This window comes from Manis javanica, chromosome 3 (assembly GCF_040802235.1).
Source record: "Manis javanica isolate MJ-LG chromosome 3, MJ_LKY, whole genome shotgun sequence".
NCBI classification, from domain to species: Eukaryota; Metazoa; Chordata; class Mammalia; order Pholidota; family Manidae; genus Manis; species Manis javanica.
In genome coordinates this window covers 205,510,639-205,654,817 of record NC_133158.1, presented here as the reverse complement: position 1 = coordinate 205,654,817, position 144,179 = coordinate 205,510,639, and the positions used below count along the sequence as shown (strand labels likewise).

The 144,179-nt window shown below is 43.8% G+C and overlaps 1 long non-coding RNA gene across 1 annotated transcript; it reads left to right on the top strand.

The window, feature by feature from the left end:
• Positions 1-51,607: 51,607 nt before the first annotated feature.
• Positions 51,608-139,301, top strand: LOC118973571 (uncharacterized). Its single transcript, XR_005062983.2, has 3 exons — positions 51,608-51,721; positions 73,407-73,507; positions 139,079-139,301. It is a non-coding gene; the product is annotated as an uncharacterized lncRNA (long non-coding RNA).
• Positions 139,302-144,179: the final 4,878 nt, after the last annotated feature.

Here is a 144,179-nt window from a genome sequence, read left to right as displayed (position 1 = left end):
CAGTCTAAGAACACTTTTTAAGGGTGCTGAAGATCAGACAATAGTGAAACCAGAACCTTGAACTTTCGAGCCGTGACACTGTTTCCTCAGGCTCAGGGCAGCATCTATTCTGAATCAGATTTCCAGGCACGCAGTTGGGGAAGACTGACTAGTCCATTATTTACTTCAGAATGACCCGGGCACGTTAAGGTGTTCAGTCCTTACAAGGACACCACGTCACTGGACCAAAGGTGAGCCGTTGGAAGCCTCACACGTGGGAAGCAGAGCAGGATCTGAGCTGAATTGAGGTCAACAATAGCCCAGATTCTTGGGACTTCTGCCTCCTTAGCCCCCTGACACTATCCAAGCAAATGCCACCTCCTCTCTTTGGTCACCAGATGACCCCCCAATGTAGATGAAGCCTTAAATACAACAGCTGTGTATTTGGTTGCTGATTTACATGCCTGACTGGCTCTTAGCGACCTGTCTGAAAATTGTTGGTGACTATCCCTTCTGTCCTGGGCAGCCTGGCCCCAGAGGCCCTGTCCTTCTCCATGTGCCTGACAATCAAGGCAAAGAAGTGGACAGAAAGTTGGATCTTAACTTTCTATTCTACTGACAGAGGCTATGCTTTGTTCCCAGTTTGTCACAGTGATTCTGTCTTTGGTGTTGCATGGAAGGCCACTTCACTAATATTTAATAACAGTGATTGTATCGGCAGTATTAAGAGAATTCTTCCCAAAATACAAAGAGCTTTGGGATTTGTGGTGTCCACTGGATGGCCACAGGCATCTCAAGCTCAGCTTGTCCAAAGTTGCTTTCTTTGTGTTCTCTTCTCCTGATGTTCTCTGATGCAGGAAATGCCTCCATCCTCAATGCTACGATCCTTACTGCTCTCCGCATCCAAGCCATCTCCCAATGCTGTCGCTTCTTTGCCCAATATTTTCAGTTTACCCGTTTTCCCCCATTGGCAACACCAACCATTTACTCCAAGCCAGTGTGGTGGGAGGTCAGGCCTACATTCTCCCATGGAAGCAGAAAAGTCTAGACTTGGGCTTCCAGGCCCAGGGACACAGGCCCAGACATTTGGGACTTGGAATTTGGAGTCCTTACTTGCAAAGAAGCAGGGCAGTTTGGAGCTGACGGCCGTCCCCACAGGGCCTGGAGCAGCCGGCAGCATCCTCACCAGCTCAGCAGAGGCAGGGCTGCCTGTGGGCTATGCAGTGATCCCGCGGCATGTGGCCGCATCTGAGCTGCTGGGTCCTGTGAGCCCTTGTAGCTGGGATCCGGCCTCCTCATCCCCTTGGTTCCTACCTATTTCCTGCGTCAATTCTCTGAGTTACTCAGTAGCATTTCAACAACTATTTAAGTTACCTGCATTAGTTTCTGTCACTCGCAACCCAGGGCCCGAACTAGGACATGCTCCCGCATAGTAAGTCCCCACGGTGTGTAAGACATCACCCTGGGTACTTTGTGCACAGAAATGAAAAGCAAGCCAGTCTGGTGGCTCTTTGAGTACATGGGGGGCCTTTTGACTCTCTGGGACCTAGTCAGACATCACTGATTTGGACTTTCCCTTGACTCAGCTTCAGCCCCTCCAAGCTAGTTGGAATCGAAGGAAGGCATGGCATTTAAAGCATCAGTGAAGAAAGGAAGTTTACTTGCAAAGAAGGTTTTAAATGGACTAGCTGGTCAAATACAATCATGACACCTCTTTCAAGCAAAAATAGCACAAGATTTCCACAGGTACCAAGTTTACAGTTAATCTGTTCCTGGTGGACAAACAAGCAATTTTCCTACGTGGTTATCCTCTCTCCCAAGTCCATGACAGCTCTTCAGTTACCAGCTTGGAAAACTCAGGGATGAGGCAGCCCTTGTCAGGCCCGCAGCAACTTACGGGAATGTGCACGCTTCCTTTATTTTTGCAGCAAGAGCTAGCCTGGGCAACCCTGGTTTTTGTTTTGCTTTGTTACGTGTGCATGTACAGTTGGTTCTTGCTTGTCATGGATGTTACATTCTATAAAGTCACTGTGAACGCTGAGTTAGGGAATACTGAACAGTGCTCCCAGGGGAAGCACAGGGTTAGGTTCCTGCCCACTTCTGGTCCCATTTTTATCTGCTGATCCATGTATAACCTTATTTTAGGCGTGCTTCTGTTTGAGGACACCTGAAGAATTATGTGTCGTTGACTCATTAGCATTGAGCTCACTGCCAACGGCACTGCCACTCAGGCCTCAACAAAGCTTATCTGACACATGTAAGTTCTCCTTGAAGCACATCCCAGCCTTCTTGCACTTAGAAACACTAGACAGCACTCCAGCACCACACTTGGGAGTCATGTAAGCATCAAAATCACTGCCAAAGAGTACAAGAATGGAAAAAACATGGCAATGGATCAACTTGGAAAGGACCTTTGTTTGCACTATAGGAGCTCAAACAAGAGCGCAGAGTGTAGCCTGGGCCAGTCTCCCCTGGGAACATGTGCACTGGACGACCTCTGGTGTTCTGCCTGGTGGCCCTCAGGCCCCCTTGGCCTGGCTTCAGCCGTGGCCTGGGTGACTCACCACCCTTGGGCCGCCCTCCTTCCGGGCACGTGGAGTCTGTGGGGCAGGAGTGGTTGCCTTCCCTCCTGACCTTCCTCTCCAGCCCTCTGAGATGGAGGTGTCCAGGCCCCTCCATGGGCACCAGATGGGGCCAGGAGGTATCCCAGAGCTCTAAGGAGCTGGGTGGAAATGGGGTAGTGGTGCCAGTGGGGTGGCAGTGGGTCTGAGGTGAGGGCCGTCTCATGCTTCTGCGGCTCAGCGGACCTGCAGCCACTTGCGAGGGTTCCTTCTGCCTCCCCACCTCTCGTCTCTGTCTCCCCCTTTCCTCATTCTCATTTGGCTTTATCCAGATGGGCAGCCCAGTGGATTTGTATCAATAAGAAACAATCAGGAGCAGCTATAATACTTGTAATCAATGTGTAATTGCATCAGGGTTATTCTATTACCTTGGGCCTCGCACGCTGGTTACCACTGCGGCCTCATGATTCCTGTAGGGGTTTCCCCTGGCTTCCCCTGGGTTAGCTGGAGATGTGTGTGGGAGGGCTGCCGGCTGAGGCCCCGGGAGCCCACCAGGCCTGGGCAGGTGCAGGGGCCATCAGTGTTCAGAGTCAGCTCAGACACCGGGAAACTGGACACATGGGCAAGAGTCTACTGGGCTGAGAGGGTGGCTCTGGGGAGGCCTGGCCTCTGGCAGCAGGTTCAACAGGCCAGACCAAAGAGGGTGGCGGTTTGGAGTGACTTCCTTGGACGAAGGGCCCCATACCACCTGCAGATGGTTAACTGGTGTCATTTCAGCACTGACAGTGGTCTCCCACTCACGGCCTCTCAGCGACCCTGTGGGCTGACTGTGGCCATTCCCCATTTACAGATGCGTAAGTTGCAGCCAGAGAAGGAAGGGCTCAGGGCTATTGGGCTTAGAGGCAGAGAAGCCATGACTCAAATTGAAGATTGAATTTAAGGTTTGAATTCCAAGTTGAATTCAAGGCCTTCTGTTACTGCCCAGAGTAAAAAAAAAAGCAAATAAATCAAGGTCTCACTGCCTCTGTATAGTACTACCACAGACACGACGTTTGGCTTTCTCAGAGATTCTGCGAGAAAGGCAACACCATGTGCTGTGCCCATTTAACAGATAAGGAGAGTGAGGCTCAGGTGAGGGTGACCAACTGTCTCAGGGGGCCCAAGATTAAGGGGGTGCTCCTGGGATTTTCAGCACTAACTGGGTAGGTCCCTGGACAAATTGGTCACATTAGTTCAGGTAGAGCTCTGTGGATTTATCATAGTGGATGAGGGACTGGGTTCCTTTCTTAAAGCACCAACCACTCCAGGCAACTTTATTGCATGTCTATGAAGACAAATAATAATCATGCAAACAACAGCTAGGATTTACTTGCTGCGCAGTGTGGCCTGTGAGATATTTGGTAATAATAGCAAACACTTATCTAATAACAAATGCTGCACGCTAAGCCTTGTTCTAAGAACTTTAAAATATTAACTGTATGTTTGTTAATCCTCAGTTAATCCTGCTGTAGAGCCCAGTGAGTGGGGGCTGGAACCAGGATGGGGATATAAGCCACGTGGCTCTCAAGTCCAACCCCGTAGCTACAGCCTCTCCAATCTTGGTTAAATGCTTGACAATAGCAGGCCCTATCGGAGTGACCTTAGAGAAGGTAAAACTGAGGCTAAGGGCAAATTCCAGTTGAATGAGTGAGTGGGAGACTCCTATAACTTCCCCAAGGCCACAGAGCAAAGATTCCTGGTCTCTCACATACAATGGAATACTAGTCAGCAGTAAGATGGACAGAACAAAGTTGGAAGTCAAAAAGCAGTATGTCGAGGAAAAGAAGCCTGGTACAAAAGAATACATCCTCTTTTCTAGGAGTCCACTGACAGGAAGTCCACAAATAGATCAAACATATCTACTGCAATAAATCTCAGAATTGTGGTTGCCTCTGGGAGGTGGCGACTGGAAGAGGACACGAGAAATTTCTGGGGTGATGGAAATTTCTATATTTTGATTTGGGTGTTGGTCACATAGTTGTATAAATCTGGCAACACTCCTTGAATTGTAACACTTAAGACCTATGCATCTCGTATATAAATTTTACCTCCAAAAAAGAAAAAGCATGAAAGAACAGCTGAAATAGAAGAGTCAGGATTCATATGGGGGTGTCTGAGGATTAGATTATTTAATACACATAAGTCAGTTAGACATCATAGCTGTTGTGATCACAAGTCTCATTAATTTAGAGCTCTTAAATGGCACTTACTGAGGGTATAGTTGGTTACAGGCCCTGGGCAGGGCTCCACTTGTGGAATGTGGTTAAGTAACCCCCAGAGAGAGGTGGCAGGGTGCATGACAGGGACTAGGTGGGCCTTAATGAAAGAAATAGAAAAAATATTATTTTCCCATTTTACATGACAGCATATTAAGGCCTAGGGAGGGAACACTTGTCTGAGATTGCATAGCTAGTTAGTGGACGACCTGGGGCTACCTGCCAGTCTGATGCTCTTTTGTCAGTATTGCTCACATCCACTTGATTTCTGCCACTCTTCCCAGCCCTCTGGACTCATTACCTGGCCCTGTGCAGGTGCAGCCTTGATCAGGAGCCCGGGCGGCTTGTCTGCTTTTCCATTTGTACCATGTAGGGCATCCTGCCTGGGACTGTGCTGGTGGTTAGGCAACGTCCTCATTACGTTCTGCCTTGCGTTTTATGTCAGAGATGCCTGTCATCATGTCACCTTGTCACCTTGATCACATATTTAGCTGTCAGATGCAGAAGCTCAGGGGCTGGTAGTCTACCATTTGTACAGAATACAGTATCCTTCGCTGTGAATCTCTGATCTTGACCCCAATCTTTCCTCTGGTCTCTGTGGCTGTGCACTGGGGGTATCTATACCTTCAGCAAATATCACCTCCCCTGTTTCCCCCAAACAGAGAAAGAGAGAGACCAGGAGGACAGGCATTGGCTATGACCAGGGTGGGGAGGGGCAGGAACCTCTCTCCCTGAAGCTGGACAGGTCCCAGCTATGAAGAGTGGGGTGGCAGCAGATGCTGAATAGCAGCAGAGACTGAGTGGGGTCAGGAGCTGTGGCTGGTGACGGCTGGGAGGGGCTAGGGCAATAGGAAGGTGGTGGCTGGTCCAGCTTCCTGTGTGCTCTAGTTTGGTGGCACTCAGGAGGTGTCTCCCGCGGGTAGCTGTCCTAACATTTGTAAGAGAACTCCTCCCAAGAACAAGAAAAAAAACAAGGGGAGTCAATTCTGATTATTGCCTTTGGGCAAAATTGGCTTAGCTGATGGTTTGTTTCCTGAACTAATTCATTCATTTACATCTATTCAACAATGTCTGATGAGGGGTTAATATAAAGCACCTGTTTTGCATCCATAAATCAGAAAAAAACAAAGATTTGGCTTCATTTAGAGAGTTAAAATGAAGATTAGAAAACCTTAGTTGTGAGGAGGGGTTAACCTAAAATTTGATAATGTTAATTTCTCCCTGTGAGATTAAGATATATCTTAATACATATAATGTAGCCCTGGGCTGGAGGGGGTTCTTAGCTTCAGGCAAATTCACTCTCTATTCAGTGAGAATAAATAGCAATGGAACATTGTGGGAAGGGAGGGAAGATCTTATGCCGAACTTTATTCTCATAATGGCAGGTTGAATGCTAGAATCCCATCTACAGGCTGCAAGTCTGTAATCCATCCTCATCTCTGCCTCTGCCCCAACACTGGGTAGAGCTCTTTATATAGCAACATGGGCAATAATGGCTTATTGCCAACACATATGCAAGCATGCACCTGTGTAGTAGGCCAAGTGTTACATCCTTGCACCTACAGGGGTGAGTAGATTAGGATCAGGTGAGGATCCTGGTCATTGGAACTTCCATTTTCCTCACACATAATCAATAAGATGCATAAAAATGATGTGTGTTACTACAGGAGCAACACGTTTAAGACCTAACTAAGGTTGGTGTTGGCTACCAGGTGTCCACTGTTAGCTAGAGGAAGCACTCCACGTCTCTCACTGAATTTTCAGGAAGCAGTCCTTGGGAAAAATAGTTTGAACCCCACACAAGTGCTTGATTTTTCTGCTGACACTCAGGGAAGCCCCCACCTCACTGGTCTGGAGCCCTGGAAGTGGGACTAGATAGTGGGCATATGTCTTGTGTCTCTGTATCTAAGAAGGGGCTCCTACAAACATCCAAGTGTTGGTGGTTGATACATACCTTTAATCAGGGTAGACTTTGTGTTTCTTCCAGGATACCAGTGCATGCTATGATGTGACTTGCGTCAGAGGTTTGTGCTCTCTAAGCTTGAGCGATGTGATGCTCTGCTAAGTGCTGCTAGGATGTGAGAGAGTGAGCCTTTGCATTTGGTGTTGGTGTGGCAACTCTGCACAACCCTGCTCGACTGGAGGGTCTGCAAGGCCCAGGGCACACCACAAGTCCTGCCTGGTAGCAACCATTGGTCTGGGTGGCTGATATCATGTTTGGAAGTAAATAAAAAGAAGGGAAAAATGTTATAAGGGATCCAAGAAAAGAAAAGGACAGTAGAAACAGAAACAATATGAATGGGTTGAGATAAAAGCAGATTGAAAAAGAGGACCAAAATAGAAATGAAATTTGAAGGATACCCAAATCATTAGAACAAATAAAATTCATATGAAGGTAGAAAGGCAGTAGTTAACACTGTTAAAGCACAAATCTTGGTGAGAAGAATAAATTCTCCTTGTGTTCAGAGGGAAAAGAACAAGGAGATGAAAGTGATGAGGAGATAATAGGTATGGAGAAGAGAAAATGAGATCCAGTGTAGGAATCATAGGTATTGCTGAGGAATAAACCAGAGCAATTTGTTCAGAAAGAACAAAGTTATAATTGAAGAAAATGTGTCTTTCAAAATGGCCTAAATATGGAAGCAAAATAAATTTAAAGGGAACTGCATCTACATTCATCCTGAATTTTTGAATTAAACACACAAACTATTACAAGGATGCTAGAAGCAAACAACAACTACAACTAGGTTGAGTATATAGTCACAGCAATTAAAATTAAAATATCCCCCAAGGTCTCTGCTAATGCCCACGGACAGCTGAGCAACTATGTGGCACCGACCTCAGTGTTTGTCAAATCACCTCCCTTTCCTCCTGGAGACACAGGAAGACTGTTTCCCAGCTCCCTCCGACATAGTGGGCCGTGGACCTGCTCTGGCTGGTGGACTGGGCAGAAGTGATATATACCACTTCTGTTTGGGCTCCTACAATTTGCTATGAGATGTGCTATTTTCTTCTTCTTCCTTTCTATGCTCCCTGGTCCGCCAGATGCAGAGGGCATAGCAAGAGGGTACCAAGTGATGGCCGAAAGAGCCTGGGTTCCTGAGTGATCTCATAGATGGATGCTTCTGACGTGCGCTCTGCACGTGTTCATCCCAGAATTGCAGTGGCCTGTTACAGCATTTAGTCTGCTCTCCTGCAAAGGGCTACTGAGCTTTGAGGGAACACAGTCATGATTCTGGTTCTTTTTCTTTGTAATTTAGTCAAGCTGTCATGTAGGTGTGAGCACAAGAGAAGTGCAACTTCAGAAATATGAGAGTTCAGAATATTAACAGTTCTGTTTCCTTCATGAAAAACTACTCAAGAGTATATTCAAGTCAATAAAGAGATGCATCAAAATGAGATCTAAGCACGAGCTGGTTATCAAATGAAAAGCCTGGTGTTAACCACTGAGTCAATTGACAAGGGGATAAACTCTAAATAATTCTTATTAACACGACTATAAACAAGAATGGAAAGCACATAGTAATTCTCAGAAGTGAAAACAACAACATAATTTGGCTCTAATACCCCATTTTATTCCAGGAAAAACAAAAAAACTGGGTGAAGGAAGAGTTGAAACTAGCAGAGGCATCCCACTTTCCTCATTTTAAAGGGAGAAGTGGATATCTACTATTTTACTTTTGATACTGATTATTAGAAAAAAGAAGTTCAAAAATTATTTTCTAAAACCTAAAAGAGGCATTAAAAGAGTTTAAAGTATGGTTTCTACCATCCAAGCTATTGGAGGAAGAAAGTCAAAGAAAATAATTGAAGGTCTCTGTAGTAAATAGAAATTTATAAAAGAAATAAAATCAAAATGCAGAAAGCCTCCAAATAAATAAAATAAGAAAAAAAACAAGAAGTCCCAAAGGCAGAAATAATAACATGAAGTGACAGTAATAAATCCACATATATAACTTATGGTAATAAACAACAGGTTCAACCTTCCCATTAAAATAAGAGACTCTCAGATTAGGTAAAAAAATAAATCTCAACTAAATGCTGTTTACAAGATATAAATCTAATACAAAATGATTGACAGGGAAAGTTTAAAAATAAAAGGCTTGGTAAAAGATATCAGGAAAACACATGCAAAAAGAAAGAATGTCAATATTAACAAAACAATAATTAAGTTGGAAGCACAGAGAGAATCATGTAATATGGATGGAACACAAAATCCAAAATAAAAATGTAGCAGCCATAAACCAAATAGTAGACAATGCCAAATAATTTAGTATCAAAATACTTAAAGCAAAAGCATTAGAAAATATGAGGAGAAAATAAGTATTTGTGGAGGGATGACAATGTATTTCTCTCAGAACATGTCATATGACGCAAGCAAAAAAATAAATGAAGGCAAATGATATGTGGAAATTGGAATGAACACATTTGATGAAAATGTATAACAAACTTTTAACTCTATAAACAGATAATAAACCTGTCTTTCAAGCATTCCTAGACAGTGACAAAAATTTTTAAAAAGCTCATTGAATACTAAAAATCAGAATTTATGTAGAACATATTCACTGACCACCATACAATAATGACCATAAAATAACAAAGGTTTTTAAAAAGGCATACCTGAGATCTTGGAAACTTAAAGTGCTCAGTTTAATAATTGTTGAGTTAAAGAATACAGACTATAAAGTAACAAAAATTGGAACACATTATGTGAAATTTATGGGTAAAGGCAAAGCTGCATAAAAAAGCAAATTCATAGGCTAAATGCTTTTATTAATAAATTAGAAATAAAATGAAATATTTAATTAAATATTAAAATAAGCAACACAGAGAAACTAAACATAAAATAAGGAAAAAAAAACCCCAGAAGCTTTCTTAAATTAGAATAGTAGTACGTAGCTTGATCAAGTACAATAGGAAAAGGAGAAATGTGCAAAATTAGGAATTAAAGAGTGGATAGAACTGCAGATAATGGAAGTTATGACACATTGCATGAGATTAATGTATTGTATTCTATATTATTTAAAAAGTTTTGATTACTAGACATGATTTTATAGCAACATATTAATCACTGAAATAACTAAAAACTAGAGAACTTTAAATTATTTTGAAAAATGCTGTAGAATTACCATCCCCAAATAATCTTGATTTAGTGTTGTTGATCAATTCATTTGATCAAATTCAAGACATGTAAGTTTTAGGGAGAAATTAACCATTTCTAATCACATAAAAATATGGAAAACTTTCAAAATTATTTTATAAAACCAACATAACTCTAATAATGAAACAAAAGTAAAAAGCACTTTATTTTATGGAAGAGAAATAATAATCCTTAAATAAAATGTCTTCAAATCACACCAATGGCTATAGTAAGAAATAAATAGTATAACTTGTCCAGTTAGGCATTATCTTAAGATTACAAGAATAATTTAATGTTATGAATTCTATTAATATAATTTAGGGATCAGTGAGACAGCGAAAATTTCAACTGGCACCCTAAAGGCATTTGATAAAATAACCCTTTACAAAATTTCTTGGGAAAAATCAAATGAAAATTAATGTAAGATCACATACTTCAAACTAATAGTTCAGTGCTACATGTGATAGTAAAATGCAAAAGAAATTCCCATTAAAATTGTAACAGTAGAAGGATGCTGCAATACTCCTGTCATCTATGAATGTCCAGATATCCTAGAGATACAAGAACAAACAGTATAACTTAATGATGGAATGAATCCCAGGCAGCAGTGATGTTCAGCTGGGGGCGATTTTGTCCCTCTGGGACATTTGGCAATGTTTGGAGAGATTTCTGGTTATAAAGACTGGTAGGGTGTGAAGAACTACTGGCATCTAGTATGCAGAGTCCAGAGATGCTGTTAAATATCTCATAATACACAAGACAGACTCTCACAGAGAATGCCCCGTGGTTGGCTTTCTTGAATAGTTAACTTGTCAAAAACTGAGCTCTTACTATATGCCCACTACCACAAGAAGCACTCTATTTAATCTACATAATTCTCATGAAATTCTTGTAAATTAAAATTATTGTTATACCCTTTTCACCTATGAGGTCATGGTGACATGGTAGGATTTGTATGAGTTGTTCAAGGTCACACAGATATTAATTAAAGAGGCAGGTTTGAAACCTAGCAAATGGCTGGGTTTTTTTTACCCCACTGAGGTAACCTCATGTCATTAAGTGACTGAAAGAAGACTCAGAATTATACATACATATACAGCATGATGATCCATCCCAATTTTATAAAACATTGTATGTATTTAAGTAAAAGCAACTACACTTCCGTTGTTAGTAGTGGTGGGATTTCTCTAGTATCTAATGAGCACATATTATTCTGTAATCCTAAAAAAACAAAAATCCAGTAAGTGATATAAAAGGGCCAGTGGAGCTAAACATAGTTTTGGTGTCTTCTTTGAAAAACTAGGAAATCCGAATAGAGGATTATGCTGCCTCTGGGTTATATTATGTACTATTATAGAACAAACATCACTATTCAAGTATGTAATTTGGGCTAGAAATTCTGCCTGAAACTGGTTTAAAGAAAGAAATGAATTGACTTATGTAACTGAAAAGTCTGGAGAAAGGGCTCTGTTAGCTTCAGGCAAGGCTTGATCTTGCAGCTCACAGTGTTCCACCCAGATGTGCTTTCTCCCTCCGTTGCTTGACTGCTTCCTGAGTATTGGCTCTACCACCAGCAGGCTCTCTTCTCTCTTGCATATCCATCAGGGAAGAGCAAGTCTCCATCTCAGCGATCCGAGCAAGAGCCCAGATGTTCCCTCTGACTGGACCACCTCAGGTCATGTGGATGTGCAGATCGGGCCGGCCTCAGTCGTGGGTCACAGTGTCCTGTGAGTCCCCAAATAGAGGATGGCAGTCACTGGGAAATTGGAACATTTATATCCACTGGGGAATGGACAGTGGGGATTCTCTCAACCCAGATATACTATATTAAGGGACTTCCAAAAATGGAACAGCTTTATTCAATGTCTATCTAATTGTACAGACAATGTGTCCGCTCTATTCAGAGTAAGGGGAACCACTGAAAGACAGATTTACAAGGGACAGATTCCTGGCAAAGGCAGGATTAGAGGAGATCCTACGAGGATAAGGGTGAGGACAGGCCGCAAGGGGGGGCCGTGTGGGGGTGTAAGAGGAGCGTGGCCAGCACCAGGCTGTGAAAAGAGCAGAACTGCATGCATGGAAATGAGAAAGTGTGCCGAGGAAGCAGAGGTGTGGAGAAAGGGACTTAGCATGAGAAGCCTGTTTGAATAGTGGCTCTGCAACACCAGATCTCCAGATGGAGAACGCCCACCGGAAGCCTTTCTGTGAAGGAGGTGCATATGCTCACTGTTAACATTTGGTATTACCAAGCTGCTTTATTTTTCTAGCCTCATTTTTCCACATCTGTAAAATGGGAAATCATAGGATTGATAAGATTATGTCTCTTAAAAGACTCTGCAGACTGTGAATCAGCAGGAGCGTGTAGGGAAGGAGGGTTTCAGTGGGCCTGGGAATGTATCCGGAGTGTAGTCAGGAAGCAGAAGGCAAGTTCGCGCTTTAAAAGCTAGAGAGTAATTGGGTCCCATCTCCCACACTCCAGGCCCGGGTGCACTGCCCTGACTTCTTGGGGCCTTGAAAACCTTCCTGTTTCCCCATGACACGGCTGACTCGACCACCAGAGAAGGCGGGGAGGAGAAAACAGGGCCCCTGGATTGCAGCAAAGCTCAGTGGGGGGTGGGGGTGGGGCTTCAGAGGAGGGGCGTGGAGAACGGTGCTCTGAGAAGAGCAGGGGTGCCCCAGGAGGAGAGGGAGTGACTTCTTGGGTTGAGTCTGCCAGAGACCATAAAAACCTCAATGTATGAAATTAGCTTGATTCTGTAAAATAGTTACATCAAGGCGGCTGTCAGGAAATCAATAGCATGCTGTAATTATGTCCATAAACATGCTGAAGAAGCAGGAGAGGTCAGAGGCAAAGGAAGACGGGTGGCTGCTGCAAGGCCTTTGAAGACATGCATGACTCATGAAGCCTGTGGCCGTTGGAGCCACCCCGGAGGGGGCCAGCAACTCGCTTCTGCCACTGATTAATCCAGAGAGAAGGAAATTCAATTTGGCAAACATTAATTGAGCATTTACTTTAAGCCGAGCTCGGGCTGCAGCAGTGGACTCCACCATCACGGTGGGCTGACCCTCTCCAAAGTCTTGCTTTGGAAACATGCAGAGTGAGAAGTTCCTGGAATTGACATTGGGCGAGTGAATATGGGCCTTTTAGGGAAGAAGAAGAGAGGCATTTGCAGACACTTCATCATGTTGGGATTTGCAGATACAGCTGATTCTGCTCCTCGGGGCTATGACTGCAATTCCAGGAGCTGGTGCAAGACCCTTTTGTACTAAAAAACTCTCCCTTTAAAATTGAATACTATATTCTTTGGAGAAGGAGGACTAAAATTCACTATTTCCTAGCACTTAGTTCTATGCTTCCCCTACGTTATTTCATTTCTTCAAAATATTTATGATTTTTTTATCTCCATTTTATAGATGAAAAAATTGAGGCTCAGTATGATGAAGTGGTCTGTTCAGCATTAGAATGAAAGTCAGGACAGTTATGTGTGATTCATACCTTGGTCAGATTTGCTTTAATTGAATTGTCACAGTGGCAATTAGACCAAGCTCACGGCTTATACTGCTTTTGCTCAGAAAATTGCAGATGTGAGAAGGGGAGATGCTTGTGTTGGGGCCTGGGACTGTAGAGAGAAACCAGAAGGTAAATTTGAGCAGTGGAAACAGGGCAGAAGGCAGGCCTTGGGGAGACAGGGGGGAAGGAATACTGGAGCCTGGATGGCAGGGGGGAGGAACTGGGGGTAAGCAGGTGCACTGGGGCCTCTTGCCCCTGCCAGGGCTGTGGAAGAAAAATCTCCAGACATCTTTGTCCAGGGTCTGCCTCACCTTGTGCCTGGTGAGCCTATTCTAGGTGGAAATTCCTTTCCAGCACTTCACAGGAAATGTGTGTTTTTCCAAATGCTGAGAAAAATCATTTGAGAAAATGGGAACACAGTAAAAAGTATTATAAGTCTCCTGCGAGAATTTAAGCATCACAATAAACATAGAGACATTATGCTTTGAAAGAATCCACTGACATAGAGTGGAGAACACCAGCAGGAAACACCAGCCGAAGGAGGTCCAGGTGAAGGTCAAAGTTTTCGGGAGCTGGGACAGGAGCAGGCGGGTGAGCGGTGTCAGAGCCCCATCAGGCAGTCTCGCTTATGGTCTTTGCTCCGAGAGACAAGCATGTTCATTGTCCTGTCGCTGCTAATGGTGAATCATTGTTGCAAATAAAACGAATGTTAGTAAGCTTTTTATCTGTGGAATACTTTATGGGTGGTGTTCCAAGAAATAATAAGTTTTGGAAATGAAATATATCCTAAAGTTGGCAATTTCGACATGTGATTCTGTGTGGTGCTGTTAGGAGTACTTGCTTGGAGCTCTGAATGTTATTTTGTTCCATTACTACCCCAAAATGTTTATGACTTGAATATTCACTGTAGGTTACAGTTCTCTGCAAACACTTGAAGAGAGAAATGCAAAGAGAAGATGTGAGTCTAGTTATGGGAATACTGCAACATTAAATCAGAAACGACTTAAAAATCGGAATTAGCAAAAGCAATAACGAATTCAAAGACAAAACCCAAATCAGATGAAGCGGATAAAATGTTTTTATTGTTAAAAAAGGAAATGAGTTTACATAAAGCAACAGTTACCCTAATACCCAACTTGAACTTGCTTTTGGACACACTCTGATCAATTTGACAAAAGTCAGTGCAAGATGGAAGGAAGTCTCTAGGTCTGGAATATTGACAAAAAAAAAAAAAAAAAAGAGATCAAGACTTTGGAATGGAATAGTTAATGCTTTGTGTGTTTTAAAATTTAATTTAAAGAATGACAGCTGTTAGATATTAAAAATTAAAAATTATGGTATTATTACCTTTTAATTTTAAAATTATTTTTATTTGGCCTTTATTTCTGTTAGTTTTCCCTTCTTTTAGTATTTTTGGTTGTCAAAAAATTGTCCATATCAGAGAGAGGGCATTTTTACATATTACTGAAGTATATAATCTTGTCATAATATATCAGTTCATAATAAAAATCAACAATGCATTTATTTCATATTTTTAGCAGAAAATGTCTGCATTCATCCTATAACCCCCAAACAATTCATTGTTTGTTAAAGTCACTTATTGCTATTTTAAAACACACAAATAAAGTGTTATGGAAATGCATATCGACTTATGATTGGTAGGGGTGGTCCCAAGAATTACCAGGGATTCTGATTTCCTGTTCTCAAACCCTGAAGCATAACAGCTACTGGGAATTAGGAAACACTGGCCCATGTGGGTGGGGGCATGTACACCTGTACGTTCCCCGCTTCTGCTCCTGGTCCTGATTCAAAGCAACCATCACAAACACAGTATCAGAACAACAGACAGGAGAAAGACTGGGTGGAATCCAGACTTGGAATTTGGTGCCATCAGTAAAAATACCACCAAAAAGAGCTGCTCTGGCAGTGATTCAAGAGTGGGTGAGGCTGGGGTCTGACTTCATCTGGCCTGAGAGTTGCTTATTTTCTAGTCATTATGGGCCTATTTCATTTTCTTTCTCAACTTCAAACTCTTCCTGGGTCACCTGGGACTAATGCTGGTGGAGGATGAGGGGACATTGTCTGAGGCCCTTCCTCCTGGTCACTTCTGCCCATTCTCACCATGGGACCTCTCCTGGCCTCTCTTTGCAGAGGCCCAGCCTAGCTTGGTGCTTTGTTTTGTGATCATTTAGAAACACAATCCAGAGCCTGTTGTTTATAATTGATTACAAGCCTTTTCAAAACCAGATACCTAATAGGATTAATAACAGCTGATACAGGAGCCTAGGTGTTAAAGCAGATAATATTATAAAGCTTAACTATTATACTTTCATAAGCTGGTGGTAGTTCAGTGTGGTGCCCCTGTTCAAGGGGGCCTCTGGAAGGTTCTAAATCTTTCTTCTCCCTTCTGAAAACTGGGGATGTGTGGCAGACACTGTTGGCTGCCCATTTAGAGGACATTCCACCTTCCTACTGACAGAACCAAGGTTTTATTCAAGTCCTGATGTAGGGGGCGCTTTTGGGACCATTCTCCTCCAGGGGAAGAACAATGAGCCAATGAAGCTAATTAGGGAAGTGTCATTTCTTCAGCTAGGACTCACTGGTCACCGGCTTGTGGCCTTACTGTGGGAAATGCAATGTAAGTGGACGTTTACTAGGTGTTTTCACTCTTATAAAATGGAGAGACACTTTTTTCCACCTGGAATTGCTGGGTACAACTATTTTGTGACCAAGAGGGGAGCTGCCAGCTTGTTGAGGATGCAGAGCAGAAAGACGGAAAGAATTTACTGCCTTGGTGACCTCTCTATGTGGCTTTATTGACAGCCCTGGAGCTGCTGCATCCCCTTCTTTGTATGAGGGTGTTGAGTCTGCCTGCAGCCGGTGCACTCGGAGAGCAGTGAATGCATCTCAGACACAGACAGCCCTGCTCTCCCAAAGATGAGGTTTATAGTAAAACTCACAGAAGGACTTATGAAAAGTTAAAATCTCTATAAATTGAAGCCATTTATCTTTGCCATACACACACATATAAAGTACCAAATAGTGCAATTTCCTGCTTGTGACTGGCTCGCCAGCAAAGAATTGGGAGGCAGGAGGTCTTACCAAGAGTTCTCAATTCACACATACAGCTGGCCAACTGCTTTGCTGCTGCGTAGGCTGAATTTACCCTCCCTGGAGGCAGTGCTCCGTAGGAGCGGCACCTTGCATTGGTTGCCAGGAGACATAGTTTAAGGTTTATCTCTGCAAATGGCTGTGTAACCCTGGACAAATTGAATAACCTCTCTGAGCCACGGATGCCTCTTCTGAAACACGGGGATAATAGCCTTCATCCCTCTCAGGGCGTTTGCCAGCATGACATGAGACAGCATATAGTTTTCAAACTATATGACAGGAAGGTGATGGCGATTTCTACAGGGTGAATATTTGTGTCTGCACCAACTTCGTTTCTTGGAGCCCTATCCCTCAATGTGGCTGTATTAGAGGGTATTAGATGTCCCCAAAGGAGGGACTTTCAAGAGGTGATTAGGTCGTGAGGGTGGGAGCCTTCATGAATGGGATTAGCGCTTTTAGAAAAGGGACCCCAGAGAGCTTCTTGCCCCATCCACTGCCATGTGAGGACCTGGAGAAGACCCAGCAGTCTATGAACTAGGAAGTGGGGCCTCAGACTGCTGGCACATTGATCTCGGACTTCCCTGCCTCCAGAACTGTGAGAAATAAATTTATGTTGTTTATAAGTCTTCCAATATGCATTATTTCCATTACAGGAGCTTGAAGGGACTAAGACAGTGATGATGGGATGGTGGGGATGGTGGTGGGGATGGTGGTGGTGATAAAGAGAGGTTTGCACCTCCAGCCATCAGTAGAATTCCAAACACAATTGGAAAGGATGGTAGGTGGAAATAAAAGGGTCATGGAACAGGTAAGAAATCTGTGAACTCTGAGGCCTGAAACCTATGAGATGGTAGATGTCTCTGCAGCTCAGGAGCTTCAGAGAAATCTCCTTAATGCAACTCAAGGAGTCTCCCTGGGGGGCTCCCAGGGCCTCCTTCCCACATGGTGCCCTGACACATTCAGAAGAGTTTCAGCTCAAAGTTTGTCTCCTAATCCAAACCCAGTCCAGCTGGCCATAGGCATTCAATCCCCAGCCTTCTTTTCCTGGTGCTGCCTTTTGGCCTGATTACGAGCAGGCACTGTCTTTTCCTTTATTCTTTGTGAACACCCGGATGTGACAATTCTTTCTTTACATCTTTACCCATCTCCACAAAATCAATGAGTTTTTCTAAGGACGTAGATCAAATTTTGTAAATTAAGTCATACTGTCAGTAGGGAGAGCTTGCTAGCTAGAGGAATCCCATGCTGACCCCATAGGTACACCAGCTGAGGGCGTGAGGAATTAAGGTTTGAGTCTGGCTGATTTAGATCCTTTGGTATAGAGCGTGCTTTCTGTCCACAATACTTCCCTCCATTTCTCCTTCATGATCCTTCCTTCACCAGCCCTGTGTGTTCTATATGTAAACTCACCGGCTTCCCATGATACCACAGGCTTATTCCCGCCTGGTGAACTCCTCCTCAAACTTCAAGGCCCTCTCCAATTGTCCCTCCCCTCTTTTCTGCAGCTTTTTTTGACTGTTCCATCAATAATGAATTACTTGGTTTGATCTCCAGAAAATTCTCAGTGTATCTTCTTTCCTTGTAGTGTTTCTCATATTTTGTAGAGGTGTTTGTTTACTTGTCTGTCTCCCTCTGCTAGGACAGGAATTTCCTTACAGGCAGGGATGATGTCTTAAATATCTTTGTTATCACCTGCATTGGCATGATACCCTGCATACAGAAAAAGTAATCAATAAACATTTGTTGAATTAAATTGAATTTGTAAAATAGATTTGCTTAGGAGAGAACACACCTGTGTTCATTTCACAAAAGGATTCTTGGCTATACAAATTACTACGCCAAAGGACCTCTTTAAGGAGCAAGCCCCTGTGCATTTGCAGCAAGATGCAATTTCAGAAGCCATATTCCCCATCACGTTTTGCGGGAGTGCATTCCCTGCTTAAAGTGGGATGGGCCAGCATTCACGAGCCTGCAATCCACACCTGCTCACATGCAGGCACAGCTGTCATGAGACCCACAGTTCATAGATTGGTAGTGTTTTTCTTCTGCCCTTCAGCCTCTGAAGAGAAGTGCGAGGCCTGCAACCTTGGTGGGTGAGAGCATCCAGGGCACTGTGTGAGCTTTTGGAACAACCGTCAGACTTCAGAGACCTGGGGAGGCAGCGGAAGCTGGTCCTATTAAGGAGAAGCACAACTGCGGCTCCCATCGCTCAGCCTTGTAACAGCCTATCTCAATTCCTGCCTAAAATCACCTGTCATCACCCATTAAAGGTGTTTGTAAGGAAGTGCAAAATATTGAGGCCGATGCTTCTGGCACTAATATTGCTATTAATATTGATGTCTCTTGCAATGTGGCATCATATTAATAAAGCTTCTTGCAGGCTCCTCAGACATTGTGCTTGTCACTCTTATGATCCCTAGCCTTGCCCTACAGCTTATTTTTAAGGATTTTAGGAAGTTATTGATCACACCATAAAACGGAGCAAGAAATCAAAGCTGGCCTTTATCCACCTGTAATATGGTGTGTGTTGGAATGGTCCTTCTCTAAAATAAGCTAGACAATAACTTTCCTCTTTGCCAACGCATTTCAGCCCCAGGTAAGTTCACTATGGATTCAATGAGACCAAAAAATGACAATGGAATGTCTTGGGGTGAAAGGGTTTATACCCAACTTTATTCCCACGGTGGCGGGTCAGTCACTAGAATTCTGTCCACCCAGAGTGAGTCTGCATGCAGGAAGCCAGTTGTGGGTAAAGAGAAGGTTCCTGTGGCCAGGATTCTTACCTGGCCCTGGTTGGCTAGCTCACTGCACATGTGCAGGCAATGTGTCATTATAGACTCTATATAAAGAGCCCTGCCCAGTGCTCTGGGAGACACGGTGACATGGCTGCAAGGCTGCAGGAGAGCGGAGCACAGCCCCAGAGGCAGAGGCTGGCTTGGACTTCCAGCCTCCAGACTGTGAGGAAAATTGACCTCTGTTGTTCAGGCTGCTCAGGCAGTGGTACTCTGTTGTGGCAGCCTGAGCTGAGCAGTACAGGCCTCAGGGCAATGACGCCCACTGGGCAGCCCCCTTCTGGCGATGGTCTGGGAGCCAGCACCTGCACAGGGTGTCTGCAGGAGTCAGAGGCATGGATGAGATTCCACACGGAGATGATAGTAATGGAAAAGAGAAGGAGGGAACACCAACACTCCTTGAGAATCAGGCTTCTCAGACTGTTCATTCTGCACAAAACCTAGTGGAGGGCATAAAAACGAAGTTAAATGCTCCATGTAGAGGGCATGATCCGTCACTACGTGCAGGACTGGGCTAAGGGGGTGCTAAGGTCAGAGCGCTCTCTCTGGGGGGAGAGTAGAAAGCAGGCCGTTACAGTGTGCTGGGGTCTTTCCAATCAGGTGTTCATGGCTTTATGTTTATGAGGGTCTTCCCATACCTTATCAATGCACCCCATACTTGGTGTGCATAGAGATGAGTTATTTCCTGTTCACAGTTTAGGAATGTGGACACGTAAGTTCAGAGAAGGCCCTTTAGGGACCCATGTACTTTTAGCTGGAGGCACTGCTTGTAGGAACCACCTCTGCCTGGTAATCGGCAGTGGGGCAGCGTGCATCCATCAGACGAGTGTGGGACAGGCTACTCCTGTCCACATTCTTCCCTACCTGCCTCCCCAGCAGGGTGCACCCTGGCCTCCAGTGGAAAGTTAAATTGTTATCTTACTACAGTGAAGTTTAGGAGCTCCTTTGCTCCCTTATTTCACAAGGGTGGGGGTTTTGTAGAAAAACATCGCTGTTCCAGCAGGCTCCTCTTTTCCCCAGCCACCCCCGTTTTAAGTTCTTATATTCCTCAAATGTCCTCTTAAGCCCTCTCCACCTGGGTGTTGGCCTGCTGCCCCCGACATCCCCGCCTTTGCCGAACCCCAGCCCCGTGTCTTGTACATGCTGCTGCCCCAGGTTCCTGCCAATCGCTGGTGAGATCCTCTATGGCTCAGCCTTTAGGAGAGGGAGGGTGCAGAAGCCAGGGGAGAGCCTAGGCAGCTGTGCTTCAGCCTCAGGCCGGGGTCTCCACCGCAGAGCTGTGGCTCATGCCCACCCCGGGATTTCCCAACGCACGGGGAGCTTGCCTCCTCGAGAGTACATTTTCTCGATCGACTCCTCAGTCTAGGCTGCCTGAGGGACTCTCCCTGCAGTCTAGGAGAGAACCAGCCAATGTGTCCCCACTCCTTGAGAAATAACAACCTCGACCTGGTTTTCCTAAGGCACATTCTCATTTTGTCCTCGCCTGGTTTTCATTACAACAATGTTCTTGTATTAACCCTGGGCCATCGGGGGTGAGTGGCACCGTGTGCACATTTCTTCTCTGACCTCCGGATTCCTGACAGCAGGGGAAACGATTTCAGTGCTCGCCCGCCCCCATATACCTTCTAAAAGAAAACTGATACTATGCCAGGACTTGCGGCCAAGTTATCAGGTTCTAACGCACATCCTCTCCTCTGTATTTTGAAGGGAAGTCTAGCCCTGACATGTGAGCCCAGGAGAGTTGGCTTGCTGGTGGCTTTGTACATCCTGTCGTGAATGGGTCGCTCAGTCATAATTTCAGACCAAGGCACTTCGGTGCTATAGATACCAGATGATGTCCTAAGTGTTGGTGGTACTGAGATAAAACCAACTCTTTGCTTTCAGGGAAATTATACTGGGGATAAGAAACATGTAAGTTAATAATTGCAAATAAAATTCACGCCAATTTCCTGCCAAGTCCCCCTCACAGTTCTGCTCTTCAAGACCACCTTCTTCAGCAAACCCGAGGATGCACATTCCTGAGGGGCTCACGCATAGACAGGTACCATCCCTTCATTTTAGTGTTACTTCTTTGTTTTTATCTTCTTGCATTTCACATGAATGATAGCTATTATATCTTTCTTTTCTATTGAGGTACATACAGTAAAATGCACCAATCTTAGTGTATAGCTTGATGAATTCTGACATGTGTACATACTCATGTGACCACTGTAATCCCTTCATTTAAAAATGTGGGATCGAAGGCTCAGAGAGTTGGGGGAGAAGGAAACGCCCATCTGATGGGCTAGGGTGGCCGGCACTGTGCTGAGCTCTTACGTGTACAATGGCTTCTGCAGGCTGGCTTGTTGTCAAAGGCAAAGCAGGGGCCAGAGTGCAGCCTTGAAGCTCCCTCTCGGGCTTGTGTGGGACACTCCCCTTCCTGCTGGCCTCCATCTGTCTCCTGCACCTCCAAGTTCCAGCGCAGGGCCCCAGGGGCCAGATGAGCTGCTCCTGTTTCCCTGAGGGCTCATCAGGTCCCTCTGCAAGCAGCCCTACCTGGCCAGCCCAGGTGGAGGCCTTTTCAGGGCCTGCAGCCTATCAGGATGAATAACTCACCTTTGTCTGCCTTCTCATTTCTCAGAGTCTGGGAGGCAGGGCTGGAACTACTCTCTCCACCAGAGATGGGCACCAGCGACCCGGCACAGGCTCTTGGCCAGCAGGGTCATGTTTGGGCATCACCCCGGATTTGGGCTCCACTCCTGAGCTCTCTCCCCCATACGCTTTGGTGTGGCCAGACTGTGCCCCACTTCCCATTGCTATTAACTCTGGGTGGCCCCAGCTCCAAGGCTGGGCAGTGGCTCCTCAGGGGCCTGGGCCAGGTGTGAGGGCAGAGAGTAGTCAGTAGCTCCCCTCGCCACTTCTCTGCCCTTCTCAGGAGGTGAGTCTGCAGTTCTGCCTCCAGCCTGTGTGCCGTTCTCTGCCTTCCCTGTGCAAGGCCCAGGGCCAGCACGGACACCTTTCCCATTGGTACAGCTGGTGCCGATGCCGAGCCCAGATGTGGGCTTGATTTGCGGCCCTCTGCACTGGTGGGATGAGAGGCCTGTCCCCTCCCTGGCCCCTTGGGAGAGGCTTGAGCCTGCATGTCACCACATCTCCGGGCCTGTGTGTGTGGCCAGCATCTTTGGTTGACCCACATCAGACTCAGATATTTTATTTTTCTAAGCACAGTCATTATCCCCCTAATCATGCCAGGAAATGGAAAGTCACAGACGCTTTCCACTCAGCAGCCCTGTAGATCTCCATTGTACTATGAATGTGAAAGTTGATTGAACCAGGGAAACAATTTGAAGGCAGAGTTTCTAAACTGACCTTGATAAGAGGAAGCCTGGCCCAAGGTCCAGGGCAGCTCAGGCTGGCTCTGAGTGTGGAATCATGACTGTGGCTGAAGCTCCTGAGCCCCCACAGATCTAGCTCCTGAGCTCCTGCAGATCTGAGTGGCATGGGGTACCGCAGCTAGGGGGCCTGAGGACTCATGCAGCTCAGCTCTGGTGGCACAGAAGAAGATACAGGCTGATCTCCCAAGATCAGCTCCAGGTTCTGGGGTCTGCAGAGTCCAGGGCTCCCCGGTGCGGCGACCTCCCCATCTCCTGCCTGCAAGGTGACCTGTGTCCACTGTTGTCTTCCTCCCTCATCAGGGTGGGGCTTTCTCTCTCTTCACCTGCGTATCCCCCAAACCTGGGGTGCACAAATGACTTGTAGTAAGTGCAGTGGCAGGGATGATAATGGGGATATGTAAATAACACTGGCCTTGCGCTCCTGGTATCTTCAGCATTGCACCTGATTTCATCTGCATGACAACGTCGCAGGCGCCCAGACTCACTGCTTCCCTGCTTGTTGCCTTCCCACCCCCTCCATTCCCACACTCCAGCGGTATCTTACCAGTACCAAATGGTAGGGAAAATGGAGGGGGGGAAGGTTCTTCTGCTGTGACCCTTATTGAAACAGAAGCTTTGCCTGAGAACTGCGCCCTTCCCCTCTGGTCCGTCTCTCCCGTCTTGCCCTCTCCCCTGCCTCCCCGCTCCTAAGTGCCTGCCGCCTGGGCTGCGTCAGCTCTTGCCCCTAACGTGTACTGGTGCTTGAGAGCTCCGGCAGGGCTGCCTGGACACGCCACAGCCTGTGTGCTCTGCTCTTTCTCTGCTCTTTGGCTCCTGCCATGAGTATCTTTAATTTCATCCTTTACCTCTCATCTTCCCAACTGAATGTCATGGGTATTGTTTCCACTGATAGCCTACTTATTTTTAAAAGGGTGTTTTCTATTCTGTGGATTTGGATTTTAAAAGGGTATTTTCTATTCTGTGGATGGTCCAGGAGCACATAAAGAAAACTGCTTATAAAATACACACCATGAGGACTGTCCTTCCTCCCAGAGGCCATGGGACCACCAGGCAGAAATGAAGGGGTGCATGTCCTCAAGGGGAAGGGGGGCCCAGCTGGTGCATCTGGAGCTGCGTCTGCAAGGACCCCCTCCTTCCTACACCACCGCACACATGGCTCCCTGGGGCCGTGGCTTCCTAAAGCTGTTTCCCCAGGTATATAGCAGGTGTTCCCCCAACAAACATGTATTGAGCGTGCTAACAGCTTTCACATGCCAGATGCAGTTCTGAGTGACTGACAGGGAGTCCCTCACTGAGTCCTTATAACAATCCAAGCAGCTGGGCAATAATAGTATCATCCTTAGCATTTTATAGATGAGGAGACTGAGGCACAGTGAGGTGAAGTAAATTGCCCAAGTGCACAAAACCATTACATGGCAGAGGCAGGACTCAAATCCAGCCGGTGTGGTGCCCCCCACATGCTGCCTGTCTGGCTGCTCCGGCCCCGTACAGGCCACACTGTGGTGCTGGAGCAACAGACACTGTGAGGCATGTGTGAGGGTACACGCGTGAGGGGTAGCCGGGATCCTAAAGGAAAGTGCTCGCCTGGGCTTGGGAGCACAGAGAAGGCTTCCTGGGGAGGGTGGTCATAGATCTGGGTCTTCATGGAAGGGTGACGGTCAAAAAGGTGGAAGAGAGGGGGCATTTTAGGCAGGAAGAATGAAAATATTGAGACATGGTTTTGAGTGAGATGATAGAATAGAGATGGAGAGGGAGACATGGAGGGATTAAGGGAGGGGCATGGAGGCAGTCCCTCTGTGTCCCCTGGCATTTTTGGGGAGAGGGTCTGGGGTGTGTACAGACTCTCACTGGGAGATGGGGGCCGAAGTGGGGAGTGGCCCTGGGCAGACAGGGGCAAACAGGCGGTGACAGTGACCCTCCAGCTCCATCATAGACTTGGGGTGTGTGTTCTGCTTTCCCCCCCTGCCTTTCTAAACATAAGCCACCTGTTTGGGGCAGACTGCCATTCCCAGCTTTCTTCAGCTGTCATGGTATTAAGTGTAAAGAAACAATAACATATATTTATTTTTTGTTATTTACAAACTATAATATTTAGTGGGAAAACAAATTGATATCAGTTTGTGGTTGCAGATGCATTTGGGGGAGATGGGAGTGGCCGGGAGGGAAGGCTGTGAGGGATTGTGGCCGGGGGGCCAAGGACCCAGCAGGCAGAGGATGGGGTGGCATTCCCAGGATCCAGCCCGCCTGGGCCAGGAGCACAACATCTGGTCACAATTAATGAATGGTGATGAGTAATGGTGGCACTGCTGTTGGGCGCCGGGTGGGAAATGCAGCCCCAGCTCCACAGGGCGTGCGCATGCCTGTTCTTTGGGGGTGCCGGTGGGCCTGCTCCCGCCTTTCTTCCCGAGAGATGCTGACCTGCCTGTTCAGCACGAATCACGGCAGCTCTCATTTTCCCGGCCTCGTTTGTGACCCGGTGCCCTGAGGGGGGAGGCAGAGGGGGGAGAGGAAATGTAGACAGGATGTTTCACATCTTTTGGATACAAAATTGCATTACTAAGATAGCCATGTCTCCCTTTAGCGATGGCTGCCTTCTCCTGGGCTCCAAGCTCTCCCCAGGTGCCCTGCCCCATGACATCTGCCTCTGCCCACACTTCGCCCCATGCCCAGTCACTCCTCTCATGGGACTGGGCTCCTGACCGTGGCTGATTGACTCAGCACAGACCTAGGACTTTGCTGGAGCTTCTGGAAGAGAAATCGTTTATGTCCTCCTGGAATTGAACAAGTAAGAACCAAGGGGCTGCAGGGGCCATGGAGTCTCCTTGTGTGAGAGTGACCCCTGAACGGGAAGTTGGGTTGACTGATGGCGATGATGAACAGGGTCCTGGTGACATCCCTGGAGCCTCTGGATAAATCCAGGCACAGAGCTAGTCAGTCCTTGGACTTCTCAGTGGGTACGGTAATAGATTCTGTTTTTCTTCTTTCTATCACCGTGTATGTCACCTGCACCTATGAAGGCTCTCTTATGTGCAGCCAGCACAGTTTGGTGAAATGAACAGCTGAGTGGGGGGAGAACGCGGAAAGGAAGCCTGGAAAGCGGGTCCAGACCTGCTGACCTGAGCTGCTCCTGGGTAACTATACAGAAACCTACCCATCTGCCAAGAGGAGCCAGGCAGCTGGGGACGAAGCATGCAGCGTGGGCCCTCCGTGTGCACCCACCAGCGTACCGTTCATGATTTAGAGCAGGAGAGGATGTAAACACGGGCAGGGACCTTGGAGATGGTTTTTCCCAGTTCCTCGTTTTATGGCCGTGAAACTGGAAACCCAGAAAAAGACAAGGCCACACAGTGTGCTAGTGACAGATTCTGTATTTTAACTTGACTTTGCCAAGATGCAGAGTCGTTGGGGTGTTGAAGGGGAGCAGGTATGAACAGTGCTGTACCATGTTCATGCCCCTGAATGTGGCCCTGGGTGGGAAACCTACAAATGTGGGTGCATTTCTTACAGAGGTCAGGCTGCAGGGAGATAGGGAACAGTGGGGAGCAGGATATGTAGGCAGGACTGGGGTCTTCAGGGTCCTGCCCAATCACTGGTGCATGGCCTGCTAGGATTCTCCTGGAAGTGAACCACTGCTGGCTCCATCTTTACACCATTGCATCACTGCCTGCTGCATCTGGAGTGCATCCCCTCCTCCTGGCCCCCCGTTCTTGCCTCTGAGTAGAGTAGAGTTTCATTAGTGGCTGGATTTGAAGATGGCCCAGGTGGTGGATCTGGGGGCAGGGATTGGCTGTGGGCTGGTGGTCAGGGAGGGCAAGCCAGGTGGAAAAGCATAAGCGCGGGTTCTGCTTGGGGCAGCCGCCAACACCCAAATGGCAAGGCTAGGCATTCCTGCAGACCAATACCACTGTCCTTTCAGGATCACTCTCTGGCGGGAGGCAGTTTCCTCCACCTGACATCTAAGTTGTCTCCAGCCTTCTGAAACAAGTGACCAAAGATATGAATACACACACACACACATACATGCACACATATGCACAATGTACACACATGAACACACACAAACCATACATACACTTAATGCATACACCATACACACGTACACACAATATACACACATACATGCATACAGAGACACAAATACAGAAACACACATACAATACATGTAAGGCACACATATATGTAATGTACACACATATACATACACACACACACGTGCATATGGATGGTGGGAAAATCTGACTGAGGGCTGCCTTTTCTTTCCCCTCTCCCTCTGGAGCCAAAGTCCAGGTCCAAGCCCTCCCACAGGACAGAGTAGCTGGCAGACCTCAGGGCCCACCACAGGGCTGCACAGTGTACAGTGGTCCCTCTTACCTGTGGTTTCACTTTCTGAGGTTTCAGTTACCCTGAGTCACCCACAGTCCAGAAGCAGATGACCCTCCCTCTGATGCATGGTCAGAAGGTCAGCAGTGGTCCAACGATGCATCAGTGCCCACGTCACTCCCCTCACTTCGTTTCATCAGGTAGCATTTTATCATCTTCCCTCATCACAAGATGAAGAAGGGTGAGTGCAGCACAGTAGGATACTTTGAGAGAGACAGAGAGACCACAGTAACATCACTTTTATTATAGCATATTGCTTTATTATTAGCTATTGCTAATCTCCTACTATGTCTAATTTATAAATTAAACTTTATTGTAGGCATATATGTATAGGAAAAAGTAGTCCATATAGGGTTCACTACTACTGCAGTTTCAGGCATCCACAGGGGGTCTTGCAATATCTCCCTATGGATAAGGGCGACGCTGTATTTAAGAGGTCAACACTTCCATTCCTCTCAATGCTTCCAGGCCTGTCCTGTTTGGGGGTTTGGCAAGGCACCCTCTGCTCTGCAGACCACTCTTCTGGCCTGCAGAGGGGTGTGTAAGGCCCTTTGCCTGACAGATGTGAGGAAGCCGAGGGGCAGCCCAGCTCTGTCACCACTATGCTCTGGGCAAGCGTGGTCCTTCTGCAGAGCTTACCAACGAAGGTTGGCTCCTCTTTGTGCTCAGGCCGACGTTCAAGGTTCTCAGCTGTGACTCCTGGTCTCTTCTGTCATCACTGAGTTTTGATTTTCACAGGCTGGCTCCTCACAGCTCTCCTGCCTGGCCTGCCTGTCTCAGCGCTGATAAAAGAGCATCCCCCTCTGAGGTCTAAGGTCACACTGGCAGCATGCATACCATAGAAAGGGGTTCTCAGGCCTTTTAGTGACCTGTGAGCCTGAGGGCCCTGTGGGTAAGCAGATCAGGGCCGGGTGGAGGGGGGCAGAGGGTGTGCAAGTAAGCTGCATCTGATTCTGAATCCTGCACAGACAACGTGCAGATGACTTCAAATGTCACATACAAGTGATGTTAAGTTCTGGAATTTTTTCTGTCACGAGAGTAGTGCATGAGTGTGTGTGTACATGTTTTTAATCTCCTTCTTCAAAAAGTTATTCACTCTTTCTAAAAGTAGAGGCTGAGATGGTGATAAATTGCTGATTCCTTTGACATGAATATTGTTCAATTATTCACAGATGTGTTTGGCCTGACAAACGCCTGTGCTTCAGCACATTTCTCCCGTTAACCAAAGGCATTCATGCTAATGCAGAATCAGCTGTCGTTAACACAGACTTTCAGCAGCTTTCAACTACTCCAGTGTCTTCTTCCTTCCCTCTATCATTTTCTCTTATGATTTAATTAGCATGAGTCTAGAATCCTGGGCTCTTAATTTATCCAGGCAGTTGAATGGACTGAATTTTGGCATCTGCTGAGTTCCCCAAGCTGGGCTGTCTGTTCCATTCTTCACCCACTGCACTGAATTGTGGGACGTTGGCTTTGCAGCTGTCCAACACTGGCCTTGGGAGACAAGTTGACCATGCCAGACTCTAGGATTGGGATTCAAAGGCTTCCTAGGGTGGGTGTGGTGCTACCCCTGTCACTTCAGATTGATCTGAAGGGCTCCTCTTCAGGCAAGGTGGCTTGCATCCCCCTCACACTATTGTCCGGATTGTCCACGTGATCTTCTGACATCCAAGGAAGGCCAGGTGCCTGAGGAACCACCAAGGGCAATGGCTTTCAAGCCTTTCCTTTTAGCAGTGTAACCCTTTTCAAAGGATTATCTTGTGCAGAATGCTGGATGTCCAAGAGAGAACAAAGCTACTCTGGAGGAAACAAGGGGTACCCCAGGCTCTCTCTTCTCCCCAGACCGAGAAGCCCCTCTCAGGAACTCCAGGGCTCTACAGATCCTAGCCTGAAGTCCATCATCACTCGAAGCCTAGCAGAGTGGGACTGTGATGGGACCAAGATCAGAGACCAGCCATGGCAGAGCTGGGCTCGGGTGCAATTGCCCTGACAGCTCTTGTCAATATTCTGTTCACTCAGCGTGTCCTTCCGAGGCTCTTCCCAAATACCATCTTCTTCAGTAAGACTCTTTAACGGTTACAACATGTTTTGTTAATTTTTCACTCAAACGTATTCATTGAGCTCCTCCTATGTGTGAGCACTGCTCTATGTTCTGGGGAAGCAGCGGCAGACAACACATGTGAAAGTCTTTGCTCTCAGGGAACTTATATTCTAGTGGAGAGAGAAAACGAATGAGTAAGTAGGTAAGTGTTTGGAGAATAATAATGCAGGGAAAGGCATGCCAGGGATGGGACAGTGACTACAGTTAGAAAGAGGTGTCTGCCTACTGCAAAGTGACATTTAAGTGCTGCCTTGAAGGGACAGATGAGTGTCTGGCTGAAGAGCGGGTCAAGGGAGAGGAACAGGGCGCAGGTAGGAATGGCCCTGGAAAGCTGGAAGAAGAGTGGAGAGGCCAGTGTAGCTGGAATAAGGGATTCAGGGGAGACGGGTGCTGTGAAGGCGAGAGGTGATAGGACCAAATCACTGTGCCCCTCACAGGTCTTCTAAGGGTTTGTGCTTGCACTTGGCAAATGGAGGGGGAGACTCTGCAATGGCTGAGTCAAGGGACCCTAGGACCTGATTTGGTTTTGAAGGGATTACAGCTGATCTTGAGTGTTGAGGAGAGATAGCGGGGCACAATGGTGGAAGTAGGGAGACTATGCCATTGATTATTTGGGCACGACACGATGCTGACTTAGACTCGGGCCATGGTGAAGGTGGGGAGGAGGGGTTACATCCTCAGTGCTTCTTAGGGCAGACCCAACAAACTGCTGAAGGACTGCTGCGAGGTGTAGCAGTGAAGGAAGAGTCCAGGATGTTTATGCCGTCTTTTTGCCTGAGCAAACAGAAAGATGTCATTAATTCAGACGGGATAGGCCATGGAACAGGTCTGTGGGCACATGAGCAACTTGGTTTTGGAAAAGGTATCTTTAGATATCTACCAGATGTCCAAGTGATGAAGTGATGTGAAGATTCTGTCCAGTTGGGAAGTGTTCAACCTTTCAAGCTGCAAAACACCGTTGTAATTTTCAAAAGTGACTTGATCAGATTCCACGCAGGATTACTGTCATGTGTGCATGGGTTCTGAATGTTGCTCAGGCAGTATAAGCGTCCTGGTGCAGGGAACCTCATTCATCCTCGTGTCCTCCATTGCTTCAGCACAGTGCTGGGCAGAAGGCCTGTGCCAAATGAAATCTTAGTGTTGTAAATTCACTAAGCATTTTAAAAGAGTCAGAGATCTTGAAGAGCTGTATGACATAGCCTAGCATCTTCCAAATTGTTTTCTGCTGAACATTAATCCCCTGAGATGCTCAATTAAAAAACATTCCATAGTCACATACAATTGGGAAGCTCTATATCTACACCCTTGCTCTGAGCATCACAAAACACAGTTGCATATTAAAAGGGATCAAAAAATTCTCCAGATGTCTCTAACTTCATCCACTGAATGCCTCATGGTCATATCTGGATACTGACCTCTTTCTTCATATATCTCTTACAATATCTTCTGAAGCTAGTGTTGCATAGAACATACTCTGGGATATGTTGGAGACAAAAGTGCTGGAATTTCAAGACCTGGGTTTGAGCTCCCACAATGTGATCTTAGACAAATATTGTCTGGGTTTCTTTCCTCATTGGAGGGAATCAGACTAATTGACTCTGTGGCTTGAATGTGCAACAGGCAAATTTTATTCATTTATGTTTCTTTTTGGGGGAGGGGTAGTTTTTAGCTAGTTAGTAAAAAACACCCCTGTCTTACATTTAGTGACCAGTTTATTTCTTCTTGCTGCTTACCTCAATCCTTTCTCAGTTTCCTGGGGAAACCTCATGTTCCCCCCTTAACTGTCTAGCCTCTCACCTACATACTAACATGCACCTCTGTTCTTAATCTCCACCAGCCTCAACCTGGGGATTGGTGCCTGGACCCAAGGACCAAGTCTCTGAATGTACGAACTGCATGATTATGGGGGAACTTGCTCATGTGGCTCCTGCAATTCTCCATAGACCCTAGAAAGGATATCATCATTTTGTCTATGTGCAAGGGTCTTGTTGGTACGTTAAAAAATCTGGCAGATGAAGTCTATGGAGGACAAGAATGGATAAAAGATGTTCAGAAAAACTTCCCTAAGTATATCTTACCTAAGTATGCTGGGTTTAGAAAATAAATCTTTCAAATGCATGGCTTAGCTGGTGGGAAAGCAAGGGAATCCCTCAGAGACCAGGTGCAAGAAGGTCTACATTAATCTGAATTGTGAGTGTGGAGCTGTTACATGATCTTCTATGTTACACATACAACACATAAGAGAAAAGGCTGGGGTCTAAAAAAAGTTGGAATACCCACTTATAGGGCTGGGGTCCCTCAGGGGGTGACCTAAAAAATTTACCCAACCCACAAAGGGAGATGATAAGAAAACGTGCCCTTTGGCTCTGGGTAGTACACAATAAAAGAGCACATCTCCCCTGAGAACTCTTATCTACAAACCCTCCATCGTCAAGGTTTGGTGTCTGAATTTATGCTGCATGTGACCTGAAAAACTGTATTCTGGAAATTTAGTTTTAAGCAGTCCTGGGTTAGTAGTGCCCTGATGCATTTGGAAGAAACAAATAGAAACATTCTCTAGAGAAAAACAAAATGCAGGCCTGGAGAATTCCCTCAGATAAAGATTCTAGGAACATGAACGCACAATGGGAAATCAATAAACATGCGAATTCATAAGCCACCATCAGCAAGCAGCAGAAACAACCAGCTGCAAAATTAGAACCACAAAGACTGCAGACATTGGAATTGGCAGATGGAAAATTTAAAGCAAGGTTGTTTAATACATCCTTGGAATTAAATAAAAATATGTTAAAAAACACACAAAAGAATACAAAAAGTGATCAGGAAGATTTAAAAAAGAAGCCAAAAGAGATTCTAGGAATGAAGATCCTTTATTAATGAAGTTAAGACTTGGGTAGTTGAAGAGAAGATTAGTGAACTGAAAGATAAATTAGAGAATTTGGGAGCAGGGATCCTGGAGTAAGACAGCCAGCCTCTCTGTGCCTGGACTTAAAGAGGAGACAAGAGAGAAGAGGTGGAGATGACACTCTGGGATGCATGATGACCGAGGGTTTTACATATTTGACAAAAGATGCCAAAGCTTAAATTCATTAAGTCTGCACCCAGGCAGACCAGAGTGAAACTGCAGAGCATCCCAGACGAAGGGCCTTAAGCAGCCAGGAGCAAAGACAAATGACACAAAGGGGTGAAAATTAGGCTGATGACTTCTCGATGCTGACAGTCCAACTCAGAAACTAGGGGAAGGAAATATTCCCATTTTGGAGAGAACATAACTGCTAATATAGAAGTCTACATATAATGAGACTTATTTTTTCAAGAATGAGAAAGATGAAATGTTCAGATAACCAAAAACTGAGAGTGTTTCCTGACAACAAGTCTCAATAAAGGAATTGCCAAAGATTTTTAGCTTAGGAAGAAGACAAATGATTTCAAAAGGAAGGTCTAAAAAGTAGAATGATTGGTGAGCCAAGGAAATAGTAGGTGGGTAAATCTACATGAAACATCATCTGTATCAAGCGATATTAACTATGCCTCATCTGCGGAGCTGAAAACTTCAGTATGAAAACATCATAGAACCAGAATCCTGGGCAACCACATGGAAGTCAGGATGGGAGTGATTGGATTCAAAGCATTCTAAGACCCTTGTTTTTGTGAGAGAATAGTAAAGATAATAATTTATGTAGTAAACTCTGTGGTTATAGTGCAGCTGGAACAGCAAATCATGCTGACAGCAGCCTACCTCTATGCACTGTGCTCACCGCCTCTTCATGCTGGGAGTCCTCCAAGCCTTGGGAGACCAGCAAGACCATGTACAGAGGTTTGAGTGCGTTAGTTCCCTGGGTCAACTCTCCACGATGAGCATGGGAGGTTATAGATAACTGCCTCCACTTCCTACCATTCAGATGGGAATTTCTAAAAGCCATTTCTTCCACTTCTCAGAAAATCTGGCAGAATCGATCTGCTACTGGTCACAGCAGTGATAAAGACCCTTGGAAGGACTTTCTTCTTTCAGCATCTCCCTCTTAATTCCTGCTTCCTTGGGTCACTTGACAAATATGCTATTTGCCTCTAAGCCCTTGTCTTAGATTCGGTTAATCAAGGAACTCAGACTAAGACAATTAACTCTTCACTTTGATTTAATATCTTAAATTTAAAAAATGTTAAAAGAATGAAAATACAGTGAATAACTTCTAAAACCAGTATAAGAAAAAAATGGAATGGGGGAAAACTCAGTTAATCTGAAATATGGAAGAAATAAGTTTCTTTAAAAACATTTAAAATAAGATGATAGAAATGAATTGAATGTATGAGAAAGTGCAATCAATGTAAATAAGCTAAATGCTCCAATTAAACCTTAAAGACTGCCAAACTAGATTTAAAAACACAGCAAAAGCAAAGTCCAGATATATGCCAGTTACAAGACACATATCAAAATCCAAGGCTACAGGAAGGATGAAAGTAAAGGATGCAAAGACATCATACACCAGGCAAATGCTACAGGAAAGCTGGTATCGTACATATATTTCAGGTAGAATAGCCTTTAGCATCAAAAATATCTTTAGAGATAAGAAAAACTCCTTATGCATTGATAAAAGGTGCAATTTAATATAAATATGTAACAATTCTAAATATGAATGTAACTAATAGTGTAGCTTCAAAGTACATAAAACAAAAATTGATCCAACTTTAAGGACAAGTTGACAAATTCACCTTCTAAGTGGGAGATTTTAACATTATACTCTCAGATGCTAATAGGTCAAGCAGATGAAAATAAAAAATGACAGAGAAGATCAGAACAACAGACTTAACAGTCATGATTTAAGGGATTGTATACAGAACCCATAATTGGAGAGTACACATTTTTCCAAACATATGTGGAACATTTATAAAAATTGATCAAGTACTGGGCTGCATGCATTTCAAAGTGTCCATATCTAACAGGGAACATTCTCAGGCAACAATGAATCAGAAAGAGGAGACCGTACAGAAATTAAAGACTCTATAATAAATATGTAGTGGAAAAACAACAGTGAAAAAACCCTCCAATGTTTTTATTACAGAGGAAGAGAGGCTGAAAAGAAATGAGCAGCAAAGCATCCAACTTTAAAAGGTAGGAAGTAATAGAAAAACCCAAAGAAAGAAGGAAATAGTAAAGGAAAGGTCAGAAATGAAGGAAATAGAAAATGAAGATTCAGTATAAAGGAGCAACAAGGGTATACAGGGCCTCTTTGAAAATCTTAATCAAATTGACACAACTCTGCAAGACTGATTAAGTATAAAAGTGAGAAAAAACAAATAAACAACATTAGGAAAGAGAAGGCACATAATTGTGCATGGAGGCAGCAGAGAAGAAGTAAAAGTAATAAGACAAAAAGGCAACCTACAGTATGGGAGAATATATTTGTCAATGATTTATCTGATAGGGTATTAACATAGAAAATAGATGAAGAAACTCATAAAACTTAACATCAAAAAACCCCAAATAACCAGATTAAAATATAGGCAGAAGACCTGAACAGGCACTTTTCCAAAGAAAACTACAGATGGCCAATAGGCACATGAGAAGATCTCCACAGCACTAATCGTAAGGGAAATGCAAATCAAAACCACAATGAGATATCACCTCACACCAGTTCGAATGGCCACTATCCAAAAGAAAAAGAATAAGAAATGTTGGTGAGGGTGTGGAGAAAAGGGAACCCCCCTATGCTGTTGGTAGGATTGTAGATTGGTCCAGTCATGGTGGAAAACAGTATGGAGGTTCCTCAAAAAACTAAAATAGAAATGCCATACGACCCATTAACTGTACTTCTAGGAATTTACCTGAAGTAAACAAAATCTCTGATTCATAAAGATATATGCACCCCTGTGTTACTGCCACAGTATTTACAATAGCCAAGATATGGAAGCAACCAAAATGTCCATCAATCGAAGAACAGATAAAGAAGAAGTGGAACATACACACAATGGGATATTATTCAGCCATAAAAAAGAAATCCTGCCATTTGTGACAACTTGGGTGGACCTAAACAGTATTATGCTCAGTGAAATAAGCCAGGTGGAGAAAGACAAATATCATATGATTTCACTTACTTGTGGAATCTAAAAACAAAACAAAATGAACAAAACAGCAGTAGATTCATAGACAATGAGAAGTGGCTGGTGGTCCCCATGGCAGAAGGGTTGGGGTGGATGAGTCAGGTGGGTCAAGGGGATGAAGAGGCACAAAATCTCTATCATAATACAAATTAGTGATGGGGATGAAAGTACAGCATAGAGAGTAGAGTCAACAGTTCTACAAAACCTTGTTTTGTTTAGGGATTACAGAACATGACTGGTTAACATCTTTCTATGTTGGCAGTAACTACACTGGGGTCGCAGGTGAGCATTTAATAATATATGTAACTATTGAATCACTCTGTTGTATTCTTGAAACCAACATAATATTGTATATCAATTATACTTCAATAAAAAGATAAAAAAAATTTAAAAAGTAATAAGAGAATATCATAAAAATTAAGGCTAATAGTTTCAGAACTCATACATAAATTCCTAAGAAAATAAGAATCACTAAACTGAATCAAGAAGAAATTATTTTATAATCATGATGGACATTGATTCAATATTTGAAAACACCTTTTCAAAGAAGACACAGACCATTCTATAAATTATGTGAACTCTACAAAGCTTTCAAGGAACAGATAATTCTAAACTTACATAATGTTTCAGAGTCAAAAAGAGGCCAATATATCCTCAATATGAATTTCTGACAAAGCCAGTAAAAGAAAGAAGAGTTACATGCCAGTTGAACTCAGCTGTAACTATTGATGTGAACATTCTAAACAAAATATGAGAAAATTGAATCTAAAACCAAAGAAAACATATTATGACCAAGTTTATATTAACCAAGGTATACAAGGTTTAGTTCAACATTAGAAAAAAATATAAATGTATTTTACCACGTTAGCAAATTAAAACATCTGATAATATCATCAGTTATTCATCATAAAAAGTCTTACCAATTGCAGAATAGAAGGAATATTCCTTAACTAGACAGACTATATCTACCTGAAATCTATAGATAACATGTTATTCAGTGGTAAAATATTAAAAGTATTCTCTTTAAAGTTAGGAAGAAGAAAGGATTCTTGTCACCACTACTTCAACAATACACTGGAAGTTTTAGCCTATGCAATAAGTTGAGAAAAAAATTCATAAAAACTGGAATGGAATATGTTGTTAGCAGATAAAATGAAAAGAAGCTCAAAATAATCTGTAAAAATGATTAGAATCAATAAGAGAATTTAGGTTGCCAGGTTTTGAATAATACAAGTGTTAATTGTATTTGTATACATTCAAAAGAATCGGAAAGTACAATTAAAATGCTACCTACCCTTATAATGGGCCACGCCTTATTCTCAGCACTCATTTTATATCAACTCATGTAATCTGATAACTCTATGAGGTAGGCACTATAATTTAGTCCCATTTTACAGCTGTGGAAACTGATAGCCAATGAGATGATCTAAGTTGTCCATATTGCATAGCTAGTAAGTTGTAGGGAAGGAATTCAGATGCCACATCTGTTTCCAGAGTATGTGCTCTTAACCACTATTCTACAATTTCCTTTTTGGAGAAAATTGCAAAACTTTATTGAAAGACATCAAAAGATCTCTAAATAAACAGAAAGGCATATCATGCTGATGGGTAGGATAACTTAATATCATAAAGATACCAATTCTCCCTCAATTGGTGTATATAGGCAAACTCCCAACAGGATTCTCATGGAACATGACTGGTTAATTATAAAATGTATATGGATGAACAAAGGGTCAACAGGAAAAGTCAGTGCATGCCTAAAAAATAAGGACAAGGGAGGAGAGAGGTATTTGCCCTATCAGATAACAACATAAAATGTTAATACTATAAACATGAAGAATGTGATTTTGTCATGGATAGACAAACAGGCTAAGAGAACATAATAAAGAGCTTACAAAATGATCCATGCACATGTGCTAACTGATAGGTGTCAGAGTGGGGTCAGTGGGGAAAAGATGGGCTCTTCAATATGTGGTACTGTTTATCCAGATGGAAAACATTGTAAATGGATTCTTACTTCACTGCATACATAAGAATTAATTCTAGATGGATTGCAGTCTTACATGTGAAAGGCAAAAGTTTAAGACTTTTAGAAGAAAGTGTGAAAGAATATATTTGTGACCTTAGAGTAGTTATTTCTTAAACACAGCACAAAAAACCCTAATGATAAATAAAAAGATTGCAAAAAGAGGGTACATTAAAAGTAGTAACTTCTAGTTAGAAAACAGCAGATCCAGAAAGACAAGCCACAAACCAAGAGAAGAGATTTGCAACACACATAACTGGCACTGGTTCAGTGTCCAGAGCATAAACAATGAAGAACTTCTGTGAATAATAAAGGAAAAGACAGCTCAAAAGAGAGTGGGACAAAGGGTATGAGCAGAAGTTCACTACAGAGCATACGAACGGCCAATACACATATAAAAAGATGCCCAACCTCTACAGGAATCAAGAAATGCACATTAAAATTGTGGTGTCATATAATTCCTTGTTTTCTACATAAGGAATAACCAGAAAGTATGGCAATGCCAAGTGAAGTGGGTAAGGATGTGGAGTCAACAAAACCTTCCTACCTGGCAGGTGAGAGTATAAACTGATACTTTGGGAAGCAATTTGTCACTACGTAGTAAAGTTGAAAATGTGAAATATCCTGCAATCCAACAATTCCACTCATACATATTTGTTCTAGAGAAATTCCTGCAAATGTGCATCAGGGCAAAGGTACAAGAATGTTAACAGTAGCACTGTTGTTAATATTCAAAAATTGAAAACAACCCAAGAGGCCTTCAGGAGCAGAGAAGGATGAATCAATAAATGTGTGTTATGCTCATATGAAGGAATGTTGGACAGTGATGGAAATAAGTGAATCACACCTCAGGGCTCCCTATACAGAAGTCTCAAAATGGTAATGTTGAGCCTAAGAAGCATTTGCAGAAGAATATATACAGTGTAACTTCTATAGAGTGAAATCAGAAAAACTGAACCTTGTTTTGTTTAGGGATTACAGATCTATCTAGTAAGACTATAAAACAAAGCAGTGTAATGATAAAAATAATTCAAAATTGGAAAGTCCTCTGTAGAGGAGGTGGGAAAATGTGAATTGGGGAGAGGCAAACACGTGGTCTCCTTCATGCTGTTGGATGTCCTATTGCTTAATCTGGGCAGTGGGTACAGATTGTGGCATTTTGTTATTTTATTATTTTTACACTTTATACTTTAGACATACTTTATATGTAACACTTTGTGTATATGATATATTGCCCCATGAAAAAAGGGGAGAAAGGTCTATGGAGAGATTTTCTATTTCAGATTGTGTAGTGTTGCCATTCACCTTCCTCAAGTTCTTAAGAACATCACAGAAAGGAAAATAAAAAACCCACCACATTTAATGAAGCCAGAAATCTGCCCAAACCCTTACAATGAAGCACGAAGTGTCACTGTCAAGAAAGAGACACTGGACTAAGCCCAGGAAGTGTGCTGAAAGTGGACCACGCCACCTTTGCTGTGAGTGCGATGCGGACCTCCCCAAATGCAAGTGTCTTCATCCTGAAAGGAAATGACCCTTTGCTTAAAGCAGTGAGACTGGGGTGGTGACTTAGCCCCAAGAGAGGCGGGAATGTCCCTGCAGAGCAGACTGTGTGACTCTGCAGAAATCAAAGGCAAGCGGTGCAGGAGGAGGAGATGGTGGGTCATTTCTATGACTGCTATCGACACGCTGGCTGCCTGTCATTGGATAATTGCTTGAGACACAGTGGGCTGGAAAACGGGGAAGTGGCAACAGAGAGAGCTCCGAGTCCTGTTGCCAGGCCAGTGCTTCCCTCCTACAGGCTGCTGTGCTGCAGTCCATAGCTTACCCTCTCAGAGAACTTCTCATAACATAAGAGGAATTGCCTCATTCTGAGATGCCTGGGAGGTCATACCCACTCCCTGGAGTGCTGACTGACCCGGTGTGAGGGAAACGTCACGCTGGGCCATTCTGTGATATATTCATGCTCACAGCTTCTAGGAAGTTCAGGCTAAAGCAGGACTTGAGCCGAAGCTACATACACGCTGACATTCTTCCTCTGCTCAGTCTGACCTCCCTTACAACCTCGCAGGTTCCTAGTCCAAGACTTTTCCCCTCATCTCTGCTTTCAGGGCACCTGAGGTGTGTTTGCTGTACTGACCTATGAAACACCTAAAATTGAAGGTGAACATGCCTACAGGCAAGAAGCAATATCGTATTTGTGAGAATATATCATTCAAAACATGGCCAAAGGTGCATCAAGAGGGTCCCAAACCTTTTTCCCCACCTTTTCTTACATTATTTTTTAGCAAGTAATTAACCCCATTCATATATACTTTATTATTTTCTAAAAGGAAACAGATCTTTGCACAGGAATGGAAAATCAAAAGGTGTAGGGTCAAGAGGGATAAAAAAGCTAAAAGTAGATTAAAAACACACATGTCAAGGGAAATGAGCCCCAAACTACAGGAAAACTTCACATAAATATTTGATTGAACTTAATATGAAATTTTTCATGTTTGACCTTTTTTGACTCACAAAAATACAATTTCTATCAAATAAGTCCAATCTGAATAGTATTCCAAATTCCTACAGAAGTTACAGACAATACAATCCCTCTAAAACAGAGTTCAAAAAGAAATAGATGGTTGAAAGAAAAAAGGAAATGACAGAAAAAAATGGTTTATCAGTTGAGCTCCTGAAGAAAAATGGAAGATAAAAACATTACAGAGATGAAAGCCACATCAAAAGCAATAAAAATAGCATGAAACTCACAGAAAACAAGGACATGGTGGCTTGAAGCAGTCATACTAATAAGCAAAATGGAAAAGGACAATGATAGAATTATGATAAAATTGTAGAAAAGGTAATAGGTATAGTCATCTTTGATAGGGTTTCCTATAAATAGGCTCTGAGATAGAGTTGCATGTGAGCTTACTGGTAGCATTCTCAGGACAACACCTTAAGGCAGCTGGAGGGGCTGGCCTCTATATTGTGCTCAATTGAGGAGAGAGGGCTAGGCCTTTGTTCTCCCTTATGATTCCAGCCCATTGTTGGCCATGAAGGGTGCCCGGCAGGTCAGCTGCTTGGCTGAGGGCTAGTGCCAGTAAGGGATGCATATGTCTAGCAGCTGCGGCAGGTGCCTCAGCCTAAAGCAAGAAGCTGGTGGAACTAGTGTCTACTAGAGTCCATTTCTTTCACTGCTTGGATACACTCACTTCTCATGGCAAGCTTCCTCCCCTGGGAATAGTTTATTCAGGATTCTTGGTCACGCTTCCACAGGTCTTGCTTCTATTGGGTCATATGACCCAAAGCAATGGCTGAGGGCAGCCTTGACCTGCTGCAGAGTCCCTACCTGCTCTAGGTATCATTCAGAGCTGGCAGCCTTCTGTGCCACCCAGTAAATGGGCTGAACATGCAGTCTCCTGAACTCAGAGAAGTCTTCCTGAGTCAAGGATGTTATGTCATGCAATAATTTATCCTTTACTTTCAAGGGAGTCAAGTATGCCCCAAATCCCTGGGCCCTAAAACTCTCCTGAAACTTGGAAGGGTTTGTCTCTGCAGAAAGCATGTATCTATTAAGGCCTCCAGGGTTCTTACCACTTTCTGCTCATGCACTAGAAGATGGAATGGATGTTGGTGTTTTGCCAGTTGTGTGACCTGATCTTTGCCAGTTATGACTTTGCCAGTTATGTGATCCCATCATCTAGTGAGGTTGGTGACTTAGTAGTTGGTCTGGCTGGTAGGAGGGAAGGTGGTGGTAGATCCTGAGAGGGATAAGCAACATCATGCAAGGTACTGGTCTCATTTGAGGCTCTTGCATGATCTTTGAATGAGCAGATTCACTTGTGCACACCTTGAATGTTCTGGGGAGTCTGGGGGTTCAAAATGATCAAGTGTCCATATTCAGATACCCCTATTCCAAGTCTCAGGGTCCTGTGCCTTCCCTATTACAGCCCTAACTTTTACATAGAAGACCTTTTGGGGCTGGGAATCCAATTCTCTGTGAATCTCTGCTGAGTTCCTGAGTGTGGTTCTCTACTCTACTTCCCTGGTGGCTGCAGTCAATCAGGGTCTTCTTAAATGTTGTCAAGGAAGCCCTCTGGTTCTCACACTTTTCCTTCAATGGGTGGATCACACTGCAGCCATTACTGCTCTTCGACATGTCAATGGCACTCACAGCAGCCACTCTGTTTCATCATCCTTACTGTTCCCACTTATATCTCACCCTCAAGCATCTCCTTTTACCAGTATTGTCTTCTCGTGCAGCTCATTGAACCACAACCCTGACACATACTGTTCTATGTAACTTACCTTCGGAACCTAAAGAAAAGCTGTTAATTTTATCATGTTGACTTCGGCCCATTACTCCAACCTGACAAGATCTTGTGTCTTGATTTCTCATTTACTGTGTTACTCTTCCAATTTTATATTATCCTTATTCAATGTATTGTTAAAAATATTAAACAGGACTGGGTCCATGTTGATAAAAATGTTGAGCAGGACAAGGGTAGAGACAGGTTCTTGAGGCATGCCTCATTAGTCTCAATATTTTAACAAATATTTATTGAATTCCTAATATCTGCTGGGCAACCTGCCTTTCACTGGGGATATAATGATGAACAAGAAGTGTCTCCTGACCATAAGCTCCTTATGCCTCTTCATACAGGTTTACATCAATCAATTTATTTACTGTTTTGCATTGAGATATTTGGCTAGGTTATAAATACTCCAAAATATACTCTTGGATAACCTTGCATTTCTCAGATATTTTAACTCAATGGATCAGTGAAAATCTTAGTGCAAATAATAAGAGTAAGTGATACAAACAGGGGTTTTGACTGGTAATTTTGCAAAATAAAGATTATTTTAAAAATTCTTTCTAATAACTCTGTCATTTCAAAATGTAAAGGGCACAGTCCCTGCTCTCATGGACTTTACAGTCTAGCAAGAGCCTGTCTTTAAGCAAAGAAACAAAGAAATGAACATAGAGTGTAAGTCGTAAAATGTGTTATGAAGATCACAAATATGAGAGTAGATAATAATGGAAGGACCAGGGAAGGCCTTTCAAAGATGGCACTTTAGGTTCCTGAAGTGATTTAAAGGAGCTGCTCACTAGGAAAGCCTGAGAGAGCAGCAGGGGCACTTCCTGATGGGGAGCTTGGTGTCCAGAAAGCTGGCAGGAGGCTAGTAGGGCAGGAATTCTCAGTGCTATGTGCATCTGAGGCTAAAGATTGGAGAGCCTGGAGAGATGAGCAGGATTCACTCCAAATGACCACCAGGACACTCTCCATGTTGCCTGCAGCCATCTAGTGGACGTCAGTGACTGCCTCTGCATGGGAAGGCTGTGCATGACCTCAGCTTCCCACAGGACCTCAGGAGAGATCAGCACAGGGCTGCCGGCTTCCTCGGCAGTAGCATGCAGCTCCCTTGAGCATCTAGCATCCAAGCTCCTTCAAGGCCACGTTCACAAGAGCCTTAAAAAAAGAGCGTGGCAGAGGGTAGTGTCCCTGTCCTAGGCACCGCTTAGGGTGTAGATAGACGTGAGTGCTCAGTGGCACGGCTGAAGAACCTGCCTTTGAGTTCTGGCTTGGACTGTGGTTTGCTTCAGCCCTTCACCTGACCGGAGGTTGGCCGAAATCTGAGCATGTGGGGCTTGCTAAGCCACAATAAGGAGTTTGGATTTCGTTCAAGGTGCAAAAGGAAACCATTGAAAGCTTTTGAGCAAGGAAGTAAAGCAATTTGATATATGTTTTAAAAACCTCACTCTGCTTGCTGTGTGAGGAATGGATCATGTGAGGAGAAGGGTTGACGCAAGGGGACCAGCTGGAAGGCCACTGAATTAACATAGATGAAAGCAAGCGGCTGGGGCAAGAGGGTCCCGTTGGGAATGGAGAGAAGTAAACAGACCCAGAATATATTTAGGAAGCAGCAGGAGAATACTTACTAATAGAGTCAATATCAGGTCCTGTGTGCCAGAACTCAAACATAAAGCCCAGAGATCTTGCTCGAGCCACCAGATAAATGGGGGTTCCATTTACATAGATGGGGATGAAGGAAGAAAAAGTAAGCTTGGGAGAGAGAACAATGGGTTCCCCTTTGGAAATGTGAAGTTTGAGATATTTGTGCGACACTCAAATAGAGATGTCAACTGGGCTAGGGGGCGTATTATTCTGGAGCCCCAAAGAGGGGTTTAGACTGGAGATATAAATTTGGAACATTTATTGTGTATATGGGATTTAGCTATGGGATAAAGGAGAATACAGAGAGTTAATGGTAGAGACCAGTAGAGAATCCTAGGGAATGTCAATATAGGATGTCAAATAGAGGAGAGGGAGGGACGGAGAGAGGGACAGAGAGAGGGGAAGAAGGAGAGAGGAGAGGACAGAAGAAAAGGGAGAAGACAGACCTTGTGGAGGAAGAGGGAACCCAGGAAGTGGAGACAGTGTGGAAGTCAAGAAAGGAGAGTAGTTAGGAAGGGAGTTCTGATCAAACACGTGTAACACTGGTGAGACCGAGAGGGAAGGAGACAGAGGTATTGGGAACTCAGATGTCAGTGGCCTTGAGGGCAGCAGTCTCAGTGTTGGCAGCAAAACCAAGTTGAGGTGGGTTGGTGAGAAGTGAATGGAGGAGGAAAATCAGTATTGTATGTGCAGAAAATTCTTATGAGGAGTTTGGCTCTGAAGAGCGGGCCTAGAAATGGAGTGATAGCTGGAGAGGGATGTGGTTTTGTAAAGAATGCGAAATACCAGCGCATTTCTGTAAGCCACTGGGAAAGATGCAGGGCAGAGGGAGTGTTTGATGGTGGAGAGAATTAACTGAAAGAATGAAGTTGGTGGTCTATGTTAGTGGGTCATATCCCTTCCTGAAGTCTTGCAGAACATTAGCCCATTTGTCTCTTTATTCTTTGAATCTTTAAATGTATGAGAGGCCATTTCTCCCCAATGCAAGTTATTTCAGTGCTTTGTGATGAATTTGGCCTAAAACCAGACCACCGTGAGAGGCGGTGCTCTATCATCTCTACCTTCTGACTGATGTCTCTGACTAATGGTCGCTCCAGTCCTTATGAAAACAGAGGCAAAGCAGAGACTGGGTGGTAATGACCGTCCTGTGTTGCTGGACAACATCACACTATTTGCCTCAAGCAGGGTGCTTCCTTGTCCTATTAATACAAATGTATCCAGGAGGACATTTGTGTTGTCCTTTCCAGTGTCACCTTAGCTCATTATCAGCTGTGACCTCTGGATATGCTCTTATCAACATATACCACGCTGGCATTTCTTCTTGGCTGTGAGCCCATTGGTAGTGATTATTTTGGCTGATTCACCAACATCTAGTATTGCTAGATGATTATTCTGTGATGATTTTATGAAACAGTTCTTGCCAGTGATTGGTTGAGGGGTGACCATCACATTATCCAGTATCATCTAGCCTGAGGGTAAAGCCAGTACACAGGGGAGGGTCGGATTAAGGAGGTTACCAGAAGTGGCCCTCGCATACCTGCCTGGAGCCCAGCCCCTACCAGTGAGTGTCCATGAGAGAATTTGTTTCCTCTTATAGGTGCTTTCTATGTTTTTCAGTCAAAGTTATCCTTTCTCTTACGCTTTTACTTTCCTCTACCCCCATGTCCTTTGGACCTTACATTCATCAGAGAGTTCCCTGTGCAGATGTATTGATTTCTTTGGGCCTCGCCCTGTCTTTTTAATTGGTGTCAATTATGATTGCATCCAGAGATTTTCTTGTTTTAGGGCCTCCCAACATCTCTTTCCATATTGCAGTGTTATAAAATTTGAGACATCCAATATTTTAGATAATCTGTTCCATTATGCGCTGTTATTGAAATGTGTGCTAAAATCATTGTTTTGGCGCCTAGACCTCTTTTCCTCAGAGTGCCTGTTGTGCCAGCTGCAATATAATATCTCTTGTCCTATGACATCTTCTGATTTTTGGTTTAGAAATACTGTCACTGTGCTTTTAGAGTCTATCCATAGCACCAGACCGATCTGAATGTTTAGAACCCAGCTTTCAAAAATGACATGTCTGACTACATCCAGTGTTTCTTTCATTGGTAATGACAACCTCCAACTTGACACAGTCCCTTTCTCCCAAGGTTCCCGTCACTTTTGCTGCACCAGTTTGCTCTTCCTTGTTGGTCAGAATTAGGTCTAAGAGTAACAGTGCCATTCTTGCATCCTTTTCTTTCTAAGAGACGAAATTGTCAGTGCTGAGAGTCAGGTAGCTCAATTGGGATGAACCCAAGGGACATATTTGCAGTAATTCGCATGCCTGGAAGAAAGGAATTTGATGTGAGCTTCAGATCAGCAAAGAAATTGGATTTATTTTGGACACTGTATCAGGAGGAAAAGGGCCAGAGCCACTGGGAGAAATTGAGGTGATTGAATAGATCAGACCAAGGCTAAAGGCTGTGTTCATTCTCTCCAAGAAATGAAACACTGCCTATAGGAGATCGTGTCTGCTGTTAAGACACTGTACAGTGTTGACAGATCCTAGAAAAGATGTAGATCCCTTGGGGTTTGGACTGGCAAATGGCAGGGTGAGATGGAACTGGGGCAGGAGCTGCTGTATCTAGCCACTAGCCTGGCGCTTTTTGTGGTGAGCCAGGCAGATCTTGCTGGCAGAGAAGAGGGGAATGCAGGGATGTGGGGCAGAGGGTGGGGGTGTTGGGGGCACAGCAGAGCTCTCTATACAAATGGTGAGAAGCAGGATATGGGGTGGATTTTAGGGATAGTCAGCCCTAGGTTACTGAATTATATGGCCCCTTTGCATGTTCTCTGTCGGAGGTGGATAATAACACCTGCTCTGTAGGTTGGGGAGGGGTTAATTTTAAGGTATGGAATGCACTTGATATAGAACAGACACAGAGTAAGAACTCGAGAAATGAGAGGGGCACAGGACAAAGAGGGAGGAGACCCTACTTTGGGTTGGAAGGTTCCCAGTGAGCTCTGCAAGAAGTGGGAAAATGGAACTTGGGGACAACAGGGAGTGGAACCAGGCGGGATGTGAGGGAGGCACTCACAGGGAGCGGAAGACAAGGGGTGACATCCAGAAGGGGGCCTGATGGGCTGCTGCACAGAGACAGACAGTGATGAGCACCACAGTGCAGAGCCAGACCAGGGGCATAAATATAAAGAAGACTGTGTTCGCCGTCAATGAGCTTACTTTCTAAGGAACAGTTTTCTGGCTAGCTATGGGTGTCTTATTGACAAGAGAGAAATAGAAACAAGGGAAAGGGGGGAAATGAAAATTTGAGTTTATATGCACATAGATTTGGCAGGCTTCAGTCAGCAGGACCTGCCACTGGAGGGAAAGGTCACTGAGAAGTCTCAAGTCTGTGCCCTGCTGGTGACACATGTGGACCTCGGGCATGGGTGCAAATAAGCAGCTGCCTAAGCAGCTGTGGGGACCAGGATTCTTGTCGTTGTGAGGGTTTCTCATGCATACATTGAACTCATAAGAATTTGCTGAAAGCATTCAGAGGAAAGCAGTTTAAATAATACTACTAATTCCAGCAGCTAACCCACCCAAGGAGCATATGTCTCAGGGTGAACCTGACATGGGAGATGTGACCTGCTGTTTTCTTGGCTGTTCCTTCCCCAGGGTCCAAAGTGTAAACCTTTTCTTTCTTGCAGATGATTTTAATGTATATAGTCCCTGAAAGGTTTCAGCTTACATAGAAACATTTTATCACATAGGTTGCAGCTAATATAGAAACATTTTATCACATACCGTACATCACTATGTATTGCTACATATGTTATATTGTAAAGTATGTCAAAGACTATAAAGGCTACACACACATAAACAATATTAGAAGAAGGAGGAGGAAGAGAAAAAGAAGAAGGAAAAATATTGACTTATGAAGCCTCCACCTAGGTTGAAAACCAGACCAGCAGCTACACCTTAAAGCTTCCTTTGTGCCCCTTCCCATGATATCCCCTTCCTTTCTGCCAGGCAAATGTTTTCCTGACTTGCGGTGTCACCCCCTTGCTTTTCTTTATAGTTTTCCTACCTATTCACATCTCCCTAAGTACTGTATTGATGGGTTTTGTGTGTTTTTTTAACTTTATAGAAATAGAATCATACTGTATGTTTTTATGACTTTCTCCTTCCGCTTCTCGTTGGGTTTGGGATTCTAGTCAGTTCATCTCCCTGCTGCGTGCTGGTCTATTGCTCAACTGTCCATTTGCTTATTGGCTCTACTGAGGACAGACATGTGTTGTGTTCTACAATTTCTCAACAACATGAACAGTGTTGATTTGGGTACTCGCAATGGCTCCTGGTGTGCAAGTACAAGAATTTACTTCGGAGTGGTATTTCTGGGACATAGGATATGTTCAGCTTCACCAAGTAATGCCAGACTGTCAGAGTCTTACCAATTTACAGTCTCGTCAACCAACAAGGTATGAGAATTTTCATTGCTTGAAATACATCTGCCTCACCATCACTATAGATACATGTACACACATACACACATGTGTATGTAAACACACACATGTATATAAACATAAATATTTTTGTATGTGTATATTACATATAATAAATGTATGGGTATAATGTGTGTAAATGTGTATGTGTACATATGCACACATACATACAACATGGGTATATATTACCCATTTATACTTATATAATTATATACAGAGCTGCATTCTCCAAACATATGTACTTTATGAAAAACTTCAGGAATTTTCAAGAGTAAAATTTTTCATATTTAATGTTTTCTTTCTCCTTTGATTTTTGAATAGACCTCTGACATAACAGAGCAGCTTCTCTGTTTGGGAAATTAAATTTTTAGTAGGTCGCAGGAGAATTTCTGAGTGAGGAGACCCCGCAAGTTTAGTTGTGGTATGCTTCCACCCGCTTTTGATTTATGATCCCACATGCACCAAATTAATAATGCTGAAATTTTCTCAGCCAAGAGAGCTCAGCCTATCCTCGTGAGAAGTTCTGGAACCTTGGGACCCAACAGTTGCCCTCATTGAGACGTAAAGGGACTCCTGAGGTTGTAAGTGACTGTACTGAGTGACCTAATAAAGGGTCCGAGGCCGCAGATCCATACAATCTGATTGGAATTCTGGGGGCCTCCTTGAGCATTTGCCACTTTGGGTCCTGTCATAATATTACATGGGGAGGTAGTGTGTGCCTAAGTGTAGAGGTGTTTTTATTTGGTTGATGGCTGTTCAGAGAATTATAAGCATGAAGAGAACAAATAGATTTCTTATCATAAGCCAGAGTGGACTGAATGACACAGTAGCCTATGCATACCTATATTTTTGGGATTTCTTAAAAATTGCTTTCTTTCTTTTAGTAGCAGAAGTTTTCATATAAATCAAGTATAATAGCAAGTTATGATATATAAAAAGTGAAAGGTGTTAGTTTATTAGAAAATATTTAACACTTATTATAAAGTCAGTAAATGAACATAGTTATAAAATCTGTATTGACATGAATATGTAGTTACCAATGGTAACAGTGTCCTGTATTTTCTTAAATGTTCTTTACATAGTCTTTATTTTTAGACCAGTCTTAGGTTCACAGCAAAATTGAACTGGAAGTACAGAGGGTCCTTATATACCTCTGGACCCTTCCTGAGAGCCTCCCCCACTCTCAACATCCCCCACCAGAGTGGAACATCTGCTACAATCCATAAAACTATAGTGATACATGGTTATCACTCAGACTGTAGAGTAGGGGTCAGTATAGGTGCTGTACATCCTACAGATTTTGGCATATATAGTGACATGTATCCATCATTATCATATCACACAGAGTAATTCCACTGCCCTAAAACTCCTCTGTGCCAGCCTATTCATCCCTTCCTCCCCCCACTCCAATCGCAGCTCTTATTTAAAAAAAAAAATAGCTCCAGAGACTAGGTGGAGAGTAGGAAGTTGTTACATCAAAGTGAAATACTAAAAGTATATAAAACCATTTGAATTTTCAAAAATAAAAAAAATCTAAACATTCCATTAAGAAATTAAAAGGCAAGCCATGGACTGGGAGAAAATAGGCATAACACACATATCTGATAAAGAACTTGTATCCAGAAGATAAAAAAAGAACTCCAGTACATCAAGAAACCACCCACAAATAAGTATCCAAGAAATCCACAAAGAAGATAGGATAATGGCCAATAAGCATAGATAACCACAGATAAATATCACCGAATGTACCTAGAAGTATCTTTATCATGAACAGAATGGATAAAGGAAACAAGGCTGATAACACAGAATGGTGGCAAGGATGTGGACTGACGTGGATCCCCATACTTTGTTGGTGGGGGTATTCCAAGTGGTTTGCAAAATTGTTTAGGAGTTTCTTATAAGGTTAGACATTCATCTTATCTATGACCCATAAATTACATTCCTAGGGATTTACTCAAGAGAAGTGAAAACTTATGCCTGCAAAAACACATAGCTTTATTCATAGTAGCCCCAGACTGGAGGCAGCCTGTAAGTCCATCTATAAGAGAAAGGATGAACAAAATGTGACACATTTGTATGATGGAGTACTACTCAGCAATAAAAAAGGATGACCATGGATCTGTGTAACAACATGGGTGGATCCCCAGAACATTATGTCGAGTGAATGAAATCACACACAAGTGGGTACATATTGTGTGATTCCATCTATATGAAGTTCAAGAACAGAGAAAAATAACCTATGGTAATAGGAATCTGGCAAGTGGGTGTGGAGATTGACCAGAAGAGGACATGAGGGAATGTTCTAGGGTAAGAGAGATGTTATATACTTAACTTGGGTGTTGGGTCCACAGGTGTGTATGCATTTGTCAAAACTTCAATTATGTTTTTTCAAATTTCAAAACATGGCATACAAATTTCACCTCAATAAAAATGACCCAAAATACCAATAAAGAATCGCTCATACATTATCATAAACACTTAAACTATCGCCGTATGATGTTCCCCTGGTGCTGTGAATCCCTGTCCACTTGTGATCACATGAAGATCATGTCATGGAAGCAGAGGATGTTCCTATCAGTGCATCCTGAGCCCCACTCCATACTGAGCTGGTCACCACACACATGCGACCAGTAGAATGTTTGTTCCGACAACCTCATATAGTACGACAATGTAAAGACTGATGTTGAAAACCAAAAAACAACATTAAAAAAGAGCCCAAAGCAAAACCACATTCCTAATCAATGACATATTTACCAGAGGTTTAAGTATTTGTCACAGATGGCAGAAATTATTTTGAGGTCTAAACAAAGACAGTTTAACCTGGCATCATAAATTTACTTGGGGGAGGTCTTCTCTGTGCTAAAATGTATTATGTTGCACATTTTCATATGTTTGCTCTTTTACATTTTGCTTTTAAAATATTAATATCTCTGTTTATAATAGGAATCAAATAAGGCAAATCCTCCCAAGTACCTCTGAGGTTGGAAACCACTGGTCCAGCCATATTAATTCTGTGTTGGTGGCCAGGATTCTGCCTTCTGTTTATGCTAAATAGTTTGTTAATGGTTGGACTGAAGTGTTAACAGTTTAGTGGTAATGGGTAAGCAGGCAGTCTGGGAAACTAAATGACTCCTGTTAAAAAATTGATAATGGCTCCTTCTGGGCAGATGCAAAGGACTGATAAGTAAAGAGAGACTCTAAGCTGTCCTGTGAATCTAAATTAAATGATGTGGGTCAAGTCACTATTTCAACTCATTCTTGGTTACGTGAACATTTTCCTCTGCTTCTGTTTCCTCAGTGCCCTACCTAACTGGCTGGGCTAGAATGATGCATTTCCAACTTTAAGATGCACTCAAGTCACTTGGGATCTTGTTAAAACACAGATTATGACCTAGGAGGTCTGGAGTGGGGGCCTGAGATTCTGCATTTTTCACAGACTCTCAGATGATGCTGACGCTGCTGACCTGAGAACCATACTCAGATTAGCCAGGGGCTAAGTGACTCAGTAGGTCTTGGGAGTAAAGAATGGGGACAGCCCTCAAACTACTGCTTTCCGAGTGGGGTTCTCTGTGGTAATTCACCTTGGATTAAGGGTGGAGAGACAGGGGGCTGGAAAGTAAATGCAAATCCTTTAAGGCTGTGCTGTCCAGTGTGGTAGCCACTAGCTTCACATGGCCATTTAAGTTTAAGTGAAATGACATAAAAAATTCAGTTCCTTAGTTAAAAGAGCCACATTTTAAGTACACAATAGCCACATAAGGCAAATGATGACTAATGCATTGTATTTCACAGCACAGAATCAGAACACTTCCTTCATCACAGAAGGTTCTGTTGCGTGTCACTGCTCTGAGGAGAGAATGGCCCACGAGTAGGCTTGGACAGGGTGCCGGAGAGTCTTCCAGAATGAGGAATCTTTTACACACAGATCTATCAGCTAAGCTGAGGGAAGCTGGACACTGCACCTATTGGTAATTAACTGGCGTCATTCTGATTCTGTGGATGTAGAGCAGACTATTGTCCTGGTTGTTCATCTGTTGCCTGGGATTCTGACTTTGTGCAACACCATCCTATTCTACTCGCTTAGAAATGTGTTTTGCATTAGATCAAGGCTGGTGGCCCTCCCAGCCATTCAGAGCTGGGAGGAGCCCATCTCAGAGTGTTCTAAACCACATTCTGGGGAGGCTGTGACTCCCTCTTTTGTTTCAAACAGATCAGCTTCCCTTTTATCTGCTTTATATATTGGTTTCCTTGAAAACATCCCCCTGGAGAAAAATTGGTTCTGCTTTCAAACAATGTTTCAAAACCACTGATTCTAATTCAAACATCTCACTTTATAATGATGAAACTGAAGTCCGGGCAGGTGGAGGGTCTGACCTCTCCAGGTTCATATGGCCAATCAGCAGGAGAGCTGAGATGGGAAGTCTTGCCTCCTGACCTGGGCAGCGTTCCTTTTCCCTGCTGGCTGTTAATCATCTTCATGGGCTGTGTGTCTGGCTGCCCTGGCTGGACTGTGGGCTCCTGGGGTGGAGGACAGAGCCTGATGCACGTCTGGTATCACTGCTGGTCCGTCGCTGGCTCGCTGCTGGGGAAGTAGTGCCTTGTCATCGCTTGCAGATGTGACTGCTTCCTGGTGGCTTGCCGACTCTCAGGACCAGGACAGGATCATCAGCAGGTTATCAGAAGCTAATTTCCCCTCCACCTGAGCCCCTGCCCCAGAGCTGGCCCCCAGGTCGGCCTGAGCTCCTGGGCTGGAATGTGGCTGATATCTGGCTTTCCTCCAGAGCTGGGTGCATTCCCGTTGTTGGCCTCATTAACTATACAATGATGATTGCTGGCTCCCCAGCCGGCTGTCTTCCTCCCTTTTTGTTTTTATAGTAGATCTTTCTTGAGCTTCTATCTGTCCCTCTGGTAACACTTCATCTCTATATTCACACACGTTAGCCATATGCCAAGGAACACAAGTCTCTGAGCCTCTCCTAAACGACGCTGATGAGGGATTGGATCCAGTTAGGCCACTGGCTGCTGAATGGGGAGTGCTGGGGAATGATGCGGGAGACAGAGCTTTGGTGATGGAGAGTTCTTCCTAAATTGTATTCTGCCCCAGAGACCCGGGGCTGAATGTCCCAAATAGACTGAGCTTCTTGCTTCACAAAAGGGTTCTATTTACCAGGCATGTATAATTTAGGTTAATTTGAAATATATTCTAAATTTAGAAGCCTCTTTGTTCACTCCTAACTTAATGATGATTTATTGGCATAATGTGTGGGATTCCATGAATTAGTACTGTATGTCTTGGAAACATTTCTCGGAAGGTGTCTGGGCCTCTGGATGTTTCTACATGCCTCCACACACCACACACACACACACACCCACACACACACACACGAGTCTGGCCAGCCCCAGATGGGTTCCAGAATTAAAAACAAAGAGGTTGAGGTTGGCAGTGTCATACCTACCCTTCCCCTCGTCTGTTTGTTGGGGTTCCCTGTTCTGGAAGATGTATAACAGATGCTATTGGCTGGTTCACTCAAGACCCATTTCACTTCCTTCTCCTTTGTCTTTCTGTCTAATAGACTCTAGGAAAAAAATACCTGAATTTCTAGCCTTGCTTGTCATCAGGTGGGCATGTGACATCATTTTGGACAACTGGATGTTGGCAGAGTCCCATGGAGGGGCTTCCATTTCTGGATAAAAGCACCAGCCTTGTAAGAAGAAGATACTGTGTCATGCTTTTAACCTATCTCCCTTTTTCCTGCTTGTGAGAAGGAAGCCATACCTGGAGGTGAAGGAGGCTTTTTGCAACCTCCAGGATGAGAAAGCAAACCCCATGCTGATGATGACAGGGCAGAGGATAAAAGGTCCCTCTTCTCTGGTGACAGTTTTGAGCAGTTGAACATCCTCGGAACATCTTCTTACCTAAGAAAACAACACTACTTTAAGACTCTTTGTTGGGTCTTAGATGACCCTCAGTCAGGTACATTCCTAAGTGATGAAGGATATACAAAAGATTTTTCAATACCCCATTTTACCCACAAGGGAATTTCTTGGCAAAGAAGCCATGTGGTTACCAATAAGAGCCTTAGATCAGAAGTCAGAATCTTAGCTTCTAGTCCTATATTTGCCATGAACATGGAACCACGAGGATATTAGAACTGCATCCAATAGATCTTCCTTGGACAAGTCATTTTCTGTATCTGTGCTCTCATCTGTAAAATGAGAATGTTGGACCATTTCTGAATTCTCTAGGATTACAGGAAGTTTTACCAGTCTATCAGTAAGAGATAAACTGTGAAATTCTTTCTTTTAGTACCACTTTCAATGGCATTCTATATCTATATTTCCCTTTAACCCGCCAGAGAGTTAGAATACAACATGGGCAGGGGGATTATGTCAGTAATATAATCCTTTGAGACAAAGCACCCATCAAAATTTAGGGGCTTAAATTGAAATATGTATAATTCTCATGGTTCTGTGGATTGGCCAGCAGATGTGCTATTCTTGCCTGGACTCATCCATGTGGCTGCATTCAGCCTCTCAGCCAGCCTCGCTCTGACAGCGCACTCCTCCTTATAAACTGCATTGACTCTGAGACGGCACAATAGAAACTGCAAGATATTTTAAGGCCTTGGCCCAGAAGTTCCATAATGTCATTTCCATTATATCCTATTCCCAGCACCTCTACAGCCCCACCCAATCATAGTATCAGAGTTAACATCTCTGATCTTGTGTTTTACATCAGGTCCAGCTACAGAGGAAGTCCCTGTGTGTTGCTGCTCTCATGGGGTACAAGTGATTAGGAGATCTGACAACTGAAAAGACAAGTTATCTGCCACCCACATACCCCATATATGGTGCACCAACATAGAGTGAAGAGCCAGAGGAGGGACTGTCACAAAAGACAGACATTCACAGACAAAAGGTGGAGGGCGGGAGGCACACACTGGGCCAGGGAAACTCTGAAATCCATCCAAGCATGTGTTGCTGGTTTCCCCGACTCCAGAGATAAGGGATTTCCCTGAACCCCAGCCCAATGCTACTCCCATTGCTTGTCTTAGCTCCTGTCTCTGCTTCTGCACTTGGGCTCTGTTTTTTGGGCCACTGGCTCTATGCTCTGAGACGTCTTCCCTTTTCTGGAAGAAGTGGCCCAGGCTTTTATCTGAGAAGCCTTTTAAACTGCTTCCTGCCTATGGAAGTTGGGATGGGAGCAGAAGCCCTTTTCATTCTAAGCTGTCACTGTCCCTTTTTAGAAAGAGCAGATACAGATAATTTTTTTTGTACAAGATTATTATTTACTCCATTTGATAAGTGCCACACCGGCATTTCTTCTGAGCAGGCCTCTGTCTTGAGCTGTGAATCACGGTTCTGTGGGGCTCTTAGACGCCTTCTTGTTATGCGGAAAGCATCTATGATGCATTGTCTTAAATCTTCCTGAGTTCTTAACAGAGGGTCTCATGGCTCCATTCCTGATTTGATCTTTCCTCTGAGGCCATTTCTCACTTTGAGCATCTTTTGCTGGATAGACTATCTCGGACTCTGTACGTTCTCAAAATTCTTCCTGAAAACTGAGAACAGTTCCTTATTTAGCTCATCTCTCTCTTCCTATACTTTATGTAGTTAAAAGAAGTCAAATGGCATGTTCTGTACTCTGGCTGGAAATCTCTTTAGCCAGATCCATGAATTCGCCAGGGTGATGGTTAATTTTATGGATCAGCTTCACCGGGCCAAGTGGTGCCCAGATTAAACATTATTCCTAGGTACATTTGGGAGGATGTTTCTGGATGAGATTAGCATTTGAATTGGTGAACTCAGTACATGGCTCTCCTGGTGTGGGAAGACCTTATCCACTGAGGGCATGAATAGGACACAAGGTGGAGGCAGGGAGAATTCACCCCTTTTGCTTTCTGCCTGCTTGCGTGAACTGGTGCATTAGTGTTCTTCAGCTCTTGGACTGGGATTTATACCATTGGCTCCTCTGATTCTTGAACCTTCAGACCTGGACTGGAATCACACCATGGGCTTTCCTGTGTCTTCATCTTGCAGACAGCAGATTGTGAAACTTCTCAGCTGCCACAACTGTGTGAGTCAATTCTTCTTAGTAGATCTCTTCAAGTACATATATTTATATATATTGTATTGGTTCTGTGTCTCTGAAGAACCCTAAGACAATCAGGTATTATTTCTACTTCACACTGTAGCATAGTACACAGTTTTGTCAAAGATTCCACTTCTACATAACATGATTCACCCTTTTTCCAGCCTCCAGAAATTGGTACCTGAAAGTGGAGTATGGCCATAACAAAAGTTAAAAGATCTGGCTGGCTGAGGCTGGAAGGACAGCAGAGAGATTGTTAGTGGAGGCTAGAAGAGATCAGGAATTCGGGGTCGAGGCGGCCGCCCCTGGTCACACGGAGTGTCGGCAGTGTAGGGGCAGATACCTGGTCTTTCTAGATCACGTGTTTCTGGATCAGCTGCCTCTGAGGAATTGCACCCAAGGGTCCTTATACACATCTGGATTTGATCAGATGATGATATTCTGAACTTCGGGTGGATACTGTAACAGGCTTAGGCCTCTGGGGACAGAGGCTCATGTGTTTTGCATGTTCAAAGGAGTGAATCATTGTGGTCCCAGGGTAGCGTAGACAGTGGTGCATGGTTTCCAGAGTTGCTCACAAAAATCCTTCTGCTGTGGATGCTTTCTTGGCATCTGGCAAATGACTTTGCCATTTCACCCATCAAGAGTTGGTCTATTTCTGCATCCTTTGAATGTATGCAGGCCCTTTGTCTTTGACCAATGGAGTGTAGTGAAAGGGACTTGCAGCCTACTTCCCCCAGCCTCCCTCTTGGGCCCTTAAACCAACTGGCAGTGAAGTCTGGCTATGTCTCTAGAGAAATAATGTGGAGAGAGCAGCCCTGCCTGGCACAGTGCTGACCACCAGACAGGTACGTGGGGCCCCCTGGGGTCATCCGGCCCTGGCTGAGCTTCCCTTTCACTGCAGCTACACGAGTCACTCCAGCCAGGAACGCAGGGAGCAGGAGAAGCTCATGAGAAATAACAAACTGTTGCTGTTCTGATCCATTAGGTTTTGAGTGGTTTGTTATGCAGCATTAGATCACTGATACAGGGGTGGAGGCCTTGTTCTCTGGATCTCAGAGTCAGGCCTCTGAGTGCTTGTGAAAGCAGCCATTTTCTTCAGGAGCCCAGAAATTACCTTCCTAAATCTTTCAATTGGGGTCCAGCTGGTGTTTAATAGCTCTCCCTGGAGTCCCCCACCCTCCCTACCCAGCAGCCTGTTCTCCATGGACTTGAGCAGATGCAGTGAGCGCAGTCACCACAGCTGGTGGGGACAGCTGAGGGGCAGAGAGGCACTGGGCGTGACCACCTAGATGAGCAGGGCTGGAGCCTGGGCTGGAACAGGCCGTCCCAGCTCCGGGGCGTTCACCAGCATTCAGGCGCCCATCCCTCTTTCCACCAGAGACAGTCCTACCTCACTGTTAAAGGCTCATGCACGCATCTTGGATGCTTTTTTAACCTGCCTGGATGAGTCCATCGATCCTTGTTCCGCTCCTGCCTGCACTCCTTAGGAATGCTGTTAGCACTGCTACAGCCTGACTGGCCCAGTAGGTGGTTTACTAGTTTTAGACTATATTTAATTGACTGTAACAGAAAGCTCTAGATTAATAGCATCTTAGGCAAGATAGAAGTCTCCTTCTCATAGACAGGAAGCTTGGAGGTAGGGAGTCCAGGGCTGGCAGGTACCTACGGTATTACCCCAGGTCCTTCTGTTCTGTCCTCCACTGTACAGAGGTTTTGGTCCAGAGGTTACCTCAAGGCCAAAGGTGGGTGCTGAGATCCAGCTTTGATGTTCATATTTCAGGCAGTTGGAAGGAGGAAGGATTACAAAGGGCATGTCCCGTGTATTTAAGCACATTGTTTAGAAATTGCACACATCTCTTCTGCTTATGCTTTTGGTTTGAGCTTCAGGTGAAGCTGGGAAATATGGTCTTTAATCTCAGTGAAAACTGAGAGCTATATTTTTAAGAAAGAAGATGATTAATATAATGGAGACAATTAGCGGCTTTTGTTAAAGTACTATCTATCTTCCTCATTAGAAAGACCTACTTGAGACTAGAAAATATACCTCATTTACCCACATTTTCTTCATAATGACCAACTCTGTGCCTGATACATGGTAGGTATTCAGTGAGCAATGACAGAAAATCTACTTGCTGCTTAAAAGCCAACATCTCTGGGGGGGATAGCACCATTCATTATTGATAACTCAGTAGAAATTTGCCTCTGGTCTCCAAGTTCTGGATTCCTACTTTCCTTTATGTTTTTCTGTATTTCCATACTTATCTTCTCTTGCCCCTGGGTTCCTAGGCCCTGAACCTGTTATCAAACCTTCTCACAAACACCCCCCTGGGCTGCCCAGGGTCAGGAGGCAGGGAGCTACAGACTGGGAGGTGCACGTGGCTGTCACTGGGTGAGGAGATGGTGTGTGTGTGTGTGTGCGTGACCACGTGCATTTGAATTGGAAGGCAGGGAACTTGTTTTACAATTTCAGTTTGGCCACCAGGTGAATCTGTGATACTGGTAAACCCTGTTTATTATTCTTACCTTGGTTTCTTCTTCCGTAAAATAATAGAGATACATACTATCACCATCCTAGACACCCGGAATGTACAACAGCATGTTAAAGACAATGTTTATTTTACATTTATGTGTATGTGTATGCGGGTGTGTAATATATATTACATAAAAACATACATTATAGAAAGTAAAGTTGCAAGATGGCATTGTATATGTAGATATGAAATAAGGAAATAACAAACACAAAGATTCCTCATATCCTCCTCCATTGTGACTGGTTTCCAAAGCGGGTATCGGACTGAAAGGGGAAGGAGGAGCTGGGTCTCTCTCGTTCTTCCCTCATATTTTCTCTTGAGCAGCCTGTGCTGTGGCTGGCAGCCTGGAAGCCTTTCTTGGTCCTGGGGCGGCAGGACAATCATTTCCACTGGTCAGCCTGGAATGACAATCTGACGGATGTTGCTGTCTCTGTGCTGAGATGGGCAGTGTTTTCTCTGACTCGCCCTGGAAGCTTCCCTGCTATAGATTTTCCTGGGGCTCTGAAGTTTGGCAGATGTGAACCAAAGGTGGCCTTCAGGGCCCTGGGGGTGGATTGGGCCACTGATCCACCCTTTGGGTGTTTTTAGGCACTGCTTGGCCTTTGAAGAATTTACTGTGTCATAAAAGTTTGGAGAAAGGAAGAGGACAATAAATGATGAAGGAAGTGTGAAGCCCATGAGGGCACGTGGGCTGTGCAGGCTCTCTGCGACCTCTCTGCTTACTGCCCTCCCTGCTCAGGGGCAGAGCGAGAGAGAGGGATCCTTCCAGAAAGCCGGTAAGTGTCAGCAATGGTCTCTTGAGCACCTCCTGAGGGGCAGCAGCTGTGACTCTGCTGTGCCCTCCGTCACTAGGTTTGCAGAGAAGCAAGTGGGACCAGGGGAAAACAGCATCCAGTGGGGGAAGAAGGCAGGGTAAAGTCTGTGCGGCACAGAGCACACCCAGCATCTTGGGTGTCTCTGGAGGTGAGCTGTAGGCTTGGCTAAGAGAGTCTCAGCTGCCAAGGTGAAGAGGAAAACAGTATAAATGAGAAGACTTACCGTGTCCATATGAAAGATCAAAATCCTGCTCCTACCCCACCTGCTTAGGAGAGCACAACTTTTTCTGCCATGAAATGGGTTCTTCTGAAGGGTTAACTGTGCAGTCCTTAAATTCGTGGCTATTATGCACAGATTATACCCTCCCATTTTGTCTCTCCAAGGGCAGGGTGCCAAAGTACAATTCCAATACAAAATAAAGCAGGGAACAAAAGCCGTATAATTTTCACCTGGAACATTTATGGCTGTCTGTGGCTCTCCTTTATTCTCAAACCGTTTTACCGGGGTATTTACCCCCATTAGTCCCTGCAGTCCATATTGGATCCTTCAGGCTGAAAAGAATCGAGAAATAATCCTGATCTAGAAATTGAGACCAAAATTAGGGATTTGGTCTTTTCGGAAGCTCGGCAACAGAGATGTATAGGCCTCCAAGGACGTCCATTTCTGTGATGTAGGGGTGTCCTGGGCAAGGGGGAGCTCTGCGAGCAGAAGTCCTCTGTTGCTCTTCCCCGCGCAGCCCTGTGCTACCAGCTCTGGCTGCCTTTCTGGGTCCTGACTCAGGATGAAAGTTTGGAGACGCTCTGGATGCAGAATGCGGAAAGGTTTCTATGCTCAGGCAGGTTAACCTCCAGGGCAGGAAACTCCGGGCTGCAGAGAAGCATACACAGATTCTGAACCCTGGTCTCGCTGAGAGGGAGTGGGGTGTAGCGTGAACATCCTGCTGGGGCAGCTGTGGGCTCTGGAACGTCCTTGAGATGTAAAACTATGAATGTAAAGGGAGCTCAGGGACCAGTGGCTTCATCTGGAGGAGTTAATTACGTGGCCCGTTGCACTAGATGAAACCAGGAGGTCACACTGCATAAACTGCTCCTCTCCCTGGCAGCACTGCCCGCTAACCGCCTCTCCCTCCCTGGCAGGACAGTCATAGCCAGGGTTCTGGAAACGCGAAGGCTTGGCAGACAGCCTCTTGGAATGGTAACTAAGGCAGAACAAGGTGGTTTAAAAAGGTGGACTTAGTAGAGTGGAGTAACTGCCCCAGAGGACCGAAAGGGGAAGTGGGAAAGAGGAACTAAGGAGGGAGAAAGGGAACAGAAAGATTGGGGGCACAGGCAGGTACCGCTACCAGAGAAGGGGAAAGCGACGCGAGAAGGAAGAAAACTGGGTGGAAATTTGGCCCAAATCCACCTGTTTTAGGAAAGGAACCCAAATATGTGACTGAGAAAAATCCTTGAAAAGTACTTAATGGTTTTGGAATGTTCACGGCTCTGCCATTTAACCTGTAAAGAAAAGGCAGAGGTGGGCAGTGCAGAGGCCCTGTCTCTCCTCAAAGCCTTTGGTCATGGAGGCTGCTGCCGTCCCAGGCTGGCAGAGGTCCCAGGCCAGGGGCTGTGGCAGCTGCATGCTCCCCGAATCTTCCCTGCAGAGGGGCAGTGTGCCCTCAGAGGAGGAATTCTGGGCAGGGAGTCAGGACAGAGACATACCCAGGAGACTGGGCAAATGGTGTAATGCCCCGTGCCTCAGTCTCCCCACCAGTAAAATGGGAGCCATTCTCTTACTCATCTCCTTACATTTCTGCAAAGACCAAAAGAGACAATCGTCTCCATCCATCCATCTGTGCACACACCCACCCATTGCAGAGAATCTTATTGAAAACTCACTTGTGTCAGGCACCATGTTGAGTGGTTGGGCTCCTGATGACTAAGACAGGGGCCTTGTTCTTATGAAGCTCAGTCTCTTATAGGGAAATCACATATATGGACAGAACTTAAATATCAGTGGGATAAATGTCCAAAAAGCAATGTGCATAAGGCCTTGGCCTCATATGTGCTGGGTAAAAACCAGCCTCTTCTGCCTGGCTGGTCAGTACCTCTGTGACCTTGATCTAGTGTCAATAACTTCCCCAAGAAACTTTTTTCCTTCACCTCACATTGCTGCTACATAAAACTGCACCTCTCTGCAGACAGGTGGGCTCCTATCTGTGTACCTTGGTTTATGCTGCTCTTCAAGCTTGAAATGCCAGTCCTCTCCCATCATTGTCTTAACTCCCACTTCTAGATTTGGCTCATTAGTTTTCTCCTCTGGAGAGACTCCTCAGGCTCGGTCAGATGCTTCTCATCTTGTTCAGAAACTCTTTCTTTCTGACTTTTTCTCCAATTTTATAGATGCAGAGGGAACAGGGGGCCCATCTTATGCTTGTTTCTCAGTCTATAACACATAGAATGGGAAGTGTTAATGAACACTTACTGAGCTAAACTCAACTGTTCTGACATGACAGGGGAAAAACAGACTGAGGCGTCAAGAACACCACCTGCAAACTGGGCCTTGATGTATGAGTAGGAGTTCAAGGTGGGAGAGAAGGGACGGAAGGGTGTTTCAGACAGGGAAACATGTATGCAAAGGCCAGGAGTATGTGACCAGATAGCTGGGGCTGAGGATGTGGGTCGTGGGAGCCAGAAAAGGAGAGCTGCAAAATTGAAGAGTATGTTAATTCATTTCATGTGTTAACTGACTGGGCTACAGGGTGCTCGGATATTTAGTCAGACATGATTCTGGGTGTGTCTGTGAAATGTTTCTGGATGAGATTAACATTTGAATTGGTAGAAGGAGCAGAGCTGATTGCTCCCCACCCCCATGTGGGTGGGCTTCATCCAATCAATGGAAGTTCTGGATAGAGCAAAAATATTGACCTCCCGTGAGTTAGGGGGAATTCCTCCTGTCTCACTGCTTTGAGCTGGACATCAGTCTTTTCTGCCTTTGGACTTGAGCTAAAACATTAGCTCTTCTGGAGTCTTCAGCCTGCCGAGCTTTTAGACTGGAACTTCTACCTTCAGCTTACCTGATTCTTAGTTCTTTGAACTTGAACTAGAGCTACACCACTGGCTCTCCTCGGTCTCCAGCTTGATCATGGCACTCTTTAGCCTCTGTAATTGCACAAGTTTGCACAAGCCAATTCCTTATAATGCACCATGTTCTCTCTCTTTTTCTCTGCCTCTCTCTACACACACACACACACACACACATACATCTTGTTGATTCTGTTTCTCTGACCCCGGCTAATGCAAAGGGGTGTCCTAGAAGGTTTGTAGGCGCACTTAGGTGATGAGAAGATGGAGGATATAAAGTCGGGAGGGGTGATGAGTCTGTGACTCAGCATCACCGGCACCAGAGCAGATACTGAGGCCCTTTTCCGCTGCTTTGGCCCCCAGGGCTTTTTCCCTGCCCATGATATTGCCCTGTGCTCACCCATGGGTGAGTCTGAGATGCTGCCTCCCATGGGCTGGGGTGTCCCAGACCATTTTGCCCTTCTCTGGGGCACCCTGGCCTCTGCTGTGCTACAGAGACTAGTGGCAGGGGGACCCTGGAGACCCCTGAAGGAATAGAACCTGTAAGCCAGGAGGTGGACTCAGTCTGGCAGGCTCAGATGCCTGTACCTTAGACTTCATTGTTTTATGTCTCCTTTGTTCTCCTTGGCTGTTTTCCTGTAATATTTGGGTAGATCTTGGATATTCCAACTGCCTCAGCTGTTCACGGAGGAACCAAAGGTGTAATTTGTATATATGTTTGGACTGGTGCTTTTCGGGGATATATTGGTCTTTTGGGGCCAGTGAGTGGCAGCCTCAGGTCCCCAGGGCGGCTCTGTGGGTAATGATACCGGAGCTGCTTGCTGCAGCCTGTTTTACCACCCAGAGGCTGTCCTCGCTGAGAGAAAACCTTGGGCAGTGCTGTTTTGTCTTAATAAGAGGGTCCCTTTACAGCCTGTCACTTGGCAAAGCCATATTCTTGGCAGGAGGCAACACTGATTTCTCCGGGACTTTGGAGTCAGTCCTAGGTCTGAATTCCAGCTCCCCTGCTGCATAGCCGCGTGCCCGGATCATCTCCTCGTCTCTGGGCCTCATCTTCCTCGGCTGTGCAACAGACCTGTGCTGGCTCACGGGCTCCTGGGAGGACCGTGTGATAGGAAAGCACCTGACACATGGGCCGTGCTCCATAGCACTGTATTCCTCTCCTTCCATAGCTGGAGGAAAGCTCTCTAGATAAAGTGATCATCCTTCCGTAAGGACCCCTGTGAGAATTCTCTTATCTCTCTATTTCATTTGTTCTGAAAATATTTGCTTCCTTCTTCACAAGGGAGTCTGTGCTGATGGGGGCAGCTTTGTGGGCCTGGGGGTCCTCTGCAAAGCCTGCAGCTGGTGAAGGCCAGTGGGAAGAGACTGGGCATGCAAGCTCATTTTTAGGGTATAGTTAGGTACTTAGGTGCCCGGGACAAGACAGCAGCTAAGGCAGAACTATGAGTCAATCCTTTGACTTCTATCCACAAACGTAAGGTCCCCAAAGGGAGGCCAGACAGGGGTGCAGAGAAAGGAGAAACAGTTGGACGCAGACCTGGTGGGTGGGCAGTTTTGACTTCTCTCATGTGACACATGGCTGAGGAACCTCCTTGGCTATCCCTACAACTTGAGTTGGAGCTTATCATTCATTCATTTTTTGTTTGTTTGTGGGTTCATCAATCACCGTGCTTATTCAGAGGTACATACCATGGCTGCAGCTCTAGTCCTCAGTCTAGGGTGAAAGAAGAAGAGATAAGAGCACCGTTGGTGCTGGTTGAACAGAATGATACGTAGTGTGATAGAGGCATATGCTGGACAGGGGTTGTCTGAGCTCAGATAAGGATTTCCTGACAAGCTGACCTGTGACCTGGGTCTTAAGGACAAGCAGGAATTTTCCAACACAATAAGGATTATATAGGGCGGGGAGGAGTCCCTGAAACAGAGAGAAGATCTTGTGTAAAGCTTAGATGCATCAGACGCTGTGGCATGTTCAGGGGACTGGAGCTAGTTCAGACTGGCTGGCTGGAAGGTGGGGCAGAGAAGTGACAGTGTGTAAGTAGGGAGGTGTGGGTATGAGGGTGTGATGTTTGGGTGGGGGGGAGGTGGGCCCTGGGAGGCAGCTGGGATCAGAGTGCCCAGCTGGGTGGGATTTGAGGCTGGACAGGTAGAGTCCTGATGGTCACGGGTTGTTCAACTTTGTTCTGGGGTAAGGAGGAGCTTCTGCGGGGGTCACATTTCTGTATTGATTATTTTTTGTGTGTCCAGTAATATAGGTATTCAAAGAGGTATAATAGGGTTGTTTCTTGCTTTTGTGGAGTTTGTTTGATTGAAACCTGTACAGTCAGTGCCCTTTGCCCTCTCCTCTCTGGGTCTGTCTACTCACTGGCAAAATGAATGTGCTAACCAGGTTTCCCCAGGCCGTGAACCCCCCTGGCTTGAGGCCTTAATGCCCTGCTCATCTCCACAATATGCACCTGGTCCCCCTCCCCTGGTCACCAGCTGGAGGTCTGTCATGAAGGGCTGGTCCCTCCCCAGATCCCAACCAAAAGGCCCCTGGACCCTGCTGTGTGCACCAGTCAGTTAATGGGAAGTGATGATGGTCTTCACTGCCTCAAGCCAGGTGTGGAGGGCACCCAGGAGGTTCCATGAGTCCCCACTCTCCTTCCTAGGCTTTAGGACAAACCCTGGCCTCTTTCCCCTTTGTGGAGCTTTTGAAAGCCTGGCTTACTTGCTGCTTGAGGCATCCCTTCTCCGTACGCACATAGTTTGTCGTTGGACTAGGCAGTTTCCAGTGCTGCACTGAACCTCTGGAGAAGGGTCATGAGAGAAGAGAAAGGCATAAGGATTGTCACAAATCCTTAGGCAAAGAGGAGCCACAAGGTGGAGTTTAGAGATGAAGGACATGTTGGTTACATAAGGAGACCAGCCAGGCCCCTTGAACGTTCAGCCAGATGTCCCCGAGATGGTCCCCTTGGCTGTGTGTGTTGCTCCTGCCGGCTCCCAGGCCCCGCTCTGCTCCCACCTTGCTCCCAGCCTTCCTCTGGTGACGCCTCCTGAGTTGGGGTGGGGTGAGGCTTGGGCTAGGTCCTTCCTCCTGGCTCCCCGCTGCCCAGGACTGCCTGCTGCCTGCTGGGACCTCCCACCGCTGTCGGCTCCCTCAGCGCATGCACACCGCTGGTTCATCGTTGCCCCTCCAGTGCCCGACACAAAGTGAGTGCTTTGTGATTGGTGCAATTATGAGATGGGAAAGTGGTTTGTCTTCTGCGGGTTGAGGATCTGCCAGTTTTCTTGAATCACCTCCCTTGTGAAGGGACAGAAAGAGCAGAATCCACCTGAAGTGAGACTGTGCAGTGAACAGAGTTGGTCTCGCGATGGCCTCAAGTCCCCTATTTTGGTGGCCTTTACTTTTCCTTCATGGATCCCTGCTCCCCTGTAGGGCTTTTAGTTTTGGTCCCTACCTGTGGAGCTACATAGACTACCTGACATGTGGGAGAGGGCCTTGTTCAGGGTAAGGGGGTGAAGTATGAGTTGAGGTCTTTAAGAGTTATGAGATCCCCTCCCTTTGCCTGGAGCTGCTGGGCAGGGCACACCCTGTGAGCTCTCAGATGGCCCCCTGCTGTGCCTTAGCGCTGCCTCAGGGCCATGCCAGGCCACACAAGCACAGCGTGGGCTGGGAAGCCTTTCAAATGAATGAATGGAAATTCTATTTCCTTAATAAACAAATATCAAGTCCTCTACTCCTTCCTGTATTTTATCTTCAGCCAATAAAGGAATTCTTGTTTTTTTCCTCTCAAAAATGTAAAGCCTTGAGATTCTTAGCATTCTTGAATGACATTTTCCTTCCTTGGTATCAGAAAAAAGGTAATCCACCCAGGTGCTTACAGAGGTGCTCACTGTTCTTCTCGGAAACCCCATGTGAGATAAATGACGCTAATTTATGCATATTTACAGCCAGCTGACTCCATACCCAAGTGACCTACATAGCCTTGTAAGTTCAAAGTTAACCTTCCAACAATAGGAGCAGAATTTTAATTGAAAAAGATAAGGCAGGCAGCTGGCAGATGTGATTGTTTAGGGGGCGTGTGATCATGGAGTCACTGAGATGGCTCTGTAGCTGTCATGACCGATTCTTATTTAAAATGAGATTTCAGTTTTCTTTAATAAAGACAAGACCGTCCATTTGCAATGTTTTTCAACGAACTGAGATTTCATTCTTTTTTTAAAATCATCATTAATTTATTTTGTGATGCAATATTGTCTAACATTTAAAGGCTCATTTGAATAATTCATCAGCATTTGTTTGAGAGATGCACCAGCCATGCCTGCTGGGCCTCCACTGGCCCTTCTTCCCTGTGCCCTCCCCCAAGGCACAGGGAAGGGGTGCGGCGTGGCAGGCAGCATAAATCAAAAGCCAGAGCAAGCTGCTTTCAACTAAAGCCATGAAGGACTAGGTTATTGACATGGACACTGATGGAGCCTGTTTCTTACGGTGAGTAGGGAGGGTGGAGCCAGGAGGCGGCACCCACTCTCCCTGCCTGGTGTCATCACGCTCAGGGGAACTTGCTCGCAGTGAGTTGCCTCGTGGCAGGTGCATACACCCAAACAGCATATTTATTGATTTCTTTCAGTGGATGTAATAATTTTTCTGGGTGTCTTGTAACCAAATACCATGGAATGGGTGTCTTAAACTGAATACACATATTGCTCACAGCTCTGGAAGCTGGAAGTCCAAGATTAAGGGGCCAGCAGATTGGGTGCATTCAAAGCGGTTTCATGGATGGCTGTCTTCTTGCTGTTTCTTCCTGTGGTGGAAGGGGAGAGCTCTCTGGGGCCTCCTTTATAAGGGCACTAATCCCATTGATGGGGGCTCCACCATCATGACCTCACCACTTTCCACAGCTCCAACTCCAAATACCAGCACCCTGGGGATTAGGGCTTCAACACAGGAGTTTTGGGGGGACACTTTCAGATCATGGCACCAGGGCCTACGTTTATGATTCAGAATGTAGATTCAAAGCTGGTCACAAATTTGGGAGGCCTGTGAAAAGTGCAAGGATCTTACAAATATTGGTCTGAGAGGGGAAGTTGCCGTGAATACCACCCTCACCAGCAAGGCTGGGGTCAGGAAGGGCTCTCCAGAGCCGCATGGCCCATCCCCTGACTCCAGTTCTTCCACCAACCTGGCAGGTAAGGAGGCAGAAGAAATCCCTCCTCTGGGGAGGGAGCTGCCCACCCTCCTTGGGTGTCCTCTGATGGGCGCTGGGAGGGCAGCCTGGGGCAAGGCGTAGCCTGGTTCTGCTGTGCCTCCAGGTCTCACCCTTACACCAACTGGTGCTTCAAGGAGGCTGTGACTGCTGGTATATTTCTGGGTGAGCAGGGCAGGGCACCTTATCTCCTTCCCGCTGAAGGAAAGGTCACAAGGCTCTGAAGGACTGGCAGAGTCCCTGCTCCCAAACTGTTGCCAATTGCTACAACAACCCCCAGATTGGTATATTCCCCACAGGGCTCTTTCATTATTTTTTAAAAAAATTAATAGAACTAATTAAATATAGAGGTGGGCTCCATCCCTAATCTGTGGCTTCTTTCATCTTATCTCTCCTCCCTCCGTCTGTCTTCCCACTGGGCCCCAGTGTGTGTTGTCAGAGTGCCAAGTGAGGAAGGAAGGAGAAAACTGGGGAGATAACACCGATTGGTATGCTGGGTGAAGGCTGTGGACACAAGGGACTTCTTTTAATCCAGTCCATTAATCAATTTCTCTGTTGAAATTGAATTAACTCTCTTTCATCAACATCACATCCCAGGACTTGGAAACACTGTGTGCACACGGGAATGTAAATGCAGCGGACGTGTGTCTCCCGTCCCGTGTAGGTGAATGTGGGGCTCCTGTTCTTTGGTCCTGTGCACAGAAAGCAAAGAGCCTGAAAGCCGCAGGGGCTGGTTTCTGTCAGGTGCCCTTGAACCTGGGCCACAGAGGCAATCTGCCATTTTTTTTTCTTTTTTTATTTATTATATTATTTTTATTTTGGTATCATTAATCTACAATTACATGAAGGACATTATGTTTACTAGGCTCCCCACTTCACCAAGTCCCCCCCACATACCCCTTCATAGTCACTGTCCATCTGCGTAGTAAAATGCTGTAGACTCACTACTTGTCTTCTCTGTGTTGCACATCCCTCCCTCTAACTGCGCCCCACACATTATACATGCTAATCGTAATGCCCTCTTTATGTTTCCCCACCCTTATCCCTCCTCTCTTCCCACCCGTCCTCCCCAGTCCCTTTCCCTTTGGTAACTGTTAGTCCATTCTTGGGTTCTGTGATTCTGCTGCTGTTTTGTTCCTTCAGTTTTCCTTCGTTCTTATACTCCACATATGAGTGAAATCATTTGGTACTTGTCTTTCTCTGCCTAGCTTATTTCACTGAGCATAAACCCTCTAGCTCCATCCATGTTGTTGCAAATGGTAGGATCTGTTTTTTTCTTATAGCTGAGTAATATTCCATTGTGTATATGTACCACATCTTCTTTATTCATCTACTGATGGACATTTAGGTTGCTTCCATATCTTAGCTATTGTAAATAGTGCAGCGATAAACAAAGGGGTGCATCTGTCTTTTTCAAACTGGAGTGCTGCATTCTTAGGGTAAATTCCTAGAAGTGGAATTCCTGGGTCAAATGGTATTTCTATTTTGAGCATTTTGAGGAACCTCCATACTGCTTTCCACAATGGTTGAACTAATTTACATTCCCACCAGCAGTGTAGGAGGGTTCCCCTTTCTCCACAACCTCACCAACATTTGTTGTTGTTTGTCTTTTGGATGGTAGCCATCCTTACTGGTGTGAGATGATATCTCATTGTGGTTTTAATTTGCATTTCTCTGATGACAAGTGATGTGGAGCATCTTTTCATGTGTCTGTTGGCCATCTGAATTTCTTCTTTAGAGAACTGTCTATTCAGCTCCTGTGCCCATTTTTTAATTATAATATTTGCTTTTTGTTTGTTGAGGTGTGTGAGCTCTTTATGTATTTTGGATGTCAACCCTTTATCAGATCTGTCATTTATGAATATAAGGATACCTTTTTGTTCTATTGATGGTGTCCTTTGCTGTACAGAAGCTTTTCAGCTTGATATAGTCCCACTTGTTCATTTTTGCTTTTGTTTCCCTTGCCCAGGGAGATATGTTCAAGAAGAGGTCACTCATGTTTATGTCTAAGAGATTTTTGCCTATGTTTTTTTCTAAGAGTTTGATAGTTTCATGACTTACATTCAGGTCTTTGATCCATTTCGAATTTACTTTTGTGTATGGGTTAGACAGTGATCCAGTTTCATTCTCTTACATGTAGCTGTCCAGTTTTGCCAGCACCATCTGTTGAAGAGACTGTCATTTCCCCATTGTATGTCCATGGCCCCTTTATCGAATATTAGTTGACCATATATGTTTGGGTTAATGTTTGGAGTCTCTATTCTGTTCCATTGGTCTGTGGCTCTGTTCTTGTGCCAGTACCAAATTGTCTTGATTACTGTGGCTTTGTAGTAGAGCTTGAAGTTGGGGAGTGAGATCCCCCCCCACTTTATTCTTCCTTCTCAGGATTGCTTTAGCTATTCGGGGTCTTTGGTGTTTCCATATGAATTTTTGAACTATTTGTTCCAGTTCATTGAAGAACGCTGTTGGTAATTTGATAGGGATTGCATCGAATCTGTATATTGTCTTGGGCAGGATGGCCATTTTGACAATATTAATTCTTCCTAGCCAGGATCATGGAATGAGTTTACATTTGTTAGTGACCTCTTTAATTTCTTTTAAGAGTGTCTTGTAGTTTTCAGGGTATAGGTCTTTCACTTCCTTGGTTAGGTTTATTTCTAGGTATTTTATTCTTTTTGATGCTATTGTGAATGGAATTGTCTTCCTGATTTCTTTCTATTAGTTTATTGTTAGTGTATAAGGAAGCCACAGATTTCTGTGTGTTAATTTCGTATCCTGCAACTTTGCTGAAATCCAGTATTAGTTCTAGTAGTTTCGGAGTGGAGTCTTTAGGGTTTTTTTACGTACAATATCATGTCATCTGCAAATAGTGACAGTTTAACTTCTTCTTTACCCATCTGGATTCCTTGTATTTCTTTGTTTTGTCTAATTGCCGTGGCTAGGACCTCCAGTACTACGTTGAATAACAGTGGGGAGAGTGGGTATCCCTGTCTTGTTCCTGATCTCAGAGGAAAAGCTTTCAGCTTCTCGCTGTTCAGTATGATGTTGGCTGTGGGTTTATCATATATGGCCTTTATTATGTTGAGGTACTTGCCCTCTATACCCATTTTGTTGAGAGTTTTATCATGAATGGATGTTGAATTTTGTTGAATGCTTTTTCAGCATCTACGGAGATGATCATGTGGTTTTTGTCTTTTTTTTTGTTGATGTGGTGGATGATGTTGATGGATTTTCAAATGTTGTACCATCCTTGCATCCCTGGGATGAATCCCACTTGGTCATGGTGTATGAACCTTTTGATATATTTTTGAATTCGGTTTGCTAATATTTTGTTTAGTATTTTTGCATCTACGTTCATCAGGGATATTGGTCTGTAGTTTTCTTTTTTGGTGCATTTTGTTTTTCTTGTGACCAAATACCATGGACTGCAGACATGTATTGCTCATCAGAAAGACTGCCTGCTCCCACTCTCCCCTTAAGCTAAACACATTCACCATTGAATATCAGTCTCTCTGTAATATCTTTCTTTGGGTTTGAGTTCTACGAAAGGAACTGGCTGCTGCCCTGCTGCCCTCCACCCTGTGCCCTGGATCCCCTCTAAGGCAGGCTCTGTCCCGGTGTCAGCAGGCTCTGGCTAGCACTGGGAGTCTATCAGTGCAGGTTTGAAAGGATCTTTCAGGCTTTGGAGAAAAATTTGGACATTATGTGTATGGAGATGCAGTTTCAGAGAGGGGTGGACCACAGGAGGTGTTCCACAGAGGTCTGAGCATTTCACTCACTTCATCAGTTAGCTAATAGATATCCATTTGTTATCTGTAAGGTCTCAGGATCTCTGGGAGGTCTCAGAGGCACATAGATTAAAAAAAAATTCTGTGCCTGCCCTGATAATCTACTGGGGGGATATTGGTAGAATAAGAATTCACAATACAGTGTAATCCATATTAAAACAGAGTTTTGCAGTATCTGGTGAAGACAGGGAGCTGACAGGAGTGGTTACTTGGCCTGATGGGGCCACGAAAGGCCCCATAGAAGATGTAGGCCCTGGAGAAACAAACCAACCATTTGCCACAGGGAGAGGGATTGGAAGCAGACATCAAAATGAGGAATTTTGTTTCCTTCACATTCCATTTTCCATACAATGATCGGATACAAATATGATCACACCATTCCTGTGCTCACAACCCTGGTGGCATTTTGTTGCCCTCAGAATAACATAAACCATGCTTTACCAGGCTCTGGGAAGCCTGCAGTCACATCTAGGGGGTGCCCCCTGACGCACACCCCAGTGAGGGCTGCTGTGGCTTCACCGAGCCTGGTCCAGCTCAAGGGTGTCACACCTGCTGTACCCTCTGACCAGAGTGCCCCCTTTCTTGCCCCCCATGTCTGTCCTGCCATTGCCTAATTGAGTCCTACTCACCCTTCAGGCATCCACAGGGAGATTTCCCTGGCTCTCGTTAGATCTCAGAGCACCCTGCACCCTTTTCCTCTTAGCAATGATCACAGTAGTAATTATTGTTTAAACCCCATCTCCTTCTCCATACTCTAAGTGCCAGGAAAAGAGGGGCTGTGTCTGTCCTGATTGCTTTGTTAACATCAGGCCTGACCTGTAGTAGATGCTTAATAAATGCTGCATACATCTTTACTGGACAAACGAGTGAGTGGTTCACGTACGAGGAGAATTGTTTCAGGGAAGAGGTGAATGCCCTGGCCAGCAGCGTGCTCAGCGCAGGGAGGGGCAGCATTGCCATGTGAGATTGGGCACGATTGTATGTCAAGCTAAGGAAGTTTGGAATTCGTCCCATAGGCAGAAGGAACCATGGAAGGCTTATGAGCAAGAGGGTGACTTAATCTGATTCGTGTTGTAGAAATAACTCTAGGCTAATTGATTCCCGGGTTAACTATCCAGACTTTACTCTGATTTGATTTCCCAGGTTCTCACCCTTCCTCTTCAGCAAAGCGAAGGAAAGCAAGTTTCAGGTTTCATTGGTGGGCCGGTTCACACCTGGGGAGGGACACATCATCTTCTGCTTGCCACCTCCCTCCTCCTCACGCCACTCAGGCGCCTTAGGGACTGCATTAGTTTGATTTTAAGGCACATCTGGAGCCCTGGCCCCTGCTGTTCCAACCACAGGGGCCGGGTGCCTCCAGCCTCCACGCCATTGCTCACACCATTTCCTCTGCCTGGACATTCCTCCCTACCAGCTCTGCCTTTGCCAATATACTGCCTGGCCTTCTGGGCCCAGTTTAAGGCCCGCCGTCTCTTTGGAGCCTCCCTGACCACTGCAGGCCACCTTGCTCTGTGGGAATCACAAAACACTCACGTTCTCTGTCCTTCAAAGCTGCACAAAACTATGCAGCCAAGCCATGGTTATTTGGGCCCACCTCCTCTTTAACTGAAGGGTAAACCGAGGAGGTATGAATTGTTCGGGTCATGTGGGTGGGGAGACAGCTAGACCGGGGCACACTCCAGAGGGCCTGACCGCAGTCCTTTGTTTTCCCTACATGGCACTGCCCAATGGGCCCTTGAGCACAGGGTCTTTGGTATTATTTGACTTTTCAAGCACATGACCAGTTTCTTCAATAAAATCATGAGTTCCTGGGAGAACTGGACCACAGAGCATCTCAGTTACCTGAGTATAAATGTCTAGCACACAGTAGTTATTCAATAAAGCATTGCTGACTTAAGACGTTTCACTTGAGAAATATCTCTTTGCTCTCTATTCACTTCTGCTCCGTTCATTAGGGCAGTGATGGCCTGGGAACAAGACCATTGATTTAGAAGCACCAGGTGAGGGCTGGAACGGCCGGCCTGATTACTGGCCATGCGCCATTAGGTCTTCCAAGAAGCAGGTCTGGAGCAGCATTTGGGAGGGTGTCAGGGTCTTTAAAAGGGCAGGCTGTGCTGGTTTCTCTCCACTGCCAAGCCCCTTCTCTTCCCCTACCCATTCTCTTTCTTTCAGGGTCTGTTCTGTGTCCTGGAGGTGGACCTCATCTGGAGGGTGTTGCCTGGACTCCCCGGCTGTCTGGTGGACTCAGTGGGTAGAGAGAGCTGGAGTGGGAGGTAGGTATTTATCCCCCTGGCCCCTTCCATCCCTGCCTGCACTTCAGTCAGGGGCTGCATCCATGCAGACAGCTCCCACCGGCTGGCTGCTCTCTCACACTCTCACTTTCACCCATGCAGGTTACCCCAGTCCTTGTCCCATACCCTTCAAGTACTGTGGCAATGCTGGCTTCCTGCTGTTGCTGGTCCCAGGCGCATCCCATCCCTTGGTGATTTCCCACATCCCCTAATAGGCCCTGTGCCAACTTCTCCTTTGAGCATGCCATCTGTTCTGCTGGAAATTGGTCTGATAAAAGGTCTGAAGGAAATTCACAGAACCAGACTGGGGGGCAGGAAGACAGTGTTCCTCCCCACCCTCCCGTTCTCAGCTAGCCCTGTTGGGGTCACCTGCCTTTTTGAGAGGTTTTTATTTAATTAAAGACGCTTTCTTCAAAAAGTGAGTAAGATGTCACAACTCTCCATGAAGCTCACAGTACAGTGGGAATGAGAAACACAAACTCCACTTGGGGGTGGGTGAAGAGGACAAGGTGGGCATGCCGGGCATGGCTGAATGTGGAGGCCAGCAGCCACATGCCTCTGAGCTGGGATGGACCTTGATGCAGAAAGAACTCTGGCTTTGGAGGTGGAACATGTGCTTGGGCCTAGGGTCCTTTATGATCCTCAGAGCCTTCTTGTGAACTGGGGAAAATCACACCTTTCTTGGAGGCTTGCTTTAACACACAGGTGAGATGCCGTGTGCAAAGTACTAGGGCCGGGGACCCCTTCATGAGTGCTGGAATTAGCAGCTTATAAGTCCTGGGGTGATCAGGGTAGAAGGACCTGGCACAGCGGAGTTGATGTATAAACATTTGGTGAATGAATGAATGAATGAAAGGAGAGAAGACAGAGCAGCCATCCCCATGGGTGGAGGTTGGCTCCATGCTGAGCCACCCAGAGGTGACTCCAATCTCCGAGGACACGACTCCCCCCACCCGTGGTGTTCTTCAGCACAGACTGCTGCCCAGCAGGGACCGAGAGGACAAGTGGGTGGGCCAGGGTGGGAGTGGCTTAAAGTAGCTGCCGATTCTTGGATATTCAGACTTATGCCTTTGATATGGACCCAGAACTTACTGGTTTATTTATTTCATAGTTAGGAACCAAGACAATGGAGGATGGAAGACATCAATTTCATTAGAAATAGGACTTTTTTCCCCTTTCTTTTTTTGTCTTTAAAAACCCTGGGCAACTGACCTAGTTTTTCATTCCCTTTGAACTCAGCTAAGGCAGAGCTTCTTCAAAGCGAGGTTGTAACATTCAGGTTCTTTGTTTTATGTGGCTCAGGGTGCCTCCTCCAGTTACTGAGAAAGATGAGCTGTGACTACCATCATTTAAACCTGCCTGGTACCCAGAACTCCTGGAATTTTCTGTTTCTGCTCCCTTGCTAGCTTTCAGTGCTCAAGTCTTGACAGTGAACAGGAAAACTGTGGCAGAGGAGATATTTACTATCTGATGTTATGTTACATGATTCTCCCAAGGAAGAGAAAAGTTCTGCAGGTGTCTTTACATTACTGCAGTCCCTGGTGGTGGTGTGCAGGGGTTAGCTGTCTTTCACACCACCTGGCCAAGAGTCAGAGTCAGGGAGCCAGTTTGTGAACAGTGTGATCTTGGATAAGTCACAGCCTACATGTGATTCTTCATCTGAAAAATTCCTTCAGTGGTTGGGGGGGTCAGCTTACAAGGAATCCTAAAAATAGAAACATGCTTCCTTTTCTCAGCTAGCACTAATATTTCCTTGCTGTGCCTTCTCTGCAAGAAGCAGGGTTGGGTGAAGACACAGCAAGAACGAACAGTTTTCCCCCAGCGATTTGAGCTATTCTTAACAGCTAACCTGCTTCCAAATCTCTCCAGGACTGGTGTGCTTTAGGTTGAAATTTCATCATTAGAAAGTCATTCCTTTGAATGGGACATGACTAAATTCAGAAGTTTCTAGTTAAAATGCATTTTGGCACTAGCTATTTGAAGAGTTTAGTTGATCAGACAACTTTGCAAAGAGGTTGCTGGCTGAGGAGACAGCAAATCAGGTAGATACAATCTGAACGCGCTGGGGGATGGTAAGTCTGGAGTGCTGGAGGGCCTGAGTGCTGCTTGGGGCAAGACTCCCATTCCTGCAAACGAGCAACCTGGGCGAATATCCCGGTTGTGGTGAGGCCTGGAGGGCCCTGCTTTCATCCCTCCTACTAAGTTCAGCTCAACATTAGACTTCAACCCTCTGTCCCCGCTTTCCATCCTCCATTTTCAAGACCCCAAACTCATGAACAGAATCTTAGGGAACCCCGGAGCCCAGGGCAGATGCGGTGTACATCTCAGCCCTCCCCCAGCTGTAGGCCTGTTCCCAGCTCTCTGCCCCCAGCGCAGAGGTGCTTCAGGTACTGCTGGCAGCCCAGGGCCCAGGTGTGCTCCCTCCATCCTCTAATGCAAGATGGCTCTTACACGTTTTAACAAATAGCAGGAGCACCGAGGTAAGGATTTTTACCTCAATATGAACACTGTAATTTCAGCCTTTTAGGGCAACCAATGTATGGAATCAAATTCAGCAGAGAGGATACCGAGTTGAGTTTCCTTGGTGAGCTGCCGCTGCCTGGGTGAAGGAATGTTCTGCAAGGACTCAGACTGGACACAAGACTGGAGCCCCCCTGGGCTCACTGCTGTTAGAACACAAGGGGCAGTTCCTGGAGCTGTGCCAGGGAGCAGAGCCCCAGAAGGAGAGTGCCGTCTCCCTCACTCAATCACACGGGGCTAGAATTGATTCCCTACTGTGCCTGAACCTCGAGAAGTGTTGGAGGAACCTCTGCTGCCACCAACACGAATGTTCTCTCCAAGGCTACAAATGATGGCTAATATTTACCGAGTGTTTACTAGGCGCTTTGCTGAGCACTTTAGGCAGATGGTTGCAATTGATGCCCGGAACAACCTGATGACGTAGGTGCTCTCATTCATTCATTTTTACATATAAAGACACTGAGGCTTAGAGAGGTTGCCCTGCCTAAAGACTTCAATTGAAAATAGGAAAGTGAGGGTCTCCTACTCAGAGAATCTAAGTCCTCAGCCAGAGCAGCCACCGTGGCTCCCCACTTACTATCAGCAGGCAGCTAGCTCTGGCCTTCGGGGTTTGTTCTTGGGACAGTGGGGGAATAAACCTAAGTGACGGTGGCACATGTGGTGGGTATTATCAAAGGGGCTGTTCCAGGGTCTGTGGGGGTATTCATCCATTCATTCAAAAAATACTTCTCAAAAGTACCAACCAGGCTGTGTGCTGGAGGTGTGGTGGTCATGGCAGTGTGCACAAAGAATTTAAACACTCAGCCCTGGATTTCACAGAGATTCTAGTGCAGACATGGAAGGCGGATATTAATGAAAGAGCCACAGAGAGCAATGTAGATTTACCACTGAGGGGACTGGGTAACTCACATCCTGATGGGATCAAATAGGACTTCAGAGAGGATGCGTTTGATCTGGTCCAGGAATAGGATGAGTCTGTAAGGTGGAGGGAGCAAGCCTCCAGGACGTGCAAGGCTCCGCGGTGTGGACGAGCAGGTGCGCAAGGCCTGAAGACCTTTGCAGGGGTTCCGACGGGAGCACGGGGCACGTGGATGGGAGGGTCTGGACAGTCAGGCTGGGATGACCTCACAAGGGGCCCTCATCTGTCAGGTAAGGAGCCACTGGAGCTTTACATACAGGTTGGGGGTGAGGATGGGGTGGGCCAAGGAAGGGGGTGCCACGTGTTCGTAGTTTGGGGAGGAGAAAGTTTCAATTTACCCCTTCTAGTTGTCCTTGGGCTGAAGTGAGACAGATGCTTTGGTGCTCAATTCAAAGACTGGAGGCTCTGCAGGGAGAAGGGTGGAGATTATGGCTGGAGGGAGGATTAGACATCAGTGGTTCAATGCCAGTATTTACAGAGGACGAAGTTGAGGTCTAGGAAGGACAGTGATTTTACTAAGGACTGGGGGCAATCGTGAGACTGTACACATGTTTCTCAAGGGTCAGTCCACTGCCTTTTGCAGTTCATTGATTGATTGATCAACCCTTCCTCAATACCCACCACGTTCCCTGCACACTTGAGTGTGGGCTTACCTAGAGTCAGGAACTTCTCAATGATTGGAGTAGGTGCTAGGCCAGAGGGCAACCCTTTTTGGGTAACATTCCAGGCTTGTATTTCCCGTTTTGGGGCCTCCTATGCTTGGGTATCCTGCTAGCCCCTCGAAACTCAGCATCCCCTAATCAAACGAATTACCTTGACCTTCAAATGTAGTTGGCTTGCTCATTTTCTATTTCTATAAAAGGAGCCTCTGCCCTTCCCAGTCTAAAATATCACGAAATGACACATAGAACACTTAATAATGAATAAGAAGAGATGGTTGTTCTAAGAATGTACATACTGGATAATTATGGTAATGATGGTCCAGTCACAGGAGGAAAAAAAGAATGAGTATTGGAAGGAAGAATTTACTCACAGAGCTTAGACGGGGTCATCTTTCTAACACGACACACATGACTGCAGGGGAGTGCCAGGTGCGGGTCAGGAGGCAGAGGATGGAGTGAGAGGAAAGCTGAGCTGGAATCTTTACTGGGGTCTCCTTGAGCAGAGCAGGGCAGGAAAACCCACTGAGGATTATCTAGTTGGAAGGGTCCTAGCTGACCCTGGGCTATACAGGTGGTCCCTAGTTACCTGGCACTCAGCCCTGGGGCAATTGGGGGCGGAGGGTATATTGGCCTGGTGTACAAGGTAAGTGAGTTGGTGGGTATAGATTAATGAAAGATGTGCTCCTAACAAGTTATTTACAATTTCTAAGACCTGGCTAGCCCTGGGAGGGGCAGTCTCTCCCCTGCCAGCAAGCATTTTAAGATGGTAAAACATCATAAAATACAGAGGAAAAAAATCCCACGATTAGTACAGTAGTTTTTCTGTTCCCGTTATTCCCCATACCCAATATCTGGTCATTTTCCTGTGTTCTCATACTATCTGATTCTGACAGTCGTGCGAGCTCACTTCCTTTCCTGCAGAGATAATGATGTGTGTCCAAAGGAGGTCAGGCCAGGCAGAGGAGTCTTGGGTGGCATGTGCCCCACCCTGGCTCTTCAAAGTGCCATATCTCATTTTCCTCCATCCCTCCTCTTCATTTAGATTACTTAACTTTTTCAGTGTTTCTAAGCCATTTTCAGCATCCATTACCATGGCCTTCCTGGCAGTTCTTGGTACTTAGAATACCCTTCACTCTGGTCCCCGCCCCCTGCCCCCGTGCCAGCCCTGGACCTTGCTGCCCATCTGGGCTCATCTCCCGAATCTCTTTTCTCAAGCAGCACTTCCTGCTAGTTCTGCTGACCGTACCCAGCAATTAATTCAGTGGCTGCCTCTACTTGGAGGCCCAGTTTACATTCATACCCCTTATCCCCACCCCCTAGGCAGAAATAAGTAACACCACCCTTGCACCCCATGGTTGGTTTGTCTCTGACGATGTGTCTCACATCTTGTGATGGTTTCCTTGGGATGCGGCAAAGGCAGCAGATGGAGGCTGGGAAAACCACCCTGGTCATCTGTGCCTCTAGTACTTTAAGTCACCCTCCATACCAGGCCCAGCTGGTTCCGGCAGTGGGTCTAGGCAGGGTGCCACAAGCATGGACCAGGGCCCATGGGGGCCCCAGTCCTCTTTCTCCCCTTTGGGGAACTCTCTGACCTTCCCTACACAGGGCTGGAGCAATACCCGAAGTAGCTTTGAACTTACACCTACGGGGCTGTCCTGGGCCCTGAGGCTGGACTCCGGAGGGCAGCCCGGGGAGTGGGTTTCTCTCACACACCAGCATGGGGTTTCTTTCTTGACACTGTGTAATTTCAGCTGCTGACTTTCGGTGACGCTCACTCATGTCAGACAGAGCGTGAGTTTTGGACTCTGCTCTACCTCAGTGTTCCGCCAGCAGCCCTTGGGCTTGATCTGGGTGTGTTCCCGCCAGTACCCTGACTCTTGCCCAAACATATTCGGCTTGCAGGGCTGCCTCAGGTCTACAGCACCCAAGAGTGATGGGGGTGATGGCAGGTGCCTTTCACACTGTGCACCCCTGCTGCTGGCATCCAAGGGGACCCTCATCCCTCTGTGCCATGCATCAGGCAGTCCTCAAGGGTTGGCTGTGCCTATTTTCCCAGGGGGCTGTCGAGATCTATGCTTCACAATGCTAGCGGCTCTTCTCATGGTGCTCTTTCTTGCCCCGGCTGATATGCTGACACTGTGCTGTGTCACGTTGCTCTTAAAACCTGCCTAATGAGCAACTGACATTCCCTGTGTGAAGGAGACCTCTTTTCTCACCCTGCCCATGGCCCCTTGTCTCTCATTGCCCCAGATGGGAGTGTAGGAAGGCATGTGTGCAGTAAACACTCAAAGATGTTGAGAGATCACATATGAGGAATTCTGTAATTATGGCTTCAAAAGTTCAAAAGAAGATATAGTTGGAAGATGTGTTGTTCTGCACTTATACTATAAAACTCACATGGTAAATCTAACACGACCAAGAAATCAAGTAACATTTACATTTTCCTGCATGCTCTGAGCAGATTTGCACTGTGGTCACCATCACAAGAAGCACTGTAACAGCTTTGAGAGTTATTGGAAGCCCGTATCCAGGGCAGCATGTGGGTGACGCAGCGTCATACGCAATGATATAATTAGCATTAAATATGTGATTTTAGGAACCTGCAAGAGGCAAGAACATCTTTATTATTTCAAGGCTAACAGGTTTCAAAGAACCACAGTGTTTGGAGTAAATAACAACATTACTGTCTTTTTCTTAAAGCGGGAGATATAAAATTAGCCAAGAATGACACATTTGAGAATAAAGAGCATGGGGAGCTGGGTTTGAGACTAAAAAAGGAAGAAATGCTGCCTGGACTTCATGAGGAATCTATGTTTTTAAGAGTTAATTTTTCTAGAGCAGTTTTAGGTTTACAGTAAAATTATGAGTAAGGTATAGAGATTTCCTATATGCTCCCACCCCAACACATGCATAGCCTCCCCCTTTATAAACATCCTCCACCCAAGTACTACATTTATTACAAATGATGACTTCTACACTGACACATCGTAATCACTCCAAGTCCAAAGTTTACATTAAGGTTCACTCTTGGGGATGTACATTCTCTCTGGGTTTGGACAAATGCATAATTATATGTATCCACCATTATAATGTCATACATTATATTTTTTATGAAGAATCTTCATGCACACTAATTGGGCAATAAAGAAACTCCCATTATACAAAATCAGGAGTTGGCAAGTTACAGCCCATGCCCACCATAGAACAAACCTGGCTCCCCCTCCTTGTTTACATATTTTCTTTGGCAGCTTCCTGTGCTGTAGCAACAGAGTTGGGTGGTAGCAGCTGAGACCATATGGTTCACAAAACTGGAAAAGAACTTATTATCTGGCCCCTGTCCTAAATCTTCATCAATATATCACTGTAGCTCATATGAATCAATGGATTGTTTTTTAACTTTCTACTTTAAAACAATTTCAAACTTACAGAGAAAAAAAATGCATGTATAGTACTGACAAGTCTCATGCATTCTTCACCCAGAAACCCCTTTCAAGTTTCTCCCAATTTTCCCAATCATGTCCTTCATAGCAAAAGGTTCAAGCCCAGGGTCAAGAGTTGCACCCAGCGGCCACATCTTGCTTGTCTCCTTCCATCTGGAACAGTTCTTTAACAACCACTTCACTTTCAGGACTCTGACATTTTTTTAAACTTTATTTTGAAATGATTATAGAATTATGAGGCGCTTCAAAAATAGTATAGAGGGGCCCCATGTAACCTTTGCCACAGTTCCCTTGTATTTGTCAGGGTTCTCCAGAGAAACAGAATCGGTGGAGTATGTTTATTTATTTATTATGATGAATTGGCTTTGTGATATGGACAGTGATGGGTCCACAGCCTGCGGTTCATGCTGGGAGGCTCAAGAACCATGACAGCCAGTGGTGCAGATAAAGTCTGAAGGCAGTCTGGGGGGAGTCACCTCTTGTTCCAGGGGGTAGACCTTTTTATTCTATTCAGGACTTCAGCTTGATTGGATGATGCCTACCCACCTTATGGAATGCAACCTGCTTACACAGTGTTCACGCATTTAAATGTTAATTTCATCCAAAAGCACTCTCCAAGTTGACACATAAAATTAACCATCACAGAGATGGCACCAAGATGGCAACATAGGTCAGTCCTGACTTTGCTCTCCCTTACAGGTAGAACAACTAAAAACTATTCAAGAACAAGACCCCACTGAGAAAATCCTAGAACACGGGGGTGAGGCTGAAGTACTTCCTGCTCACAGGATAGACCCCAGTGAAGGGTAAGAGAAGCATCTACAGGCTGACCACATTGTTCCTCCCCGAGGATAGTGCAGCATCACGTGGAGAGGTCTTCCTGGGCCTCTGATTCCTCCAGTGGGAAAAGAGAACTGGGGGGACAGACAGCTTCCCCAGCATTGGGGGTTGCTTTGCAAGAGCCCCCTGATCATGCACCACAGGGGATTGCAGGGCACCCTTCAGTACTCAACTATGGGAAATCTGACTGTGACGGAGAAGAGGGGAAGGCTTTGTAACAACCAGCACATGCATCTTGACAGACTCAGTTCCTGCCTGCAGTGACCAAATAGTAATCCCGATCAGCAGCTTTACTCATCTGCAGCACTAAGGTGGGGGTGCACTCTGACCAGGAAACTTGGTAGGTGTAGATTTGTATCCTTAATGAGGAGTTTTGCCAGCCCTCAAGGCTGCATTTCCTATGCCCAGGCCAGGAGAAGAGTCACAGCCCACCCACTGTGGAGAGGGTCCTCCTGCCTCATCGTAGCAGAAAGACTGATGACAAGTCCTGAAAGCAGTGTGTCCATAGTTGCTCCAGCGGAGAGGAAGGTGGGCAGAGCTGACTGCCCCCACAGCAAAGCCAGTACTGGCTGGGAAGGGTCCTCAAGCTACACACAAGCATGGGGATTAATTCGTAGATAAGGCTGAGGGTTGTCTATGGTCCTCCCAACTGGAGAGGCCGTTTGGGAAATTGAGAGCAGGCAAGAGAGTTGCAGCATAGCTCCACCCACTGTGGAGAGTGTCTTTCTACCCCGTTTGGTTGGAAGGTTTGGCAATAACTCCTGTAAGTTATGCAGTCCAGCAGTACCTGGGCTCAAGCAGGGAGAGCTGATAGTTTTCTGAGAAAAGCTAGTGGCCCTGTTTGGTTAGGAAACTTGAGGTGTGGGTCATCTTGGGTTAAGACAACAAAGAGCTTTACCAGCTTTAGATCAGCTTCCCCGGCTGTACCCAGGCAGGGAGTCTAACATATCCCTGCTGAACACAGCCTTCAGCCTATCTAATCAGGGAACCTAACCAGACACGTGGGAAGCTGTGTAGCCCATTACAAACCCTAGATATACTGGCACTTGAACAAAGAGCACAGCTAAGGCCTCCCCTGTCTTCAGAGCAGATCAGCAGCCTCACCTGATTAGGGAATTCAGTGCATGTTCTGGCTTGACTTGGAGGTCCAAGCAAGATGTACTAATTCCTGGGTCATATTATGCTTCTCTATCAGGGCAGGGAAGCTATAAATTACAGCCCCATCAATTAATCAGTATAGTACCCACCCTCAGCTATCTAGTAAGCCTCACCAGAGAATCCAGGCAAATGCACAGGGTTTCTTCTACTCATCTGGGTAGGGAACCAAGCCAGCAGTCCTATCCAGCTCTTCTTAGACAGAGGCACATACTCCATCCCTCCCTATTTTCAGAGCTTGAACAGTTACCTTGCCCCAAAATAGACCATAATAACAGGGCTCACTTGCCAGAGAACATTACTAGCAGACACATCCAGAAACCCAAACTGAGCTGAATGGTGAAGAACGGTTTTTGCCAAAGAAAACTGTAAACTCTGGAAGAGGAGCCCAATTACTCAAATGCAAAGACACCAATAAAAGTATTCAAGGATCATAAAATAGCAGGTAAATAAGATTCCACCAAAGGACACTAATAAAACTCCAATAACTGACCCTAAAGAAATGGGGACATGTGAATTATCAAAGAATGCAGAATAACCGCCCTAAGGAATTTAGTGAACTACACAAAAACAGAGGCAACTAAATGAAATTAGGAAAACAATGCTTGAGCACAGAAGAGAAGTTTAACAATGAAATAGTAACCATAAACAAACAAAAGTCCTGGACTTGAAAAATACAATAATTTAACTGAAGAATTCAATAATGTCAAAGGAGACTCAACCATACAGAAGACAGAATCAGCAACCTGGATGATAAGACACTGGAAATTTTCCAATCAGAGGAGCAAAAAGAAAAATGAATAAAAAAGAAGAGTGAAGAAAGCCTATGAAAAGTATAGGACACAATGGAAAGAAACAACATTTCCATTATGGGACCAGAAATAGAAGAGAAAGAGAAATGGACAAAAAGTATATTTAAAGCAATAATGACTAAAAGCTGCCCAAGCCCAGGGAAAGAAATTACAAATGTAAAAGGAGACATTATCATGATTACCCAAAAAATTTAGAGGATCATAAGATGCTACTATGAACAACTATGTGCCAATAAACTGGACAACCTAGAAGAATAGAAAATTTCTTACAAACATACAATTTAACAAGACTTGTAAGGAGATTGAATTATTAATCAAAAAACTCCCAACAAAGAAAAAGCCAGGACCAGATGGCTTCACTCATGAATTTCACCAGTTAAGAAAAGATTAACATCAATCCTCTCAAACTTTTCCAAAAAATCAAAGAGGAGTATACACTCCCAAACTCATTTAATAAATACAACACAATCCTGATACAAAGCTAGAAATGGACACTAATAGAAAAGAAAACTACAGGCAAATATTCCTGATGAATATAGATTTAAAAATTCTCAATGAAATGCTAGAAAAATGAATTCAGAACATTAAAAAATATCATTCACCATGGCGAAGCGGGATTTATCCTTGAGATGTAAGGGTGGTTCAACATATGCAAATCAAAGAATGTGATTAATTACCTTAATGGAATGAAAGAAAATAATCATATTATCACCTCAATAGATGCAGGAAACACATCTGACAAAATTCAACATCAATTCAAGATAGAAATTCTCAACAAATGGGTATAGAGGGAATATACTTCAATATAATAAAGGCTATATATTAAAAACCCACAGTTAACATCATACTCAATGGCAAAAATTTTTCCTTGAATATCAGTAACAAGACAAAGGTGCCCACTCTCACCTCTCTTACTCAGCATAGTACTAGAAGTCCTTGCTAGAGCAATCAAACAAGAAAAAGAAATAAAAGGTATCAGAATTGGAAAGGAAGAAGTAAAATTTTCTAATTTGCAGATAACATGATTTTATATGTAGAAAAACATAAAGACTCAGCCAAAATCTGTTAGATGAGTAACCAATGAATTCAGTAAAGTTATAGGTTACCAAATTAACATGCAAAAATCAATAGTCTGTACAGTAATGAATTTACTGAAAAATAAATAAATCAATCCATTTGCAAATAAAATACTTTGGGATAAATTAACAGAGAAAGTGAAGAATCTGTATTCTGAAAATTAAAAGACATTAATGAAGCCAATGGAAGAAGACACAAATAAATGGAAATGTGTCAATTGTTCATGGGTTGGAAGAATTAATATTGTTAAAGTGTCAATACTACTAAGAGCTATCTATAGATTCAATGTGATCCCTATCAAGGTTCCAATGGCATTTTTTTTTTTACAGAAGTAGATAAAACTCTCCTAAAATTTATATGGAACCACAAAAGACCCCAAGGTAGCCAAAGAAATCCAGAGAAAGAAGAACAAAGGGGGAAGCATCACACTCACAGATTTCAAGATATACTAAAAAGCTACAGTCATTGAAATTGTATTGTACTGGCATAAAAACAGATAAATAGATCAATAGAACAGAATCAAAAGACCAGAGGTTAGCCCAAGGATATATAGTAATTAATATCTGACAAGGACACCAAGAATGATCAATAAAAAAAAAAAAGATTGTTTTCAATAAACGGTGCTAGGATAGTTGGATATTCACAGGTAAAGGAATGAAACTGGATCCATATCTCACACCACTCACAAAAGTTAGCCCCAAGTGGGTTAAAGATGTAAATGTAAGACCTGAAACCATTAAACTCCTAGAAGAACATATAGGAATAAAGCTCTTTGACATGGGTCTTGGTAATGATTTTTTTTTATACAACACTTAAGCAACAAATAGCATAAGCAACAAAATAAAAAATAAACAAGTAGGACTACATCAAACTAAAAGACTTCTGCACAACAAAAGAAACCACCAACAATGTGAAAAGACAACCTATGGAATGGGAATGGGAAAAAATATTTGAAAATATTTGATAACTGATAAAAATATTTGCTTTGTTTTTCTTTTCAGTATTTCTTTGACTACTTGGGGTCTTTTGTAGTTCCACATAAATTTTAGGAGTGTTTTTTCAAATTCTGTAAAAAAATGCCATTGGAATCTTGATAGGGATTGCATTGAATCTATAGATGGTTTCAGTAGTATTGACATTTAAACAATATTAATTCTTCCAATCCATGAACATGGGATACTTTTCCATTTATTTGTGTCTTCTTATCAGGCAAGTATCATACAAGTCATTGGCAAAAAACACAAATAACCCAATTAAAATATGGGTAAAGGAATGAATAGACATTTTTCCAAAGAAGATATAGAAAGGTCAAACAGGTACATGAAAAGATGCTCAATACCACTAGTCATTAGGGAAATGCAAATTAGAATCACAATGAGATATTACCTCATGCTTATTAGAATGGTCATCATAAAAAGACAAGAGATACATGCTGGCATGGGATGTAGAGAAAAGGGAAACCTTGTGCACTATTGATGGAATTGTAAATTGGTACAGTCACAGTGGAAAACAACATGGAAGTTGCTTAAAAATTAGAAGTAGAACTACCATGTGATCCAACAATTCCACTTGTAGGAATATATTCAAAGGAAATGAAAACACTAACTCAAAAAGATTTATGCTCCCTCATGTTTATTGCAGCATTATTTACAATAGCTAAGATACAGAAACAAACTAAGTGTCCATTAATGGGTGAATGGATAAAGAAGTGATCTATATCTATATCTATATCTATCAATCTATCATCTATCTATCTATCTATCTATCTATCTACCCACCTACCTACCTACCTACCTATCATCTGTCTATCTGCAAAACACACTATGGAATGCTATTCAGCCATTAAGAAAAGGGAGGAAATCCTACCATTTTTTACAACATGGATGGACCTTAAGAACATTATGCTAAGAGCAATAAATCAGAAAAAGACAAATATATGTGAGATATCACCTCATGTAAGTCTGATTTCTTATATAAGTTATATAAATAAGATTTCATAGGGTAAAAAAAGAAAAACCCCAAAGGAAACCTGTAGACAAAAATACCAGATCTGTGGTTACTGGAGGCAGAGGGTGAGGGGAGGAGGGCAACTGGAGGAAGGTGCAGTCGTAAGGTACAGACTTCCGGCTGTAAGATGAATAGGTACTAAGAATGTAAAGTACAACATGATGACTATAGCTAACACTGCTGTATGATACACAGGAAAGTTGTGAAGAGAGTAAATCCTGAAAGTGCTCATCATAAGAAGAACTTTATTTTTTCTTTTATTTGGGTCTATATGAGAAAATGAGTGTTAGCTAAACCTATTGTGGTGATCATTTCACAATATGTGTAAATAAAACCATCAAGCTGTATATTTCAAACATACACAGTGATGTATGTCAATTATTTCTCAATAAAACTGGAAACAAGCATCACATTCCACGGTAACCACTCACATAGTTGTAGTACAATGTCAAGCTTCGAAATTTACATTCTATCCATGGGTTTTATAGTACATTTTAAAATAAACTTTTTTCCAGATAGACAAGACTCCATATACACAAAATATTTCCCCAGGGTAGTCCTGCCTGCAGTTTTGGAAGCTGGCTCCAAGAGCCATATGGTTTCAATAAAAGTAACTTTGAGGCTTTCCTTGAATAGGGGAGAGATCAAGAGGTCAGTTCCAGCTCCCATCCACTCCTAATAGAACCATTGCTCTTTCATCTGTTACTTGCAAATTTCACTAGGTGGGAAGGCTTCACTGCTGAAACTATTTGGAACTCGTTGCTCTAGGCCTTCCTGCTTATACACCTCTTGCCAAAATTTGCTTGAGATCTGCCTCTTCTGCTTCCCTCTTGCTCCAAGCACTTGTTTTAGCCTCTTGATTTGGACACCTGTCTCAGACCGCCCACTGGTTTGACTTATCTGCATCTTGTGCCTTGATCACCTGTACTTTTTCACTCTTTCTATCCTCTGACCTCCAGGTATCCTGTTCCATTTCTTAACCTTAAAGAGCCTCCTTTTCCTGTTTTGGCCATTCATCACCCTTCTTGAAAGCAGGTCAAATACCCTCTTTATCAAAAATTATTTCTTTATAAAAAATATCTCCAGTAGACATCAGATATATTGACATGTGACAGGATCCCATCCATAGTGGGATATCTTAATTATGAGCTTTGATCAAGTTCATTAAATGATAAGAATTTAGAAGTCTTGAATGATATATAAATGTTTTAATAAGCATTATTGAAGTTTGTATGCAAAGGTTTTAAAATCATGCCTTGGTTAAATAGATTATTGTTCATGTTTATCATCTATAATGATTTAATAGAGTTAACATCCAGCTTTTAATTAAAGTATTTGATGCCTTAAAACTTAAAAATCTTTTACATTTCTAATTCTTTAAAGTCAAAGCCAAAATAAGAACTCCAAGCTCCCTAAACAATGTGGGGCTTTTGTTTTCTTTGTCTATCCTCTCTTTCTATTATTTTTTGCATTATCTTGGCTTATCTTTTTTGATCAACTTTATAACCACACTTAAAACAAATAATTTGACCTATTTCTACTTAGTTCCAATGTTCATCACCAGGTTTTTTAGTATTCCCTTCACCCCTATTATTGATTTCAATGATCAAGAGAATGTTTAAAAAAAGTTTTTTTGAGAAAGGGAACTCAAGTATCTTCTCCAAACTTAGAATATTTAAAGACTGAGTTCTTTTTGTATAACATAATTGGGTCATATCCTTTTATTTATGTAGATTTTTTCTTTCTGGTTAGAGATTATTATCAAGCCTGTCCTTAAACACAAGTTGATTTTCTACAGCACTGAATTAAGTGTGGAATGTAATTTAGTTACTGTGTTTCTTCATGAAGTTTTAAATTATTTTGTCTAAAACTGGCAAAGCTCTACCCCATTTTTAACTCAAATATAAATAAGGTATTTTCTATAATTTTCTTCTTCCTTACAGTGAATCTAGTTCATAAAAAGGGTTCTTCTCTGACAACTGAACCTGGGGCTCTCCTATGCTGCAGAATGTTCTTGAAGCTTTCATATTCACTCAGTGATTTACTTCACAAATATGTATTGAGCACTATGTTCCAGGCATTGTTCTAGGCACTAGACATACATTAATAAACAAAACAAACAAAAATATTTGCCATTGAGGAGTTTATGTTACATTATTAGAGATTGGTACTAAACAACATTAAATATACTGAGAGTATGTTAAATAGTGATAAATGCTATAGAGAAAAGTTATCAAGGAATAGCAATAGCAAGTGTGGGAGGATCATGAAATTTTAGAATGGGAAAAGAAGCAGGTGAGAGTAGAGTAAAGATGTGAAGAAGGTGAAGGAGGGAATCACTGGCTATCTAGGCAAAGGGGCCTGAAAGACAGGCAACAATGTCTAGTGCAAAGGCCCTGAGGTTGGAACTTGCCTGGCAAGTACTAAGGGAAGCGAAGATGCCAATGAGGCTGGAGCAGAGACAGCAAAGGGGACAGTAGTAAGAATTGAGGTCAGTGAGGTAGCAGGGGCAGATCATGTAGTGGCTTCAATTCCATGGATGGACATGAAAGTAGGGTATCATGTCTCTGCTCCAACTCTGAACATCAATGATCACCACTGGAGGAGCTGGAGCAGAACTATGACATCATATTTTGACAGTTCATTCTGCCTGATGTGTTGAAAATAGATAATGTTGAGGGAGGAGAGAAGCTGAGGAACCTCATAGGAACCTGCTGCAATAATTAGGGCAGAGTGGCTTGGGCAGAGGAGGTAGAAGTAGAGTTTGTGAGAAATGGTCTAGTTAGGTATATATATATATATATATATATTTTTTTTTTTTTTGAGAGGGCATCTCTCATATTTATTGATCAAATGGTTCTTAACAACAATAAAATTCTGTATAGGGGACTCAATGCTCAATGCACAATCATTAATCCACCCCAAGCCTAATTCTCATCAGTCTCCTATCTTCTGAAGCATAATGAACAAGTTCTTACATGGTGAACAAATTCTTACATAGTGAGCATGGTGAAAAGTACAAGGCCTAGTTAGGTATATTTTAAAGGCAGAAAGGGTTTGCTGACAGATTGGATATGCAAGTGAGGTAAAGAGTTTTTTTTAAAATTAAGATATTGTTGACACATAATATTAGTTTCATGTGTGCAATGTAGTGATTAAACAGACATTTGTATACATCATGAAATGGTCACCACAATAAGTCTAATTGCCATCTGTCACAATACAAAGTTAATACAATGTAATTGACTATGTTATCTGTGTTGTGCATTACATAATTGTGACCTATTTATTTTATAACAGGAAGAAGTTTGTACTTATTGATCCCCTTCACCTATTTCATCCCCCCAAGATCCTTTTGCTCTCAGCCACCTGTCTGTCCTCTGTATCTGAGTGTGGGTTTTGTTTTTTTCGTGTGTTTAGATTCCATAGATAAGTGGAGTCATGCAGTATTTATCTTTCTCTATCTGGCTTATTTCCCTTATAATAATGTCCTCAAGGTCCATCTGTGTCATCACAAATGGCAAGATTTCTTTCTTCTTTATAGCAGAATAGTATTCCATTGTGTATGTGTGTGTATACCACATCTTCTTTATTCATTCATCCATCAGTGGATATTTAGGTTGCTTTATCTTGGCTACTAAAATAAATGATGCTGCAAAGAACCTGGGGGTATAGATACATTTTTGAATTAGTGTTTTTGTTTTCCTCAGATAACAAGTAGTGAAATTGCTGGATCAAATGGTATTTCTACTTCTAAATTTTTGAGGAACCTCCACAGTACTGTGCAAATTTACTATTCCAAAAGCACATGAGAGTTCCCTTTTCCTACATCCTCACCAAAACTTATTTTTTGTCTTTCTGATAATAGCCATTCTAACAGGTATAAGGTGGTCTCACTGTGGTTTTGATTTGCATTTACCTGATGATTAGTGTTGTTGAGCATCTTCTCACTGACTTTTTGGCCATCTGTATGTCTTCTTTGGAAAAACGTCTGTTCAGATCCTCTGTCCATTTTTTAATTGATTGTTTGATTTTTTTATTGCATTATACAAATTCTCCATCAGCCCCTTACTGGATATATGATTTGCAAACATTTCCCATTCGGTAGGTTGACTTTTCACTTTGTTGATTTCCTTCACTGTGCAGAAGAAGCTTTTTAGTTTGATATAGTCTCATTTCTTTATTTTTGATTTTGTTTCCTTTGATTTTTGAGTTGGATTCAAAAAGAAAAAAGAAACATCTCTAAGACTGATGTCAGGGATCTTACCACTTATTTTTTCTTCTAGGAATTTTATGGTTTCAGGTCTTATATTCAACTTTTCAATCCATTTTGAGTTAATTTACATACAGGGGATAAGATAGTGGTCCAGTTTCATTCTTTTGTATGTAGCTGTTCAGTTTTACCAACACCATTTATTGAAGAGACTGTCCTTTCCCCATTGTATAGTCTTGTTCTCTTTGTTGAGAATTAATTTGCCATATATACACGGATTTATTTCTGGGCTCTCTGTTCTCTTCTACTGATCCATGTGGCTGTTTTGAACCAGCATCGTGCTGTTTTGATTACTAAGGTTTGTAGATTGAAATCAGGGAGCATAATATCTCCATCTTTGTTTGTCTTCATCATGATTGTTTTAGCTCTTCAGTCTTTTGTGGTTCCATATAAATTGTAGAATTTTTGCTATTTCTAGTTCTGTGAAAAATGTCATTGAAATTTGATAGGGATTGCATTGAATCTGTAGATTGTTTTGGATAGTATGGACATTTTAACAAGGTTAATTATTCAAATTCATGAGCATGGACTAGCATTCCATTTATTTTGTGTCTTCTTTAATTTCTTTCATTGATGTCTCATAATTTTCTGTGTACAGGTCTTTTGCCTACTTGTCTAAATTTGTTCCTAGATGTTTTATTCTTTTTGATGCATTTGTAAATGGAATTGTTTTCTTGATTTCTCTTTCTGATAGTTTATTAGTGTATAGAAATACTACAGATTTATGTATAATGATTTTGTATCCTGCAACTTTACTGAATTCACTTACTAGCTCCAACAGTTTTTTGGTGGAATCTTTAGGGTTTTCTATAGATAGTATCATATCATTTGACAATAGTGACAGTTTTACTTCTTTCTTACCAATTTGGATGTTTTTAATTTTTTTCTGGTCTGATTGCTGTGGCTAGGACTTCCAATACTATGTTGAATAAAGGTGGGAAGAGTGGGCATCATTGTCTTATTCCTGATCTTGGAGGAAAAGCTTTCTGCTCTTCACTGTTAATGTTAGCTGTAGGTTTGACATATATGGCTATCATTATGTTGAGATATGTTCCCTATATATCCACTTTGTTGAAAGTCTTTATTATAAATGAATGTTGAATTTTGTCAGATTTTTTTCTGAATCTATTGAAATGATTGTATGAGTTTTATCATTCCTTTTGTTAACATCATAAGTCACATTGACTGATTTGCAGATTTGGAATGATTTTTGCATTCTTGGAATAAATCCCAATTGATCATGGTGAATGAATCTTTTTATATAGTGTTGAATTCAGTTTGCTAATATTTTGTTGAGGATTTTTCATCTATGTTTATCATGGGTATTGGCCTGTAATTTTCTTTTCTTTTTTTTGATGTTCATGTCTGGCTTTGATATAAAGGTAATACTGGCATTGTAAAATGAAATTGGAAGCATTCACTCTTCAAGTTTAGGAAGAGTTTGAGAAGGACAGGTATTAATTAATCTTCTTTGAATGTTTGGTAAAATTCACCAGTGAAGCCATCTGGTCCTGGATTTTGTCTGTTGGGAGGTTTTGAATTACTGATTCAATCTCCTTACTAGTAATCAGCCTATTCAGACTATTTCTTCATGATTCAGTCTTGGAAATTCTAAGTTTCTAAGAATTTATCCATTTCTTCTAGGTTGTCCAAATTGTTGGCATACAGTTCTTAGTAGTCTCTTATGATCCTGTGTATTTCCATGGTATCAGTTGTAATTTTTCATCTTTGATTTTTTGCTTTTATTTGAACTCTCTTTTTTTCTTGGTAAGTCTATCTAAAGGTATTTTGTTTATCTTTTCCAAGGACCAGCTTTTAGTTCATTGATCTTTTCTATTATCTTTTAGTCTCTATTTCACTTATTTCCACTCTGATCTTTATTATTCTTTCCTTCTGCCTTATTTGTCCTTTTTTTCTAGTTCTTTTAGGTATAAAGTTAAACTGTTTATCTGTGATTTCTCATTTCTTGATTTAGGCCTTCATTGCTATGATTTTCCCTTAGAAGTGCTTTAGTGCACCCATAGATTTTTATATGTTGTATTTCTGTTTTCATTCATCTCATGTACTTTTTTATTTCTCTTTTGACTTCTTCAGTGACCCAGTAGTTGTTAAGTAGCATGTCAGTTAATCTCCACATTTTTGTGGTTTTTCCAGTTTTCTTCTTGAAATGATTTCTAGTTTCATATCACTGTGGTTGGAAAAGAGGCTTGGTATGATTTCAGTCTTATTGAATTTCTGGAGACTTGTTTTGTGACCTCATATGTGACCTATCCTGGAGAATGTGCCATATGCTCTAGAGAAGAATGTGTTTTCTGCTGCTTTTGGATAGAAAGTTCTGTAGCTATTGTGTCCATCTGTTCTTAACATGTCATTTAAGGCTGATGTTTCCTAAATGATTTTCTGTCTGGACAGTCTATCCATTTATGTAAGTGGGGTGTTAAAGTTCCCTACTATTATTGTATTGCTGTCAATTTCCCCTTTTGGTCTGTTAATATTTGCTTAATATATTTTAATGCTTAACTTAATTTTCTTGATATATTTAATTTAATTTAATTTAATATTGGGTATGTATATATTTATAAATGTTAGATCCTCTTACTGGCTTGACCTCTTTATCATTATTTAGTGCCCCTCCCTGTCTTTCATTAGTCTTTGTTTTAATGTCTATTTTGTCTGATATAAGTATAGCTACATCAGCTTTCTTTGTGTTCCATTTGCATAAAATATTTTTCTCTATCTTTTCACTTTTAGTCCTTACTTGTGAAGTGAGTCTCTTGTAGGCCATATAAAAATGTTTCTGTCTCTTTTTATTCATTCAGCAAGTATGTGTCTTCTGATTGGAGCATTTAGTTCATTTACATTTAAAGTAATTATTACGGGTACTTATTGTCATTTTGTTAATTGCTTTTTGCTGTTCTGTAGTTCCTCTGTTCCCTTCTTTTCTTTCTCTCTTCCCTGTGGTTGAAACACTTTAGTGTTATTTTTCGATTCCTTTCTCATTCCCTTTTTAACTACAGTAAATGTATTTACTATAAGTTTTTGCTTTGTGTTTACCATAAAGTTCACACATTATCATCCTGTGTATGTACAAGTCATTTTAAGTTGATATCAACTTAAATTTGAACACATTCCCAAACTATACATTTTATTCCCCTCCCACATTTTATGTTTTTGATGTCACATTTTTCTTTTTGTTTTATGAACCTCTTAACTAATTATTGTGGTTTCAGTTAATTTTAGTACTTTTGTCTTTTAACCTTCATAGTAGCTTTATAAGTGATACATCTACTCTTTACTACCTTTTCCTGTGAGATTTTTACTTTCATATGTTTTTTGTTATAATTAATGCCAGTTCTTTTCAGCTTGAGGAAGTCCCTTCAGCATTTCTGTAAATGCTGATGGCCTTACGGGAATTCCCTTGTACACAGCAATAGCTGTCTCTCTCAGTCTTGACTGAGAGGCCTTTGTAGATGATGAAACTTCTTGTTAAATTTTTCCTTTGTGGAGCCTTTGTGGTTGTCTAAACTACCTGATTTATTCTTGATATGTCCCTGTTGTCGAGGGCATGCCAAGACCTGTCAGTGTTCTAATAGGAAAAATCTCACTTAGCACCTAGTTTTCAGGCTGTTTGGAAGCCAGGTCCTTGGGCAGCAACTTTTAAAGTATGCAATTATGTATAGTCCTGTGGGTTCACAATCATTATCCTTGCTGGCCTCCAGACCAGGAGATCTGGAGGAGTCCCCTGGGTAACAGTTGCAAAAAGTAGGGCTCCAGACGAGCGTATAAGCTCCTTTTGGGGAGCTCTCATTGAGCTGTAGTGAGACCAGCAGGGCGTACAAGGATGGTATCTACCCCTGTGTTCCCTGGGAGTTCCTCCTTAGCCTCTGTATATGAGGGAAACCTAAATTCTGGCCCCCAGGCTGACACTCCAGGTTCAGTAAATAAATCTTTTTCATAGGAAGACTGGGGTTGTATGAATATACTGTTTGTTTAGTGTACTGAGGGTGGTGGCCTGCCAAGAACTGTCTTCCTGATTGTTACTTCTCTGTGCATAGCTCAGGAATGCCAGCCCTCTTGGCCACCAGGGCCAGGTGATCAAGGTGCATCCCCTGTGTGACTGCGTGTGCTGGCTGTCTTTAGCGAGGCACCTGGAGAGTGTGTGTGGGGGGACATGCCCACCAGCTTCAGAAAGGCAGCAAGAAAATGTCTTGAGTGCATATGCCCATGGGCTTCAGAGATTGTAGTAGGAGAGTGCCTTCTCTGTCTGCCGCACCACCGGGAGCAGCAGAACACGGTGGCCATTGTACTTGCCTGCCTCCAGCGTCCACCTACACTCTCCTTCTTCCGCAGCTTAGTGGGACAGTGTTATACACGTTCACCCCTGCCTGTCTTAGCAAGGCAGTGGGATGGGGCCATGACCAAGCTCACCTATCTGTGCTACGAGGGTAGGGGAGAGTGCAAAATTGGTACCCATCAGTCTCTCTGCCTCCAGGAAGAGAGAGTTTCAACTCTCCCTTGGCCCTCTAGCAGATGCTTTTAGATTAGCAAATGAATTGCTTTAAATTTGGTCTAGTCACTTTTCAAGCTGCTGTTCTTTGCTGGGTCTGAGGACACATGAGACGGCATGCAAGCTCTTTATAAGGGGAATTCAGTTCCTTACAGCCTTTTGGGTCCCTTGCATATCAGTTCCACTGGTTTTCTAAGCCAAATGCTTTGGGGACTCATCTCTCCAGTGCAGATCCCAGGGGTTGGGTTGCCTGATGTGGGGTCCCAATCCCTTGCTTCCTCCAGAGAAGTGCCTGACTGGTGAGATCCTTCTCTTCTGTGTGTTGCTTCACTGGGCGTGGGGTTCTTGCCTGACCTGGTATCTGCCTCACCTATCCATTTTGATGTTTTTTTAAATCCTTGGCTGTGGAGAGAAGTTCATCTAGTTCTCAGATCTTTTTCAAAAGAAAATGATCCATAGGAAGCCATAATTTGGTGTGTCTGTGGGAGGAGATGATTCAGGATCTTCCTACACCACCATTTCTAGGGAGTATGGAAGCTTGACTCCAGGGTCTTTAGACTAAACAACTGAAAGTTTGGGGTTGCCATGAATTGGTGTGGAGGAGAGGCGTGTTGAGCAAGTATCTGGAGCTCCATTTTGGTCAGGTTGACCGAGATGCCTCGTAGATGTCCAGGTGGGGTGATAAGTGAGCAGTCTGAGATGTGAGTCAGGAGTTCAAGTGAAAGGGGTAGGCTCGGGTAGACAGTGGGGAGTCATCGCCTTATGGAGACCAGTCTAGTGAGGTTTGGGGAGTGACTGAGAATGGGGGCATTTCAGTGCTTCTAGGATGGGGAAAAGGGTATCAGGTAAAGGAGACTGAGAAAGAGCAGCACAAAGATAGGAGGAAAACCAGGCTGTTGTGGTGTTACAGACACCAGGAAAAAAATAATTTACACAGGGAGAGTGTGATGCTGCTATACCAAATGTTGCTGATGGGCCAAGTAATTGAGAACTGAGAATTTACCACTGAATTTGGCAACAGAGAGGTCATTGGTGACCGGACAAGAGCAGTTTCTGAGAAGTTGTGGGAGTGAAAGCCTGATTGAAGTGGGTTTGAGAGAGAATTGGAGGAAATTTGAGACACAAGGCAGCCTATTCTTTTAAGAGCTTTTGCTATCAATGAAAAAGGGAAAAGGGGTGGTACCTGGAGGGTAAGTGCATTCAGGGGAGGGTTTTCTTAATGGAAGAAACAACAGCATGCTTATTTGTTGTATCAGTCTCTTATTGCTGTGTTACAAATTACCACAAGCTTTTAGCTTCATGCAACAGGCATGTACTATCTCACAGTTTCCGTGCACCAGCAGAGTGGGCACACCAGACCTGGGTGCCATCAAGGTGTCATCGGCTCCTTCCTTTCAGGAGCTTGTGGTCTCTGTCCAAGCTCACATGGTGTTGGCCGAATTCAGTTTCTTGCACTTGTAGTACTGTTTTCCTGCTGTCAGCTGGGCCACTCTCAGTTCCCATCAGCGGCCCTTTGCTGTGGTGGGGCCTTCTCACAGTTCACATCAAGGCCAGCAGGGAAACCTCTCAGCTCAGTGAAGACCTTTTTAAAGCCCTTTATAAAGAACTTCCCTTTGATTAGGCCAGGCCCACTCAGGACAGCCTCCTTTCTGACAGGCTCAAGGTCAACAGGAATAGGGAACTTAGTGACACCTGAGAGATCCTTTCACCTTGACCAGGTGATGATACACTCCAGGGAGTTACATCCATCACTTTGTCATATTCTGTTCTCGAATCAAGTCACAGATCCTGCCTGCACTCAAGGAGTGGGGATTACACAACAAAGGGAGTCACTGGGCCTCACCTTAGGTGTGCCTGACGTGCATAGCTACGGAATAATGCAACAGAGAAGAAAACATCTGGTGCTGGGGGAGAGAAAGAGGGAGAATGCTGGAGCAATGTCCTCAAGTCGATGAGAAGGATGGGATTTGGAACGCCAGTAGGCACACTGGGCGGACTTTGCAGTGCGGCCAGTCCATGTATAGAGCACAGGGAGAAGGCTGAGCAATCGGATGCCCGGACGTGTGTACGTGCGATGGTGGAGCTTGGGGAAGGCCTCTCTCCTTTCTAGTTCAACATTCTCAGTGAGATAAGGAGCAACGGCATCAGCTGGAGTGAAGAAGCGGGAGGAGGTGCTGGAGGTTCATTTTAATATATATTCACCTTCTTTAGTGTATGGTTAATGCATATTTATATATTTATTTTGAAATGTTGTGTCATCACTTTAATTTGGTCTGTAGTCACCTCTTTATGGAGAGGAAGAGAGAATTAGAGGGTCAGTGTTAGAGGACTTTGGAGATGAATGGAGCTTAAAGCCCTATCATAAGGTGGCCAGATGCCAGACTGGAGCATAGCAGGCGAGGAGCAGATGACCCACTCAGGCCTGGACCAAAGGGGACATCGCAGCCCACACCAAAATGCACATCGAAAAGAGGATGGTGGTTCAGGACTGAGCAGAGGTGGGGCTGGTGCGCGGATCACCATGGAGGGCTTGTTCAGCAAGCGATTCAGACTGTGCAGCCACGAGGCTAATAGAGATTGCATATTCAGTATTTTCATTTATGGCTCATAAATGCAGGGCTTGCCTTGACTTACAAACTATATGAAATACCTGTATCACAATGCATTTTTCCCACAGAATTTCCCAGGTAATTAGTTTTATGAAGTTTTGCCATTTGGCACATCTCCTCCTCCTTTCCAAGCACTTCTGTGGATATCTGAACCGCTGGGAAAGAAACCTTACAACATCACTGTATTTAGAAGTTAAATGAACAGAAGACACTTCGCAATGGGAACAGCAAGCATCACACACATAGTCCGTACAGAGTAACCAGTTCCTGACCAGCCCCAAGCTTAGAAATCCATTCATGTTTACCCATAGCCAGTGGTATTTCCTTTATTCAATTCCTAGGGTGGCACATAAGACCTTTTGAGAGGCTGGTTTCTCTAGCCAGGCCATTCACCTTCCCAGTTTTTCTAGAATTCCATGCATTCACTCATTTCTAGCCCTCCCATCTCTAGATTCATTCTGGGCACATCCCCACCACACCTTCGCTGACCCCAACCTTGGAGGCTGCTGGGAAACCCCCTCAGAACTGCCATCTCTTCTCCCTGCAGCAATTGGCCTGGCCTCCCACATGGTCTTCACTTTCCATGCTTAGTGGGCCCACAGACTGTACTGCTCCTGGGTCTGTAGTCCGTGTGCTCTGTGCTCTTACTCCATGATAGGGAAAGAGTACTTGTTTTCCTGGTGGCTGCTGTTTGTTCTTCTCTTTCTCTATACCTTTCAATTACTCTCAAAATAGAGATCCTCTAGGGAGTCTCATACCTAGAAAGGCCTTGTGTCACTTCCAGCAAAGAATAGTGCCCCCAAAGCCTGGTTAAGCTGAACAACACCCCACAGGATGCTATCTACGCATGGCTGACAGATCACGCAGGTCTCACAGCAGTTTCCAATAGGGTCTTCTTTGCAACCCCAACCCCCTGGGGCTGAGATCACCTCCAAAAGTATCAAAAGTAGAGTTTCTTCCAAGGAAAACTGATCTTCTTTGGTCAGCTTGGGGTTACTTGAATGGCTTTACTGGTTTTTCAAAGGCTACTAAGTCTCCTCTACTCTGGAATCCTAGAACCATTGGCAATCGGATCAATTCCCTGACTATCAAAGGAGAAGGTGGCTTGATTTGTATAAGGAGCTCCAGGGTCTGCGGGGAGGGAACAGATGGAGAGTCCTAATCCCTTCTCCCTGAGCGCTGGCCCTGGGGAGCACGAGGTGTTAAACGGTTCAGGGAAGGCCACACATGCCTTGAAATGAAACAAAGTTAAGGAAATGCACCAAAGTTGGGGGCTCAGGCCCATGACAGAAGGAAGGATGTTTTGACACAGCATGCAGGCAATGGAGGAAGCCCCTCTGGGACCAACTTCTCCATGGAGTGGTTGATTTATTCAACAAATATTGATTGAATATTTATTGACTATGCCAGGCACTACGCTGGGCTTTGCAGGCACACGGATGGATAAAGCCTATATGTCTCTGTCCTTGGGGTGTTTAGAACAGGGTTGTTCTGAGAACCATTGTCAAGCACGAGCATGAGCTGGGATCCCAGCCTAGGGCTCTGTCACCATTCCCTGGAGCCTGGACCCTCGCTGCAACATGGACACACACCATTGTGCTCTGCTGTGTTGGTCTACAGCAAGAACACCTGGTGGCAGGTGGACCAACAGAGAGGAAGGGAGGGAGCGTCCCAGGCAAAGGAAAGAGCTCTGGCAAAGGCCCTGACTTAAAGGCACTGGAGGGAGGTGAGCACAGACAAAGAGTGAGAATAGGTATTTGTCCTGAGGACAGTAGAAAGAGCTGAGAGTTTGGACACAGGTGTTGGGATCTGGGATGGATGGTAGATTGGAGTGGTGCATGGGGTGGATGTGGGAGGAGACTCAGCCACTCAGGTCAGTGGCCTCCACAGTGCTAGATTCTCCTTCTGGCATAAGAAAACATCGAGTAGGTGCCCCCAAATATGATTTGTTTATGTCTAAAAAGTATACTAATATATGATGTGCTGGGAGTGTGTGCTTGCTTCACTACAAGGTCAGACAGGAACAGGAGGGACCTATTGCCTTCCCAGAGCCGGATTTACACCAAAAAACATTTGACCCCAAGTAAGGGCTTGGCCCCATTTTGAGGACAAAGTACAGTTAATAGCTTTGAAAATGCACAGCTGGAATAAAAATTGTTACCAAAGTGGATTCTTCAAATTTTAGCTAAAAGCAATTGCCTGTGAAAGTGTCAGTCAATTGAGTTGAGCTGAACATAGTAAGGAGACTTAATGCAGCTATGATAGACTCAGGAACAGGCATAGGGAAAGGTCAGTGGGACAGCATGTGTCTAGAAGCAAGTGGTACCTGTCTGTGTTTGCCAGCAGAAGAGAAGGGGGGATGGAAGGGTGGAGAGAATGAATGTTCCCTTCTGTAAGACTGGTCTCATGGCATGTCTGCCTTAGGGGCTGGTTGGTGAGCTCTGGCATGTCCTGGCAGAGATGACCCCCACACCTCCTCTGATCCCTATACTCAAAGCCCATTGAGTTCCTCAGTGTCAACAAGAGCGGAAGCCTGCCTCAGACCCACGACAGTGCTTTCACTCATTCTACCATTTACTCAGGGGCTTCGACATTAAGACAGGTTCTCCTCCTTTAAGAAAGCTCAGTGTCTCTTCAAGCAGACAGACAAGAAAATCAATATTTCAACACAGGTTGAAAAGTGTTGTGATAAAGACCTGTTCCTGGTGCTGTGGGAGGCTGGAGAAGAAGTGCCTCGCAGAGCAGAATGTGCTGACTGGGCCAGAAATACTGACGTGAGTTGCCTGGGTAGGGAGGGGCTGCTGAGCAATCTAGAAAGAGGAATAGTGCCCTCAAGCCTTGGCCTCCTTTTGGTGGGCAAGGGAACACTGTACTGGAGGCAGGGCCCCTAGGGCCTGGACTTTTGTCATGTGCCACAGTGTGGCTTTGGTCCTTAGAGGTGCCCAGATTTCGAAGAACAAAACTAGTCTCCATCCCAAAGGGTCTGCCAATCAGCTGAATCTGCAGGTGACTGGCATGCCTGGGGAGGATGGAACACATTTGAGGTCAACCAACAGAGAACAAATATGGGGCGAGCACAGAGGGGATGGCACAAGCAGGCTTATTTGCAGATGACTGAATTACGGGTCCTGCTTTTTCACCCATCCCTGTATCCACACTCTTGGCCATGTCACTCCCACTAGATGCATAATTATTTTCCCACCTTTTGACATTGGGCTGACCTCATGGTTTGCTTTGGTAGGAAGAATGTGGGTAGAAGTGCCAGTGTGCCAGGTCTGAACCTAGTCTTTAAGAGGATAGTGTGTTTCTATTACTCTCACCACCAGGAGAGCCTCCTCCAGATGGTTATGCTGGTTCAGCTGGAATTCTAGAATACGCACAAACAGAGCAGACCTGAGTCTAAACCACAGAAAGGTGTCAAGTTCTGCCAGATTCACAGTTTAAAGCAGAGAAGCCCAGTTTACATCAGCCAACCCACACATGTCTGAGGCAAAAAAGGATTGTTGTACTGAGTTTTGGAGTGGTTTGTTATGCAGCAGTAACTAGCTGAGACAATCTCTCAGTGTAAGATTTTGAAATGGGTAGATTGTGTTCAAGATACCTATTAATGTTCAAGATACTGTTCCCAAATTCCCTTCTTTTTGGGTGGGAACATATCTCTTCTGAAATAATAATAAACATTAGATTAACAACAGTACCACTTGTGGAATACTTGCAATGTGCCAAGTTCTGTGACAGGTATTTACGTGTATTATGCCATTTAATCCTCACAACAAACCTGATGAGCAAGGTGTTATTGTCAACCCCATCTTACAGATAAAGACATTGAGGCCCAGAAGGCTAAGGCATTTGCCTGAATTCACACAGTTAGGAAGTGGTGCATCAAGGATACGAACCTAGGCATCCCACCTCTAGAGCCTATGTTCTTAGCTGCCACTATGACTGCTCTTCTCTCTTTCTCTTATCAGGGATCAAAAAAGAATGTGAGCTGCACCCTGTCACTTAAGATGACTCTAAGGTAGCATCTCCTACATGTTTGGAAGAGCTTACTTTATAACCCTGGCTTTAGGAGTGGCTGAGGGCGACTTTCTCCTGCAAGGGCACTTGATGCCTTCCTAAAAAAGCTGGAGGATGTGGGCTGCATGGGGGCTTCTCCCTGCTCCTGAAACCGTGTGGTCAAGGCCAAGGCTGACCTGGCATTCCAGTGTACTGAAGTCCTGACCATGCCTGCCTTTTGGTGGTGGGCTCTTTGGGTCACTGCGAAAGTACAGAACAGAACAAACACGGGTGTGCCTCTTTCTGTCTGGGACTACGTTGTACAAGGGAATGGGCATCTGAGTCCCCCAGAGCTATATTCCAGCTGTAGGCTACCATCACTGTTTAGTCTTGGCAGGATCATACTAGTGTTAACTAGTACTTAAGTACTAGTAAAACTGGTTTGGGGCACTGAATATATATAGATGCTAATGATTATAATTGTGATGGCTAAGATTCACAACTTGAAAACAGAGATTCCACTCTAACTCAGGCTAGACTTTTCTTGGCTGATTCTATAAGCACCTAAGGAAGTGCTAAAGACTTATTCTCAACATCCCATAAAGCTTGCTATCATCCCTTCCTTCCCTCATTCATTCAATGGCATTGATTAATCAGGAGGGGCCATTCTCTAAGATGGGCATTGTGGAGGAGGATGCAAAAACCAGTACATTGCAGCTTAAACTACCTCAGAGTTGTTCCCCTACCACAATTACTGGTCTGGTGCCCATGGTTTGCATTTATTTTCCTCTGTGGGGGACAAAATTCAATAATGTACCCAGTTTCCAAGTCAGACACGTGGACTCCTTTTCCTCCCGTCCCACCAAACTTGCGTAACAGAGGTTGACTGGTGGCAAATCCATATCAAACTCAAATCCCAGTTGGGGAAAAAGAGCAGCTGCTGGGGAAGGACAGAAGGCACGTGACACACTGAAGAGGAAGAAAAATAAATTGCTCAGGACATGAAAAGAAGGGAATTGTATATATCATAACCTAATCTTTCATAAATAAGGCAGACGTGGCTGTTTTAATAAGCTTTGGAAAACTGAGAGGACCCAAAGGGTGAAAGTACGAGTCACAAATGAGATGTGGATTTTGGAAGAGAAGCGGACAATAGCTTATTCCTAGAGAAAGCTAGGAGACGTGGTGTTTTTTAATTAGGCTTAAGTTGGAGAGGCCCAGCCCAAGGTGAGTATAGGCGAAAGGGATGCCACTCAAGCTCTTGGACCTGAGAGAGAGTAAGAAGGACCCAAATGTGGGTGGCCAGAGTCAGACCCCAGCAGGGCCTGGCTACGCCCTCTATGCCTCCTGTAGAAGGAGAGAGCCCAAGGTCAGATGCTGCTATCTTGTCTCTAGCTGCCAAATCTGAGGAGCTGTCGGCAGCAGAGATAGGGGAGGACTGGGTGGGGCAGGGAGAGTTGGAGTGTGGGCTGTAGCGTGCGGGAAGAATGCACGCTGAGTGAACTCAGAAGGGGGTGCATGTTGGATTTACACAGATTCACAGGGGCAGGCTCTGCTGGTGGCTGGGTTTGAGGGGTGGGCTTTTTACAAGGCCTTGAAGCTAAACCCTAGATGCAAACAACAGCATCCCTGCAGGTCTAAAGGCCTTGACCTTGAGCACATCTGGGTGCAACTGTTGCAGCTTGCCACATGGCAGGGGGGTGAGCTTTTCTACAATTAACAACTGGAGGGCAATGACAAGATTAGGTTGGGTCCTTTGCAAGCTGATGGCTTATGCTATTCATTTCAGAGCCAGGAAATCTAGACAAAACTAGCAGGAGGAATGGACCTTGAGAGAGAGAATTATGGCAGCAAATTTGGTGTGGATTGGGGATGGGTAGAAGGAAGGCAGGCAGCAGTGAGGAGACACCCGTGTCTTAGGATGGGGAAGGCTCTATCCACAAAAGGAAGGAAGATCGTATGCAGCACAAATGAGGGCATGGACTAGCAGACAGCTGCTCCTGAGCGAGAATCCTGGCTCTGCCATTCATGGCTGTGTGGCCTCAGATAAACTACTTAAACTGTTTCCACCTCAGTCTCCCCATCTATAAAATGTAAAAATCAATTTCTGTATTGGTTAGCATGAGAATTAAATCAGTCCTACTTTACAAAGTGCTAGGATACTGTCTGGTACATAGTAAGCCTCACATAAGTGTTTGTTAAGTAAACGATAATTTTGAATTTAAAAAAGAAAAAAGAAAATACAGGAGCTCATCCCCTGTAAAATGGTGCAAAGGAAATGAAGATGAGGGTGGGGTGTGGGGCCTGATGAACTGGAGGAGGCAGAGGGCTGTCCCCCAAGAGCTGTCACTCAGGCTCCTGCACCCCAGGCAGAGCAGTGGAGACCCACCAGATGTCACAGTGAAGTTCTTGGTACAGTGAGTAAGATGCAATGTTTCGAAACATTTTCTTTCCTTTGTGCCAAATTATGTGCAGAATCCAAAGGATGGAAATGCTGAGGCTTTTGAGGCAAGAGATGTGGTGGCCTCTCTGTGACCTTATAGGTTCACAGATAAGTCTTGGCCTAAAACCAACCAACCAACCAACCAACCAACCAACCAACCAACCAACCAACCAACCAACCAACCAACCAAGGATTTATTCCAACAACAGGCAATTGAAGATATAATCTTGGATTAAGAGAAGGAGTCCATCTTGGATATGCAAGTATCCCAGTAACCACAGCTGTTTTCTCTGGAATCTGGAATCCAGATTTTGGAGTTTCTGCTTCCCCAGACACATGCCATCCCCAGGCAAGAGCCTCTCCTTCCCTCTCCTGGGCCTTTTGGCCTCTGCAGCATAGAAAAGAACACAGGCATATGCCAAAAGGAGGTGGGGAGCGCTCCCTCCTGCCTAATGACTTTCTCTTGACGTGTTGCTGTAAGGAGTAGTTGTGGGACTCTAGGGAGCTAGCCTGCAAAAGCTCCCTATGTAGATTTTGTTTTCTGGAAGTAAATTAATGGAACAGCCATGTGAAAGGGGGAGTCAAAGAGAGAAAGGAAGTGAGAGGAGGAGAGAACAAGAGTCAGGCAATCTGGAGAGAAGTGCTGCAGGGGCTGGGCAGGGCTGGTGGAAAGGAGGGGAAAGCTTCCAGTGATTATGATCAAGATTAAGAGTAATAATAAAATAAAGAGTCATCTAGAGACCTTGCTATGTCTGTGCTCATTCCTTTATGGACATCAGCTGGCTGTTGAGGGGCTGTTTCAAGCTCCTGCTAAGCCAGGGAACCTGGAAGGAAGATAGGGCATTTCCCTCTGGGACTCACCCACCCTGAGCCCTGCTATGGACATTCACATTCTCATGACAACACCAGCTGCCCCCTGGGAGTGCTGGCACAGCTTTTTGCACACATCTCTTCCCTCCTGCCTTGGCCTCAAGAAGTTGAAGGGGAGGAGGCTCTTAGAGATCCTCTGGCCAAAGGCCAGCTGCCCACCCATGGGCTCCAGGAGTATGGGGAGCACCCATGGGGACCGGGACGAATGGAAAAGTGGGTCTGAAATCATTGGCAGGGCCGTTTTCTGGAATTTGTTTTGGCTGTTTGTTCCTACTTTTTCTGTTTCTATCCAAGGCCTTGGGGAATGCCTGTTAACTTCAGGAAATGGAGTACAGCTTCCCCTGAATCCTAATATATCTTCATGGTGAAGAATCACACCAGAAATACATACCCAGGTTGGTGGGTACATCATTGGTATCAATAGACCTTCCAATATGGAAAGCAGGGCTGAGAACAGTTATAGGATGTCTACAGGAAGCAAAATGGATGTAGACTCTGGTCTGGAAAACAAGAATTTCTTCCAGCTTCTTTCCATAAAAATAGTCTGGTCTAGAGACAGGAAATCTGGGAGGCCCTTGGAGTCTACTGTTCCATGATCGTGTTGACTTTGGAGAAGCGACCATATGTTTATGGGTCTTAAGTTGCTTTCTCTTAAACATGAGGGTTTGGTAAGCAATCCTGAGAAAGAAGAACAAAGCAGGGGTTTTACACTCCCTGATTTCAAGCTCTACTGCAAAGCTATAATAATCAAAACAATATGGTACTGGCACAAGAACAGACCCATAGATCAGTGGAACAGAATAGAGAGCTCAGATATAAACCCATGCATCAATTAATAAATGATGAAGAAGTCATGAAAATACAATGGGGGAAAAGACAGTCTCTTCAATAACTGGTGTTGGGAAAACTGGAAGCTGTGTATAAGAGAATGAAACTGGATTATTGTCTAACTCCATACACAAATGGAAGCTTGAAATGGATTAAAGACCTAAATGTAAGACATGAAACTATAATGTTTCTTAGAAGAAAACATTGGTAAAAATCTCCTGAACATAAGCATGAGCAATTTTTTTCTGGACACATCTTCCCAGACAGGGGAAACAAATAAAAATGAACAAGTAGGACTACATCAAAGTAAAAAGCCTCTATATAGCAAAGGACATCATCAGCAGAACAAAAAGGCATCCTACAGTATGGGAGAATATATTCATAAATGATCTGTCCAATAGGGCATTAACATCCAAAATACATAAAGAACTCATATGACTCAACACCAAAGAAACAAATAACCTGATTAAAAAAATGGGTGGAGGATCTAAACAGACATTTTTCCAAGGAAGAAATACAGTTGGGCAACAGGCACATTCTCCACACTGCTAATCATCAGGGAATGCAAATCAAAACCACAGTGAGGTACCACCTCACACCAGTTAGAATGGCCAGCATCCAAAAGACAAGGAACAACAAATGTTGGCAAGAATGTGAAGAAAAGGGAACCGTCCTACACTGTTGGTGAGAATGTAAATAGTGCACTATGGAAAGAAATATAGAGGTTCCTCAAAAACTAAACAGAAATGCCATACAAACCAGTAATTTTTAGGAATTTACCCAAGGAAAACAAAAATTCCTGATTCAAAAGATATATATACCCCTATATTTATCACTGCACTATTTGTAATAGCCAAGATATAGAAACAACTAAAGTGTCCATCAGTAGATGAATGGATAAAGATGTGGTGCATATACACAAAGGAATATTATTCAGCCATATTACAGAAAGAAATTCTGCCATTTGTGACAATGTGGATGGACTGAGAGAACATTATGTTAAATGAAATAAGCCAAGTGGAGAAAGACAAATACCATGTGATTTCTCTTATTTGTGGAATCTTGAAACAAAACAAAACAAAATTAACAAAGTAGCAATAGGCTCATAGACACTGAGAAGTGACGGGTGGTTACCATGGGAGAGGGGCTGGGGGAGGTGTGTGGGTGGGGAGGGAAAGGAGGATAAAGGGGCACAAAAATTCTCAACCATAATATAAGTTGGTCACGGGGATAATAGTACAGCATGGAGAATATAGCCAACAATTCTGACAGACAGCAATTGTACTAGTGGGGGTGAGGATTTAATAATATGGGTAACTGGTGAACCACTGGGTTGTATGCTTGAAATTAACATAAAATTGTATATCAACTATCTTCAATAAAGTACAAGAAAAAAAAAGAAATATTAAAAAAGAAGTGAATGAGGATTTGGTGATGACTAGAGGTCCTGGGCGTAGGCTTTGGGTCTGTGAATCCCTTTTACCATGGAGCCTTCTGTGTATGTGATTTTACATTTGTACATTTTTCCAGGACAAAGGTCTATGCTTTTGCCAGGACCTAAGAGTATTCTTGGGGTATGTATTTCTCTGTTCCCCTTGACATTGAAAAATCCTCTTAGAGTCCACAGCTCAAGCATGGGCCCAAATCAGATCATCTTTAGACCATCTGCTGGGCTTTTTACCCACCTCTTCTACTCCTATTATTACCTTGATTTTTGTTGATTCTGGTATTTTGCTGTTTCCTTTCTCTTGCTATCTGGACCAAGGCTTATTATCTAGCCTTCCAATAACCAGAACCAATCTCCATATCCAGACATAAGCTGAAATAGATTTCATACCATTTGAAATGTGAAAACAGCCTGGGGAACATAGTTAAAATGTTCAAATCTTTACATTTCCACTGAATTCTCATGCTGATGGGAGTAGGCTCTTGGAAATTGCTTGTTGGGTCCCCTGACTCTTGCTTTCTCTCTTATTCTCACATCTTTTTTTCTCCTTCTAGATGAGTTTCTGGTCTCTTTAGGTACATGGAACATCAAAATTGGAAAGCTTATTTCAGAGAGGAAGCATTTGTTCAGACCTGCCACATTGTAGTTGTCCAAACCTCATGGATACGCTTTGGCTTTTTCCAGGCATTAGCAATGATCTCTTTTGTTTGGAGAAAGATTTTAATTTTTCAAGGCTCTTACTTGATCATGTGGCAGCCCTGTCAGGTAGTTATCAGGTGAGTGGATACACATGAAAGCCCCTTGTTCTAGGACAGGTGTACAGCAGGCAGAGAAAGAGCATAATTTTACAAGTGATGATATGGAAGCACAGATCAGTTAGGTGTGAGTTGCTGTGACATGCTGGGGTTAAGCCCCAGAGACATTGCAAGTAGGCAGACCAGGGGCTGAATACTAGTCTTTCGTTGACTAGCTGTGCTATATTTGGCCCAGTGCTCAAACTTTCTGAACTTCTGTTTCCACATACGTAATGAAATGGTGACAGTAGTGCTTATATCCCAGGGATGTCATGAGGGTTAAAGGAAACTGAACACAGAAAGTATAACACAATGCCTGGCACACTGTGGCACTTACTGCTTGGTAACCATTATTTTTGTGGAAAGGTTAACCCAGAGATGGGCAGACACCCACCTCCACCATGGAATTTTGCATCTGTCGCTTGACTGTAAGTTATTAGAAGATCCCAGAACAACAACAAAACATCAGACATGGAAGGAAAAGTGAAGATCCACTATCTTACTCCCAACTCAGTTTAGAGATGAAGGCTTTGTGGCTCAGAGTAGGAAGAGTTTGCCCCAAGACAATAGCGATTGGAGGGGCAATAGGGTGAAGAGTCTCCCTCTCACTGAGAGGTATGAGGGGCTTTCAGAGCTAAAATGGGACCATTCCAGGCAAATGGAAGTCAGTTAGTCACCCTAGGCCATGATGAGAAAAGATCCCGGCCTCCTGACTTCCAGCCAGACCAATGGTCTTCTCACTTATGAAAAGATGTTCTATTCAAGTGGATCTTTCTTGAGTTTTGCTTGGGTTCTGAAAAGGCCCTCCCACTGACACAAATGGTCCCCTAGGCTGCTCTCATGCCTCAGAGAAGGTGGCAGCACCCTTTCCCAAGCTCACCTCCCTGCCTGCCACCTGGTCCTTTCTGAGCTCAGAGTCCCCAGTGGGCTGCGTTAGGGCCAGTGCACAGCCTGAGAGAGGAGCACAAGGACTGGCTGGCCATGAATCTGCCTGCTGTGAGCCACAGCACCATGGGGATGCTTTGCTCTGCTTGGGCCACCTGCACCCAGGCCTCATAGAAGTGAGATAAAATAAGAGATGTTCATGGGATCCTGGGCTGAGAGTGGAGGATACAGAGCAAGTGACATTGAGCCTAAAATAAAGCTGGGAGACAGATGAAGAAAAAGTGAGGAGTTGGGATTGATGGCATGAAGTTCTCTCTGAAAGTAATAGGCTACACTTTCTGCCTGGGTACATATAACCAACAAGAAGCTTGTCTTCAGAATAGGTAGAGAATTCCTATAAATCAATGAAAAAAAGACAGAGAATCCACTAGAAAAAATAGGCAGAGGCCTTAACAAAAGATATCCAAAAGATCGGTAACACATGAAAAGGTGCAAACCTTTAGAAATCAGAGAAATGCAAATTAAAAACCATATATACAAACCAAAGTGGCTAAAATGAAATGCCAAGTGCTGCTGGGAATTTAAAGCAACTGGAACCCGTGCGTGGCTGGTGGGAGGATAACGTGGTGCAAACACTTTAGAAACGTGCTTGGCATTATCCACCGAAGCTCATATGCACATCACAAACTGGCAAGTCTACCCCGAGGCATGGACCCAAATGGAAATGCACACCCATGTGCACCAAGACATAAAGAATGTCCATAACAGCATTATCTACAGGTGTCCCAAACTGGAAACAACTCAGATTTCTATCAACAGATGATGAATGAACACAGTGTTTTATAATTATACAGCAGAATGCTGAACAGCAAAACCACGAAATGAAACAATGAAAATGAATGACTTACTGCCATATCTAAAAACATGGATTAGACATAGAAAAGTATACATTTACATACTATTCCATTTACAGAAAATAGAAAAATCGGTAAGGCTAATCTGTGGTTTGGGAAATGAGGAGGAGGATAGCTTCTGGAAAGCTTCTTGAATTGAGCAGAGCTTGAATTGTTCTCCTAATCTCTGATTCGGGTCATGGTTGCACTGAGATGAGCCCTTGTAACTGGAACACTTTTCTGTACATATACAATTCTTCAGCAAGTGCATTTATTTTAAGAAATGGATTCAGGGTTTCATGTAGTACCCCTCCTCCAAGTTCTGAGGCACTGCATGATCATGGAAAACCATCTAGCCTTAGTTTTCTCAGGAAATGAACCCTTCTATCCAGAGTCATGTGGAAAGAAAAGTATTCAAGCCATCCCCTTCTGTGCCATGAGCTAGAAAGTCGCCAGGGCTGGCTGCCTGCCCCTTCTGGGCTGAAGGCTCCCACATGCAGTGGGGGTTCGGCCTCTCCAGCCCCAACACCCTGTTACTTTCTCTCTAGAGAAATAAACACATTTTCTGGTTTGCTCTGGGCCCCAATCAGTACTGAACCATCTATTCCAGAACTTCAACAAATTGACTCCTGCCAATCTCCTCTCTTCCTTCAGCCATTCCACTTCATTTTCAGGCTACTTAGTCCATTTTTTCCCTTTTGTCCTTGGTTTTCAAGACAACCCATTTGGGCTGAGCCCTATTTGGTGACAAGTTGTCAGAACAGCTCAGGCCTTAGTTCTGTTGTGTGATTTAAGCCAAAAAAAAAAATTGACTGGGGAAATTAGATGGAGGTGATTGCAGCTAAAGTGCCTCTTACTGAAGCTTTTGGAAAACGTAAATGTCATCAGTCTTGTCAAAGCCAGACACAGGAGAAAATAACAGGACGAAAGGTGGACCAGGGCGCATGCTGGCACTGCACAAACTTAGAATTAGCCTTCCTATGTGTTATTATTTTTTCCCTTGTAAGTCGTGGGGTGGAAGGAGGAGGAGAGGAGAGAAAACACAAGAGGGGAGAGAGGGGCATGGTGGGAACGTGATGAAACATGTTCAACCCATGTAGTGCTATTTATTTTTATGTCTCTGGAGCATTGGCAGCATCCCCGCTCCTCCTAAGCAACTGATGAGAGCAGCTGGGGGCTGACAGCATGAGCCGGGCTGGGACTGGAGCCGGGGACAGCAGGCCAGGCAGGGCTGGCACAGGAGCTGCGGTGCTCTGGCCTTGGTGCTGTCATCACAGCAGCCAGCAGTAGGCCAAGCCATTCAGCATGTGCTGGCCTCAGTGACCCCTCAGGCAGCACATGCACATGGGAAGGACCTGCCGTTACTCAAGACCTGCTGAGAATCCACTGCGTGTGGGGCCCTCGTGGGACACAAGGACCGTGATGCAGTCTTGTCCTAAAAGAGCCTGTTGCTTAGAATCTGGAGCTGGGACTCTGAGGAAGGGGTGGTGGTGGCTATGGATCTGTAACTAGAGAGAATTATAAAGGTAGGAATGAATTGAAACTTGCATCTGAAACCAATAGATAAGAGGAAGAGAAAGAAGACAGATGATAGGTGAATTTCTTAACGAGAAATTCAAGCAGCGACTGAGGTCTGGCACCTCTCAGACAAGGTGCAGAGAGCTGACCTTTGGAGCTGAGGTACAGACGTGATGGCCAGCTCAGGTGAGGGCAGGCAGCGGCAGCAATTAGCCATACTCAAGGAAAGGGGATTGGGGAAGGAAAATGCAGCCCTCAGTTCCAGGCCAGGCATGGTCAAAGGGAATCCGTAGAATCCAGTCCCAGGCAATGTGAAATGAGGGATGACTTTATGGAGCAAAAGCTGGAGCCCCGTGTCTGGGCAGGCAGGTCCAGGGCTGGAGGGAAGGTCCAGGAGCAAGGCCCTCAAAGGTCTCTGGGCCAGGGATCCAGTGGTCCTCAGAGGTCACCCCTCTGAGGAGAGTATCAGTTCCCTCTTCTGTAGGGAAGTGAGACTGTACTTGGGAGTTGAGTAACTATAGCTCTTAAGGTTAGCAGAATATAGGGAGCCAAATAGCTCCTATGCAAGAGTTACATCTAGTCAGTGTACTAACTAAAACAAATATGATTCATTAGATTGGAGTAGGCCTGACAGTCAAGAATGTTGAATGCAAAGAAGGGAATAGTTGTTTAAGGCCGATGTCACTGGTAATGGTTTTGTGGAAGAAATAAATGCAGACTCAAAAGTTCCCATCTCTTTAGATGTCAAGGATTGAGGTCACAGGATGATAGTACCTGGAAGCACCTTCATCACTTTACATCAGCATCAAATTATACCAAGTCAATTCCCTTTTTAAGGACCTGTTTTCCTTATTAAGAAATGGTAATTTGTACTAAATAATTTTTGGGACCACTTCCTCATCTTACCTCTTGTGACATGCCATCATTGGTTGGCATCCATATGCTTGAACATGTCACTCACAACCTCGTGTAATTTTGTGGTTTATTATCTGCTTTTCCAGAGGGCAGGGAATCTGTCTTTCTTTTTCACTTCCTGCATATGGCAGAGAAACTTTCATAAAGGAGGCATCTCAATGCATATTTATTGAATGAATGAATGAATGAATGAAGAACAGCCAATATTCTTTGATGCCTACCCATAGTTTGAGGCCATCAAGAGTGTCATCTCCCTCCCTTCCCCAGCCATGCCATTTCTTCCTCTGATGCTCATGGTATCTGAACTATGTGTCTTGGGGCAGATGATTTTTAAAGAAATTGATTCCCCGTTTGAAGCATGGCAAATGCAGAGGCAGATAACTTACAGCCCGAGTTAGATGTCCACTGAGGGTAACCTGACTTCAGTGAGATAGGCTGCATGACTTATATCCTCCTCCAAGCAGGAGGAAGTGGGGAGGAGGCCCTTGGAATGTGCTGTGCCTGGACTGTGGCCCCATCCCGGAATCGAGTGTAGTGTCTCTGGCAGCAAAGGCCCCATCATAAGGTTGCTGAGCGCTCTCTCAGTCTTCTCCAGGGTGCGTCCTTCACGGGGGCACCTTGATAACTCTCAGCTCTGAGACTTGATTGCAGAGCTGCCCTGTAGCCTCTTCCCTCTTAGAATTGAGGCCAAATCAAATTCCCAGAACCTGGTCCTCTGTGGCACACATTTCTGGCTTGGAGAAATCAGAATCTGAGCTCAGGGACTTGATGTTTCCTCTGTTTTGGCAAGTGTTCCAGACCCCTGCACTCCCCCAGAGAAATGCTTTCAGGCCCTTTTTCCTTCTTTCTTTTATAGATCAGAGCCCCCAGGGAAGTGCTGTGGTCAGGAGAATGGCCTGGGCTGCAGGTCTCCAGAGCTGACCCCCTGCCTGAGGCTCCTAGCTACTTTCTAAAGCTGGCTGATTACATTTCCCTGGGCAGCCACAGACAAAGGAAGGTTGGCCACTGGGCTGATCTTGTCAAGTTCTTTTGTCAAAAAAGAAAAGAAAAGAAAAAAAAACCAAACTCTCGAGGATCTAAATGGGTTTTGGAAAGTTCTGTGGCCCATTGCCACAGATAGCACCTGCAGTCATTGTACTTTGAGAATGTGTAATCAGCAGACGGCTGCAAGGCTGGGGACGGACACGTGACCCCCCAGCACTGCTCTGTCCTCCCACTTGGTTCCACCCTTCCTTATATCACATTCTCCAACCATGTTCACACTCTCCAACCATGTTATTTTATTGCCTTGGGTGAGGGTCTCAGCTCCCCAGCCAGGCACCTGCTCCATCGTCTTCCCTTGCCAGTCCCACTGGCCTCCTGCCCCCAGCCACCTGGCCCCTGGACTCCTCCCCTTGCAGTCCCACCAGGCCCCTGGGCCCCTGCATGCCTCCCCCAGCTCACACCCATGCCACTCATTACATTTGGGACATCTGCCACTCATGCTCTACCTGCGGTGCCCAGGCTGCCCACATCCCTGGGTGCAGAAGGACCCACTGGGATGAGTTCCCACCATATCCAGTTACTCTCACTGTGACTGCAGGTCAGTCCTGTTCATGTCATTTGCCAAATGAGCAAACCGAGAGGTGTTTTGCAGCGAAGGATTATTATCATAGTGTGGAAGCCAAGGCTCAAATATTTTGCCTATGGTTGCAAAGGTATTTGACTTTGCAAAGTTAACCTTCTTCTCGACAACAGTTGACTCTTTATCAAGAACTTCCTAGCCGAAGTTTAATGCCCTTGCTATTACATCACAGCTGCCAAGGACCAGGGAGATAATATGGCTGGGACACGTCATAAGAGTTCAGTTAGAACAAAAATCAAAGATTGCACCCAAAGGAGCAATTTGACTTGGTATTTTGCTTCCAGGCAGCAACTTTTGCTGCCCACTGGGCAGGGAGAGCTGTGGGTGGGGGGTGGAGAGGAGGGCCCCTACTGCCCTGCCTTACCAAGCTTGGCACGTGGGAGGAGTTTGCCGCCAGTCAGGGAAGGAGAGATGACCTGGCCAGCAGGCACCTCAATTAACAGATGCATTTTAGTTGTTAAATTCATTACCACAGATTAACTGAACACTGGGAGTGAGGCTGGGAAAGTAGAAGGTAATCGTACAATTGAAGAGCCGGCCTCCTGGCCTGAGAGATGCAGGAAGCTCCTGAGGCTGCATCTGAAACCCTGATTTCTCCTCTTTAATCTGCTCTTGAATTCATGAACCTGAAGTTTTGCAAGCCCAGCAGAAAGCACTTCCTTTTAAATGTCTTTCTTCTCAAGCTGTTGGCCATTTAAACCAGGCCCCCTTGAAAGTGGGCCCTGCTTGAGCCCCGCTTTCATTGCAGAGAGCCCATTTCGGACGGCCTCTGTGTTTGCGTCACACTAATGCTTCCATTAACGACTTGCTTCCTCACAGGAGCCCTGCCCCACCGACAGAGTGGCTGGCCTACCTTCAGCACAAAATCAGAGGTGTTGAAAGGTTAAGTGTGTACAGCAGAAAGAGCACGGACGTTGGATCCAGACCTGCCCGGGTTTGCGTCCAGTTCTGCTGCCTATAAACTGTGGGATCTTCCTCGGAGCATTAGTTCGCCATTGTAAATGGAGGAAGTAATATGTGCTGTTAGGATTATTCTGAAGAAGAAATGAGACAACCAAAGTGAATTGCTTATTTCTCCAGTTGACATGTAACAAATCTTAACAAAAGTCCCTTCTCTTCCTCCTACACTTTTGGGCCAAAACTAGGTTTGCAAATACATTTGAATATTATTTTCCAACTCTAGTTACATTCTCCCCCTACTCTGTCTTCATTTCTTCCTGTTTTTTTCCTGTCAATATAGACACTTCAAGTGCCTTACGAATGTGGAGGCCAATTTGTGACAGCTTGATGCCCTGACTTTGTTATTTGTGGTTAACTTTACCCTGCAGTTTAAGAAACAGTTTGACAGGAGGTGGCAACAAAGCCCCAGGGTCCCATGGCCTCAAATTGACAGGTGTGCGCATTCTGTGATCCTGTGGGTGTTAATTACTTTATGCACCACAGTTTCAGGAGGTATGTATTAGTTTAAGTAATGCTTAATCTTCTGTAATAGATAAACTCTGATATCTCTGTGTGTTGCTTAATACAATACAGCTTTATTTCTTGTGAAGGAGAAGTCCTGTGTGGGGAACCCAGATTCAGCAGATTCCCTCTGCATTCAGGGACTTGGGCTGATGAGGACCAGATGGTCTTCACATCAGCTTCCCAGGAGCCCTGGGTGTGGAAGGAGACTGTAGAAAAGGAAGGAGAGAGAAAAAAGGATTACTTGGGGAGGGGGGCTTCTTGTTTTGCATTCCAAATAATGGAATGCAAAAATTTATATGAATTTTTTTACCAGATGGGGAGAGGCATCGCTCCTTCCCACATTCCTATTTCTTTGTCCAGAAATCATCATGTGACCATTACCTTGTCTTGCCAATGGGTTTCAGCCCCAGGCAAGTTCACTATGGAGTCAATGTGACCAAAGAAATGACAGTAGAATGTTCTTGGGGTGAAAGGGTTACACCCAACTTTACTTCCACTGTAGCAGGTCAATCATTAGAATCCCACCCACTCAGAGTGAGTCTGCGTGCAGCAAGCCAGTCTCTGCCTCTGGGCCTCTTTACCCATGCAGCCATCTCAGCCTCTGTCCTCGGCGCTGCCACCACTCCAGCCTTGTGCTCTGCTCTCTTGCAGCCTCCCAGCTGTGCCACCAGGTGGCCCAGAGCCCTGGGCGGAGCTCTTTACATAGAGTCAATAACAACGTATTGCCCACACATGTGTACTGAGCTAGCTGACCAGGGCCAGGCAAGAATCCTGGCCATAGGAACCTTCACTTTATCCACATACCTACCTGCCAGGGTTGGTGGGAAAGACAGTTCAGCTGTGTTCCCAGAAAGAAGGGGAGAGTCTCTGCCCCAGGTAGGTAAGAATAACCCCAACTGAGGAACTGGGTGGGTATACAAGGGACACAGGAGTTTCTGAATTCACTCAATTGTTTCTCTTTCAACCTTTTGAGAATTGTATTTTTCAATTTTTCAAGACATATCATAAAGACATATTTTTACTAAATAAAAATCAAACTTGGGTAAACCTTGAACCAAAACAGGATAATTACAGTGATTCTTCTCAAAATGGAGTATGTGTCATGAGCTGGGGATGCAAGACCCTCGGATTAGCATGGCATGCCCAAAACAGCATTTGCTCAATAGTAAGGCATTTAAATATTTCTGTATTGAATCATCTGGATACATACATAGTGGAATGCAAAAATTTATATATGAATTTTTAAGATTAAAAATAGAACTTCAAATAAAAAAAGGTGCTTGTGGTGGGCCATGGCTGTGCCCTTGGACACCTAGGGGTTCAGAGTCATCTCATTTGGCTTTAGTAGTGGGAAAGCTTAAGATGGTTTAAAATTTTTTCAGTGAAAACAATTATGTGGTACATTTCAATGTAATTTCTGATGGACACTTACTGTAACTTTCCTAAATAACCTATATTACATTTTGTAACTTGCTCAAGTTTTATTTAGTTGTCACACTGTTCTACTGGTTTCTGGGCCCCAGGTTTATGAGATGGGGCCTCAAGAGTCTTTTAAACCTGTCTCTCAACTCACAATTTGCCTCTTTTTTTCAGGGGTAGTCTTGCTGTTTCTGCCCAAAGCCAAGAAATACCCTGTCTGATTTCTCCAGCCAGGGGTTACTTTGAGCTTTCTCTCAGCTAAAACCCCTTTCCAGTCCACTGGAGACAATGAAAACCTTGTATGCTTTTCTTACCATATCAGGAAAGCATCCCTCTGACCCCTCTTACCTGCCTTCTATATTGAGTTAAACAATTTAATTTGCATGGAGTGACGGGGACTAATTAATCATTTCCCACAGCTTGTTCCCTCTAGAAACATTAAGTAACTGCCTTCGTAGATAGAAGCTGCCCTAGAAATGGAGTTCAGCTTAGCAATATTTTTTTATAGTAGAACACAGCATTTTCATGTTAACCAACTTTACCCCATAAGGTAAGGATGGCACGTTGGTATCATGGATCACACAAACATCTTGTACAAAACTTCCTGTAACTCAAAAGATGAGGGGCAAAACCCCCTCACAGCTATTATTTATTTCTTTATTTCCTACTTCATTTATTTATTTTATTCCACTTTAATTTTTCTTTCTCAAATTTTTCCTTACTCTCCTCAAGTGTTCTCACATCTGACAATACCTCTATCAAATTACCTTTTTTCCCCTTTTTCCTGATTTTAAACTCCCTATGGACGTTAGGTGCACAGAATAGGATTAATGATGTCTTTAGTACATCACTCACTGCTATCACTGGGATTTGCAATTTTATTTGCTTACAAGCATACCCTGGGGATACTGTGGGTTTAGTTCCAGACCACCCCAATAAGGCATATATTTGCAAATAAAGTGAGTCAAATTAATTTTTGGCTTTCCAGTGCTTATGAAAGTTGTGCTTACAGTATACTGTAATCTATTAAGTGTGCAGTAGCAGACATCTATAAAACAATGTACATGTACGTACCTTAGTTAAAAAATACTTTATTGCTAGAAAACACCATCCTTTGAGCTTTTAGGGAGTCATCATCACTGATCACAGATCACCATACCGCATATAGAATTTTATTACAATTCCTTCTTTAACATAAATTAAGCACAGTATGTTTTTAGATTTTCAAATTATAGGAGTTTATATTTGGCTTTTGTTATTAATATTTAACTTCAATGACCAGAAACCATGGTCTGCACGATACACAGTTTGAAATTGGTTGAGAGTTTTCTTGTGGAATTTATACATGATTAAGTGTTATAAATATTTCATGTAAGCTTGAAACTGTATTATATAGCTGTTGGACACAGATGTATGTACATGTGCATTAAGTTAAGTTGATTACTTGTATTGTTCATATTATCTTTCTCCTTGATAGTCTTTCTCTACTGGCCTATGAATAATGTGAAGAGGTGTGTTGATATCTAATATGATGATTTATGAAATTTTCTCAGCAGTTCTATCACTTTTTCTTTATGTATTTTAATGTTATTTTATTAGGTGAATACATTTAAAAGAATTGCTATATACTTCTGGGTGAATCAAAACTTATATCAATATGAAGTGGCTTTCTTTATCCCTAATAACATTTCTTTTCTAGTGGTCTAGCTTAAGTCATATTAAAATATCTAAATCATCTTTCTTTGCCTGGTACATTTTTTCCATCCTTTTATTTTCAACCTTTTTCATTAGGATTTAGTTTTTCTCTTTTAGACATCATATGGCAGAATTGAAAAAATTCAACCTGTCAGTTTTTAAATAATAATTGCCTAAAATTACTTATATATTTGGGCCTATTTATGATGTTTTAATACATTATTTCAATTTGTCCAGTATTTTCTGCTTATGAAAGTTCTGATCACCTTCATGAATCTCTCGCCGCATCTATTGGATTAATCTGTCATTTATTTAGACACTTTAAGCTGTTCCAGTGTGAATCTCCTTGTGGCAGTTTATCTGAAACTTTGCCTAGAATATTTGTCATGCCTTCATATGTGAAACAGTTTGGCTGAGTATAACCTCCAGTACTTTTGCTTCACACCTTGAAATCGTCACTCCATTGTCTTCTTGCATTCAGTGCTATTGTTAAAAAATCTGCTGTCAATCAGATTCTTGTTTCTTCGAATGTTATTCCTTCTCTTTTTAAGTTTTTCTAATTTCCTTTTTAAAATACATATCCTTAACTTTGTAGTGTGTTTGGATGTGTATTTTCTTTCTCTTGTCTTTTTAGCACTTTATGGCTTGTTTTTTTTCCTACCTTAGATATTCATCTTTTTTCAATTCCAGGAAATGTCTTTACTATTCATGTATTTTCTCCTTTGTATTTATGTTTATTTCTCTGGAATTTCTTTTTAATCTAAATGTCAGCACTTAAACATCTAGTCTCTATTCCTCTTACCTTTTCATTTGTATTTTTATTAGTAACTCTTTCTTGTGAGAGTTCCTCAGTCTGGTCTTCCAAATCACAGATTCCTTCCTTAGCTGAATTCTTTCTGCTATTCACTCTTTTGTGTTTATTTAATAACATTTACATATTTTTGCCAACTCCGTCTGTTTTTCTATTTTTGCACTTTCTGATTTCAGTTTCATAAGGCTAGTGTTTTCCCTTATCTCTCTTTAAAAAACTGTGCAGAACTTGGACTAAGCAAGGGATAATTGCGAGCTCTTTCAGTGTCATAGTGGGCATGATCTGGGGCCATTTTGAGTTATCTAACTCTCTAGGACAGTGTACTTTTCACTTACTGTTTATAACTGATTAGAACTCATACTGTGTGAAGCTACAGGTTAACTTGAGATGAATGATAAATAAAAGTTAATTTCTGTCTGGTGGAAAAAGATAAACTGAAAAATTACAGGTTTTTTCTTGTGTTCTGTAAGACCAGTTTTGTATATGACTTAGCAATCAGTTTCCAGTAATATTTCCTTCATTGACTACATAGCCAATCTCTCAAATTCTCATTTGAACTAGCTTTGCCATCCCATGGTTTTGCTGAGCTAAATAAATCTGAGTTAATATACATGTTCACTATAATTGCATAGAACTGTACTATTAAATTTATGAAAATTATTCTTTTTAATCTCATAATATTTTTTAGACTAATTTTAAATGATTGGCTCTTCTCTTCTAATTATTCTACTTTTAGTGCACCAAGATATTTCTTTTCTTGTCGTGATATTGTGACTTAAAATAAGAATATATATTTGGTATTTGTCCCTGTTTCTGGTGCAGAGCCCCTAAACCCTTTGAATTTCCTGAGGTTGAGAGTGATAAAGTTATCTTGTGTTATGTTAATGACTTTTGGAAAGCACCTAAGGATAGGGGCTGGCTGCCAGTGGGGCCAACTATGTTATCAGATGGTTGGATTTTCTGTCCCACCTCTGGGGAGGGGAGAGGGTCTGGTGACTGAGTGCAATCACCAATAGCCAATGATTTAATCAATCAAGCCTCCATAAACACCCACAACAATGGGGTTTGGAGAGCTTCCAGGTTGGTGAACACATGGAGATTTGGGGAGAGTGGTGTGCCTAGAGAGAGCCTGGGAGCTTTGCACCCCTTCCCACATACCTTGCCCTATACATCTCTTCAATCTGGCTGTGACTAAGTTATATCTTTCTGTGATAAACTGGTAACGTAGTAAGTAAAATGTTTCTCTGAATTCTGTGAGCCACTCCAACAAATTAATCAAACTTGAAGAAGAGGTCCTGGAAACCTCTGATTTATAGCCTGTTGATTGGTGTCTGAAGAAGGGGTACAGTCCAGTAGGACTGAGCCCTTAACTTGTGGGATCTGATGCTCCAGGTAGATAGCGTCAGAATTGAGTTGAATTGTGGGACACCCTCCTGGTGTCCAGAGAATTGCTTGTTGGTATGGGAAAAAAACCTACACACATTGTAATTGGTACCAGAATCCTTACTTGTGGAATGGTGGTGCCCCTTAAATATCTTCTTATTTTGGCATGTGTTTCTTTTCTTCCCAGAGAGACTGATTATTTTGCCAGGCAAAGAGTGGGAGGAGCTAGACTAGAGAGTGTCAGTGTGATTTTGTGGGGGTGTCTGGCCCTCGTACTACCTTACTATCTCGGAAGGAACCGGGGTCAGTATCAAACCCTCAAGGTGGTCTCTTGCTGCCCCACTGCCTTCCTAGGCAGACATTCCTGAGAAATTACTAGTCTCCTGGGCCCTGAGATTTGGTCTCTTTGTCATGGTTCTATGCTGCGTCTGTTGACCCTTTTGCCTTGTGAGGCCCCACTCTGTACAGCTGTACCCTGTTGGAGCAGCTGTCTCATAGCTCTGTCTGAAGGGGTGGGGATATTCTCTCCTGTGGTCTACCTTGTCCCAAAGGTGGTATGATCTCTGGCTTTAATTCCCCAGCCCATACCTCCAGCAGGATGATTGGTCACCCTTCCAAAAAAAAAAAAATCAGCTAGAACCTATGAATGTGACTTATTTGGATAAAAGGTCTTTACAAACTTAACTACGTTAAGAATCTTAAAATGAGATAGTCCTAGATTGCCCAGGCGGGCCATATCCAATGACAAGTGTTCTCATACAAAACGGAAGAGAAGATACAGCTACAGAGAAGGCCATGTGAAGATGGAGACAGGGAGGGAAGATGTGTCGACACAATCCGAGGAGCACGTGGAACCACGCTGCAAGGTGTAAGAAGATTCTCCCCGAGCCTTTGGAAGAAGTATCGTCCTGTCAGCATCTTCATTTCAGACTTCTGGCCTCCTGAACTGTGAAGGAAACATTTCTGTGGCTTTAAGTCATCAAATGTGTGGTAATTTGTTCTAGCAGCCCCAGGAAACGAATTGAGATATCCATGGCCAGGTTGTAACCTTCAAGTGTGTTTGCTGAAAATTTGGGGATAACCAACAGGAAGAATAGCAGAATAATTAAAACTACACAGTGCCTGGAACCTCCCTGGGCTGGCTGCTCACCATGGACACTTTCCTGCCTCTTTATGGCCAAGGCCAACATTTTGAAGTTGTCAAGGTGTTGGGACTGGCCCAGTTTCACCCCCAGCCCAGAGAGAAGATGAAGTTCCTTCCCTCACAGTTGTCTAAGGCCGGCTGCTTAAATCGTTCCCAGCTCCAGGACGAACTCCGCTCATGAGAAGCCACGCCCACCCACAGGCTTTGAACCCCAAAAGCCATCAGTCATCAGATTCTCCAACAGTGCACTTCCCACAGTCTGGATGTCACTGCTGTCCAGGCGGGGCTGCTCCAAGACCAGACGACTGTTTTTTGTGTTTCAAGGCTTAAGAAAAAAACAACAAAAATCTTGGAATTGGTGTCACTCAGCATACTCTTGCTACGTTAAATTCAGTTAAAAGTGTTTAAGTTTGGGTTATTTGCAGGGATAGAAGCTCTTCCTGAAATTTGTCTTGCTAGTGAAATCAGTGCATGTGGATGGACACTGGGAGGGAATCCAAAAATTGCTAACAGTTTTGTTAGGTTAGTGAGATTATACTGAGGTTACAGATGGGATTATGTGTGAGATGTTTTGCATTTTAAAATATGTCCTTTAACATTCTTTAGCAGTGCACAATGCTATTTTTACAGTAAATAAGGATAGTCATGAAGTTTTGATGCTCTAAGAAAAGAAGTATTTTCCTTTGCCTTTCTCTTCATCACTCAGGGGAAGGGGGTTGATACCAGTTTCTCTTCTGAGAGAAACTCTTACAGTTTATGTGCATTTCAGATAGTTGCAGATCTTTTGGGGAGGAGAAATGCTTCCCTTTCTTGTTAACAAGGAGGAGACATTTTTCTCTGTCTCATCAAGGAATATTAGTCATGACGTATCACCCAGATCAGGGGAGGTGAGAGGGAGTGAGAGGGAGGGCAAGAGAGGGGGACAGACAGACAGACAGAGAGCCAGAGGAGGGTGGAGGACAGCGACTTAGGAGGAGGGCAGGGGGGGGGCAGAAGAGTATCAAGGCTCTCCTCTTCACCAGCTGCAACCCCAGCTGGGCCAGGGGGAGGACAGGTGCTGGCACGAAACTGCAAAGGGTAGTTAGAAGATTCTGCATGAGTCCTATCCATTGGTCTGTTCTCTCCATCCAAAATGCAGTTCTCCACCTGCACCTGCTGGCATCCAAAGGGTGCTTTAAGGCTCATCCCAAATGACAGCTTTTCTATAAAACCCTTCATGATCTCTCACCCCCATCAGGCTCTTTGCTTGCAAGCTTTTTAAACATTTATTATATTCTATCTCACACTAAACTTAGCCTCTTTCCTTCAAACTTTCCACATCCCCCCCACATTACATTAGAAGATTCTTAAAAGCAGCAAATGTGACATTTTTAATGTCTACATTGTCTTCCTCATTCCCAAGAAAAATATGTTTACGTCAACTAATTTGAAGCCCTGGTATAAAAAGAAGTTAGACTATGATAGTCACAGAAATCAGGGAAAAGAACATCAGGTTATAATTCTCTATTCAGTTTTTAAATACTAGTTTTAGTGTATGTATTTTAAAACTTAGTTATAATTTAGGCTGTATTTTTACTAAAAGCAAAAATAAAAGATCAGGATGGGGCTACAGGTGAAATAGGTGAAGGGAAAAAATTACTGACAGTGTTTGATGTGAGTGTAACTCATGTCCAAATTCATCAAGCTGTACACTAAGATTGGTGTATTTTATTCTATGCACCTCAATTAAAAAAACATTGAAATGAATACTACTTATTATGCATGCCTATGGCCAAAATCTGGTCCTTTAAACTGCATAGCCATGTTCTAGTCACTACCGTGGGTGGACTGTGTTGTTACAACAGGCGAATCGGGGGTGTATTGAATGATCACGAAACGTGCAAACAATCTCACCTTGTGTGGACATGAAGAGTGCATAAAGTTCCTTTAAACTCATGGGCTCATGATCATTATTTAGATATTGTTGCTAACGTAGTGCCAGACACTGTTTTAAATGCTTTGTGTGTTTTCACTGATTTAACTTTACAAACTGTCGTAACTCAGGAGGGAAAATCCCGGGCAAATACCTTTGAAACTGAAATCAATCAAAGGGAGAAATAAAGGTTATTTCTTACAAGCAGCCGTCTGCTTGTGCTCCCCCTTTTCTCTTGCGACCAGGCTGCAGAATTGCCCCCCACCCAACCTCTCCGGTCCAGATCAGCCCTTGCTTGCCCTTGTAATTATCTATTCTTATAGAGATGGACTATCCTCTCCACCCCCTGGAAACGCCTATTGTATGGAGATGCTCTAAAGCCAGGTGAGAGATTCTGGAAATACTGTAATTTTACCCACAACTGTATGAGGAAACTCAGCCGTAAGGAAGCTAAATACATACTGATTGTTGCAGCTCAGATCCAAACTCAGGAAGTTTCCTCCGGAATCCAAACTCTTCAACTTGATGTCCTGCTGCCTTTCATACCTTGTCTCTTTGAAAAAATGTTCTGAGGTATGTGACTTTTAATTATAAAAGACAGTGAAAAAATGTGAAAGCAGTGGGCTGTATGAAAACCTGGAAACCAGATCCTTTTTATTCTAGGGCCTTTTTTTCTGAGAAGCTAAGAGATGTATGAGGAAGCATAATGGTGAACAGCTCTACTCTGTACCAGCTGTGTGACCTTGAGCAAGGCACTTAACCTCTCTGAGCTTTATTTTCTATATTTGTAAATGGGATGGCTATAAGGATTAAATGAGTTAATATGTGTAAAGCAGCTAGATGAGCACAAAATGAGTGCTATAGAAGTGTTTGTTAAGTTCACTGAAGCCACTGCGTCCCAGGCAGTACTGGACTATACGGTTAGAGAGATGAATAACACAGTCTTTGCCCTTAAGGGAGTACTTGACCTAGTGGAGGAGAAAGGTATGCAATCAAATCATTCCAGCAGAATACTATAGGAAGCAGTTTGGACGAACTGAAAAAAAGGGTACCTTAACTTGGTCTCAGTGGAAAGAAAAGTGTCTGTCCTTATTCTTAGATAGAAGTGGATTTTATACATGGCATGTAGCCATCTCATGTCTGGTTTTGTCCATTCCTAAGCCATAGTGCCTGAGAATTCAAAAGTAGTGGTTTATTTATTTGGGTCAAACATTTCCCTTTTCTCATGGGCTTCTGCAAAACTGCAAGTTAACGTGGGGTTTGCATGTTTCCTAATGATATTTTGGTGACATCTTGCATGACAAACTGTGGGGACTCACACCCAGAGATCCAGGTCTGGATGGGTCCTTGGAAACGCCTTGGCTGGTTCTGTAGGCTGTGCACCCACGCGCTTCACCCCGGGAGCCACGATGCACTTTGTTGGCCTTCCAACTCAAGGACAAGAACACCTGAGGCCAGAGGATCATGGGCAAGAAGAGGGGCAGTGCAGTAGCGTTGGTCCTTTATGCTGCCCCTCTTCTGTCCGCAGGCATCCTTTTCTTTAGGCAGAGTCTCTGTTCGTGTTGGAAGGAAGCTCACTCAGCTTCCAGGACCAGGGCACCTGGTCCCCATCTGCCTGCCAGCCTGCTCACACCCTGTGTATTCTCCCAGAGCTCTGACACCTCATGTCCGTCCCCAGCCATGTGGTTAATGAGAGGCCTATTCAGACCTCATTAGGAGATCAACTTGGTTTCTTCCACTCTCAGAAGCTAATTATGTCTCTTTCATTAGTTCAATTTCGGCAATTAATGTATCTCTGTATACATAACCGGCTGTTTGTTTTCAATCTAAGTGACGCGTGTGTGGCTGTCCCTTCCTCTCCTGGCACACATTCCTCTCTTTGTCTCCTCTCCCTTTCCTTATAAACACTATCCCTGTCAGGGTTCCAATTTAAGCAACACATATCAACACAGCAAACTTAAAAGCTAAAAGGGATTTATGGGAGGAACCCGGCAGCTCATGGAATAAAGAGAGGTCCCAAATAACTGATCCCCAGAAGCCAGAGGGACCAGGGAAGCCCTGGGTGCCTGAAATCCTCCTCAACAGTAGACGTTTTAATTTCATGGTTGAAAGACTTGCCAGTTCATTAGTCCAGTGGCTCAGTGACATCATCGGAGGCTCATGTGGCCATTTCAGTGGTTTGGCTTGACCTCTGAGCTGTTCTCCCTTCCCCCAACTTGGCTGTAAGGTGGCTAAGGCAGGCCACGTGTGAGGTACAGGAAACCATCCCCTTAAGTTCCAAAGGAAGTAGTCACTCTCTCCCTTTCTCTCTGCCTCTTTCTTCCTCCAACTCTCTTTAAAAAAAAAAAAAAAAAAAGCACCTGTGAAAACACTTCCCAGGAGTCCCTGAGCAGACATCAGTCATGTTTCATTGGTCAGGATTGTACCATATGCCTATTGTCTAACCAGTCATTGCCTAGGGGACACTGGGATAAGTGTAGGGAAATCAGAGTTCATGCCTAGGGGTTGGTGAAAGGCCTGGACTCTTCGCTAGCACAAAGTCACAAGATACATGATCAAGCTTCTGGTCTTTAGAAAGAACAATGGGACAAAGGCTTCTGGGAAGCACCTATGAGATGTTCATCACAACAGTCTCTCAGGAGTCCTTGGAGTGCGGTAAGGATCTTCCCTAAATGGAAGGGATGCTGGGGAAGCATAATGAGCAGATATCCATCATCAGCTACTGAAAATTCGGGTTCCAAAGTTCTGCTAATTTTTATGCTCACAAAAACAATTGCCCATATATAGCATGGGGTTGCTTGCCCAGGCTCAAGTTTCTAGGGAAAGATCAAGGTTCTTTTTTGAGTACTTCATGCTAAGGACTGAATTATGTCTCCCCCAACATCATGTGCTACAGCCCTAACCTCCCATGTGACTGTACTGAAGGTAGGAAAGTGATTAAGGTCAAATGAGGTCATAAGCGTGGAGCCCCTGATCTGTCAGAACTGGTCCTCACCAAAGAGGAAGAGGCGCCAGAGGTCTCCCTCTCCAATATGTGAGGACATAGCAAGAAGGTGGCTGTCTGCAAGCTATGAAGAGGACTCTCACTGCATCTTGACCTTGGATTTCCTGTCTCTACCACCGTGAGAAATAAAACTTCTCTGTGTAAGCCCCCAGTCTATGGTATTTCGTTTTGTCGGCCCATGGTGACTGAGACATTACAAAGTACATATAGGCAGTAATACATCCAATAGTGTGATTTTGTGAGGGAAAAGCCAGTGCAGACCTTGGTTGCTAGGGGAAACTCCATCAGCTTTCATTAAATAAAAGCAGCTCTACTGACCAAAGTGAACTACTGGTGGTATGGTGACTTCTCTTCTGCTGGTCCCTGGGTACAAAGAAACCAGGGGTCCTGGCAGCAGACAGCTTGCAGTGCAGTGGAATCCTTTCTATGTATCTTTTGGATTCTAGGACCTCCAACTCTGAAGAACTCAGAGTTTCTGAATGGAAAGCACAAAATCTCCCATGAGCTCACTGGGACTCCCCCTGTTTTCATATAACTAGTGCCTCAGACCCATGCATGTTTCCATTGGGATAAAGTACAGGACACCTGTGCACACTCTGTTTATGCCATTGTGGCTACTCCATTCATATGCTCACAGACCAGTTCCAAGATGGCCAATGATGAAGGCTGGTTAATATATAATGAGTGACCAAGTCATTGTTCTGTTACTTGGTCAGTGTATCTTCCAGGGTAGAGCCTTTCTGGTAGGCATTAATGGGAGATGCAAAGACGTTCACACTTCATGCCTGCTGCCCGCCCCCAGTGCATTCCTCTGTAAGCCTTTACCTCAGACCTCCTTGGTATCGGTCTTCTAGGCTCCTGATCAGATGACCTGGCCATTAGCCACCACTCAGTACTCTGTATGTATTCTCAGTTTGGGTTGATTCTCCCTACAAACATGTCCAGGTATACTGCTCAAAAATCAACACATTGGGAAAACTTTCCTTCTTCGCTATCTTTTAGGCCACCCGTGAATGCGGCTATAATGTGGCCATTGTCCAGTTGTGGCTTATGCACATGTGCCAAGCAGACCCATTCATAAGCAAGCTCAGGCTTTCCGTCCTGCACAGGGTCATAGTGGATACCCATATTGCTCGAGGCAGGAGCTTGGGGACAGGCTGGTGCAACGGTGGTTGCTGACATGGATTCTGGGCCACCTGCTCACATTGCTTGCTGGGACCCTCTGATATTGCTTATCTTGATCCAGATGTATCATTTCCAACATACAATGACTGCTGCTGAATTAATGCCTTGGCAGGTCTGATGAACCCACAATGGGCAGTTCTGCAGGACACATGGTCATTTTGTGCCTCAGGGTCTAGTGTTTTTGTCTTAACCAAGGCCTAGTATGAAGCCAGGAACTATTTTTTGAAAATTTAATTCTCTGGTGTGGATACTGTGGCCTTGTTCTGAAATTGCAGGAGCCTGTGATAGAGTTCTATCCCTGGGGCTCCCAAAAAGGTGCACCTGGTGTCTCTTCGCACCACTGACACCTCCAGCACCATAGGATCTGCCAGATTGTTTGGCTCAAGTGGCAAGGTTGCGTGACTATCCTGTAACTGCCACAGGGACCTCTCCTGCTCTTAGTCCCACTCTAAACTGGTGACCATCCATATTATCCAGTATATTGGTTGGACCAGTATCCCTAGGGTGTGGAATGTGTTGTGTCCAGAACCCAAGAAGTCTACCAGGCACTTTGCGTCCTTCTTGTGATTAGGATGTAAGATTTAGTAATTCATCTTTTACTTTGGAGGGGATATCCTAACACATTCCTGACCATTGGACAGCCTAAGAATGTTACTAAAGTGATAGATCCTTGAAATTTCATCTTGTGTATCCACCCCCCTTGGGAGCACACGTATCTCACCAAGGCTGCAGCAGACTAGCTCTAGTCATCCTGTCCAAGCAGCATGACGTTCATCAATGTGATGGGTAAGTGTCATGTTCTGTGGAGTGTCCAGGTCACTGGATGATATCATGGAAAAGGAGGTGAACTAACACAGCCTTTGGGTAAAACCATAACTAAATATCACCCATCCTATGTCAATGCAAACTTTTGGATTCTCTTTTTTGGTTAGAGTAGAAAAGAGCACATCAAGAAAATCAGTGGCCACTGACCATGCACCTGAAGCCTTACATCTGCTCTAACAAAAAAACTATGGCACAGCAGCTCTACAAAAAGACTAAGGGTACAGTTGGGTTAAGTCCACATTGGTTGGCAGCCATTCTTCTGGATCCATCCAGCTTCTGCAGAAGCCAGAGTGGCCAATTCATTGGAGGTATGATGGATAGGGTCACTATCCACATATTTTTTTGTGTTTTTAAGGATGGCACTGGATGGCTCTGTCATTGGATCTGGAGTGAAGTGCTATTTTATAAAAAAAAATAATAAATTTGAGAATATTTTACATGAGATCTACGATCTTAACAGATTTTTAAGTGTGCAATACAGTATTGTTATCTATAGGTGTAATATTGTACATCAGACCCATAAAACATATACATCTTTCATAACTGAAATTTTATACACATTTATTAGCAAATTCCCATTTTTCCCTCCCTCTAGACCCTGGAAATGACAATTCTATTCTCTGCTTCTATGAGTTTGGTTATTTTCGATACTTCATATAAATGGAATAATACAGTACTTAGCTTTCTGTGACTGCCTCAGTTCATTTCAGTGATGGATGTCCTCAAGGTTCATCCATGTTGCAGGATTTCCTTTTTTAAGGCTGAATAGTATTCCACTGCATGCATTTGTCATATTTTCTTTATCCATTCATCTTTTGATGAGCATTTAAGTTTGTTTCTGTAACTTGGCTGTTTTGAATAACACTGCAGTAAACATGGGTGTGCTATTATCTCTCCAAGATCCTGATTTCAATTCTTTTGGATAAATATGTAGAAGTGGGATTGCTGAATCATATGGTAGTTCTGTTTTTAATTTTTTGAGGAATTTCCATACTGTTTTCCATAGAAGCAGCATTTTGCAATTCATCAACAGTTTATAAGGGTTCCAATTTCCAACTTCCTTACAAACATTTGTTTTCCCCTCCTCCCTCCCACCTTCCTTCCCTCCTTGACTTTCTTTCTCTTTTATAATAGCCATTCTAATATGTGTAATTGGATACATCATTGTGGTTTTGATTTGTATTTCCCTGATGATTAGGGATGTTTAATACCTTTTCATACTTTTTTTGTCTATTTGTATGTCTTCTTTTGAGAAATGTCTATTCAGATCTTTTGTCTATTTAAATGTTTTTTGCTAGAGAACTGTAGGACTTCCTTATTTATTTTGGAAAATAACTCCTTGTCAAATACATGGTCTGCAAATATTTTTCGCACTCAGTAAGTTACTTTTCACTTTACTGATGGTTTCTTTTCTTTTTTTAATTATTATTTTTTAGATTTTTTATTAAGGTATGATTGATATACACTCTTATGAAGGTTTCACATGAAAAAACAATATGGTTACTACATTTACCCATATTATCAAGTCCCCACCCATACCCCAGTGCAGTCACTGTCCATCAGTGCAGCAAGATGCCACAGATCCACTATGTGCCTTCTCTGTGCTACACTGTTCTCCCCATGATCCCCCCACACCATGTGTTCTAAACATAATGCCCCTCAATCCCCTTCTCCCTCCCTCCCCACCTGCCCTCTCCCACCCCTCCTCCCCTTTGGTAACCACTAGTTCATTCTTGAAGTCTCTGAGTCTGCTGCCACTTTGTTCCTTCAGTTTTGCTTCATTGTTAGACTCCACAAATGAGGGAAATAATTTGACATTTGTCTTTTTCCACCTGTCTTATTTCACTGAGCATAATGTCCTCCAGCTCCATCCATGTTGTTGCAAATGGTAGGATTTGTTTATTTCTTATGGCTGAATAGTATTCCATTGTATATATGTACCACATCTTCTTTATCCATTCATCTACTGATGGACATTTAGGTTGCTTCCATATCTTGGCTATTGTAAAAAGTGCTGTGATAAACATAGGGGTGCATATGCTTTTTGAAGCTGAGAACTCTGATGGTTTCCTTTCTGTCAGAAACTTTCTAGTTTGATGTAGTCTCACTTGTCTAATTTTTCTTTTGTTGCCTGTGCTTTTGGTGTCATATCCATTAAATCAATTGCTAAGACCAATGTGTTGAAGGCTCTTGCCTATGGCTTCCTCTATAAGTTTACCATTTCAAAACACATTTAAGCCTTTAATCCTCTGTGAGTTGACTTTTGTGTATGGTGTAAGGAAAGGGTCCAATTTCATTCTTTTGTAGGTGGCCATCTAGTTTTTACAATATCACTTGTTAAAGAGACTGTCCTTGCCCTATTGTGTATTCTTGGCACCCTTGTTGAAGATCAGTTAACTATATATATGTGTAGATTTATTTCTGGGCTCTCTATCCTGTTCCACTAGTCAATATGTCTTTCTTTATGCCAGTGTTACACTACTTTAATTGCTGTAGCTTTGTAATATATTTTAAAATCAGGATATATGATGCCTCCAACTTTGTTCTTGTTTTACATGCAGTACTACTTCTGATTTACTATTGTAAAATGCCCCACCACTGTAAATGTCAGTGGTGGGGCAGTTTCAGAAGTTTTTACTTGGCCTTCCCCACTATGATAATGACCCAGTATGGAGGTCACTTCAAATGCCAAGTAGATCAATTCCAATTGCAGACTCCTGGGCAGAGGATAACTGCTGGGAGGGCCCAGTGACTGAGGGATCCCCCTGGAGTCATCCTTCACTGGGACTCTGCTTATTAGTTGGCTCCTCTAAGCCCTCACTCTAATAGGAGGAACAGGTTAATGCTTTGAGTCTTTAAATATGAATATTAACTTAGACCCTGTGTCTAATAATCCTCAAAATATTTTCCCCTTTCTCCAGTGCACAGTCACACAGACAAATGGCCACAGGTCCCTTTGGGAAGACACTGGGGGATTCATCACAGTATTTACTTGTCAGAGCACTGCAGGATCCTTCTTCTTTAGCCAATGTGTTTTAAATCTGAATATTGGCTTAAGTTTGGGAACTGAGAAAGGAGTTGTGACTTATCAGAATTAGACTGCTCTTCGCCTCCTCATCTTCCATTGTTGCCATTTTCCTGGTTATTGATGCTAAGCAACATCCCTGTTAACTGCCTGTATCTTTTGCTCCTGTAGACACACGCTCTCTTAGCCATTTCCATAGTTCCCTGGGGCCCAAGCTCCCTTGGCTGCCCTTAAGACCCTTCCATGGACCATAGTCCTCTGGTGGGCCATCCGGCCTTACATAACATATTCATTCCAGCAGATTCGTCCCTCAGCCTCTTTATTTCTCCTCTATCTTCTGTGAGGAAAACTCAGGCATTTTCATGTTATCCGTGTTTGTTCTCTGTGTTTTCAGGATTCTAAGAGCTCCTCTCTACCCAGCAGCAAGTTTTCCCCATCCCATAGGTCCTTGCTAGAGTGTCAAACCCCTTAACCCAAGAAAGCACTCCAAGCCAATGAATTCTTCCCTATATAACTTTACATTTTCACCCCCTTAATGAAGTACCCTCAAAACCCAATCTTGGTTGTACTCCCCTGGTTCTTGCTGGTACCTTCTAGCTATTTCTTGAAATACCTTTGGTGCATAGTCTTTTTCCTCCCTTATTAAGTTCAGCATGTCTATAGCCAGATTATTATGCTGAGATTAATTCTTGTCATCAGTAGAAGCCAGGAGAAGATGTAGGGGTCGCTCCCGAGGAAGGCACCCACTGTTCTTTGGGAGGGAGTCTGTTATAGCATCCTCCATCACAGCATAAGTGCTAGCTCTTGCTAGGGAACAGGAGGCCCCTCTGCAAACCCTGAGAGTTCAGGGGAGCCCACATTGCTAACATCTTCAGGGACATCTATCCAGATGTTTCGGGGTACCAGGTTTTCCCCACCTGTACCCTGACCTTAATGTAACAGACTTGCCTTTCTGAGGATTCAAATGCTTCTGGACCCCCCTGCTCAATTGTGTCCATTCTTCCACTGAAGAATATAAAGGTGTCTTGATAAACTTTACACATCACCATTACAGCTTATTTCTCATGATCCCCTTGTACGACATCAACACAACTTATCAGTAACTACCCAACCCCACTTTGTAGGCTCAGTTTCCTGTGTTTTCAAATGTCTCAATCATTGGTGTGCCCTTTGCCACAAGTGTCCTCCCAGCAGGAATGTTCCCCTGCAACAAGATGTTTTCCCAGCTCAGGGCAGGTGGGATTTTTAGCAAAGCCACCACTTTTTACTACAGCCTATCCTTGAACAACTTACTACTCAGGATGGAGGAGTGAGCCAGTCCAAAGTCCCCACCTCAATGTCTGTTTTCTCAGACTTCATTCCCCATACCACTTGTGTTAGCTGGGAGCCTCCTAATAGGATGCCGGACAAGATCAGATGTACAAGAAATGTATGGAAGGCGGATACCTGTCAGGGAAAAAGAGGAGAAAATTGGAAGAGGCAAGAAGAGTCATTGGACTGATGCAGATGTGTATCCCTCCCTCTTGCTGCTGTAACATTTCCACAAACTTCATGGCTTAGAACAGCATACATTGATTACCTTGCAGTTCCGGAGGTCAGATGTCTCACTGAGTGACATCAAGTATTGGCAGAACCGTGCTCCTTCTGAGGGGTCCAGGGGAGAATTTATCTCTTGCCTTTTCCTGCTTCAGGACTTGGCCTGCGTTCCTCGGTTCACGGTCCTCTTCCGTCTGCAGAGCCACATCGCGTCACTCTGGGCTCCGCTCATACTCTTACAGGCCCTTCTGTGATCCTCCCGCTTCTCTCTTGTGAGTTTGATTGTATGGAACTGTTGTCATGATCCAGGAGAATCTCTCATCTCAAAACCCTTTAACATAATCACACTGCAAAGTTCCTTTCCCCATATGTGGTAACATGTTCACCGGGTCTGGAGATTAGAAAGTGGTTTTCCCTGAAAAGGAAGGAAACTGGATAGTAAGAGTCTCAGACAATAGCACGCTTCTAAGAACGTTTTGGCTGGGCTAGGGCTGGGTCTTTGCGTGAAAGTGGTGCACCAGGAAAGTCCTGTGTCTCTCAAGAATGGACCTAGCTTGGGGGTCTCTGGCTCTCCAGCCACTGGGTGGTGAACACTCGGGTCGCGCATCAGTTGTGCTCTGCACTACAGGGCCCCAGAGGGCACGTGCTCACGACTATCATGATCATGGACTCTCAGATCAGACAGTTGCTCTCAGGTCAGATAGCTCCACTATCTAGGTAATTATGAGAACCTGGGTAAGCCACTTCCCCTTTCTCTGCCTCAGTTTCCTCACATGTCAAATGTGGATGATAATAGTAACCAGTTATTTAACCAATGGATAGTAATAAGGTTGTTGTGAGGAATACATTAGGACAGTGCCCTTAATAAAGCTATTTTTATTTATCTATTACTAATGGCAGAATTGTGACTCAAACTGCACCCGTGACTGTCTTTCTATGGCTTCTTGGCTCCATCCCATTACTATGTGGAAAAGGCTTTGTGCTGGGGTGGTTAGGTCCCTGCCTGCATTTGCATGTGACATTGTTGCTTTCTAAGTAAAAGTCAGACTACCTGGCAGAAATATTGTAGGAACTGTAGGCATACACTCATTATTTATATTTCTCATATCTCTATAAAAGCAAATCAGAGTTATAAATTGAATACAGGTAAAACAACAAAACCAATAACACTCAAATACATAAAATTAACTGAATGGGCTGGATTTTTTTAAATGAAAATTAATTGATGCTTGCAATGCTGTCTTAAAGTTCTTTCTCTTGAGTGACAGTATTTTGCTTTGGTTTGGTAACTAAATATAATTTATTCTTATCTAATTAATTCAGAACAATTAGTACAATATTTCTTATATGTGATCATTCATACAGATGTAAGCTTGGGCATCAAAATGATGGGCCAGATTCATTTATAAGTGGTTATCTAGTTATATGAAGTATACTTGCATTATTTGTTTTAGAGTATAAAGACAGAAACTCAAATACTCAAAATGAAATTACTGGGGAGCACCTGGGGATCTGTGGGAATGCTATCCATGATCAAATACTGAGATAATGAATGTAAAGGTGCCAAAAATTAAAAGGAGCTTGTAGTTGCTAGGAGTCATTACCAAGATAAGACTGCGAGCTAAAAGCAGCTACCTCAAGTCACATGAAGTGCGCCTTTCTTGTCCTGCCTCACCTCCCAACAGTGACCCTATCCTGCAGCATCCTAACGGATCGGGGGGCTGATGTTTATGTTTCATCTTGGATCTCCGTGGATCCCTGGTCCCACTACTGCTACCCCCATTTCCATATGATGCTGCTGGAATCTGGCGAGGGCGAGGCAAAGCAGAGGAGCAGGTGTATCAGCCTCTCCATAAGAGAGCAGGAGCAGACTGCAAAGGGCATGACATGTACAGAGTAAATCAATATTCTGGACATGACCCCACCTTCCTTGTTACCCAGCAGGCAAGACAGTGGTTTCTCCTTTCTCTGCCAGGTACCAGCTAGGGCCTCTCAGGGGGATCTTATTTATAGAACCATAATAAATACATTACAGGGCCCAGGGAGATCTTAAGAACTTTCACTACAAGTTAAGAATGTTCGTAATGACTTTTGGGTTATGTTGCTGGAGCAAGTGGGAGACAAAGTGTGAAGACTATTCTTTTCTGTTTCTTCCTCCTCTCTTTTCCTTTAGCTTCTTTTTCTCCATTTGTGTTTTTCTTTCCTCCTTTTCTCTCTTTTCCTGTGGTTTCTCATTTTCAAGGATATAGTTCTTTCAGGTCCTTGGTTCTAAATTTTTACATATCACATTTAAGGTTAATTATCTGACTATTGAAGGAAGAAAATAATGACAAAATAATTTTAATGTCAATATCACTCTTATTATGTCTGATGTTTTTGAATTCATAAAATGCTATCATATATCATCTTATATAATCCTCACAACAACCTGTGACAGAGTTACTATTTTTCGGTTTTACAAGTGGGAGGCTAAGGCTTAAAGAAGTAAAGTCTCCTCTCTTCCCTGTTCCCCTTTCCTATTCCTTCTAACCCTCTCCTTTCTTGAACATCTCAGTCGTAAGTCTATAGACATGGCTGAGTAAAGTGAGGGCTTGACCAGAGTTGCTACAATTTATTCATATCTGGTATTCAACAGTATGGGACCCATTGTAAGGAAAACAAAACAAAACAGTCAGTATAAACAAACTCTAAGTGGGCCTAGATATGCTATCTAACAAAGACTCTAAAATAGCTTTCATAAATGTTTTAAAATGTGAAGGAAAAAATGATGACAATGATTCAACAAAGAATTTTAAGAAGTAAATAGGAACTTTAAAAAAGTTTGAATGGAAATTTTGGAATTGAAATGTGTAATAATTGAAATGAAAAATTCACTCCATGGGATTTGATCCATAGCAGATTTGAGATGTCAGAAGAAAGAATTAATTGGCTTGAAGATAGGTCAATATAAATTACCCAATCTAAAAATTAGAGAGAAGGAAAATGAGCAGAGCTTTAGAGACCTGCAACACAGCATCAAACATGCCAAAAGACATATTTTGGAGTCCCAGAAGGAGAGAAGAGGGAGATAAAAGGAATATATATATTTGAAGAAAGAATGGACAAAAGCTTCCCAAACTTGGTGAAGAGCATTTAATATACTGATCAAAGAAATTCAATAAACTCCAAGTAGGATAAGCCCAAAGAGATAAACACCTAAGCACACAATCAAACTGTTGAAAACCAAAGCCCAAGAGAAAATCTTAAAAGCTACAGGAGAAAAATGATTCATCACATATAGGGGGACAACAGTAGAATTAACTCCTGAATTTTCAATGGAAATAATATAGGCCAGAAGGCAGTGGAATGACATATTCTAAGTGCTGGAGAAAATATTGTTAATCAAGAGTTTTATACCCTGCAAAAGTATACTTCAAAACTGAATGTCAAAAACTCATCCAGAATACAAGGATTGAGAACAGCAGAACTGCATTGTAAGAAATACTGAAAGACATCCTTCAGAATACAAGAAAATGATACCAGTGATAACCAAAATCCACAGGAAAAAATGAAAAGCCCCAGAACTGATAAACATGTGAATAAATATAAAATAAAATATAAATATATTTCCTTACTTTTCTCCTGTTAATTTCCTTACAAGATAGGAGATTTTATAAAGCAATACTTATAAAACTATGTTTTGGGTTTATAATATATAGATGTAATATATGTGAATACAGTAGCACAGATGAGAAAGAAGAAGTGGAGCTATACTAAAGTTGTTATATTTTACCAGAATTAATAACCTGAAGTATATTGTGTTAAGGTGCATTACAATTTACAGAGCACGTACAGAAAAAATAACAGAAAATTATATCATTAAAAAATCAGCATAGTAATTAAAGCAAAGGAATTAAAAATAAAAGAGGAACTAAATTGCTTAAAAAAGGAAGACTATAAAGGGAAAAAAGAAGGGGAAGAAAGAAACTGTGGCTCTTCAAGACCCTTGAATTTGAGATCCCTGTTCTGTGTGAGCTGCTGGAGGTGCCACCAGGATGTGGGATAGCCTCTGTGCCTTGTCTTTTCTAAAACATGACCGATTTAAAAAATACTGTTACAACTGTGCTTTTCTATTTTTACCTATAAAAATAAGTTATATTACCTATGAATACATTCATTAGGTTTGCTCTATACAAGATAAATAAGTACAAATGCTTCATGATGAATATAATTTTAAAAGAAGTACTTAGGTGCAGTGTCTCCACATACTAGTTAATAATTTCCCTTAAATGAAATCTCTGAAGTTCTCTGAGAGCTAATGTCTCACTAAGATGTCATCAGGAATGAGGCACAACAGGAGAGGAGGGTCAGGGGTGGGCACTGGCTGGATGAGAGAGCGTCTGACAGATTACATAAATCATAGAGGCTGGTAGTCAAATCCAGAAAAGAGTGAAAGAAAAGGAGACAAGTAACGTGCCCCACACCCAGCCTTCCAGAAGACAAGGGATCAGACTCTTCCAGAAAGAAATCTTGGAAACATGAAATTGCCTACTGTGTTTGGGGAATTTAAAGTCATTCAGCAAGTGATGAGGCCAGAGAAAAGGGGGAGGATGACTCAGATTATGAAAAATCTGATATGTCAGGACAGGGCATCGGCATTTATCTCACAGGTAAGGAAAGTCAATGAAGGGCTTTCAGTGTGGAAAAAGATATGATTAGATATACAGATTAATTACCCTTGGGGCCATGAGGCAGATGGATTAGAGGAACGGAGAGACAGTAAGGCCAGTTAGGACTCTATTGACACATCCAGATGAAAGATTTGCTTGAACTACGGCAGTGACAGTGGGTATAGATTGGGGAGAGGACTGACAAATGAGGTATTTCAGAGGTAAAGTCAGCAGGGCTTGGAGACGTTTGGGGATAAGGGGGATGGTGGGGTTGTGAGGGATGCACCACTCTAGGGATAATCCATCAAATACAGGGCGTGCCGGAGGACGAGAAGGCTGAGCAGGGGTGGAGGTGATAATGGTGAGATGGCTTTCAGGGATGTATTTGAGGTTTCTATGGGAAATTCATATAAGACATGGAGTATGTGAGTTTACAACTTTTCTCCTTTGTATGTTTTTGATCTTAGGAGAGTCGGCTTTGGAAGGAATGAGTACCTAGATGTTTGTGAAAACAATGGGAATGAGTGATATCTTGTAAGAAGAGGATGTAAAAGTGGAGGAGGTGGACACGGGCAGCATCCTAGATGACGTGCACAGTTAAGGTGGGGGTGCTGGAGGATGGTCCGGCGCCGGGTCATGAGCAGTCAGAGAAGCAGAAGACCCGGGAGGGGCCTGTGCCTTGCAAAGGACAGAAGGTAAGTTCCAAAACAACAAGGGGAGTGGCCGGCCTTTTAAAACCAGCCCCGTGTTAAGGTAAGTAATGGAAAGTACACCTTGGAGTTGGCAATAGGGATGCTGATGATGGATGTGGTCAGAGTGGTCTCCGCGGAACGGCAGCGGCTGAAGCCCGGGCGATGGCTCTGGAAGTGGCTGGGATGAGGAATGGAGACAGCCAGTGCCGATTATTTCTCCAGATGCTTGCCTGCCAGAGAAAGGAAAACTCTAGATGAGCAAAACCAGGGAGTGGTTCTCTGTTCACTTGTGTTAGGATAAGGCAGATTTCAGTGCGCTGATAAGCTGAAAGCACGAAGCCAGTAAGAGCATTTGATGACACAGAAGAGAGAAATGAAAATGAATGGAGGAAAGGCCCGAGTTGGTGTCATTTGGGACCATACAGACCCGTGCATGGGGCTCAGGAGAGGCAGGGCTTGGAAATACGACTTCTTCTCTAAGACTTCCTGGCACAGCAGGTCAGGAGCCGGGTGGAGGTGCATTCCACATCCAGATAACGTGGCTGTGTCTGGACCGCAGTTCCAGCAGTTTGCCTGTGAGGACGTAAGAATCATTGGACAGCCTCAGTTTTCCCTGGGCTAGTCCTCAAAGTTTACTCAGCCTGTGTGCTATTCTTTCTTTTAGGCATAGAATTAAAAAAACAAAAAAACAAAGTTAGACTACACAGGTCCTTAGAAACTGTGTGGTGAGTTATTTTTCAGATGAGAAAGCTTGTTTGAACAGCACTTTTCCGATGGCTGTTTCACCAGTTCAGCCTTACACAGCTTGCTGGTAGCTGGCGCATCCTAATGTTCTCTCACTCTGTTTCTCTGATTAGAAGTATCTCTGATTAAAAGTCATTGAATCCAACTTGTGTGCTAAGTGGGACACTGGCCATTTCTGCTTTGCTTTTTCCTCTTTTGTCAAAAGACCCTCTTGCTCACCCAGCTGGTTGGGCAGTAGCTTAGCAAGGGGTTTCTAGAGAAAACCTCACTGGACCCCATGCTACTATCATCCTTCCTGTTGATGCACAGATGAAATCTGCCAATGGTAATAAAAACTATTTATTTAGTGCTTACTATGTGCCAGGCCCTGTGCAAAAGCACTTTATTTAATTCTATGAGTAGGTGCAAATTATTACACCCCTTTTTACCGATGAGCAAACTGAGTCACAGAGAGACATCAAGCCACCCAGACAAGGCCACCCAGCACAGGGGAAGAGCCTGGGTATGAACAAGGCTCTGTGACTCCACTCCCTACACAAGTTGTTTCTGTGAAAACAGTGTGGAGGTGGGGGCACTGGCCATGGTGAGAAGTCGGGCACCTCTCTTCAGTGTCCCAGCCCGTCAGTGTGGTTTCCCAGCCAGCCCCTGCCCTCCCCTAGGGCCCAGCCTCGGCCCTCCTGGGAGCCCATCGTTGCTGTTTTCTCCTCCTCCACTTCCTGCTCTCCCTGAGCCCTCCTCCAGTTAAAAAACCATTCTGGCAATTCAAGCCTAACGTCTAGTAAATTATGTTTCTCCAAATTGCTACATTAATAAGGGCCGTGTGTTCCTAGAGGATCATTAATTACAGACACATTTTTATTTCCTGCTGAATTATGGCCTGTGTTTCTGCTCTATGCAGCTTGGGCACAATCTTGCCAACGTGCCTGTGTGTTGCTTTTGACATCTGTCTCTGGCTTCCTGGCAAGCAGCCCTTGTAGTTCCCTGCTCTCCACATCTTCTTTCTGGACTGCATGGCTTTCCCCAAAAGTTGAGAGTCCCCCTATGCAAGCCTGGACAGGTGTGGAGGTCTCCATTCCTCAATCTTCTCCCATCGAAACCAGTTGCTGCTGCTGCTGCTTGGACCAGTGCAGGGTGGCCAGAGGTACAGGGGGAGTCAAGGAGATGACACTCTGTTGATGTTCCCCCCTAAAGCCTCCCTGGCAATGTGGTTCCTTGGATTTAAGGTTGTTCCAAAACTTGAGAAATTCTGCATAAGGTAGGAGACAGTGGGTTCCTGCCTTTGTCTGCATAGCTTCCTTGACCTGGATATTCTGATGGGCCACATTTTCAGCCCAGGCTCTGAACCATGCAGGACGGAGGCAGGACGCTGGCAGGAATGCTCTGCTTCCCCCATCTGCTGGGCTTGGAGACAGTCACTCTTGCATCACGTGAACATTCTCAGCCTCCAGGGTGAGACGTGGGCACCTTCCTGAGTTAAAGCAGTTCTTGCCCTTCTGCACGGACCCTATCCATAGACGTTTGTTCCCCCTGGATTTCCATGCTTTCATCTACCTGGACACCTGCTTAGAACTTCATTCCCCTCCTACATCAGCGGCTTGCAACCATGGCTCCATATTATAATCATCTGGAGGAAAGTTTTACAATACAAACTGATCCCGAGACCAATTCAGAGTCTCAGAGGGTGAGACCCAGGCCTCGGTGATTTTTAAAGGTTCTCAGGTGATTACAACATGCAGCTGAGGCTAAGAAGTTCTTCTACTCCTTGCTACTCAAACTGGGGTCTGTGTACCAGTAATAGGAGCATGGCCTGAGAGCTTATGAGGAGTGCAAAACCTCAGGCCCTGTCCCAGACCCACTGAATCAGAATTGTCTACATTTTATTAAGATCTCCAGGTGATTTGTATGCCCTTTAGAGTTTGGAAAGTAGCTTAAATATTTTTCAAACTTTACAATGCAAGAGAACAATCTAGAGAGCTTGTTAAAATTAAAATCCAGTACGTTTGGTCTGGGATGGGACTCAGGGGTGTGCTTTTTTAACAAGGCTTCCAGTTAGTACTGATGCTGGTGATCCTGGTATCACACCTTGAGAACTGCTGCTTCTAGGATTTGGACCTGGGCCTCCTGGGCAGAGAACCCTGGTCAGGCTTTCTATCCTAGACAGGAGACCTACTCAGAGGGGAGAGACCTCCTGGGCTGGGAAGCCTGAATGCTGCTCTCTTCTGCAACAGGTCAGTGGCACTTTCCACCCTTACTTCGGCTGGCTGAGCTCCCTCTGTCCCACCGAGGCAGGCAGGCCAACGTGTGCAGATTTTTATTAGCTATATATATATATTTTTTTTTTTAGATAAGTATTTTTTATTGAAGGGTAGTTGACACACAGTATTACATTAGTTTCAGGTGTACAACACAGTGATTCAACATTTATATACATGATAATTCTAGGTACCAGCTATCACCATACCAAGTTGTTACAATATTTTGACTATATTCCTTATCCTATACATTACATCCCGGTTACTTATTTATTTTACAATTGGAAGTGTGTACCTTTTTTTTTTTTTTGTGAGGGCATCTCTCCTATTTATTGATCAAATGGTTGTTAACCACAATAAAATTCTGTATAGGGGGGTCAATGCTCAATGCACAATCATTAATGCACCCCAAGCCTAATTCTCATCAGTCTCCAATCTTCTGAAGCATAACGAACAAGTTCGTACATGGAGAACAAATTCTTACGTAGTGAATAAGTTGCATGGTGAACCTTACAAGGGCAGTCAGCACAGAAGCTTTTGGTTTTGATCATGCATTATGGACTATAAACAGTCAGTTCAAATATGAATATTCATTTGATTTTTATACTTGATTTATATGTGGATACCACATTTCTCTCTTTATTATTATTTTTAATAAAATGCTGAAGTGGTAGGTAGATACAAGATAAAGGTAGAAAACACAGTTTAGTGTTGTAAGAGAGCAATTGTAGATAATCAGGTGTGTGCCTATAGACTGTGTGTTAATCCAAGCTAGAAAAGGGCAATAAAACATCCACGTATGCAGCAGATTTCTCTCAGAACAGTGGGGAGAGGTTCTAAGCCTCACCTCTGTTGATCCCCAATTTCTCACCTGATGGCCCCCCTGCGACTGTGCCTGTCTTAGGTTGTTCCTCCCTTGAGGAATCTTACCCGTCTCTGGCTAACCAGTCATCTTCCGGGGCCATACAGGGAAATGTTAAGTTGGTAAGTGAGAGAGATAGCTATATATTTTTAACTGAGGTCTAATGCATGGGCTGTAAATTCATCATTTTTAAGTGTACATTTCAGTGCTTTACAGCATATACATTATGTTCTGCAATCATTACCACTATTTCCACCATCCCCCAAAGAAACTGTTCTCATTAGCAGTCAGTCCCAATATCCTGTTCCCCTCAGGCCCTGGCAACCACTCATCTACTTTCTCTCTCCATGGCTGTGCCTGTGGACATTTCATATAAAGGTAATCACACGGTATTTGTCCTTTTGGGGACATTCTTTCACTCAGCATCTTTTCAAGTTTTACCCCCGCTGTCCCATGTAACAAGGTCTGTGCTTCGTGATCCCTGCCTACCTCAGGATTGACTTGAGTTGCCCTCAAAAGCTTCTTCCTCACATCTTTGTCCGGCATCACTTCCTCAACCCTGAGCTCCCACCTAACAAGCCTCCGAAGGCCGCTGCAGGCTGGGTCCCACCGGGGGGTCACTGCAATAAGAAGGAGACCTCCAGGTCTTGCCATCAACCCTCCTTATTCCCCAGATGAGGAAACTGAGGTCCTGCATGGCTGAAGCTTCTCAAGAGCATTGGGGGCTTGCCAGGATGAAGAGAGCAGAGGCTGTGAGCCAGAGAAAGGGAGGGAGGCGGTGGCACTGGAGACAGGGAGGAGCGGGTGCCTCCATGTCAGAGTCTGAAACACCTTCCCCCTGAGGACGGAAAATGAAGCCCGAGGCTGAGATTTATATCTGGGATTTTTGCGTTTTCAGAAGATAGTATAGAAGAGACACATTTATTGAGAGATGATGAATTCCCTCTTTGCAGATTTATTATAACTTGTACAGAGCTGGATCATAGATTTTTTTGGTGAAAGCCCTTAAAATTTTATG